The sequence below is a fragment of the Rhea pennata genome, chromosome 7 (assembly GCF_028389875.1).
Source record: "Rhea pennata isolate bPtePen1 chromosome 7, bPtePen1.pri, whole genome shotgun sequence".
NCBI classification, from domain to species: Eukaryota; Metazoa; Chordata; class Aves; order Rheiformes; family Rheidae; genus Rhea; species Rhea pennata.
The window spans coordinates 19202128-19316299 of NC_084669.1; the positions used below are offsets into that span (position 1 = coordinate 19202128).

The 114172-nt window shown below is 38.4% G+C and overlaps 2 protein-coding genes across 10 annotated transcripts; one reads left to right on the forward strand and one right to left on the reverse strand.

The window, feature by feature from the left end:
- Positions 1-17509: 17509 nt before the first annotated feature.
- Positions 17510-61694, reverse strand: KIF20B (kinesin family member 20B). The gene is made up of 34 exons (XM_062580029.1): positions 61651-61694; positions 59249-59405; positions 58699-58785; positions 58484-58600; positions 58165-58303; positions 55852-56036; positions 52344-52392; positions 51493-51687; positions 50966-51077; positions 50402-50473; positions 49807-49953; positions 47862-48024; positions 46588-46839; positions 45666-45805; positions 44931-45078; positions 43667-43934; positions 42014-42075; positions 41656-41775; positions 40562-40727; positions 35723-36935; positions 34336-34474; positions 33963-34085; positions 33426-33486; positions 32679-32804; positions 32271-32407; positions 30809-30964; positions 29476-29652; positions 28377-28544; positions 24470-24598; positions 22741-22944; positions 21663-21743; positions 20782-20929; positions 19119-19261; positions 17510-17768 (listed from the first exon to the last, which is right to left on the reverse strand). The coding sequence occupies exons 2-34, from the start codon at positions 59402-59404 to the stop codon at positions 17691-17693; spliced, it is 5661 nt and encodes a 1886-aa protein (XP_062436013.1). The 5' UTR covers position 59405; positions 61651-61694; the 3' UTR covers positions 17510-17690.
- Positions 61695-61988: 294 nt separating this feature from the next.
- PANK1 (pantothenate kinase 1) lies at positions 61989-110095 on the forward strand. Of its 9 annotated transcripts, none has more exons than XM_062579916.1 (13): positions 61989-62082; positions 62773-62890; positions 64542-64662; positions 68086-68191; positions 69216-69354; positions 70224-70601; positions 70911-71029; positions 90154-90506; positions 100893-101146; positions 102175-102351; positions 102760-102883; positions 107785-107910; positions 108548-110095. In XM_062579916.1, exons 8-13 carry the CDS (start codon positions 90171-90173, stop codon positions 108605-108607), a joined length of 1077 nt encoding a protein of 358 aa, XP_062435900.1. In that variant the 5' UTR covers positions 61989-62082; positions 62773-62890; positions 64542-64662; positions 68086-68191; positions 69216-69354; positions 70224-70601; positions 70911-71029; positions 90154-90170; the 3' UTR covers positions 108608-110095. The 9 variants fall into 9 exon arrangements, with proteins under 9 accessions (XP_062435900.1, XP_062435899.1, XP_062435901.1 ...); XM_062579915.1 differs by lacking the exon at positions 68086-68191 and adding an exon at positions 69992-70128; XM_062579917.1 differs by lacking the exon at positions 68086-68191 and having other exon boundaries at positions 70224-70355; positions 70476-70601.
- Positions 110096-114172: the final 4077 nt, after the last annotated feature.

Here is a 114172-nt window from a genome sequence, read left to right on the forward strand (position 1 = left end):
CTGTGCTCCATGACCCTGTGTTGCCTACAAGATTTGTGGGTAATTGGCTTAACTTAGAGCATCTGTCAAACTATGCTGACAAATCAGACAGAGCAAGGATTTGGCTATCATAACAGAGTTTGGACTTTAAAAATCCCACTCACCCAAACTGCATGTACCTACATGTAAATTTGGTAAATTTGTTTACCATTTTTTTAATACTGAAATGACCTGAAATAAAAAAAAAAAATCTATAAAATCTGAATTAAAAGAAAATTTTGAGAAATCTTACCCATGACCTGACTCACACTATCTCCTTTGAACACTTCTACATTTTCCATGGATCCTTTCTTCCACTAATGGAAATCAGGACTGAACTGTATGAAGGAGAGAATTTAGTTGAGAGTTGGAACTCAACTAAATTTTTCAAAGATGGCCTCCTGGTATTCTTTTTTTTTTTTTTTTTTTTTTTAAACTAATTAATAAAGTTAAAATAAATCCAAACACTGCCAAAGACAACAAATGAAGATGACCCTTGGCACTACAATACACAACACTTATCTATATTTCATTCGGAGGTTTTCTCCTATGTTATTTATACGTTTTCTGACAGAAAGACGTTCGCCAGGATGTGCACATGTCAGCGCACACGATGTTGTGAGGGAAGTCAAGCCAAAAAAGCTTTGTACTTAGATTTGTGTAGAGAGAGAGATAAAGCAAGCTGCAAATGCCTTACTGTTGAAGAGCTTTACATCATAATTTTATCTGTATATCAAATAATGCAAAATTCTAGAAGGGAGACCAAAGTGGTCGAGATGAAGGCAGATCTGTTCTGGAGTATTTTTGCTTGCAGATTTAAGATCAAGCTCCTCATTAGGCACAGTTACTAGAGCCATGTCAGATTCACGTGAGCCCTTAATTTAGCACTGCTCCATGGGCACTAACACATCTACCCTTTAAGTCAGGTAACCAAGCTCAAGTAAACAGGTAACTGTTTATATCTGAGTTAAACAGACAAAATCTTTAGCTTAACCTCAGAGTAAAGCCATGGAGAAGCACTTTGACCATCCTTCTCCGTGCTCCTGCTGGCTGTTGGTACAACCGAGGTGAATCGAAGCATGTTCTCCAGTACGAAGTGACACATCGGTCTCATCCCCAAGCACAGTTGTAAAACAGCCGCTCAGCCAAGTGTTATCAAGCAGAGCATCAGCAGGAGCTTCCTTGCTCTCTTTGTGCTTTCAGCTTACTTTAACTGAAGTAAAAACTGTACTTGAAGAAAATGATTTCTCTGCTGAATTTGAGGCAATCTCTACCTCTATCTTCATGCTTGCATAGAAGGTAGCTCAAGAGACATCTCTTGGTTTATGGCCAGTATAAATCAGACAAAAGCGCCTCGATGGGCTGCACACAATCTAATTTGCCCAGGATCCCGAAAGCAGTTTGCCAAACACTAGAAGATTCGCAGTTCCCACTTACCTTATTGATAAGAACCTGCCTTTGGGCACTCATAAATATTCAGACTATCAGCTCCTGACTGCTTGCTGTGTTTCCACAGCACTGTGGAGATGAACTGCATCAGCGATCTGAGAGATATGCAATTTCAGCTATACAAATTCTGAGATTTCCACATGCCACGGGGACCAAGTAACCAACGTTAAGAGTTTGTAGAGATGTTTCCCCAAAACAGTGTTCGAAAGAGCAGTACAAATTCTGTACTCTCAAAATAAACTCTGGTTGAATAAGATTCAAATGCATCCCTTACCACTATTTGAAATCAAAGTTTTAATTTGTTCGCAGGAACACAAACACTTCTGTGTATATATTTCTATATATAAACATACCTGCATATCTAAGCTTATTCAAAGAATGCAAGAACAGATGCTGTGTTGTCTACCTCAGGCTCAGAAACAGGTTTACAACAGGTATCATCATCAGCTCCATGTAAGCCATTAAGTTATTCGCCCATCAGAAATATTAACTTTACTAACCGCTCTAGCATTGAGCACTTTTTAGCATCCATTTAGAGTTCTTGTCCATAATTCCAGCTCTCTTCCCATAACTCCTGGGACACCAAAGGCACAACTGGTTATCAACCAGTTCCTTGGCAGGAAGACTGGCAAGAAATTAGCAGGAGAAAAATTTGTTGCTTTTTTTACATTAAACTGTTATTGAAATTCTAGTGTGAGTCAATTCAAATATCTAGATGGAGACACGCAGACAAAGAAATAAACCCAGAGATGGAATTTAAGTTTTGCCTGTCAGAAAGGGGAAGGGCACAGCAGATCATATAATAACTGGCATAGGCAGATCATATAATAACTATCCCTGCCAAAGTTCTTTGCACCATCTTTCAATATCTTTGGGAGCCATTCAACACCTAGAAATTCTTGATTAAATTGAAAATGATAATTCCAATTATCTCCATGTCTCCCACATATACACACAAAAAACGTACAGCACAATGAAGTACAACAATTCCTGACTCACACAAGTCCCCTCTGTTCTCTTTTGTCACCTTTTAGGCCCTTGCACAAGTTAATCCTGCTTACTGAGCCAGCGGAAAACCACATCTCATGCAGCAACATCCATAGCCAGCAGACTGTAAGCCAAGACATCTTGAACCTCAGGTGTGACAAATCCAGATTCACTTTGGAGGAGGACGCTACAGGTACTTATAAATGTCCTCAGTGAGTTTGCTACATTCTTCTCTGTTCAAGTACTGAGGCATGCAAGCTGTTCTCTGAGATGCAATTTTGTGCACTAAGTCTTTAACACTAGTAACCAGAACTTTAATTAATAGAAGAACCACCTTGCTGTATCCTATGAAGAGTCTGGGGACAGCATTTGCTGAGAATTGATTTTTGTTTCTAAGGAAAAATTTTACCCTAAATTTTACCTGCTAATATTGGAAAACTATGGCTGAAGCGCAGTTTGCAACAACTCTTTTTTATCCTCAGTACAGAGGAAAACTATGCTCAGACTACACAGAGGAAAAAGAAAAAATCACCTTCTAATCAAGAGAATTTTTATGTTCAGTTATGGATTGTATTTAGCATCATGTTTCCCTAGAGAGCTTAGGATCTCATAGTTAAAAGCAGATGCAAATTACTTTTTTAGTTTTTTCCTTACAAGTACGTAAGTCTCATTCCATGTAGCAAATATTCTTTCTAGAGAAAATATACTTAAGCTTCCACTGAGACTACAAAAACTCCACTAAAGAAAAAAGTTGCTTCATTCCATCCAAACTGACATCTAAGTCTATCTCAGTCCCCTTTCAAGTGGGCAATATTTCTTATGCCCTCTGAGTTTTGCAAGTGCCCCAGTCGTGCTGTGGGGCAAGGTGCCGCCTCAGAGTTGAGCTCCCTGCCCCAACACAGCCTCAGCTAGCCTGCAGCATCAGGTGGGATTATAATATTGGGAGAAGACAGACATGGGCAAGCTCCAAGCCCGTTACCAATGTGCCTGGTCTCCATCAAGAGCCAGTAATAAACTACTGACAGCTGCCTCCAGTACCTATCTCCATCAAACACACCAGCTGCAGGTCAGACTGAAGGAGAGCATGAGCATTCATCAATGCTGATCAACAAGCTGAAGGCCATCAGGACCACTCTCCCAGCCCACATGGCCCCTGCACACCCCAAAACACTCTTCTGCGCTCCTCTGCTTTCTCTGCCGCAGCCGTGAAAGCTGTCAGCCCCTTCACTGAGCTGATCCTGCTTGCTTAACCAACAGTCAGACCTATCTGCTTTTCTCCTGGAGCAGTTTCCTGCAGCTTCTCACATGGTCTGTTGGGTGCTGGTAATAGTACAAGAAACGGGAGCAAGAAGAGGAACAGCAGAGGAACAGGACTCACATGTCTGATCGCAAAGAGCCACCAGACCATCCTGTGTCATGGTTGAGCAGAGGCTGAAACACGTGTTGAATCAGCAGAGAAGCCGGATCCCTTGCTTAGACAGGGAGTTGATGTTCAGCCGTTAAAGAGCTAGATGTGACATCTGGCTAAGAAAGAGATATCTGCACCTGTCTCTTGACCTGAAATGAAGCAATATTTATTCTAAGAACAGCCAAAACACCTGCAATAAGAAAAAAAAAAAAAAAAAAAAGTCACCAGTAGGTTGAGGTCCCCCACAATACTTCAAAAGGGAAAGGGTTTCCCCCACAATACTTCAAAAGGGGAAGGGTTAACGTATTCTGCCAGGAGGAAGTTACTTCCACGGTGCTAAAAAGGGCAAAAACCTTTCAGAATCAGCACATCAGGAAGAACCTACTGCCGGTTCCTGAGTGACAAAGAGAGCATAATTTTTGATTGAACCATAAAGGCAGTAGGTTAGATCGGGTCTGCCTTTTCTATTTTGGATGTTTTATTTACATTTTACCTTAATCTGGGCTTGAGTTAAGAGCACTTTCACCATAACTGAACGATGAGAAGACATTCCCCACCCATGGGTCTGGTAAGTTTGTAAAATGGTCACAAAAAAGCTCTTAATTTCTCAGGTCAAGGTTTATAAACAGAGGAAATACCACTTATTAGACAAAACTGTATGGAAGAAAAAATTATATAAGCCTTTAGATTTGTTGGCCCTCCTTGATCTTCTAAGGACATTTACATCCTTAGATCATCACAGCTGCTGCAAATCCACCAGAGCACGCAAGATAACAAAATGACACCTGAAAAAGAGCCTGTGTGGTCCACAAGCTTGTCTGATTTTTCCAAATATACCTATCAATCTAAAAAATACCTAAATACCTGTATTTACGTAACTCATTTTGTCTATATCTTTGGTCCGTCATAGCTACTGCAAAATACCACAAGTCTCAGAGCAGTTTCCGGATCCCCCAGAACACAACCCCACGCAGAAACCTGAGGCAGGAGGAGCTGGGGCATCCTGGTGGCCGGGAGAGACTTAGGCATCTTCCCCCAAACGGGAGTAACCAAAGCAGAGCACACGGAATGAGCACAGATCTAGAGAGCGGGACCATTCAGGAAAGGCTGGAAATCAGAGGATATGATAGGCCATCATTAAATATGTAAAAGTAACTGTAACGAGGGTATATCTGATGAGGATAGCACAAGGAATAACGAACAGATATTGCAGGAAGGAGATTTAGAGAGTGGGGAAATCTAAGCGTAAAGAGGGTTAGCTGTTAGAGATGATTTCCAGGCAGGTCTGGACTCCCACTTTAGTGAACTTAAATATTGGCCTGAGCTACCATCTGTAACAGATGAAGCAGAGTGTGAATTTTTGGAAAGCTCTTCCACTCTCTTATTTTTATACCTCTTTTTCTCTTATTCCTGCAGTGTTACGTGCTACTGCTGTTCAGACCATTTTGACTCCACTCAGGTAATCCCTCCTCTAATTTTTGGTGGAGTTGTTCCACCTTTTTCACCTCTTAATTTTATGCCACTGAATCTACTGAAGCACTCAAAATGCAAAACAACACGAAAGGCATTTCAAGTGAGTAAGATCAAAACAAATATGAAGTGGTTCTGCCTAGGTATTTTCTAAAGTTTTAAAGGAAAAAATATATTACACAGAACAACAACATAGGACATTTTCTGAAGATTGTTTCCTGCAAAGGTTGACTACAACTAGTGTGGAAATTAAAAATTAGCTTTGCCCATTCCAAAGGTATGCTGCTCTTTTGTGCTTCTGTTGTAGTTCTCTTGCTGAGATCATAACTGAAGCATCTGTAAAAGCTGCTGATCTCCATTTCAGGAAAATTTTCACCCTTGAGTTCAGATCTTTCCTGGGCAGTTTCATGGTGGTTTCCTTCACCCAGTTGCAGGGGCAAATTCACAACTTTCAGACAACAGCTTTGACCAAAGGAGAAGTAGGAATTCAGATTCCTTCCATGCTGATTTTTGCTCTCACTGGCCACCCAAGGAGCTACAAGAAATTTCTTTGGTCCCCAAAATGCTGCCTTAACTGTGAACAAGAGCAGGTTGGCACTGGCTTGTGGAGACAGACTTGTAGGACTGCTTTTTGTCAAAAAGTTTATGGTGTTCACTAAAGGCAGGAGGCTAGAAACGGAGTTCTGTTTAATTCATTTGTTTTTAATCCCTTCATCTGGAGTGCTACGAAGAAGCATTGCAGAGACTAAGCAGCCACTGATGAAAAGGTATTTAAAACAGCTGAAGTAGTTTAACCTTTATGCTTCTGCTGATTTGGAAGCTACACTGTTAGTAGCAGCAGCTAAAAGCCTGTGCAGGTCTTCACTTAAACAAAATCACCTTGTTGGTGACTACCTGCCATTTGGATAACGTCAACAAGTAATTTGGTGCTTTAAGAGCTTTTGTTTCATCAGTGTCCATAAGACAGTAATTTCTTGTTGTTTTTGCAGACTCTAAGCCACAGGTTTCTTGCTTTTAATTCAGAATGCGTACATCCTACCTCCTAAAGTGCTGGCTTCTAAATACAGTCGCTCACGCAGCCGCAGAGCTACACTCTGCTTTGCAGCACATTTCCGCAGAAGCCAACACAGCACATACAGCCCCATTTAAGCACTGGCTTGGGCCCACTGTAGTTAGCGCAGCAATCAGTCACTGCAACTTGAATAACATGGCAGCTAATACAAGTGTTTATTTATCACACAGGCAGTTTATTCAAGTGCAGTTTACAAATTAGATCATCTTTCGAGCTGGGATAAAACACCATCAGTAAGGCACGTTCCCTACGCAGTGACATGGTCTCTTCTTTCCACTTTGAAGCCCTTAATGTATGCAACTTTGAATCATAGGGTTGAAAAGCAAATCTGTGAGGTGTGAAAAAATATCTCCATTATCTGAAATTCTCCACAATCCTGATGTGCCAGTCTAATAATCTGAGTACATGATGTTCTACAGTGCCTTAGTTCTGAACATGTTTGTGGTTTCCTCTCCATCACTGAATATATCATGAGCTGTTCCAAATCTTTTGTAATTAGTCTTACTATTACATAAACTCATGTTTCAAGTCTTTGGTTGATACAAGGAATAATGACCAAGAGAAAATTATGTTAAAAGAAGGAGAATGTAAAAGGTGATTTTGAAATTCTCTGCCCACAATTTAAATTTAATTCACTGTTTTCCATAAGGTAATAAGTTAATTCATTCTCAGTCATTTGAATGTTGATGTTAAAAAATACTATTTAGTGACTCATTGCATCTGGAAACTAGATTTTTTTTTTTTTTTTTTGATTTTGCTTTAAATGTTAAGATTTTGTTAACTAATGGAATTTACAAAATCTGAAAAATTGTACATTGAAAAGAAGTGCGAAGTGTCACTGTGCTTTTTTCTAGCAAAGAGATCTTCATCAGTAAAGTCAGAAACAAAAAGAAAATTGATACTTTTGATACCCCACGTAGGTTGGAAGAAAAGGAACGAAGTGACTTAGTGTTATACAAAACAGGAACTAGCAGGCATCAGCCCATCCCAAGTGTAGCAAGCAGGATCTTGAATTGCCGTTTTACTTCAGATGCTACTTCACTGAACTTCAAAACCAAAATACTGATGAAGAGCATAAGTCTTTAAAGGAGAACAGAACTGGCTAAGGAACAACACTGCCGCTTTTCCAAAAGCTGGGAGGGAATAGAAAAAAAGATGTCATGCAGAGTCGCAGATTTTGTTTGTCCTTCTGACTTAACATGCGTGTAAAACTCTTGAGATATTCTCTCAGCTCTGCTACAACAGCAGCTTCCCAGGAAAAGGGCAGGTGCTTGGCGGCCAGCGAATCTCCCCTTTTGCCGTTGCTCCGGTTCAAATCCCTGCCCTTCTCGATGGCAAGGGCGACGCACGGCGGACGGCTCTGCTCCCGAGGCCACGATTCTGCCGCTCTGGGCCGTTCTGGGTTACTGACCGCGGCCACGTCGGCTGCTGCTGGAAACTGGTTTCCTTCTTCGCTCACTCTTCATTGCTAATTAGCCAAACCGTAAAATTCAGTATCCGGCTTTTTGGCAGCTTTTCTTGGTTGGGGGGAAGAAAGGTGGAGAAGGTGATGAGTAAGATGCTCATTCCCACCTCTAGACAACCCAGGCAGGGTGAGTCGACATGGCTCTCCGAGGCAATTTCAGACGCTACTTAGGAAACAAGGTGCTCTGACCTGGAGCTGGTGACGCTGAGCCCTTGCGGCACAGGCCAGCTCAAAGGAGGGGTGGTGCAGTGACCAGGGTTACTGCAATCAGGCAGGCCCACAGCTTCTGGGGGAGCTCCCGCAGCTCGGTGCCTCTAGGAGACACCTGCTGAGCTCATCAGTACAACACACAGCCTGGTTAAACGCAGGCGGGCTGGCTCCTTTGGTGGTCCCAAAGTACTCCTGATATCTCACAGACCAACTGCTCAGTTAGTGAAAATTCAGGCATGGACCAGGCTGTAGCTACTTTGATTTACATAGGTTGAAGTCCCACGCCCAGGAAAGGGCATAAGTAACAAGCTGAGATTCCAGACTAATTCTGGGCATTCTTTCCAAAGGCTTAAAAGGGAAATGTCTGTGCCTTTCACTGGGATTTGCATCTCTAAAATAATTTTCTCCAAAACAATATCACCGCCAAGTAGCAAACACAGTTAGTGTTTGTAGTATATTTAATTTACCAGCTCATGGGCCCTCTCTCCCTAAAGCTGTAGCCTTCCACACTTGCAAGACATTTGGACTCCATCTCTTTTTCATTACCTCCTCCCTGGTCCTCTCTTATGAGTTCCTGCACATTTGATTGATTTCTGCTGCAATGCTGCTTTGCACTCTTCACTGTGGAGAGACAGTCCTATTGCTTCCCTTGCTTTTGCTATGCCATTTACAGAGGATGGCAGAAAAGTAGGTCAGCACATCAGCAGCATTGGATACTTGGGATCAAGTTTCCCGAATTCGCAAGGGAGCACTTGTCTGCTCCTCCCGAGGCACACTTCCTCCTCCATCGGTGACCTGCAAAATACTCCAGTGGAGTGGGAAGCAGCACGGATGATTTCTTGAATCCCAAGATCCAACTAAACAAGGGAGGGAAAGTCTTTCTGAGGTGATATTCCCACTTTCGATCAGAGACTGGAGGAAAGCAAGTGCTGCAGCACAGAGAGGAAGCCGAAGCAGCTGTTCTGCGAGGCAAACGTTCGCATTTAGCTCACTGAGTAGAAAGTCACAGAGCAGGCATTTATAGGACTTTTGCCGAAACTGCAGTCACTTCATTGAAGTTTTGGGCCCTGCTTCTCAGGCATCAAAAGCTACGGCTGGTCACAGAGTCCCACAGCATCCCTTCCACCAGTACGGTGCTGGTGCCCTGGGCTCGGTGCAGTCTGAGGACCCAGAAGCAGCAGCAGATTTGGAGGGGAAAGCTGAGACCCATCTTTCCCCCAGCCTGGGAATCTCAGCTCCTGGAAACTCCTGCTGTGGAAAGGATGGCTGAACTGGTTGCACATCCCAGACTACTGCAGCTCTCAAGTGTTAGTAAAAACCTAGCATCAGAGGGCTGCTATGTAAAGCATGTCAGGCTGTAAACTCTTACAGCTTAGGAGCCTTTACCCGATCATCCTGCTGCACTACTGCGGGGGCAGGGACTTGGGAAGAGGGAGGGAGGGGTGCAAACTGGGACTGGTTTCTGTGTTATCTGCCCCAGTTTAACCTGCCATGGACTAAGTTTTCAGCATTTGAACACATGGAGTCCCCCATGGGAAAACCTTAATGAGAGAGGAAGCATTACAGGTCTCTTCCTCTAGCAACACATAAAAGCTTGGTGATACTTTTGTTCGAAATATGTCAGTCAAAGGTGAATGCAGTACAACTCAGGCACCGGTTCTAAACCCAAGACTAGTCCAAATTGGCAATCTGCAGCCAGCTCAGCACTGAACGTTATTCAGCAATGCTGTCAGGCAAATCAATCCAGAACCGAAATGGGCGCCTTAATACTCTTCCATCAGCTCTCTGGAAATCTTCATCTTACTCATTTTCCCCAATAACACCACCATTGCTGGTTTCTTTTTTTCCTAAATCTTAATGCAAGAAATGGGCCCTTTTTGACAACACTACAGTGAAGTAATATGCAATAAATCATCTAAAGACTCAGCTTCTGCTCTCAATTTCAAATTGACAGATAGGCTTCAATCTTCCCTCGAGGTGCCTGCTGTTTGAAGCAGTTGCTGACGCAAACTAAGAGCTAATAAAATAGCCAAAATCAGAAGCAGTTGCACCCCCCTGTCAAGCTATAAAATAGCACACAGTATCAGATTTCAAATGGAATGATTAAGCTTGTATATGAATACTAACTGGGAAATAAAACTGTGCAAGAACAATATACAGTTCAGCACTTTGTAAATTCTAAGAAAGAGAAAACAAGTGGAAAGATAGACACTTAAAAATACACATAACAGCAGGGCTTAAAAGGTAACAGTAAAAATTATATCTAAGAGAGATTACAGGAATCAAAAGAATGAAAGGTAAGTGAGACGGAGGTAGGTATCAACAGCTTTGAAAAGAAATTCTAAAAGGATATATGGGGATAGTGTTTAATAAATATATAATCTTTAATGTAACATTCTTGGCTTGTTTGTTCTTTTTTCCCTGACTTCATCTCATTTTCCAGAGAGGTTTAGGAATCTATGGCATGTGCCTGTTAGTTTCCCATTGTTATCTGTAAAGCACTATACAAAAAATATTCCCTAGTGGTATAACATTAAAGCAACACAAAGATTAGAAAGGTTATTCTGCACAGAATTTTAAATTCTTTTCTTTCCCCGGGCAAAAGTGAAATTTCAAAATTCTTTGGAAATGAATTATTATAAATTTGTTGAATCAAGCAGAACATTTCATTTTAAATAAATTATACATGATAAACAAGTATAGCTTGCACATAGATATACATATCTTCTCCTGAAATACAGATTTCTACCTCCCACAACAATGAAATGTTCAAGTTATGAAGTACTTAATATTTGGCAATATCTGCATAATAGATAAATTTTTTCTTTTATCAGTTATGCCTATTGCATTAACAAACAGAAGTCATCCCATAAATGAAATTCAACCTCAAGAGTTCCTTTGAAAGGCTGCCATGAGAGTCTAGGAGACTGACTGTACTTGCGATTTCATATTTTATTACTCATTTGCCTCCCTAGAGCCTGAGTATGTTTATGAAGTTTAATTTACCAGGAAGAGAAACTTGTTTTCTTCATATAGGATTTATTGTCCAAGAGATTTCCTACTCTGAACTGTGCTCCAACTGCGGCATTCCGGGAGATGCATGCAGGCTCCAGCCTTTGGCCTTTACTTAGTACAAAATTATTAGATGTCACAAGGAAGTTTTGCTTAATCACTGTGTGCGGGTATAAGCACTTTTCTTCCCCCCCCCCCCCCCCCATAAGCCAGAAGTTTAACAGTCAATCTTACTGAGTCTTTCCAGTCATCTGAACATCACTAATAGAAGCTAAGCTATCATTATGGGCATGTGGCATTTTGCGCATTAACATTATATCCTTAAAAAGACAACACGAATAGAACTCAAAATACTTTCTCCAGAATTTGTTTTAAAATGGCTTTGAAAAACAGATTATTCAAACATATATATAAAAGGATAGTACATTTTAGCTGGCTAAATGTCCCTGAAAGCAAGGCGTATTCAGAGCATCTTGCACATTGACTATCCACAAAGCAATCATTTTCCCAATTTTGGAATTATTCTTTGAACCACTGAAAGCAAACAAGTTAAGACTGTTTAATTCTTAGCCCTTGTAAAGGGCTTAGCACTCAGAAAACTGAATAGCTGATAATTTACACTTCATAAAGAGAGCAAAAACTTAAACAGATCGCTGGAAACTCTTCTTTCTCCTGTCCTCCTACCACAGTTGGGGAGAGACAAATTCTTTAGAGAGAGAGAGAAACTGGAATACGTCAGAGTAAAGTGTTTCCTAGGATATTTGTGTTTTCCTTCCTAAAAGGAAGGCAGCTACCTGCATGAACCTCATGTTAACAACATCAGGTCAGGGCTAATGACATTCATCCCTGCCACGAGGAGAGATAAGTGACATTTTCAAATACCTGTGAGTGTGCAGGTGTCTCCGCAAAGCAAGTTTCCTCAGGAATTCAGTCACTGCCTTTACTTCAGCAGCTAGCCGCATTCAGAGCATAAGCTTGCTTCAAAGGCACTTCTCAACAAAGACTTTCCTCTTACAGAAGCAGTGTCCTCCTGCGAGGAGCAAAGGCACGGGCTTTTTCATCCTTTCTCCAAAGGTTTTTCCCTAATCAACATCTTAAGACTGAAATATGAAGCTACAGATAAAACATATCCAGTTCGGTGTGGATCATAAAGCCAGAGTTTTTGTAGGAGAAGGGAAAGGTATCAGCCCATGCAACAGAGTCTCTGCTTTCACTTAAAACTCTCTGTTGCCACAGATAGTCACAAAACTTTCTCCCAGGAGGGAAATTTATGGGTCCATGATTGTAAGGTCTATTTTAGAAGAGGATGTTGTGACCTCAGGTGTGGAGAGAAAGTCTGAGACCTCCCAACTCCCCTCTCACTCAGAAGACAAATCTCAGGTCCACTGAAGTCAGTGACAAGGTCTAAATAATATAACAAAAATACGTAAGATAACGTCACATTAAGAGAGATGAGGTATCGGTGTGGCTGAGAATAAATGCAGGTAAATTATTTCCACTTCTCACTGGCAGTAGAGAGCTTGGCCTGGCTTCGGATCTGCCGTATCCCAGATGGTTACATGTGGAGAGACGCCAAAACCATCCAGTTTTCTAGGAACATCTAAGAGCAAAGGAACAGTCCTGAAAAACAGTTACAAAATAATGTCTCTTGCCCTCATCCCCTCACAAAGCCCAAGCCAAGATCGATCCCATTAACAACACTTGATCTTAAAAAAATTCCCAGTGGCTCTGAGAGATACCCTAATAAGTCACAACAGTTAAAATCTTGGAGGCTGTAAAACTGAAAAGAACAGCTGTATTTAGTGTTTTGATTACTTACTTTCTTTTTTAAATGAAATGGTTTATTTCCTCTTGTATTCTGCATTATGAAAATGCACACGAATAAATCAAGACTGAGACTCAAACACTGCATGTGACACTTTATAAAAGGTCAGTTTTGTAACAGAGAACTCCATAAGATTATAGACAATATACTACTCTATTTTCTGTACAATTGAAGCTATCAATTAGGTTATTTTTATGATAAAAAAATCAGCTGCTTCAGGGGAATCACAGCTCCGCACCAAGGGAGCAGGCCACCTCAAAGGTTACTGGGCACTTCAGCTTCTCAAACTTCAGTGGTTTGAAATGAAACAGAGCCTGAGAAAGAGTACTCTGTATGACGGAGCTGTATACTGAGTGTTTGCATGCAGAAGTACCGTTACTGTAGCATGACAGAAAACACGAAGGACTACACCTTTGCAAGAGAATGTACCTCAGCAAGGCCTCTCTCTGAACTTTTTCTGAAGCTTGGATAAATATGATGGCAGGTGGATTTATTTAAAGCAAAGCAAAATGCTTCTGCCTTCTGCACTTTCCAGTCGAAATTCTGTTTCCAAAGTCTCAAGCTGAGACAAGAAGAGCCTCAGCGCCATCTTCTGGGCATTCTGCTGTCACTGGCAAGATACGTTTGTTAACTAGGTCTTAGAGGCAGGTACTCATCCGAACAAGAGTTTTGTGGAAATCATTTGGTAGTTCTTCTTCCACAGCCTTATCAGGTTTCAAGAACATTGAACTACTTGCATTATCTATAGAAAGTGATTTTTGTTACTGAAAATCACTCCCAAATATTCTGCTCCTTTTTCTCACCTTCTCCTCAGACTACAGAAACATCATCACCATCATATTGTAGAGATCTATCTGGTCAAATAGTGCCACTTTTACTCCTCGTTTTCTTTTGGCAAAAACAGGAGCTTGAACTATTTGAAGTATTTTCAACATATTTGCATTCCAGAAGCCTTTACTGTGGCCACAACCTGGGATGCCATGAGGATGTGAAGAAAAAAAAAATTCACCACAGATGAGCTGAAGCTGAACAAGTAGTTGTCTTTCCAAGATATGATTTATCTATTGAAAAAGTTTGGGCAGTTTGACAGAAGTATAACATAAACCATTTAAGAATTATCCCTTAGAGCATGACAAGGTCAAAAAAAACTATTTTAAAACAGATGCGTGCAAGAACATCTAACAAAAAACTTATGTCATGTCAGTAATAATTTTCATTGTGGACAATCATTTTGTAACATGCATTAAAGACTGAATATATTAACATCTCATCTCCAACCCTAAGGGGGGAAAGAAAAAAAAAAGAAAGAAAACAGAAAACCTCCCCAAACAAGTCTTTGAAGAGACATGTGTGTGCTATCAGCTCATTAAAAATATCTCCCCAGCTTGCTACTGCTCAAATTAGAATGGCAAACAGTATTTTGCTAGGTCCAACTGGTAAAGAAATGAGACACAAACAAACCAAGAGTCAATGGTGCTACTTAGTAAGATTCAGGTGTCACACAAGTTATACAACTGATTCATTCTTCCTTCCTTAGGCAGGATAACAAAACACCAGAAAATAAGGCTAGGTCTTAAGTCCATTAAGAAAGTAAGTTAGAAGGATCTAAGCTTATTCTCCTTTGGAAAAGGAAGCCTTCTTCTCAGTATCAGAAGTTATCAACATACGGAAGAGAAACCAAACCAAATTGTCCTATTCCAAATAGTTCCAGAAGCTAGACTTACTCAAGTTTAGGAAAAGCCTGTGGAAATTGCTGCTGCTACCATGATAGGAGGGCTTCTTTCACAGGATTTGAGCTCTCCAGGGATATCAACTTTGCATGACCCAGGTCCACATACAGAAACTCTTATTCCCCTCCCACTCGGCTAGTGTTGCATGGTTGTACACCTGCTTATAACCAAGGAAGGTCTGAAAACAACAGGAGAGGACTGAAGTTTACACCACACCACGTTCATGGACTAAGATGATGCACAAAGCATGACTCATTCCTAGGCTAGTGAAGTATAGAGTCAACCTCCAAAAACTGCAGGAAGTACAAAAATCACAATCCCTTGACTGATGCAAAGGGAGCATGGTTTACTTCTGTATGTATTAAAATCTATAATCATGGAGTTTGGTAATCAAACCCACACTTAGGAAGCAAGTTAGCTCAGTGCAGTTTGCTACCCTAGTGCCTCAAAAAATTAAAATACAGTAAAAAAGACAAAAAATTGTGTCTACAGCTATTCTAATGTTCAGTCCTATCTGTGGTTGTACCGAATGCAACAGCATGCATTGAAATGACTTCCAGAAAGAATAGCTTCTCATACAGCCTACAAATAACTGCAAAACAAATGAACTTTTAGTAATAAGTATAGGAATTTACAAATATCAGCACTATAGACAGTGACATAAAGCAGTGTTTTTTAAATAGTGTGGAAGCTTGACTAACTTGATAGATTCTAATCAGATGCAGAGATGACTCAAACAAATTGCAAATAACCAGAGCAATTAAAATAAACTCTTTAAAAGGTTTGTCACTTGCCATTTATCTACCCATAAAATTTCACAGAAGTATCAATTGTTTCGAACTACAAAATTTTATATTTGGTAGGGAGAGGAACAAACACTATCAATCAGCAGTTTAACTGAGACATCAAATGGCTGAGGATATTTCTATCACTTTCCATATATTTGAATCAATAAAGAAATCATACATGGAGAAATCAAGTAATTCAGCATCCTTTCTATCCTGCATTTACCTTGCAAATGGCTTTCCACTATAAAAGAGCCGTAAGCCCATTTGATGATTTAATTATACGCAAGCAATCTGTCATTCAAGGCAACATGACAGCATATGGATTTCACTGCAGGCACATGCAACGGTTATTCACAATGGAAGGAACAATCCTGCTAAACATGCACACACTGATGGGTGCTAAAATTAACTGAAATTATTCAGAAAAACAAGTTAGGGGTTGAGATGAACAGCTGATAGAGAACATCCAAATGTAGCAAAAAAGCAGATAAAAGTGTTTGGAGAAAAAAACAAATATGGAAAGTATTATTGTATAAGTCACTGTGCAAGGCTGTTACATGGCTTCACCTAGCAGATTGACTATATATATATATATCAAGTGTGACACTTGAGTAAAATGAGTAACTTTCACCTGCATCAGTTAAGAATCCTTACTGCTGTACTTTCTGTAGTCTTGGAAGAGATTGGTCCAAATATCTGGACTACAGATAGCGAAAAACAGAGGTGGTCTATAGAGAGACACAGGTTTCCAAGTATAAAATCCTCCCTCGAGAGAAAGCAGTGACAATACATTAATTTTATTTAGAAAGCAGAATGATCTGACCATTTCCCAGGCTCCGCTTTTTCATATTAGAACAAAAAGGGAGAAAAGAAGGTGGCAAGACAAAGCATGAGATTTGAAGCCAATGAAAAAGAAACAAATCCTCATTCACACATACAGAATGAAGTGCAAGAAGAAAACAAAACTGAAGTTTTGGAAAAGCTGAACGTAATTTGTGAATCAGGCTCACTTTGCCACCTTCAAATTAGGGAGAGCAAAGCACCAATCTTTCTTCAGTCTGCAACAGTAATATGAAGATAAGAGAAAGTATTGCTTAGAGGTACAACTCTTTTACAGCCTAGAAGCTACAAAAGCAGCTTAGTATTGGAACTTGATCTTATCTAGCCAGAATCTAAAGAACTGAACTAAGCATCGTCCTTTAGCAGAGACATCTCATGCTCAGTCAGTCTACAGCAGGAAAAAACAGAGTTTGCTGCCACTGAACTGACAGAATCTTTGTCCACACTTCAACTATAATCACAAGAATTAAAGTAAAACTGTTTCTACCAAAGTGACAGATGATCCTTTTTCTTATTGATATACTCCTCAAAAGGTACCTTATCTGTTAAAGCTAAGCTACTAGTCATTTAAAAGGTCACATCTTATTTCCATGAGAACCAATTTTTAATATTGCTAATGTTCATGGCAGATGTAACGAGTCAAGGTGAATTTCTTTTTCTAATCACGCAAGACAATACAGAACAACAGTCAAAGAGAAAAACTTATGGCCAAGTGGGTGAAAATCATGTAATTGGTTCTCAAAGTAAGAATCTACACCTTACTATAAAAGTAGCTGTTCTATTTCAGTGGAATTAGGTGGCTAGAACAAACTGCCAAGTGGCTACCCCAGAATATGTCACTTAAGATAGCAAATTATAATTCAGAGTCACTATAATCCCTAAAGTTTTAAACTTATAAATTATTCATTTTTAGAAGAATAAACACAAGACAGTTAAAACCACACAAATGATGATGTAAAACATGTCATATTTCTTCCTTTAGTGCCAGTTTCTTAAGTTTTTCCTTGCACAGCATTTGTAAGTCTAAGATTTTAAGTCTTCTTCTAAGATTTCAGGATAAACAAGTGTTTTAATGTCTGCTCATTTTCCCCACTCTTACAGTTATGGTAAGTATACTGAGTATTTAAAAAGCAACTTAAATCATTTTCATAGGTATAATTCTTACTGCACAACAGGAAAATAATGAACATTTCAAAAGATACCAGTCCAAAAAAGAAAAGAAAGATTCAGACAGGTTTTCTTGAACTGTATTTCAGCTTTAATAGAGTCAGAATTTGAAACCATCAGAAATAATCTATACATCTATACACAGGCTTAAGAGCATGACGAAGTAGCTATGGTTTCCTATGTACAATCAGCTGAAATAACACAATAGATATATGTCTGACTAGGAACAATAAACATTTTTTTACATGATTATTTAGCTGTTTTTGATCGTAGACGTCGCTTCATGATCAGGTGATCGCTTTCCTTTTCTTTCTGTTCTATAAAAATCTGAAAGAGGTATTTCAAAAGTTATTCAGCTTTTCCTCAGAAACTTCTGGCACACAACATTGCATATTAAACAGTGACCCTGTTAGACTCTTCTAGATTCATGTAACTAACTACATGATTTTTCCCACAAGCTGTTTACAGAATGAAAGATGCCTATTATCTTTTAAATGAAGGCCCGTAGGACACAGAACATTTTCAGTACACAGTACGAAATTAGTTCATGGATTAAGTGGCCAACTACTGAGAATATATCAAATTTAGCTTATGTAGTGTCCAAAACTGCTAGGAAAAAGCTGATCTGAAAGCTACTTTCTCTTCTAAACTCTGATACTAATTTCATGAAACAGGAAGTGTTTAAAAAGTCTATTTTTAGCTTAAATTCCTTCTATTCCTTTCTATGACTTTGCCAGGATACAAGTCTCTCTCACTTTTCCTTTCACATCTGTGCTTCTCAGCCTTTTTTGTCTGCATTTGTGTCTTGTTTTCTGCTCATGGACACTCCAGCATTCTGCTTTATCTCTTTCACTCATACAACTTACAGAAAAAAGTCAAAGGGGTATCTTAGATTAGGCCACAGCTTGCCATAGTGAAGCAAAGAAAGGCTTGAACAGAATAAAGTGATGTAATTATAATAGTGCAAGAGTCCTCTCAGCATCAGACCTACTGACACAGCCATAAAATTGCACTTCAGTAACTCCACTTCAAGTCCTGGTATTTAAAACTCAGACTGGCTTAGGCAGGACAACCTAGTTTTAAGCATATCCAAAAGCCTTTCTGAACAGTGCTCTGGAGAAACACAGATGTATCCACATTCTGAAGTAATCCAAAGATCATCCAGGTATAAACAGGGTTTGGGACTACCTTAGGTACTCACTTCCCTTGCAAAGTTAATTGTGGGGCAGAATAGCATTTTTAGTGTTGCAAATATGCAGCCCCTAGTTAATGCTTCACTTGCAGTCTCTATTTCTATTTTTCCTTTATGCTACACGTAAATGAATACTATTTGCTGGAACAACAAATTATGATTCAACCACTGCAGTAGAGGAAAAAAAAATCCCCACATACCATAGCTAAAATATCTATGCACTCAAATTCAGACAGATATCTCCAGGATTGCTATGTCATATATACAGTAAGCTAGCAGTCAAATAGCTACAGCAAAAAAAGCTGAAAAATGGAGAAAAGTAAAACAGCAAGGTTAAGACCAAAAAGAATGACTAGGCAGAATCAAGAAAAAAGTATTTTCAAACTCTTTCTCAAACCAATTAGACCTTCAGACCCTAACAGTTTATTTTAAGCCAAGACTGCAGAAATACTTACTTTACCAAACAGTAACCTGGAATCACTTACCGAAGAAGCAGGGATATCTAGAGGACTGGAAATGTCAGTTGAATACAGTTTTCTCCTGGCTCGTTTTGGCTTGACCTCATTTTCTTTGAGACTTTCTGGTTCTGCAGACTTAGGGGAGCTTATCGTTGCAATTAGTTTCTTTGCTAGAAGAAAAAATTTATTATAAACCAATATCCTACTGGTCTTGTGAGCCCCAAAACTAATGATTAATTTAGTTTAAGGAAACCTGTTTCAACAGATGTTGAATGTTCTTATAAATTCAGAAGTAGTATCTGGCTACTGCTGAGACCATACTGCTATGGAATCTGAGGGCTGCTCTGAAGAAGTATTCTCTTTTAGGCACATTCTCTTAAAGGGCACATTCAAATAGCACATCAAACCAATAAGGGTACTGATTTCATTTGAAGTTAGATGCCTCAGCAGGAGCTGAAAAATGGGCTTAACATCTTTGTGCTGACAGAGTGAAGGGTAGAGTCAATTTTCTCTATATATTTGTATAGCTGCAGACTAGATTTCTAATGAGAAGCGTGTATTATGAACTAGAGGGAAAATAAAGCCTCAACAACACTAAGCTCTGAGAACACGCAAAGAAATTAGGGATGTGGAAATAACGGCTGCAAGAAAAACTACTTCTACTTTCATTTCTTTGCTGTGACTCGTTTGCTGGAATTCAGTATTTCCAGGGTGAAATTTTGAGTTGTCTGAGAATGAATTGAGAACAATGCACAGTCCTCATTGCTATTCCACTACTGTTGTCTAAGCTATTCGGCAGTAAAGCATGCACTCTATTAGCATGTTTTGAAGTTGGTACAAAGATCCTAATTTTAAGTACCTACGTAAAATGACAGCTGACCTGGTTTTAACAAACCAAATAACAATGTCTTTTAGAATTTAACTCTAACAACCCTTTGTGCCCACTGTCCCACTTGACCCCATTCCCTTTATTTATTTAAACCCCAGTAACTTAGAATTCACACGCTACTATGGGGAAGAACAAAAAAATATTGCTCAGTGGAAAGTCTTGGCAATTACACTTCCCAAGGCTACACTTAAACATAATAAATTCATCAATTGCCTTACAGTCAGTTGATTAAAGTTTTCAAAATATTTTAGTCAGATACCAGTTTCAGATGCTGTAGAACTAATCCTCCTCTCCCTTCCCCTATATATATAAAAAAATGATTAACATAGTTTCCACAGAAACAAAGTTGGGGAGGAGATTGCTTAAAGAAAAAGATAGGATACATGGCTTGGATTCAGCTCTTGACTTTTATACTACTAGCAAAAGTTTCCTCAAAAATTTCTTTAACTGTTTTAATGTAAGAAAAAACAAAATAACTCAGATGTTTTGAAATTAAAATCAGTTACCATTGCTGTTATGTTGAATTTATACACATACATCCTCCACCGCATCCTCTCATCCCACCTAATCTACCTTCTTCATTTAACCTAAACCTTAGAATTACGAGCTCCATGCAGTCAAGATAGTCTTTTCTACTCTGCAAGATCTGATGCAACAGGCCTCATTTCAGACATCATTTCATGAACAACTTTATACAACTGCCTTTAGTTACATATGAATTGTTACAGTAGCTACAAGTCTTTCTGCAAAGCCTAGTAGAACACATGGGCGGGGCAGGAGGGGATTTTTCTCTTTACAAACCTTTAGAATGAATAATAGTAGGAGAACTTTGGAAAAAGTCTCCAATTTTTTGTAGGGTTCCATCCTTCTTCCTAGCTGACTTTGTACTTGAAGTAGATTCTTGTTTTCTTAATGGATATTCTTTTCTAAATGACTGTGTGGTAGGCATCTAAACAGAAACACGAGATCATTATTTAAGTGGAAATTTGGCTTCAAGTTTAACTCAGTTTTGACTTTAATTTAAATATTATTTTTAGGTTGGCACTTTGAATTTTGCTGCTGACACCTCTGTTCATTACACTAATGATATAAAAACAACAATTTAGAGAATCTCATTTTACACTCAGAAAAAAAAATCCCTCAAAATTTGACAGATGACATTTAAGGGCATGAGTAATATATGAAACTACAAGCAAAGTTACTTAAGAAAGGATTCCATGATGTAGAGTATTTCATTACACAAACTATTCTATTTACAAATAGAACAGAAGGATTACTGACAAGAAGATCTACTACCTACTCTGAATTTGCCCAGGACTCTGGGCTTAAGAACATCCCCATTTTGTGCATATGGATGATATGAGCCTTAGTTTTACTTCAAAAGCATCACCTACAACAGCACGTACCCTAATAAGGTCAAACTTGTCTTCATAGCTATCTAGCATGCAACTTCCACTTAAATCATTATACACAACTACTAGTGTATATTCTTGCCAAATACATACTTAATATCTTCAGTTAGCTTAAGAGAGTTTAACAGGAAGATAATATAAGTGTTTAAGAACTCCATCTAAGTACGTGGATAAAGATAAGATACTACTGAGTACAAATGTTTGCTACTTTCACATATCCATCTTTAGAGAAAAAGCCAAACTAGCTACAAAAATAGCGCAAGATCAAACCATTTTCTTGTTGCTTGTAGAAGGCGAATTAATAGCAACAGCAGATTTTGCATTTTTCTTGTTTTCATTTTTCACAAAATCCTAAGAAAATAAATATATAACAAACATTAGCACTGCTGTTATCGCTCTGGAAAGAATAATGATTATTTATATCACAGAAGCAGCTACTGTTTAAATGCTATGTCTAACAGTAGAGAAGTATTCATTGAAACTGGATAGAGAAAACTATCCAAATCCGAATCAAATGCTGAACAACCTTCTGAAAGACAGAAAACTAGAAATAACCATAGGTAAACCATTCTGACATTTGCTATTTTCTTTCCTCTCCGTCACTTGCTATGCTTTCAGCTTAGATACATTTGACAAGCAAACATACAAGTTGAAAGTCACTCAAATCTAAATACAACTTCAGATTCATGGTGACAATTATAAGAACAGGTTAGTAGCATAGGATCATTGTTAAGCTGTCAGAATAAGACATTTCTATCTTGGGATGTGATGTTATTTTTGTATACAACAAACTTTTCTTTCAAGATCCACATGAAGCAAGAGTGCACAATGATTATTCCATCAAAAGAAAAAAAATCAAACATATCAGATAAACATAGAAAGCCAGTGTTCAGGAGGTCAATAAATATGATTTGTGCACATAGCTTTTCAGAGAAGAAAACTGAGAGGCTTCAAGTAATAGTAGACAGCAATAAGTATCGATAGCGGTATAAGTTTGTAAATAATACCAGTAATTGCCTAAGGCAAAATGAACAATCTTGTAGAACTGGTCCATAATCCCACAGATCAGAGCTGCAGCCCAGGGATAGAATAGTGTAGAAAGCAGGAAAAAAAGAGAAAGTGCAAGTCAAGGACAGGACGCCAAAGTCTGGATAAATTCCAGTCCCTGGCCATATTCAACACAGACCAGAGATTCACCACTTCTGGGGAAAAGTGGCTTTAAATATATCCTAGACAGTTCCTTAGTGATCCTAATGAGGACTATAAAATAAAAATGATTCTAATGAAAACTATCACAGTAATGCATTGAAAAACTGCACAAAAGACTGTCAGGTGGCTTGGGCCATACCTCATCCATCTCTTCACTCTTCCTTTTTCTTCTCGGTTTGAGCATTTTAACTGTTACAGGCAAGGTGCTGCCCTGATGCTTCACCTCTATCTTATTGGGTTGCAAAGGTGTGAACTGGATTTCCATCTCTGGCTTTGGGAACCGACTGGTTCTTCCGTTTTCTGTGGACACTTCTGAAGAATCAAGGACAATGTCTGAATGGCCCTGCAAGCACACAGAAACATTAAGGAAACAACCACCTTTAAAATAAGTTTGAGGAAAAAACAAACAAAAAAAAAAAAGTGGGGAAAATATGAGTAAAGCAAGCATTCTGTTTTCCAGCTAAGAGCTTATGGAAAACCTGTAATAGAAGTGCAAAAATTTACTTCAATTACAGAAGAGTTTAAACCTTATTTTGTAAAGGTTATATTTTAGTAAAACTAATGTTTGAGTATGACTGCAGAATTTAATTTTCCAAGCTGAACTCAACCTGGTGCCTTTTTTCCCAGCCATTTTTCAAGGACACAGCTAGTCATGCTTTATACAGGTAAAATTGACATGATTGTCAATTGATAAAACTTAAATGACTTTCTGCTCAGCACTGCTGCTCCTCAGGATCTGGGCAGGAGCTATTTTGACTAGAAGTTTAACTTTTCTTCAGTCTATTTTTAGAGAGCTTGCCTTTCCCTTTCTAAGCCAAATTCAACCTGTGAGAGACTTCTACATCACTTCCTTTTCTTTGGAGATAGAAGGAAGGCTTTCAGGCAGCAACATAGCCTCAAAAAGCTGAAGATCTCCTCTAACTCCTGCTGACAACCAGAAGAACTGCATGGTGGGAGTGGGATGGAAAGGTCAGTTTGCAGAACTCTTTCCCAGCAGCACTCGCTGTCCACCATCCACATAAATGTTTCTCTTAGCAGAAAGAATTGGAGCAGCAGCCTCCCTGGCTCCTGCTTCTCCATGGCAGCAGCACAGCTGCTGGCAAGCAAGCAAAGTGAATTCAGCGGCTGTTTGGATGCAATGCTGAAGGTAGGATTCTGCTCTGGGAGGGGCTGGCAGGTGACTGCTACTACTGCTCATAGGGTCCCAAACACAGATGAGCTGTTGTTGCTTCTTATGCTGGTTCACCCTGAAGGGTGCTGAGACCTTTCTCCTCTCAAAACAAGAGCACTCAATGAAAGTTAAAGGCTGTCACACTCTTAAACAGGTTCTGCTGTGATTTTGAGTTGGGGTACCACCACCAACACTGCATCCCCATGGACCAGAGGGTTGGTTAATAGAAATATTTTTCTTTATAAATGTTATTGCATGAAAAAGTCTGCAATTCAAAAGTTATAAGAATGGCTAGAGTCAGCCAACAACACTGTACATAGGAATCTTGTAACAAAAGAAAAACTGAATTTGTCCTGCTGTTGCTTGCCCATTTAAATTGCTTCAGAAGTATTTTTTTCAGGTGATTCTCATCTAACAATTAGCCACTTCTGAAGCATCACTGAAAGGTAGGTTTTCAACAGCACATAGGAAAAATAATCATATGATTACCTTTATCTGACTTTAACTACAGATTCTGTTTCCACCAAAAGCCACTAAATCAAGTGATTCAATTGTTCTCCCCAGCACTCAGAAAGGGGTAAGCAGAATAAAGCTTTAGAATTGTTCAGGTCATATGACACAGACATCCTTACCCATCATGATCTATCAACATCCTCACAACTACAGGAAACTGCCAGATTTAAAGTTCTATACCAACCTCAGTTTCACTTAATGAAGAAGCACTGCTAGGACATCGAAATAGCGAATAATTCTCTTTAACTCCATCATGTCTTACTGGAATACTTTGTTCAGCTATAGGTTTACTCTTGCTCTCTTTTTTCATAAACTGTAAATATTTAGAATGAATAATGGTTACGCTAGATTGTAAACCTCAAAATATTCTGAGTGTTCTAGAAGTTTTAATATAAAAGCTCCAGCACATAGAGCTAATGAACATTTGGGCTGAAGGACAACAAATTTCAGACTGTAGTTGGAAATATTGAGGATATGACCACTGGTGAGGTGAAGCCCTACTAGGTCTCCCCAATAGTCCATCTAGTTCAGTATACTGCTTGCAAGAGTGGCAAAGTGATGTTTAACAAGAACATGGCTACTTTCTATAGTCTGTTCTCTCCATACTCTCCCAGTACCCAGAAGCAGCACCACATTAGAAATGTCAGAAGGTACACCTGCACCTAATCCTCATAGTATCCATTTATGAACATTTATGGACATCTCTACTGTTAATTTAACTAATATCTGCTGACATTACCTGCTTCCATCACTTCCAGAAGATCACTAGCTGCTGCATAACAAGCGTTTTATTTCACTGCGTACTCGCTACTTCTTGTGGGATTTAGTAAAGAACAGTTCTGCTTTCATCTTACCACAGCCTCCATGATTTTGATAGCCTCAGGCATACCTCTCCAGTAGCCTTAACCTTCCCAAACTGAGGAGTGTCAGCCTTTTAGTCTCCCCTTTTAAGCAAGGGTGACACATCCCCTTGATCACTTTAGCTGTTCTTATCTAACACCACTACATCCTTCCTAACGATTCCACTTCCCCAAAACTTTGTCATTCATTTCAAGAACATCATAACAATGGTTTCCTCATATAATAATCCAAGCCTATTTCCTAATTTTAGCATACAAGTAATGCTCCTCACCAGTAGAATTCAAGTATTACTGCTACAGGCTTGAGACAAGTACTTTAGTGCTAGACCTTCACAAGAATTCTTCTCAGTAACTAACTTTATAGTAACGATTCTTGAATTATTTTCAACAAAAATCAGGGCAAATCATTTCTTTTACAGAAAAAAAGATTAAGTCAAAATAGCTCTATCCTGTTTTTTCAATGTCTACACTGATCTTAGATTCCATGAGACCAAAAAAAATGAGAAAAAAAATTAACAAGAAATAAAGTTGTAATGCTCCTGGTTTACTTTCATGTATAACAAATGAGCAACCACAAATATCCATTCACAGAAGAAGGAAGAGTAAAGCCAATTAGATCAGTTCAAACAAACGCAATAAAACTGATCTGTAGATGTTTACAAGTTTCATGAGAAAGTTAACAGAACAAAACTTCAGACAAACTACTTTGGTAGCTATATGACTAGCATAAAGATCTTCTGGCAGCAAGAGCAAAAGAAAACATTGGCCACAAAGCTGTTTAACCATGCTGATTTATGGGTTTGGACAACTGAGATTAATCAAAGGGGAAGTCCAACAGCCATTAGCTTTTCTTCACAAGCCAGAGGGATGTAGTAATGAAATTTGTAAGCTCAATCTGGATACTGGAAGTATCATCAACAGGACCAGTGGAGAATGCCTGATAAGCTACAGTTTTTTGCAGGTCCAGTATATTATACAGTTTATTGGAAGAGGTCTTTCTTGTTTCAAAGCTTTTTGGTAAATGTAATGACTCTTTGCAGTGGTTGTTAAGACCATATCCCCTGATACACTGAAGGTTTAGAAAGTAAACTTTTTCCATTGACCAAAATCATCGCATCTTACAGAAGAGACTTTTCCTAGAGATTGCTTCTTCCATTTTCCCCCAAATCCTTTAAATTCTGATTGAATAGGATATTAGTCATTCAAACTGTGGATCATAATCTAGTTTCTAACAGTTAGGAAGACGTTTTTCCAAGGTTTCTCTGAATACCTCAAAGTTCTTTATGTAATTTATTGACCTTCCCTTGATATATATGGTACTTGCCATTGTCAGAGATGACATCTATGGAGGCATTTTACTTTGGGGTGTGTGGGAGGAGGGGATGGACCCCTGTGTTACCAAATCAAATCTAAGCTCTGGCACTGAAAGGATTTATTAGATGACACAATGAAAGGAGAAAAGCCTGAAATGCTAGTGAAAAGTTATTGCACTTGCTCATAATCTTCACAAATTATCTTCTGCCTTTCTGTGACTAGTGTCCCTGGAATTTATGAAACCTGTCTCAAAGGCAAGCAGATTTTCTGAAGGCTAAATCACAGAAAAGGCCTAGAGACTAGCAAGACTAGCACTGAAACCTATAGGGAAAAGATATATATATATATATATATATATATATATATATATATATGTAAAATGTGTATATATATATATATAAAAAAATATAAATTGGAAAAAAAACGTTTCCCTACACGCTAACGTTTAATTAAGTTTAACTTGATTAAAAACAAGAAACCTATTTTACCATATGGCAGTGTTTAGCTCAGTTGGTTAGAGCGTGGTGCTGCTAATGCCAAGGTCGTGGGTTCAATCGCCGTATGGGCTATACTGAGGTTTGGACTAGATCTCCAGAGGTCCCTTCCAACCTTACCATTCTACGATTCTATAACACGTCCAGTTTACCAAATACTCTTCTGATGTCCTCGGTGCTTTGCTCTCTTATCATAAATACCATCTATTAAGAACAGAAGGTAGAAGAACTGAGAAAAAACAGTCTGAGCACATTCCAACATTCTGAAACATTTCAGGTTCTCAGTCTCTTAAAATTGAGAAGTGCAAACTCCAATGTGTATGCTTGTCAGTAAACTGGACATATGGTAAAATAGGTTTCTTGTTTTTTCTGGGTCTTTCCAGAAAGAGGACCAGGAAAAGAGATCATGGTCACAAGCAAGCAGTACAGATGCCCTGTTCTGTCCAACCCCTCAATCCATTTTTCGCAGATTAAGATGACAACTACTTTATTTCTCCAGAAGAACCTGGGATATTTCCCATTATCATTTTCCAGTTCTTCCTTGATATACAAAGTATGTGTATAGATCTTCCTCCTTGCAGTACAGAGAGCTGTCATTACTGGATCTCACAACTAGCCTCCATACTATGCATACGTATAGGCTGCTCGTGCTCTCTTAGCAGCTATTATAAAGCTGTACAGAACAGCTTTCCAAAAGCTGTTCTGTCCTGTTTCCTATATCACAAGCTTTACCTACACAACACTGGTAGAACTAAGGAAAAAGCAAGAAACTAGTCAAAGTTTTTAGTATCAGACAGCAGCTATACAGATGACTGCATTTTAGCACTCAATCCAGTTCTGGAGTACAAGATGAATTACATCTCCCAGAAGCTAAAGAAGGGATTGTTAAGCCATTTATGTTTAGCTCTGTTCATTATTAATTAGCAACAGAGCCACATAGTATTAACTCAATTTAGCAGGAAAACTACTTCATTAAATATTGAAATACAAGCAGCACACAAAGGCCCAGTCAGCATCATGAGTCTCAGTACAATTGCAAGCCTTTTAATTTTTGTTCAGGAAAACTGCAGAGCTGATCTTATCTTTGCACAACCTTCAGATGCTTTTTACAGGTGGAATGCAAGATTTCTTTTTCTTCTTAATCCCAATATGGTCTAGCATCTCTAATTACAAAACTGTTCCTTTTACCACACTAGAGGAAATACAAAAGATGTTTAAGCTGAAGTCCCTTAATATTTGCATAACTAAACTATGCAACAAAAATGAGAAAATTTAAAATAGAAGATAAAATATTGGATTAGAAAAATATTTTTGTTTTTAATTTTTGAAAGTGTCTCTGAAATAGATGCCAAGGAGACAGCAGAACAAAAAAAGTTAAGAACACGTTACAGTTATAGAAGATATTTACTAGTCATAAGTATACCTCTTTGTTGCATATAGACTGATCCATTGCATTTTGTCCTTTTTTAGGCAATGGTACTTCTGCTAAAGATTGAAGATTTTCTTGGTGAATACCTTGTTTCAGCTCTTTTATAATGTCATCTTTGCCTGCCAGCTCTCTTCTTAGTTCCTCTATCACAGTTTCATTATCCTAAAACACATTAAAATTTGCACAGATTGAAGAATTATTAAAAAAAGAAATTAAAACATATATAAACATCACTACAACTATTCAGTAGCATAGGTTTTAGAATCACATACTAAACAAGTAAAAGATTCAACAAAAAGTCAGCTAATCCCTTGTGTTTATGGGGTCCTTGTGGAAAACAAAGGAAAATTACAGAAAAGCATGGGAAGATGCAATGTAATACTCTTATTTCACTCTGCTTATGTATGTCTATCATCTTCTTCCTCAAGCAATAACAAGTTCTCCTCCAATTTGTTCATACTTAGTGTAGTGAAAAAGGCAGCAAACTCTGCTGGTTATTTATATTATGATATCTGTCCCCAAAGAAGCTGAATCCAAAACAACAGTAACTAACTTCAGTCTTCTGTTCAGCTTTTGAAGCCTTAACTCTAGTACTTATATTACCAATCCTGGCAAAAATCATGACATTAAAACAAACACATAACTCCTGAAATTCCCCTCCCCCATCTTAATTTCTTTCCTCTCTTCCCCATCTGTCTTCTCATATCACTGACTGCTAGCCCTGAAACACTCAAAGAAATCTCAGAGAAAATTTTTTACTGAGGATTTGATCTAGCTTAGGGGCAAAGTAGCTCTGGGAACTACAAAATAAAGTCAGTTTAGGACTCCACATCAAACTTTGCAATCAAAGAACCAAATAGATGTCAAGTGTTATTTGAACAACGAAATATTTTGGAACATCAGTCACTACTACAAATTCAAGTTCAAAAGAACATAAATAAGGTTTTTCTTTTTTAAAATAAGCTGCAAGTATTTTCAGCGTGACAGTGTTTAAGAACAAAACAAATGCAGCCAAAATAAGAATAGTGTTTTGCAGCATTAATAGATAACAAAAAAACAACAACAAAACAGCAACAACAAAATCAAAGCTGACCTTTCCCAAATCCTTTAATGCAGCCTGTTTCAGTTCTGCTATTTCTTTATCCTTTTGGGTGGTGCTAGAAGCAAGAGTCCTGAGCTGTATTTCCAAAGCTTCTACTAATTTATCTCTTTCTTCACGCCACTTTTGAAGGTTGCTGTCCTTTTCTACCAGCTGTGCAGTAAGTCTTTCCTAAATGAGGAAAACATAGGTTAGAACTGAACACCCCTTCCCTACATACTTATCTGAACTGTCCTTACTGTTTGGTTTTATATGGTTAGTATTATATTATAGCTTTATAAAAGGCACTAGTAAGCTTGAAAAATTAAAGCCCATGTAGACTCTATGTCATTTCAGAGGGGAAAATTAGAAACCTAATTTCACCAAGAACATGCGAGAGTATATCAAGCCTCATGTAACAAATCTGCATCTATATTAAATGCTTTGAAAAGCGCAGAATTTTTGGCAAGAGCTTCCACATCCATGTGCTTGCTTTACAATTCTGTGGCTAACAAAATGTCTGGCAAAGTCAGAGACGAAGCAATAATAGTACTCACATTCCCCTGTACTGAAGATCCAGAAGTTCATTGCCAACTATTTCTAGATGCACATATTGTTTTGGAGATTGTATAGATTCATAAAACAATTTCACGTGTTTAAGATGTTAAACTATGACACAAAAGTCCTGTGAAGGCAAGCTATCCACCTTGCTATTAGATTTGTTTACACTACTTTGTAAGTGATGCGAGACCAAAAATCAGTGGCATTTTGACCAAGTATTCTTACTAAATATATGGAGAAAAGCTGAGTCTTTTTGCCAACTTCTGTTTGCTTTTTCTCTTCTCTTAGAAGAAGAAAAGGCTTTTATATTTTTATAATATAAGGTTTTTATTTTTAGAAGTTTTCTAGTTATAGTCTTTTTTATTTCTAGAAAAGCCAAAAGAAGTTTTGTTTCTTAAAAGAATATTTTCTTAGCTTCATTAAATAGTGTATGTTCCTTACTGGTATTTTACACACACGATGAGGTTTCAGAAATTCCTAGTGAGGTGACGGGATAGAAAGGAAAGATGCCTACAGAAAAAGAGACATGTTACTTTCTATTATGAACTACGCTTTTGCATTTTGTGACCCTTATTGTTTTATTTTCCATACTGAGCAGATCATATGGGCTTTCTCATGAGAGAAAATGAGGGGAATTTTGGCTTTGACAAATGCCAGTTAGTCTCAAGTACCCATACTATTAGTTAGCACTTGACATGAGACTTGCTCTACACTAGACTCGGACAACAGGATTTCCCTGAGACCTCCCTTAAGAGTACCGCAGAAGCCACCATCAACTACTGCTCACAATTTCTGCTTGTTGCTTTACATGACGTTCTCTGTCTTCAGCAAATTTTCTCATTTCTCTGTTGCGATGACTCTCAGCTTCTTTTACTTGACTTATGAGTCCCATTTTTTCCTCAAGCCACTTCTTCCTATCAGTTTGATACTTTTCCTCATACTCCTATTTTAAAGAAACCAGAAATAAAACCAGAGGTAGATATTAAGCAAGAGAAGTCTTAAAAGCTGGATTACCATTAAATTAACTTGTTTCAAAAAGATAGAGGAAATACTAGCCCAGTTTTATCCAGCATATTCATAAGTGCAAATATTAAGATTTCATTTATTCTTCTCTGTCTATTAAAAAAGCTAACGGTTTTAAGCACTTTTTATTCAGACTGAAGTGACTTAATGGAATAGATTTTTTTCTAAAAAATTGCTTTGGATATATTATAAACACTATGAAAGTTACACCAAAAGTAATGATAAAAAGAACGTCCTAACTTGCAAATTCATAATCTTTTATGCTGCATTATAGGATATGTTAGAAAACTTATTTCTACCTCAGTACTGAAAGGCAAAACATGCAGTACAATTTGAATGACAGGCAGAGACAGCGTATACCTCACAGAATGTCACTTCAAGCCACAGCAGCTTTGCCTCCTTTTATCCCTTGCCACTTTCACCAGGCAAACCTTTTGTTAGATTTGCTCCCACGTAAGACAGATGAAACCTCAGAGGCTGCTTGGAAAAAGCTACCTTTACCTAAGGAGAATTAGAGGTAGCACCTCAACCCAAGAGGGAGGACTTCCAGGTCAAAAAGTAAGCCCATGATGTTGAGAGAATTTAATTTATTTGCTCAGGCATCTGACTGAAAACAGATTTGTCAGAGACATCTTCTGAAGTTACAATTGTTTTGTGTAAGTGTTCCTTTCTTGCATATATTGCACAAACAAATTGCGCAAGTATATCATACATTTATTACATAGGTATACTGTGAAACAATGAATATTATGCAGTTTGCCCCTCTATTTGAAGGATTGCATTAGCTTAAGTCATTAGAAACATTATGAAGTTATAAAGGAAGACAGAAGCACAAAAAAAATATTCCACTAACAGAATGTATGTGGCCTGTGTATAATCACACAGGAAACCTCAATAACAGATTTGTACTTTAATGAAAAAAGAATAGAATTGGTTAAGACAACTGTACAGGGGAGCCCAGCCATGGCAGCACTGTCCACGTTTACATAAAGGAGGATGCTTTCTACATTATATAAGGAGATATCAGTGATGTAACTCCTCATATATTACCAGTGATGCTGCATTCAGATCTTGCTGCACAGCAGCTTTTAAGCTGCACAACGTGAGTGTTTCATATCATGCCCTAGCTCTTGGATATAACGGCTGAAACGAAGTATTTGGATTTAGTCTCCTCTTAAATGAGTTATAGCTTTAAACTAAGCAAGAATTAAGTCACCATGTTTTACCTTCAGTTTTTCTTGTAGCTTTATTGATTCCTCAGCACTTGCATTTATATTTTTCTCCTCTTTATGTACCTTTTGCTGCCAGGCACTACCGCTCTGGTTCTTCAGCTCTCCATATTTTTGCTTCCACTCTTCCAATTCTAGACAATTTACAAGATGAGATAGTGTATAGTTTCAAATACACACATACACACTCATATTCTTCTACTAAGATCACTTGGATTTATCACTACAACCACAAAGGGACAGCAGAAATAAAACTATTAGAAATTAATTGATGTACGACAAAAATTAATGCTGAAATAGCAGTCAATAATTAAAAATGGAATTTTCAAGTATAGTTTGCAGCAAAATACAATATATTAAAATCACGATTTTGCCTCCCTGTTCCCTTGACATAGAATAGTTTACCTGAAACTAATCTGTTGGTCTCTTCTAATTTGGCTTCAAGCACTTGATCTTGTTCAATCTGAGTCTGTTCTTGTTCTTCTAATGTCATCCGCATATCTTCAATTATTTTTTCTTTTGCACAAAGATCTGAATATTTGGAAATGATTTACAATTAAGCCTTCTTCTCTTAGTTCCCACCATTCTCTCCCGAAGTGCCCTCATTACAGAAATTCTGCCCCGCTGCCTTGATCAAAAGCACTATTAGAAAGAAATAGAGCATCTCTATTTAAATACCTTTATCCAAAATTCTTTAGTGGTTCTTATCAACATGACTTAGTTGAGAGTTTCGGTGTCACTACAGGTCACACCATTGCTTGCGTTACCTGAAAAAATCACCGTTGCTCAACTACTATATTTATCTCTCTCAAGTTTGGAGAGGTACCATCACTGTACTGATTCATGTTTCAATATTTGAAAATGGTATCTCCTGCCTAAATAATATCTTAAAAAGATTTAAGATATTGATAAAGAAAATTCACACTCCCATTGGTACTTTTATTTCTTAATCTGAGTCTGTTCCTTTGCCTTCAAGCACATCTGACAACTGTTAATAAACATCTGGTTCCTGACTAACATTTTGATGTCCAAATGGGAGTTTTCCTGACTAACATTTAAAAACAAATACTACAGGATTCATCAGCTTGGTTAATAACATGATAACTTATTATATTGCCCAATAAGAATAGAATAATAATGGCTCTTGCTGACCTTTACATAATTTCTCATACTGTATGGAGAGTTCTTCCAGCTTCTTATTACTCAGCTGCTCCTAAACATCACATTGAAAACAAATTTAGAGAAAATATATGGAAAAAAACAAGTACACGTGCTGGAAATCAGTAGCAGTCTGGAAAGCTTTTCATTCTGAGTTTTAGTAAATAATAAGCAAAACACTTGAGTCAAAATCTGGAATAAATACATTTTCTATATTCACTATAAAGGAGCACTTAAAATCTCACCAGCTAAGAAAAAGGTGCAGAGTGAGATTTTTCAACATATTCAGATACTTCAAATCAGAATCAGAACATATAAAGTCTGTATTTAGTAGACTAATTGTTCTAAGTAATTTGACAAATTTCTGCAATGAGAAGTTCTTTCAACATCTTTACCTATGACAATTCATTTCTATCTGCTAGTCTTAATTTATTCCAATCTTTGTAGGCTTCCTCTAGATCCTTGGAAAATTTCTTACCTCACTAATAGATTAGATATAAAAAAAGAAAAGCAAATAATTTTTTTTAATACCTTTTTAAGCTGCTGGATTGTGCGCTGTTTGATATCTAACTCTTCACCAAGCTGGTTTTTAACTTTCTCAAGCTCATTAACTTTGTTCCGCAGGGATTTCTCCTCTGAACGCATTGTGCACACCTGCAACAGAGCCCATAAACATAACAAAGGCAGCTTATAGCTAACCATAAAGCATTTAGAGTCTCTTTAAGCTATCTAAATAACCTAAACATTTGAATTCAAATGTTTAAATTGTCGTAAGTGTATAAAAATTTTAGCCAATTTAAGAGGCTGTAAGTTCTCTATTGCACATCCTTTTTAAGGGAAAGGACTTCATCATCAAATAAAGTAGTATACTTGGCAGAAAAACACATAATTTATAGTTACAAACCTCTTTTTGTACTTGCTGAATTTGTTTCTTGGCATCAGAAAACTTCTCTTTCAAGTCTGTATATTCTTCATCTTTCCTCTGGAGATCTTTTTTCAGACTCTGTATGAGGGTAGAACTCTCAGAGAGCTCTTTATTTAGTCTTGTATTAGAAAATAAGGAGATATAAAATAAATAATATAAATAATGTAACAATGGTATGCATCTCAGAAACAAACAGTATATACAGATTAACACAAACTTAGACTACTGATTTTTATTTGTAAATAAGTCAGTCTCTCAGATCTATGACCAAGTTTCTATTATTTTTCAGATTTGAACTTCTCATAATAAGATCTTGAAATAACAAACCACTCTGTTTCACTTCCAACCACTACAATCAAAACACAAAACCAAAACAAAGAAAAAAACAGAATACAAAAGCCATCCAAGATAAACAGGGTAACAAAGCTAGTATCAAGTAGATTTAAATTGGATACCTACATCCTATCAGACTCTGTACAAGTCAAAAAAGACAGAAAAATAAGAGAATCACAACACTGCAACTAATACTGCTCTCAGTTGCAAGCACCAAAAAGTAATCAAGTTCGATAGGTTTACTTTTAAATAAAAGCCATATTACATATGTACATACCTATATGCACTCACACACATATATGTATATATATGTATATATATTTAAAGGAAGCAAGATATCTTAGATTTTTACTTTAAAACTATGTAAGTGTGTTTTGTAGCTTTTATAACTGACATGATACAAAACAGAATCAGATTTTGCCCTAGGTCTCATAAGAGGAAAATCTTCCAAAGCTATAGAAGCCCAGGGTGTTGAATTCCCAGACCTTCATGTTAAACTGTACTTCGGAGGGTATGTAGATCCCTGGATGGATAGGGTATTAAAGAAACCCTAAAGAGGAGAAGGGCTACATAACATCTTAAGATTACTTCTGTGTGACTGCAATTTCTCTATAATATAATCTCTGATATATCTAATCTCTTCTTTTTTTTTTTTTTTTTTTTTAGACTTCAGAAAAAGGGGCTGGTGATAATTCTACCTTCCTACTCCTATCATCTTTTCAAATCCTTATAACAGACTGTTTACATGAATAGCGACTACCAAACAATCATTTACTTACTAGCACTAATCCCTAAAATGGTTGCACATAATTTAAACCTATATTTCTGAAGGCCAATACAAATAGATGGGAGGGGGAAAGAAAAAAGCAAGTAGAATATATAAATTTCAAGGAATGTATCAGAACTTCTTTAAGAAATAGTTTAGATAACATTGATAAACATGCAAGTGTTATATGAAAGCCATGCTCACAGAAAGTAGTTTTATCTTGGGTCCATTCTCAAAGGATTATGAGTTATCTCAGTATTTACTTACAGTTCTATAGATTGTACTTTCTCCTTATAATTTTTCTCTTTTTCCTGAAGAGAATGTTTCATCTTCTCCAAGTTGTTCTTCAACTGCAAAACTTGCTCCTTCAGATTTGCTTCTTGATCATTTAGTTCTTTCAATTTTCTTTCTGAATTATCACATTCCTTTTGCAGGACTACTGTAGTACTTTCTAGATGTAAAATAATAGATTCTTTTTCCTTAAGTACTTCTTCTAACTTTGCTCTGCTGTCATCTTTAGTTCTAAATACCTCCAGGAGACATTCAAGTTCTTTTATTTTTTCTTTGTAGCGGGTAACTTCCTCTTCAAACCGTGCAACTGCTCTATGACCTTCAGCAGCCCATTTTTCAGAATCCTGAGTTTTCTTTTGGATTTTCTCTTGTAATTGATTCATAAGTTCTTCTTCCTTTATGGACAGACTACTTTGATTTGTAAGCTCACTTAATTTTAGTTTTAGTTGATTATTATCATTTTCACTGTCAATAAGTCTCTTGTTTAAGTTTTCAACTTGTTGAAGTAGTTCTTGAATCTGTTGACTTTTTTGTGAGGAAGCCTTAATAATTTTTTTGCATTCTTCCCAAATGCTTTCAACACTGCAACGAAAGGAGCTGTCCCGTCTCAAATTTTCTGTAGAAGCAGCTTGGGATTGCACACATAAAGGGCCAACCTGAGATCGCTCTGGTTCATCTTTTTGAGAATCTAAGAGATCCGTTAGGTTAACCAAATCAACATCCATAGCATGAGACTCTAAGTGACACTTACATAAATCATCTATTTTGGACTGCATTGTTTTTATTTGTGACACTTTATCCATTATATTTTGGTTAGCATATTCTACTTCCTTATTCAATAGAATAATCTTTTCTTCTTGTTCCTTATTTATCGTTTTCTGTTTCTTCAATTCAGAAACAATTTCCTGATAGTTAACTTGACACTGCCGAAGTTCTTCACTCAGGCCAGATGCTTTTTCTTCAGAGGTGGAGTGCTCAAAGCGCAAGTTTGTTATCTGTCTGATAAATTCTTCTTTCTCAATCTGTTCTCTTCCAAGTTGTTCTTTAAGTGCAGCTAACTGAGATTCTAAGGTTTCAGTTCTTCCCTTCAATGCTAGTATTTCTGCATTGTTCTTAGAAGTATTTTGTTTTATGTATTCAGTTCTTTCTTGCTCTAGCAAATCATCTTCCCAACATTCCTTGATAGCTCCTAAAAAAGATACAACTCAGGTTGGTTAAGTCAATACCATAGATTCTATTAATAATTACTATTTGGTGTTATGCAGAATATGGTCACACTTTAGAAGCTAAACCCTCACATCATATAGTATCATAAAGGCATTAAAGCTCTCTGAACAGAGTAGCAAGTGCCTCTGAGATTTCAGACGTAGTTTGTAGCAAACGGCTTTCAGTAACCTCAAAGAATATTTTGCTATGGCTCCGTTCAAGCTTTTCACATTGGATTGCTGGTGGAAAACACAGCTTTTTTTTTTTTTTTTTTTTTTCTTAAACCATTATGTAGTAACACTCATGTGCTAGATTTTGTCTACAGTTCCATCAATTTTCTGCCCTCACTGGTTTAATCTTATTCCTTTTTATCTGCTGTTATCATTCATTCTGCATTTAATGGGTGAGGAAAGCGAAATTTTTTTGAAAAGTTTTCATATGCAAGATCATCTTTCATTAGTTTTTGTTTTCCTTTTCTTTAATACAGCAAAACTTCACTTTATGCTTGGCTCCTTCCCTTTTTAATTGGGTTTTGGTTATTTCCGTCTCCTCTTAATATTGGATATAAAATGCTCCTAGAAATAACTAGAAAATTGCAATACAAGCTCAAATTCCTATAAATACTTTTTTAGTTTCAGACTGATTTTCCCAGATAGTGAGCAACTCTTTACTACAATGACAAAGCTTCAGAACCTAAGAGTGTTCCCTCAGTAACATGCATGCTATGTCTTAGGATTAAAGAGAAATCTAATGGTAAGGCTATTACAGCTATGTATTTTGGGGAGATAGAGTAATATAATTACAGTAAGGCAGAACTTAGAAATCCCCTCCTGTAACCAGCACTGAGCACACAGAAGTGTGCTGCGTGGCAACAGCCTCTGAACAGAGCCAACATTTCACAAATAGTCAATGATTACTGAGTACAAAAAAAAAAAAAAAAAAAAAAAAAAAAAAAAAAAAAAAAAGCAAGCAATAGTGTTTTTGCTCTTAATTCAAGTTTTTTTGTTGTTTTTAAAGTGCTCAGGTTCCATAGGATTCTCTGTTTCTCCCCCACCATGTTTTCTGTTGTTCTAATTGAACCTATTAAATGGTTCTTTTGAGTCAGACAGTGACAGCTTTATAAATGAAGGCAATATTTACAGAATAAAACCAAGTTTCCAAATCACAAACTAAGAACTTCAGATTAGGAGACAGTTTTCTGTGAAAATCTAGTCCCATAACCCCAAGAAAACAAACACTATATATTCCTTGTATTAGACTTTTAAAATAGAATGTAAAGAGAAAAGATAAGGTCTCTTAGGATTTTTTTTTCCTTTTCCCACCTTAGATCACTTAAAAAAAAAAAAAAAAAAGTATCAGAACCTCGCTAGAACATCCATAGCTGGAAAAATTATTTGTAAGAATATTTAGAAGACATTTAGATACTTTGTACTGACAATCATGCAGTAAAGCAGGGTAAGCATACTGCAAGACACAGGACATTTAGTCCTGAAACTTTTTATGCAGAAAGTCTTAAGGAACAAACAGAAGGAACCCGACCCAGAACACGGCAGGCCAGACCTAACTTCAAGAGTATAAAAACATTAGCCTCAGGCCCAGATGAGTTATTTTCCTCTCTAAACAGTCTTTGCCTATGGGCCACTGGTATATCTAAATTCTAAGAAGGAGCCATTGAGATGTAGCTATGTTTGTTATTCTGCTGTGTCACGTACATTTAAAACAAGAACAGTTAAGTGTAAGTAAACATTTGTTACAGAATAAGTTTCACCATTATGGAACATCTAACAATTAGGTTTCAAAGTCTGACACCTCATGCTTTCAAAACCCACGGATAAGAGAAACAGATGTCTAACTTCACTAGATAGCCTGTCCTTCCCAATAGAAGAACCTCAATGCTGACATCTAGTGGTAGTGTTAGCTTTTTAATCAAGCAAGGAATTAAAAAAGGGTAGCTATCACTTCTGACTTTTTCTTTAAATTGGCTTCAGGCACAAGATCATAGCAAATTCACTACTATCTAATATATCCAAGAGTCTACCATCAGCTTCATTTTTTTGTTCCTTAATCATTTGATGCTCCCACCTGTATAAGTGTTAATGCTAGGATCCCATATTCATTCCAATCAAAAATGTTAAGAGGCAAATCAAAGCCATGCCCGAGATGGACACAGAAGTTTCTCCCAAGTAGGTCTACATCAGATGCTTGTTGAAATACATCAGATGTGCCTCTTTGGTCACACTACTTGTTAGCCCTACCCCAGTATTTTACCTTCCTTAGCTACTGTTGGACAAGACACAAGCCCACTCACTTCCTACAGACATTTCATCACAAAAAATGGGAATGTTGGAGGAATATTAGATACTGGAAGGACCAGGATAAAGCCTCTATGAACCTGCTGGCTGTTCATCTGTCTTATTCTTCAGATCTGCTGAGAACTGTCTACTTTCCCTGCCTCCTAGGGCAGCAAATATCGGAAGTTCACTGCGAAGTGCTCTTTTACACATTTTAAACCAATGTTAGAGTGCCCTCTAGCTTTTGCATGGCAGGATTTCGTGAACAACAGTTCTGCATTCAGCTTATTCATCATCTACAGCCTCAGTTCTCTGTGATCATGTGAAAGTAATACAACATCTTGCTTTATAAAGGGGCTGTCTGCTTCTTATTTCTAAGCAGATCTCCTTTCCTATTCCCATCCTCATCCAAGTAAGGCCTAGGAGATTTTCCTATTTCCTTTTATTTTGCAGTAATAAAAAAGTGAGGGAGGGAAAGATGTCCAGCTCTCCTTTCACTCATCCTCTCCTTAGTTCTATGAGGAACTGAAGTCCATCTACATTCACAGGTCAAGTTAGAGGCTGGCAGACATTGCAAATACTATTTTGCACAAGTCTCACTAAAGACTGCTATTTTTTTTTTTTTAAAGTCATTAAAGTTTTGTCCCTTATCCTCAAGGATCCATAACTCCAGATTCTATATTTATTCCCTTCTGACAAGACAGGTAAGCTCACAGATAAAGCAAGAAAAGCATGAGGACAGGAAGTGCAGACGTGACAGAGCTGTGAAAGAACATGCTATATATGAACTTAAGTTTTACTTTCACTCAGGTGCAAAAAGTCTTTTTTCTTTGCCAGCACCATCACCTTGGCCAGAGTTGATGTGTCACTGTTGTTAGAGAATGAAATATGAAGTTCTATAGCACATACTGTATGACTGAACAATTCAGACACCTTTGATACTTCCTTCAACATTTTTAAAGCACTGAGCAGGCAATGTTACCTCCCAGAAGACTAACAGCAGCAAGTGTAGTACAAAAACTACTGTTACACAAAACCTTGAGAACTACAGCTAAGTTTGCAAGTACATCAGCAGATAAGGAAAAGCAGCAGAAAGGAAGCAGTATCTAAAAATTGATTTTATTTTAAGTGCTTAGAAGTAAACAGGAATGGACCTTCTGCAAAACAGATATTTACATAAGTTACTTCCATTTACAGTTTAACATAGTAGATTTTCTCCTCATACGGTAAAGTTTACGCTTCACAGCTTTTTGCTTCTGTTCTGGAACAGGAATCAAGTTTTGGAAGATTCCCTGTTCAGTGACTGTAGAAATTGTACCTTTCTTTGTAGGTGGCTCTTCTTCCACAGTAGGCTTATTTTCAAAGCAACGTTTTCTTCCTATTTCCAACACAGTTTCCTCACATTCCTGGAGCTGGGAGCATTCAGTTACTTTCTTAGAGTTCTCCTCTGCCAGTTTTCTTTTAATGGCAGTTACAGTGTTGTCCTGTGTTAAAGATAGATCAGTTTTTACACAGTGAGTGTTGGAATCTTGCTCTTGGAAGGAACAGTATAAGAGGTGTGATGATTGCCACCTATTATCACCCTTAAAGCACTCATACTACAAGCATGCTAAATTGCTGTGGAGCAACAAGAGGGAGTGGGACATTATAAAAGAGGATCAAGGCCTTAGCTTTACATAGGAAAAATAAATGGATTAGATTATAAAATGAAATTCACCCTAAGTGTTCTCTGAACACTTAGTAGTTTCAGGCTACTTGACATCAGGCCTCAGGAGTCAACACCTCATTTCTTTCTCTCTCTTTTTTTTTAATCTACATACATTAGGCCAAGTTAGCTTTTAGATGTTCAGTAGCTACCCATATAGTAGCCAGTTAAAGTTTTAGTCATATCAAAAGCAGAGATACACCAGTCATCCACTTTTACTTCAGAACCTACCCAGCACATTTTGTACTACTGCTCTTCCTCTGGTTGGGGGCAGGGGAAACCACATAGAAAATCCAACACCCCATGCAACTCTTGTTGCCACTTCACACAGTCTTTCCTACATCATTCACCTTTCTAACTTTATTCAGACTTAACCTCTTGCTGCAGCAATGCCAGTGATACTTTCTCTTGCCCAGTTACTTAAATCCCCCTACTCTGAGCTTTTCTTTAGAGTGGCTCTTCAGAATATCTGCAGATCCCTGCTTCTAGAAGGCTCATCTTTTCCCCTTCCCCTCTTCTCACCATAACTTTGGTTTCAATGCCAACTTACCTGTTATCATTTAATGGAAATATCCATTACTTACAGAAAGTGTCAACTTTCCAAAGCAGTTAATTCCACTGCAAGCACAGACTGTGAGAGGTGGTGGTGGTGGTGGGGAGTGTTGTATAAAGAAAATTGAGATATTTAAGACTTATTTAAGACTTACATAGTCTTTCACAGTTGCTTCTAAATGTGATATCAGATCTTGTAGTCTTGTAATAACATCATCTTTTTGCTCCACAATGTCCATTAGCTCTTTAATCCTTTTATTCTGTGTATTCATTTTCTTGGAGATAAAGAATAGAAAAACACTACTTCAGAAGCTGACTGAATTAAGTTGAACTATGTCACGTGGTTAGAAGCAAGGTCAGTTAAACTAAGCTGATATGAACAAGCTAAAAGCATATCATCATTTAAGGTACTGGAACTGTGTATGAATTAAAACGAGAGGATTTTGCAGAGTTTTTCTGAGGGGAAGGAAAACAAGCAAAGAAACCCCACACATGCACCCCACAACAACTTACCTCAGTTGCTTCTTTAAGTTGCTCAGCAGACTCACTCAATTTAGTCATCTGCATTTCAAACTCTGTAATAGGAACAGAGATCTTCATCAAATATAAAGCCAGCACATAGTTTTCCTAATAACTAATTTCTCTGAATCTTCTGGCATTTGATGATCATTTGTTTTTGTGTTGGCTTCTACTTGTAGGACACTTCAAAAGTCGTTTAGGAAACACTAAAACAGATTACGTTATATGCAGACTTGCTGCCAACAGCTCAGTGCTCTAGATTTTACACTAAAAATGCTAACAAGACATTCAGAATTGGAATTCTTTTCTGCCATCTTTCAGTAGACCAAGACTATTTCTGTTTATTTAAAATGCAACTAAGTAACAAGTCTTACATATGCACTACTTTTTTGTTGAGTGAATCCAACCATTGTTTCCCCCATCTCTAAAGACTTTGCAAGCCTGCACTAGAACACAACTGAAGTACACACTTGCAAAGCCAATTCTTGCTCATGTTTTCTTGAAAACAGCAATTTCTTTACCTGTTTTTCTCAAACACTTGCAAGACAAGCCAAGAATCTTCAATAAACCGGAAATTGGTCACTTTTGAGCAGAGCACACATCTGAGCATATCAAATGTTGAGTTACATTCCATGTTTTGATCTAAGCCACAGCAAAACCTTCTGTGTTTACTATTCCCAGGATGATACAGACACACCACTTTTGAAAGCCAAACTCTGCAGGTGAACGTTGGTTTTTTGCTTTTTGTTTTTAGTAACTCAAGGCTCCCTTTCTGAGAAACACAGAAGGGTTGAGGTTGGAATAGACCTCTGGAGATCATCTAAGTCCAACCTCCCTGCTCAGGTGGCGTCACCTCGAGCATGGTAGACAGGGTTGCATCCAGGCGGGCCTTGAAGATCTCCTGAGAAGGAGACTCCACAACCTCTCTGGGCAACCTGTGCCAGTGCTCCATCACTCTCACAGGGAAGAAATTCCCCCTCACGGTCAGGAGGAACTGCCTGTGGTTCATTTTTAACATTCTTTGCATATGTTTCAAAAGTTTCTGGAATGCACCAGACCAGCAACTCTATTTTGAGTGATCAGTGAAAGTCAATTCTACACTACAGCCATACCATGATCCACTAACCTCTGCCTATTCACTTAATCTGAAACAGAAATGTTTAAGGAGTAGCCATAAAAGAGTGACTACGAAAGAAGTAATAAGCAGCTACACAAGCACAATATGATGTGAAAGTGGTAAGTGTTCCTAAAAACCTTAATAGATTTTTTTGTAATAAGGGGATAGAGCAGAAAGGAAAAAAAAATGCAGAGATTAATATAATCATTAGATCAGGAATTAATCTTGACATTTCACCCCATACCACAAGCTGAGCTTCCTGACAGGAAGTCTAAAAGACAGCTTTAAGCTTGGTCTTAAAGACAGAATAACTAAAACTGGTGAAAGTCCATCAGATACAGCACAGAACTGATTAACTGGTTACCATCACTGTAAATGTAAATTTGATCGAAGGTGGGGGTGGGGCCTTTTTTTTTTTTTTTTAATGTTCCCAGTTAATTGAATTGTATTAAATACTAGTATTTTCTATTCTACAGAAGTTCAGTCATTTTTCCCCCCCGTCCTGCTGAGCACTTTTATGCTCAACTCACCTCTGTTTTTCTTTGTCAGCTCTTCTTCAGTTTTCATGAGTTCAGTGGTTTTTTTTGTCAGCTCCTCTTTAGTCTTAGTTAGTTCAGTGGTAGTTTTTCCTAGTTGTTTCTCAAGCCAACCTATAGCTTCCTGGGGGTCCTCTAGGGACATGATATATCTGTGTGCTGCTTCTGCTTGTTTTTTAATATCAATGACATCATTCTGCAGGGAATCAATAATGCCCTCAAGATCAGTGCAGCTGTCTGGAACTACGCTATATCCTCCATTCTGAAAGACAATACATATCATGTCTTTTTAGAAATAGCAAATGATAGAACAGCCATTATTTCCACAGCAAATTTGAAAGACCCTTATGAGTTTAACCATATAAGACAGTTTTAACATCAGTCTCTTAATTGTTATTTCATATGCTAATTGATTGCCAACTTTTCTACACCCAAATTTCCATTATCAGTTAATAGCTACCTTATTTTCACAGCATTTAGTGATCCACTATCACATTTCCTGCTATATCACCACAAAGACATTCCACTTAATTATGGAAGCTAGTATTTTTTCCTGATGCAAACAGACTGGACATAGTAGGTGAATAGTTTTGGAAAGATGAATATGCCTGGAATTTCCATACATCAATAAAAGTTTGAAATATGAAATAAGTTCTGTGCTAACCTCATAGGAAGCAGAACAAAGATGCATGCAATATATTGAGTTTTAAATGTTTTCCTGTCATTTTTAAAATCAATTTTTTTCCAAATTAATAAGAGCCTGCCTCAAACTAAGAGTCTAGTTATGCTTTAAGTGTACATATAATTCTCATTGCTTAAGTTGTAGCTAAAACAGCCTTAAGAGGGGCAGGGATAGGGAAAACCACCTAGGAATCCTTTAGTACAATCCACACACTGAGAGAAAAGAAAAATCCAGATTTCAAACACTTTAAATAGTGTTTGATAGCACTTAACTCAATTTATACCATAACAGCAGTTATTTTCAATTTATTTGTATATAGTAATTGTCACTGTTTCACTCCAAAAATTTGGAGGACAGGAGGAGGTAATGGGAGGGTGCAGCAGATTTAGAACGTGTGTATAAGGCCTAATACTTCCACCTATTAAGTGAGATATTGGTGTATCTATCTAGGGATAGAATTACACAACATGTTATTCCTTGAAATAATCCTTCAAAAACCAGAAGATGCATTTTGGCTAATTTAACAGAAGGTTAGTAAAAGCTCAGATGTTTGGGAACAAAATAGAAATAAAATACCAGAGGCCGAGCTTGCTCACTGCAAGGCAGATCCTTTGATTTTTCTTCATCAAGACTTTTGGTATAACCATTTACAAGTTCCTTAAAGATTTCCAAACGTCTTTCAGAATTTTCTTCAAGTCGCTCCCGTTCATGAGAAAGACACTCTCTGCAGTAGGAAAGAAAGACATCTGCTAAAAGCCAACTAGTTTGAAATGTTAAGAAGTCACTAGCACAACAGGCCTCCTATAGGTAAAGATGTTCTGCCTATACTTTTAGCATGGTAGCATAACACTTCTGTTCTGGTGTAGCAGCCCTTCTTTATTATGTCTTGCTCAAGAACAGGGGCAGACAAGTGTGTGCACACCAACTACACAGACCACTGAAAAAGTTTGTAGATAAACTTCTTGAGCCAAAACACTAATCTAGAGTATCACTATGACTACAGCAACCAAGGAATTTGTAAGTGTTATCCCTTCTGTGGGCAGGTTAACAAAGCTCTTACTCTGAAAAAGAGTTCAAGAATACATATTGCTTATAGATTCCACCTACTGAGGATTATTCCTGAACTCATAGCCCAGATAGAAACTGACATATTAACAGAAATGTCAACTCTACCAGAAAAAAAAAAGGTGTGGTCTATTCTGACCACAAGACAGATTTAAATTGTTTATATTATATATGTGTATGTGTGTATACACACACACACACCCCACTCACTCCTTATAGGTTTAGAAATCCTTGAAGTTAACTTACTTGAAATCTATTTCCCGCCTTGTGAAATACTGGGTAAATTCTTGTGTCACTTCTTCCCGGATTTTCAGTTCCAGCAGTAATTTATCCCTCCTCTCAGCAATAAGTTTGTTCTTCAAGTCTTCTATAAGACTCAGCAGTGTCTAGAATTATCATTAGTATTTTTTTTCCATAAAGCAGTAGTTTCCCAGAAGTAATTTTTTCCCCATTCCTGAAAAGACTAACACTACAATTGATTCTTCTAATCTGAAGGGTGTTTTTTCTTTTATTAGCTGATGAACAGCATTCGTGACTAGATTGAAGCATCTGTTGTTTAGTACTGGTACAGTACCATTGGTACATTTACAATTCTGCACAGAATAGGCATTCACAGAAAAGTTTATTACAGGATTTCTTGAAATATTCTTTTAAGTTTCAGTTCTAAAGGATTTAACTCTTTTAAATGCTTATTTCTTGAATGACATGAAGGAAATTTCCAAAGAGCCTCCAGCCCTCTAGTCTCTCCCTTATACCTTTCCTAGAAAGGCTTTTTAAGCAAGTACTGTTCCAAAATAGACCAGAATTTTTACTTGAAAAGTATTTTCGGTACTTTCTTGTATACAGAAAACCGACGAAAGATACCTGTACCGCTGAAAAACAGATATTCCTTGCTCTGAGCTGACCACAGGTTACTAATATCAGAGAAAAAAAATCAAGTCTGCAACCCTCATTCCTCAGTCTGGATTTACATGTATTTGATACATGTTTCCCGCAACAGACAGTAAGACAGCAATTACACAAGTAATCCCACTTCCAGCTCACAACACTGGCTTTGGGGAAAAGTGAGGGCAATTGGAAGGAGCAGGGAAAAGACAGGGGAAGAAGGAGAATACATTGTTTAAAAGTTCAGTGCTACACTGATTTTTAAAGTAATCCTGCTACATACCATATATTCTTCCTTTCCAAGAACAACTTTATTTTCATCGTATTTCTGCACTGCTTCCTCTCCTGACATATTATGCTGTTCTTCCATCTCATCATCACCTTCAATCACATCTTCCAAGCTCCTGTCCCAAAGTATTGTGGCTCTTTTCCTCGTTATTGGCATTTTAGCATCACCAAGTAGTGATGATTCTCTTACTGATTTCTGGCTAAACGACTGGTCTTGAGGAAGAACAGAAGCATCCAGAACTAAAACCTACTCAAAAAAAATAAAGAACAGCCATCAGTATTTCTTAAACCTTTCCTGACACTTCCAAGAAACACCTGCTCTTACCTATAACTCTCCTGGGTATGCTACTTCCCCAGTGTATGCTCTGTTTAGTCACTATTATACCAGTTTCCAGCTAGAACAGAGGAGTCATTTCAGCATCCAGCCTTTCTTTTGATTCCTGAAGCACCAATTTTCATTAGCTGGACAACTCCACGGGAAGGCTGGCACTTCTTCTACAAGCAGATTTTTGTATTTGTTTGTTTTGTTTTTCCTAGATGTATTACATGCAACTGTCACCCTACAAATCCCATTTTTTTACATAATTGTGTCACCCTCACACTCTTCTCCCTCTAATCTCAGGCTTAACCTATTTAGATGTGTCCAGCTCCCAAAGGTCTACCTGTTGTCCTTTAACATGGTAGATTAAAAAAGTCATTTTTCCGTGATTTTCATTTAAGGCTGCAGCAAATTTCATCAGGGTTATATCAGCACTGTATTAACTCTTACACATTCTGCATAATCTCTAGTTTCCCACAAAAGCCTCTAAGGACACACACACAAAAAATAAAAAGACCTTCTATGCCCTTTTTGCTGCTCAATCTATTTTTCCAATATCTGACATGAGCAGGACAGCAGTAGCATACAGAGGCAAGTAGCAGTGCTCTCCCTAGTTGGAGCACGTTATGAGTAGAGAAGGAATGTTTACTTAAATCACAAGGAACTTCTTCCAAATACAAAGAGTCCTTGGAAGCTTGCCAGAATTATGGATTACAGATTTTTAGCTGGAGATGCTCCCCTGCCACTCAAAGAGGGTATTACCCAGCATAGCCTTTTAAATAGCTTTACAAGGAAGCAGAGCCCGACAAAAAAGTAACTAGAAAATTTAATGGCAGCATAAGAGATTCTAAAGAAAATTAGTAACACAATTCATATTCTTAAAAACAAGGGAGCTTTCCCTTTAAAGGCAAATCAGAAGAGCATGATCAATACAACAATAGCACACTTACTTTTTGTGCAATGGCAGAGAACTTCAGCACATTGAGTGTTTCATCATATGCTGAAGCACATTGGCTTATATTTACTATCATGTAAACCTTCCCTCTTCCACTGAAGAAACCTTGAAGGAAATGAGTTAATTTACTTTCCCGAAATGGTATGTGCTGCTGCAACCTTTAAGACAGAAATAGATAATCAGAAATTAGACAGCTTCCAGTCAGTACAAGACCTATCTAGCTTGAAGACTTGAAAAATATTTATACCATACAGTGGCAGTAGGACTTTAAATGATTTAGAATTGTTTTCTGTTGTTTGTAGAGAGGTTGCATAGCAGTTTGTATAGCAGTTTAGATTGTATTACTGTAGCCTATCAGAAGCGATAATGAATGACTAAATAACAATCAATGCAAGCACTTAGATCAAAAAGTGCACTCAACATTTAACCTAGGGTAGGCCATATTGCATCCTTTTCCTTATCACATTAAGGAGATGGATATATTTAGTTCTAGGCAAGCAGCATTCAATATATCACAGAGCCCTATCAGCTCAGTATCTGGTCTCTGAGAATAGAGAACAGCAAGTGCCCAGGCAAGAAAATAAACACCAGACACATGGAAGTTCTTCCCATAAAATTTTATTCATCTAATACACAGCAGTTTGGCATTTCCTAAAGAAGCTGTGCCATAGAATTAAACAGCTGGTGGTGGATGTTTGGATGTCTATAGGAAGTTAAATGGAAATTCCCAAAACACGACTAAACACACTTGCTGCTGTGTAGGTCACCTGTATTTTGGACATAACAGCCATTCAGTTTCACTAATAGCACTAAAGGGCTCCAGAGTGCAACACCCTTGTTAGAGCACCTTTCACGTTTCATAAGTAGCTTTGCTGCTAGAGTGACAAACAGACATTTTAACAAAATTACTGCTTCCTACTCAGCCCATAAGATGCATCCATTAATACCTTGAGATTTTACAACAACACAGAAGTGTTCTTTAGTTATTAGGATCCGAAAAAAATACTCTGAATGTTAGCAATTTTTTAAACAAGTAGCTAGTTTTAATGCGTCTGTCCCATCTAGCAACAACAGGAAGGGAAGAAAGATTAATTCACAAAAGTTAGGGTTATCAGGAACATGAACAATAGACAAGTCTTTGTCTAATTTTTAAAGTGTGACTGACTTTGAATAAGCTGTCAAGAAACATGTTACAGTGCAAATGAATTTGGCAAAGCACAACAGGGAAAAAAAACCCAGCAGTTTGACTGGGAGTTGATTTAACTTCTGGGACATAAACAGATCTTCAAACTAGAACCTGTGGAGAAATCGGTTCTTAGACAGCTATGCCCATGTGTGACTATATATTGTACTGTTTGGACAGCTAGCAGAAATTTATGCATTACTTCAGTCTCATTTAGGTCACTACAGTTGAGGCTTAAGTAGTGTGGAGGCTTTTTTCTATCTGTCTGCATATGGTTAGTTACACCATGAGGGGTTGGGGGAGGGAAGGGAGGAAGCAGGGAATCAACTCGCAGTGAACATATTTTGTAGAAGAGTACACCGTTATGACAGCATACAACAATATCCTGCTGATGGAAAAGGCTACATTAGAAGTACATAGAAAATAGTTAGCTAACAAGCGAGGAATAAAAAACTGAAATTTTGACTCTTCACAATATTAACTATGACACTAGCAAAAGAAAGGTTTAAGTAAAACTCAAGAAAACTTGAATAAATCTTATCAAAAAGTCACTGAGGTCCATGACATGTTTAAAGAATATTTGAATTTGAGTAATCTACCAAAATCAAGGATAACAAGTTTAAAAATGACTTCAGTAGGTCAACAAGACTTTCCAGACCTGGAAAGTCTATACATCTTTTCCATCAAAACTTATTGTATATTTTAAACAGTAGCTTTCAACTGCTATATTAAGTAAGCAATTGTTAAAGGGACTTACTTAGACTGTTGACAGTTCTTGAGTGCATTTATACACTTGCCCAGAATAAGAAGGGAGGTGTTTATATTTCCACTCTCTTTCAATCTATCACCTTCATTGCGCGTCTTAGTACATCTTTCTGAACCAGCAAGATCACAAAGTGACAACCTGAAAGCATATAAGGAAAATTCACATCTCTTATTTCAAAACACCTACAAATTATTCACTGTTCTCAACTTTTTTTTTTTTTTTTCCAGAGAAAAAAGTTTCTTGGTCTTCAACCACTGAAACCCTCCCATCCCTTTCAACACTACTTTCCCATCCTCTTCCTTCTAAGGAATTGCACAAGGACTTGCACAAGATTAGAAGTTGGGTATTGTTGATTAGAAGAATCTCATGCTGAGTAAAGGGGGTAAAATATAGAATAGCATTGTTGGCTTAAGATAGAGCACCAAGTACCACATGAATGCATGAACCAGAGAACCACCATTTGTGCATTAAGTGCTATGGGCGGAGCACTGGGTATATAGCACAGTATGACTGAACCAATAAAGAATAGTAGTAAAGTTGGCAATATCACTCCTGGAAAAAGAGGGAGACTCAGCTCTGAACTTACTCATTGACTCGTGTCACTCGTGGTACTTCTGAATCTTCAATTTTTAGTACCTTAACTGTGAATATGCTATGACTAAAAGAAAAAATTTAAGACAGCTGAGAAGTGATGAAATAAGACCAACAATTTCGAAGTATTTTTAGTCCCTAAAGCATTGTTTAAAAACTTCAGAATCTGCCAGCATAGCTAAGTATTTACTCATTCAATTACAATACAAGCTTTTTAAAAAGATTTTTGCCTTTTTTTTAAAAAAAAGAAAAAAACACTTATTAGAGTATACCTCCAAGCTTTTACATTGTAATAGGTGACTTTTGGGTAGAAGGAAGCTAAATGTTTTTGCTTGAAGGAGAATATTTTTTAAAAAATGCTGTTAGCTTTTATGCATGTTCATCCTGCAGCAAGATGGAATCCTTTTGGCTCAAAACATTGGGTCATACACTGTTATAGGTTGTTAGAACCGAATCCTAGATATTTAGGATTTGGCAAAGCCTCTCCCCCTCCCAAAAGCCAGATTCTATTTTAATTTCTCCTCCTCCCCAAACATCCTATACTCAATGTTTTTCTCACCTTCTGCTAGAAGAAGTATTTAGCTTTGTGCTTGCAATACTCTGGTGTTTCAACCCCAGTTTTAGAAGTCTAAAAGCTTCTTTAGAATCAGAAATCTGAACCCACTGCAGATCTTTAGGAAGAAAAAAGATGATCATCTTGTAAATATAATTAGCAAAAATAAATAGAGCAGGAGACTGTGCACACCAAATACATCTACTGAAGACATACAAACATTTTAGTAGGTCTGTTTCAGATAGAAACTATTAAATGATGATAAAGAGGATCAATATCCACCTCCCACAGGAAAGGAAGGCTAAGTATATCATGGACTATATAATGACAAATATGTGCACATATATATCACACATATACATATACACCCATTATTTATATGTATGCATAGGGAGTCTGTCACCTTTTACATATAAAGCAGAAGTTTACAGTGCTACAGTTAGAGTTTGATCTAGAAAGAAACACACCTCTTAATACAGAAAAACTGAAGTTTCCACAGCCAAGTTTGGGTATTTGCAATGTATGCTAATCACCTTTTACATACGAACATCCCTTAATGTCTTGTGCAAGACGTAGTGTTCTTCTCTTCTTCTCATTTGATACTGGAATCAGTAAGTCATAAAAGCATTCATTGTAAATCTCGAAAAACGAAACCCAGACAGAAAATTTCATGCAATTCTCCACACTTGGACCAGATTGCTCCGATTCTTTTAAGTGTTCTTTCAAATCTGCCAAAAAGTATGAAGTATCGTAAGTCTATATGGATCTAGTGGATTGAAATTCATTTCCAAAAATTAAATATAAGTGAAAATTCATACAACAGCAACCTCTAAAAAAGATTCTCTAGACAAGAATCCATTGGAATTTTCTTTCTTCCTCAAGTAGCTGGAAGCCATATGCTTATCCTACACTGGTGCAAGAAACCCCACTACTCTGTCACTTCTTTTTCAGTTGCAAAGACTATCAAACCGACCTTGATTTATCAAGAGATTAAAGAAAACAGAATTAATTCTATTTATTTTACCACTATCCTTTTAAGAAAAACTTAGTATTTAGGGGGTTTATGCCACAATTAGGTTTCTATGGAGTGCTCAAAAAGCCTATCAGGATAGTATTAAGGCCCACAGGCCAAGCAGTACTACCCTTCCCGATCAGAGTCTCACCTCATTTAGTATCACTTTTGGGCTGGATGCACAGACAGTCTTCTATTTTTATCCTTGGCTTTTCTACCTAGATATTCACTCACTACCCAAATCACAAGTATGTAAACAAGTGCCAAATAGTTCTTTTGTTATTAACCCAGGTTAGAAATCACTTTGTTGACATGAAAGCAAACTTCTTTGCCAGTATGTTTTTAACTGTAATTCTTTAACATGAAACATACCCTTAGAATCAACTGGTGCTTTGCTGTGAGTGCTATATTGATGGTCTACCTACAAAAGAAAACAAAGACTTTAAGATGTATTGTTCACAGTAAAACCAATTACAATCTGCCACTTTTCTAACAGCTCTATTGTCCTACTACATGGTCATACAGCATAGCTGCAATATTCTGCCAATGGAAAGATGCTGGCTACACATTGCGTCTAGTTCAATGCACCCGTACACTCCCACTGAAAGGATTGTTCTTACCTTCATGGTCACTCCAGCATTTCCCTTGCATCACATCCTATCACGATAGGTATTTCAGTCTGGTGATCCAGATGAAAACAGTTTATAGCAAACGGAGGGGCAGTAGCCCACTCAGGAACAAGGTGATTTAACAGTATGATTTGTAACAGGCCAGTTGCATTTTCCACATTACATTTCACCTCGTGAATCTACAGTCTCCTGAAATTGTTATTATTTTGCTATTTCAAGACTTCTAGATCTCATGGCTTACAAGTTCAACTCTCAGAAATAGCAGTAAAGCTAGAACACTTTCTCATTTATATTTTAGATGAGCAACCAGTTACCTCATAACAAAGGCCATAGAAACATTTCCAGTTGAAAATCATGAAGATTGAAGTTTAAAAAGGGAAGGACAAAACAAACAAAAAACCCCCACTCTTTTGCCAAGCTTTCAAAAAAATTAAGATAAAACAAATTTCTATTGCTAGAGCTTGAGGTTCATACACATGCATTCAGTTGCTAGCTTTAACCTTTACAATATAGCTGCAAAGAAATGTGACTAATCTATAGAGAGCATTATGCTTAAGGAATGAAAACATTAAAAAACAGATTTCATGTATTGCCATGAGTATATTTCATAGGAAGCTAGATTCTGTCGGAAGCTAGATTCCATCAAATGATTCAAGGGATGAACAAGTGTCTACATTAAAGCTTCTAGGAAGCTTTTTAGCTTTACATACCCAGAACACACCTAGAACTGGCTCTACTGAAGTTTATGAATTTTGTTACATCTACTTAAGTATTGTTTGTACAAAGAAAAATTCAGAAACCAGAGGAGCGCCACACTATGCATACAAATTTCCTCAGTCTGCTGTTACAGGCTGAATCTGGAAGTAGCTCTCCATCTCATGTATTTTATTCCTATATCCTCTGTTAGCCCAGATGTTTTACACAGCTTGCATTCCAGCATGTATACAATAGATTTCCCTGAAATCCTTAAAAATTATTAGGGAAAGACTTTAAGGCAGACTTTTTTTCCCCTTCCTTTCCTAAAAAGGAGGAGATTCTAGAAGTCTGCAAGGCTTTACAGTTTCTCTCAACTTATCTACAGATTGGGAGATTTTAATATTAAAGTAACTCTCAGTTATATCAACTTAATGTATTATAGAAGTTGTCCTATGTTCAGAATTTCTAAAACTTAATACAAAATAAGACTGTAGATTCAGGATGATGCTGTTAAAATATTTCCAGTAAAGTGCTTTTGCTTCTATAGTAAAGTGTATGACCTCAAGTTTTTGTCAAATACCATACTACTATATAGCAAATTTAATAAATCTCCATAAAGGTCCCCATTGCCTCCAACCACAGCAGTTTCACAAATACTAACTTTCTCCATTGAGTTCTATTCCTCAAAGAAACCATCTCTGCTCTCACTAACAATGATATTAGATCCTTTTTAAAACTCTTGAAGCCAGGAATGTGGTAGGACAAAAGAATCCAGGTGAAAAATTTGATTTTACGAAAAAAAGAGAGTATTGTTAAGCATGCTACAGTGAGAACTTCACAGGTTGAAATTCTTTCCCTAAAATTTATCCTTCTGGTGTTGCTACATGCTAAGGACTGCAAAAAGAGCGCCACCATTAAACACACAGAAGAAAGCAGTGCTTTCTACAGAATCTTTCTAAAGAGGGAGGAGAGGGGAAAAGAGTGTGATATGATAGTCTCAGACAGTACCAATGTTGAAGTTGACAAAGTCAGTTCATGGTTATGAGATGTGAGGCTTTACTAAAAGTAACTGAGAAACAGGGGAGAAAGAAAATTAAGAAAACCCAACACTGAGTCTTGCTTACGCCTGGAAAGACACAGGACAGAGCTTGCCCTCTCAAGTTCTACTCTCCTTGAGCAAGTTTTCTTAGCTGTCTAAGTAGAACCACATTTTGGCTTCACAAACTAGGATCACCATTGGAAGTAAATCAAAGCATCTTCTGACTAAACCAGACGTTTTACTGCAGAAAGTGAGTTTACACATTCTGGAAGAAGCCAGAACATTTCGTCTATACCAAGGTAAAGTCTGCATGACAGTCTCCTCCTTCCACTGGTTTAGCAATGATGTTTTTATAAATCAAGGAAAGCAACAAATCCATGTTAATATTTGTCAAATACTGCAGTGAATGGGCTGTTATGCTAACTGGAGTTTCATCACCATAAAAGAAGTGAAAAGTGCATCTTCAGAGTTAAAACACAGCCTTGTACTTATGGAATAAGATAATAAAAAGTTCTGTTGAGTGACACTTCAGGTAATATCCTTACCTGCAATTAATAGGTTGCAAATTAAAGAGTGGAGGGGAAATTCTGTTCACCTTTCTTCTTTCCCAAGAGTTTGCATATACTGGTTAAAGAATTACTGCCACCTGCCTTCCACACTGAAGAAGTCCACATTCAAATCGTGGATAAAATCAAGATAGCAGATACATTCCATCCTAGTGGAATACCCCAGTAAAACCTAACAGGCATTTGGGAGATATTTCAGCCTTTTCATGGAGGAGAGGAGAAAGAAAAGGACAATTCCTTTCTCATTTCAGTTTGACATCTGCTTGACTTTGGTTTTAGTGTTCCATTCACTTCTACGATCTTTTTTTCTCCACTATTTTAATTCAGAAGTCTCCCATAATTGTAATTAGGCTAAACAGCTTGAGAATTCCAGACAACTCACAGAACTGAAGTTTGTTTTAAGACTGCTCAGCAATGAACAATAGAGTGATCAGTATAAGAATAAAATCCATCAGAAGCCCACTTTGATTCAACTCCCTAGAAATTCACTGGCTTATTTCTCTTTTCAGTAAGATTTCTATTTTTAGCTTCCCTTAATAGTACTACACCAAACAGAGAGGAGAGCCTCAAAAGCACAAACATCTTTTTGGAATCCTAGAAGGCAGTCAATTGACTAAGAGCAGAGCTAGTAGTATCCCATGGCTACCTGCATTCAGTTCTTAAGCATCAGTGATCCAGAGAACAAGTTAAGATGCCCAAACTACAGAGAACACTTTGGAGTTTACATCCGATTAAGCATTCAGCCATAGATTAGAAATCCCTAGGAGATCACTGTTCACTAGTTCCACTGCTCACTTAACTACAGCTAGTTAATTTGAGTGTCTAACAACAAATAGAAGCATCCATGCTCAAATGCAGATAGCCTCTTCATGATGTAGAATGAAGAGGATATCACTGAGCTATCCACAGATGACAATACTCATCAAAATAAGAGGAAGCACTCCTCTTACCTCTTTGGTTAGGCGAAGGATTGAATTTTTAATAGCAGTTTCTTCTCTCACTTGGTCTTTAGTCAGCTTTATATAATCTCTACACCGATGGGGTTTGAGATCCATTGCTGTGTATAGTTTTCCTTGAATACTTTTAAACAGCATATCCATAGTCCTTGGCAGAATACCAACATCATCTTCTGTTCCTGTAAGCAATGTACAAAGGACCTGATTCTCTCATGAACAAAGTGTTCACAAAGATGAAGACTGAAAGATGAGATTCTAATCTTAAGGCATAGCTGAGAACTTGTAGGCCAGTTACCACCTGAAGCAATACTTTTTGTATTTGTAGATGGTAGAAATTAATAGTACATTTTAGAAGGTATTTGGCTTTCAACAACAGTTGATGCGCCGCTCCTTAAATAATAAAAGGTGTAAAGTAAAAAGCAGTTGGATATTCTGCACAAACGCAGCTGCAAGGAAAAACATTTTATACGTATTTGTATGTAAATTATATTTCATAGGCTGCTTTTTCCTCCCTCAAGGAAATAATCTCGAAAGACTATCAGCAACAATATCTCAGTTGCAGCCATGCATTAATCCCAGAGTCCACAAAACCTATAGAAGCCTGTGACCAGTAGTAGATAAAAGTAACTCCCTCCTTTCCTCATGTCTCTCCTTTTCTCTGAGGATATTGCTTACATATCAGAAAGGCAAAAAAGGTCAAAAAGTGAAAAATCCATGTGCGCTTGATCGCAAAACCACAAAGAATAGTCATCTGACAGCAGCTTTTACTCACCTGCCTATTGCAACACTAAGAATATTCCAAGTTAGCAGGAGCGTTTACTTGAAACTATTTACTCAACAGTAAGTACACTCTCCTACATTATGCTTTCACAGTCCCCTTCTTACAGGCAATGAAGATGTAAATAAATTGATTAACAAGATGTGTCAATACTCAGACTTAAATCTGTTTCTTTAAAAGTACAGTTTTACAATTCTTACCATTAGTCTTTCGTTTGACTGTAACAGCCAGTGTAAAGAAGCAAGGACACAAAGGCTGTCCTGGAGTTGCTGCTTGATAGGACTTGTCTAAAAGTTTCAGGTGTTATAGCTGTGTCTCCATTTTCTACTTACCCAAAAGTTAATTTTAGATTCTCTGAATAAAAGACCTATAGCAAATGCTTAGCACATCCCTCAAGCACAAATGCTGATTTTCTACTGAAAAAGTTCAAGATATTTGTATTAAATCCTTTTTTACAAAAGGATAATTCTGCCATTCTACCCTGTCAATTTTTATTACTAGTGGATAGTTACTTGCCAAAAATGTAATACCATAATCAAGTCTGCAGAATCTGAAATGCTGCAAATCATTTATATATATATATATATATATATATATAAAAAAAGTCCAGTATAGGGGACTACATATTTTAGAAATTTTATATACCTATTATTTAATACAACAGGGAATTATTGTCCCAGACTAATGATAAGCTTAAAGTACTGGCAGTAGTCTTCAGTCGTAACCCATCTAATAGAAGATTACCTAGAAGAGAAGATTACTCAGAAGACAATGGATCAGTCAGATAAAGATTAACTTCATATAGCACAACAAATATTTAGCATCCTTTTACAGTTTCTACATAACAATTAACTACTATAGCATCTAAAATTACCATTTTATTATAGAAGAATTTGCTGATATCTGAATCCAATCCTCTCATTTGTTAAAAAGTTTTGAAAGATAACTAGAGAAAGGATGACATCTTCTGCCCAGAGAGGATATTGAGCTTTAATAGTACAGAAATAGTGCCTCAGGAAACAACATCACTAACGATATTGTTATTGCTAAACTCATCAATTAGAGACAACTTGAAGATAAACACTTTGAAGCATGCTGAACTGCTTTCAAGTATGTGTCTATTCTTTATGATAAATTATTCCTTATTTGAAGGCATAACATCCAGGTTTGTTTCATTTTTGAAGATGCATATATAAGAAAGTCAAAGGTTAGTTTGATATAAAGTTATTTACAACCTTTTCACATCCTGATATACAGAGTATTCATTTCCCTAGATGCCCCCACCTCCACCACATTCAAAATACTTGTGAGTGAGGGGCAGAACAAGGCACAACTGTGTTAGGGTCTTCCAAAGAAATCACTATACATGTCAAATCTGACTGTTGTCAGTTTAGTGATATTTATTAGGGGAGGAAACTTTGACATATTTCTGAATAGTAGTAAGTGATCTTTAAATGCGTACAGACTAGAGTATAAACCAAAGTAAGAAGTTAGAGTATTCCAGTCAGAAACACCATTGCTACTCATACCTTGGAATGTGTAGGTTTTCCCAGCATTTGTAACACCGTATGTGAAAACAAGACGATTATATCCTTCTAAGAAATCTTGCACTGGTTGCTTCATAGTACCTTCAAAGAACTCTTCTTGAGTTGTTTCAGGTCCAAACACCTGAGCATTACCAGAAAATTGATAACATCATTTTGTTTAAGCAGTCATTAGATGCTGTTAAGACAGTAAACAAACTGTTGATATACTTTAAGAAGTCAGAAAAATCTAATTTGCTTGGTATTAATTAATAAAAATTAAACAACTTGTTTAGCAGTTAAAAGCTTAGGACAATTCATTTACTCGTGAAAAAGTGAACTTCTGTATCAGCTGTCCAGCAGTTTTTTCACTCAGGCGACTCAAAGAGTTTTTGGGGGGCTTCAGTATGATGCTTGTTGAGTCTTCAAGTGAAACACAATCCTATTAAGTGATAGCACAAACAATACATGCATGAAAAAACATGTTCAGCTTATAGAAAAAAAATTGAAGTATTTTTAGATTTAAAAGAATTGTCACACCTGAGATTCATTTTCTTTTTCCAGGGAGGTGAATGGCCTGATACGAAGGCAAACTTGTATGTGTCCCTTAGACTCCAAACTGCTCCTCTAAAAATAAATAAATAGACAGAGGCTGGAAACGTGACTAGATTCTGTACTTGATGAAAAGCAAGTTAAGATTGTGTTATTTTCATCAGATCTAAGTATTCTGGAGCACAGGAAGGGTTTACAACTACTTTTACTTCCCATATCAAGTAGATCTAAAGAATTCACGACATCAGTTGAAGTGTTCAGGTCCCTGCAGAAATTCACTGTAATAACTTACAGTTTCAAAACAATCTTGCAGCGCACACATTACATTCAGGTCAGTTAGAACCCAAGAACAAAACACATAACATCTTATGATTAAGCTGCTCTGAACTGGTATTGAGCACATGAACAAGAAATTGACGTACCTAACAAAGTATCAACACAATAACAACTTAGCCCATCCTTCAGACAAAAACATATTAAAGATAACTTAGTGATTTCATTTGGGTACCAGACAATGCAAGCACTAAAGCGTTCTTACCAGGCTTATGTCTGAGCTTGAAGAAACTAAAGAAAATTCATCAGACAGATCTGCTTTAATATCTTCCACATTTACTGGTCCTGTTCTTTGAGGCAGCTCAACACTAGCAATATAAGACGGTCTGAAGATTTTCTCTTTATCCAAAGCTTGTTCCATCCTGCAAGACAATAAAACAATTTTTTTTGCTCTTTGTCCACACAACGAATAGCTTTTAGAAGTTAAGTCAGCCTGAAGCTATGCGATAGCTAGAAATTTCTTTGAGAGAGCTTTTTTAAAAATCCTGCTCATAACTTGTACAAGTTATGTCACATGTTTCTGATAGTGGGGGATTAGGAGCTGGCTGAAATGGGAACAGAAACTCTACTTTCAATGAAAAGCAACAGTTTACTAGGGGGAAAAAAAAAAGTCTTGGCCATATAATACTGCCTTACTAAAACCATGATGTCAGAGACAGAAATGTTTAGAGATATCTTTAGTTAAAAAAAAAAAAAAAATATATATTGCTCCTTAGCCTCTTCATCAGCCCACTATGTTTATATTGTCCTTTTAGAATCGAGGCTCATTGCAGGAGCAACCCAAGCTTCATGGCTTTCTACACAAGACTCAATCTATGTTTGGTATTACAGAAATAACTCAATATAGCTTAAAGCAAGACAGAATTCAGACACACTCCAAGAAAATCTAATATATTTTGCACTACTAAGGCTCCATTGGTAAACTCCATTTGAGCAATAATTCATTTTTACTCCATAAGCTATTGACTTTTGCACCTCTTGCACAAGAATTTCGGCAACGAACATTTGCTATAGCAAAGGAAAGTTAACTTGATTCAGTGTTAATAGACAGTAAACTGGTGAAATTAACATAAAACCTTTAAAAAGTTAATTTAACTCTAGAAATAATTCTCTCCCCCGCCTCCTTTTTCCAAGGCAGATTAACTGCAGCCATAGATATACTAGACAGGGTGAACTAGAGTGTCCAGCAGCATCAAAGTCTTTCCAGATGTTGGTAAATCTGGTGACTGGTTTAGTTTTCTGTCTGAGGTCATACCATCAGGAAGGCAGTTCTTCCCCTTAGGCAGATCTGGTTAGAACCATTGGAATTTTCCACCCTTTTGAGGCATGGTCATCCTCCTACAGTCATTAGTGAATTTTATTCAAAAATATTAGTATATTATGTCTACTCTTTATGCTTCTATTGCTTCCTGCAAAATACAGTTGTGACCTTGGGGCTTTTATTACAGATTAAGTTCAGAATAACTTACTAGAAGCTGCTTATGGCCCATAGCAGCAAGTATTCTAGGGATTAGATATCTACCACACGGTTTCCCACAGTTGTGGGGCCTGAACACAAAGAGCAGCTGCGGACTGGAAGAAAAAGTAAACATTGCTTTGCTTCTTCTAATCCATAGCTCTTCAGTCAGCTGCATGACAAAAATAAAACTAGGGAGAAGCTTGGCCTGAAATATTACTGTAGCTTGATTAAATATTAACATGAGAATAAGTTACAAGCAGAAAGAAACACATCTGTGCTGTCACAGTCTAGAGGCCTTCATCAGCTATGAGAAAAAAAAAATCACATTGCTAAACTTTTATCGGACCTTGTCAGGAATTAGGTTTGTTAGATAACTGTCATTTTATTTGCTTTAAATATAGACTTCTTTTAAACTGGATTTTGTCAAGATTATGCTCTCATTCCATGCCTAGTTGCTTAAGAGGCAATAGGTAAACATAAATTTTATTCAAAGCTTGAATTGAAAGTCAATGTAGAAGTACAGCACTCAGAATGGTAACATTTGACCATTGAAAAATCTAAGATACTGACTGTTCATCTCTCTTTACATTATAGGTTTCAAACAGCACTGAGGCTACCTTAAATATTTCACTTACTATTTGACAAAGTACTATCAGCTTGATTAAAATAAAAGTAGCCAGAGAGGAGAGGAGGGGAAAAAAGAAAGAAAGAAAAAAAAAATAAAAACCTCCAGCCTCTCAGTTAGTCAGGGCTGGCAGCTTAACTGCTGTAATAGCAGCCTGGTTGCAGCCACTGAAATGGTTTTGTATGCGAAGATGCTTTATTTTACCTCTGCTCACCCCACTAACCGACATTAAAGCTGCAGATACCTTAAGAGAAGAGGATGCAGCAGCACACAAGGGCACGGCCGCCCCGGCACGCAGCCTGCAACGCCGCCAGGCCGCGCCGCAGCGGGCACAGGCGGCCTGAGGCAGGCGAGCAGCGCGGCCGCTCGCGAGGAGCGCCAAGAGCACCGCCCCGACGCCTAACCGCACAAACCGAGCTTCGCCGCCGCCAGCTGTCTCCACCCTCGCGGCTTTGCCCCCTGCTCCCGCTGGAGCCGCGGCGGCTCCCGCGCTGCCCGCCCCGGGGCCCCGCGGCCCCCTCACCTGCCCGAGCCGCCGCCGCCGCACAACCGCCGCACAACCGCCGCCGCCGCCGCGGGCTCCTTTCAAATCCGGCCAATGGCAGCGCGCTGCGCCGCGCGGCACCCTGGGAGGGGGGCGGGGCGGCCCGGCGGCCCCGGCGCGGCGCAAGGCGCGACGGGAAGTGTAGTCCGGAGGGGCGCGGCGCGGGGCGGCGCGGCCGGGCCGCGTTTGCCCGCGGGCGGCGGCGCGGCTCGGCCGTGAGGGCGGACCCAGGGCGGCCGCGCGCGGTCCCTTCGCCGTGACATGCAGCACCTCCGCCACCGCGGCTCGGCCGCCGCCTCGGGCGGGCGCTGCCCGGGCCGGGCGCAGCTCCGCGGGCGGCGACGCCCCGGGCGGTGACGGCGGTACTCCTCCCACGGCCCGGGTGCGAGCGCCTCGCAGGGTGTCGGACAGGTAAACAGCCGCGGTAATGCGCGGGTGCGGCGCCGGGGCGAGGGCGGGCGGCCTGCCTGAGCCGCAGGCCGTGCCCTGCGCCCGCGCGGCGCTGGGAAATCCCGGTGCGGTGCTCGGGCCGGGCCAGGTCCTCGCCCCGGGTTACGATAGTGACCCAGTGACAGCTGTGGGAAATGCGGGGGAAAAATCACCACGAGTTTCCCCTTAGATTCACACAGGATTTTTCTGAACCTTAATGAGGAATATATGCCTGTTTTAGACTTAAGAGGTGACTTGGAAGGAGTCAGTAACGACCAGAAACCAAAGGTTTCTTTTTCATTTGAAGAAAAGAACGCCACTTACTGCAAGCAGTGCTGTAAAAACAGTAATTCTACACAGATCCTGTATCAGCTGCTTCGATGAGGTTATCTTTAAGATTAAATCCCTTCTTTCTTCTAAACAGAGGCAGTGTCCTATCAGTAAAAGATGCATATTTCAGTTTGGATGCAGGCCGTATTGCAAGAGCTGGTCTGTTTACCACCACAAAATGATGCAACTCTGAATTTGAAATTGTGAAATAAAACTGAAATACCCTTATAAACATTCTTCAAGATTTGAGATTTAGGCTAAATTTTTAAAACTAGCTTAGTTTGTATCCTAAAAAATCCAGCAAACTACAGAACTAACCTCATTCCACCTCTTTCATGCCAGGAGAGGGAATAATGGCTCACAGGAAAGGAAGAATTGGCTCCTATTAGCAAACTTGAAAGTTGTTGTCTTCCACTTGCAGGGAAAGAAAAATGAAGATCTTCTCAGAATATTTTGCAAGGTATGTTGCCAAGGAGGTTGGGAGTTATTTCATGCAGAAAATTAATCCTTGCTAAGCCCAAACATAAAGCTTATGCTACAAGCAACACTTTGATTTTATTTGAATATTAAGTTTCTGAAACTGGTTTTACAATACTGCACACCGTACGTATTTAATTTAGTATCTCCAACAGGTATCATCAACATACAAAAGCAGCAAACTAAAATGCGGTATAACATATGCTTCTAGCCTCACGCAAGCCATGATAAAGAAGACATTAAATCAGCACATCCAACCTAGCTTGTTTTGGAGTGGGAGATTATGAAATTCCATCTATGCAAATAATCTTTACGGCTTTCCACAAGTACACTCTCCTTAAGTGGTCTGCCTATGACAACAAATTTCAACAGAATTATCTGCTGCCAAAACTTTTAAAGAACCTCCTTACTCACTGAAATTTAATTATCTTTCTTTTTAAAACTCTCTGTAACCCGTAGAGCAATATTGCCATTCCCCAAGGGGAAAAAGAAAAGAACTTTCTTGACTTGTTAGAACTCTCCCCATTATCCTCAGAAATGTCTTTCTTTTATCTGGGACAAGATTCAAAAGTTACAGATACTCTACTCATCTGAGTTGTGAGAGGATGCCCTGTGAGACAGCCTATCTCAGCCAGCTTATATATTGCTGTCAGAAGTAATTAGAGAAACAGTTGACACTGTTGGGACTTGGCCCAGCATCCTTCAGCACATCTGAGCAGCATCCAAATTGGGACTGGCTTCAGCTTCTGCTTCTTTGTACTCAACTCACCTTCTCCAGAGAATTAGCAAACCACTCAAATTTGCCATCACCATTACTGGTTCTGTGCTGCTTTCCCCAAGCTCCATCAGGCACAGACAGAACTGCTTTTCTGTCTTTGTTGGAGCTGAAGTCTCTGCTGCAGGTTTACTCTGGAACTGATCAGCACAGACTCTGCAGTTCCCAGTCACAGAAGAGGCTTGGAGAAAGATTGTCGTGGTGGAGAACAGCGCTTTGTCCACGTGATCTTGGCAGGCTGCACCATTAGCTCAGTTATGCCTGCAGCAGAAGCACCCATTTTCACCCCTATCTTTGAGGGTAATGCTTTTCACTTCTGTCATTTGTACGGTGAGGTAGATGCATTTCACAATTCCTTTAATAGGAGCCTATAGAGTGGTACCCTCACTGCCCCACTCCAATCAGTTGCCTTCATATGCATTTCTAATGCATATAGAGATATTTTTAGGAACACATGATTTTGAAAACTGCTCATTTACTTCATATTTTTCTTTAGTAGTAGAGGTCATCATCACAGTATTAATGATAATAAAAGTGTTTTTCTTAAGTGTTTCTGCAATCTGCTTACTTGAACTGCCGCTCTGAGTAAATTGTAATGAGCTAAGTCTAAGATGAATAATAATTGAGAAATATTTGAAAAAGATAATTACAATATTCCAGTACATAAATGTATGCATGTATATGATAATATCCCAATACATATATATATTTTGTATATGTGTATGTATATATGCATATGGGTATATAAAAATACCAAAAGGAACTGAAGCTTTACTAACTGGAAGACAAAGAAAATCTACTTCTTTTTTTTAATTCCTTTTCTATGGCCTTTCCATAACTCTGGCAACAAACGCTGTAGGATCACTACTGGTAGCTAAGTATTTTGGAAGCATTTGGACATCAGTCTGCAGATCAGACCAAACAACAAAAGACCGAATTAATCAACATTACAACAAAAGTGAGCTCCACTGGAGAAAATGGTAAGAACTACTTTAACATTAAATAAGCCAAGTATTGTCCTAGAAGTTTATCAGCTGTTTCATCTGATCAATTTATTGTCATGTAGTGAATGGTGTAAGTAATTATCAGGTATTTATGACAGTATGTGTGCTGTGAACAGTAAAACAATCATTTTAAAAACATGTAGTCCAAAGTATTTTCTAAAACCATGTTTATAGAAGAAAAATTAGTGCTGTTATCACAGAATCACAGAATGGTTGAGGTTGGAATGGACCTCTGGAGATCATCTAGTCCAACTCTCTGCTCAAGCAGGGTCACCTAGAGCATGTTAGACAGAATTGCATCCAGGTGGGTTTTGAGTATCTTCAGAGAAGGAGACTCCACAACTTTTCTGGACAACCTGTTCCAGTGCTCTGTCACTCTCACAGTGAAGAAGTTTTTCCTTATATTCAGATGGAACTTCCTGTGTTTCACTTTGTGCCTGTTGCCTCTTGTCCTGTTGCATGGCACCACTGAAAAGAGTCTGGCTCCACGCCCTTGACACTCCCTGTTAACGTATTTGTAGATATTTTAAGATCCCCTCTCAGTCTTCTCTTCTCCAGGCTAAGGAGGCCCATTTTTTGCAGCCTTTCGTCATGAGAGAGATGCTCCAGTCCTCTGATCATCTTCGTAGCCCTACACTGGACTCTCTCCAGTAGCTCCATGTCTCTCTTGTACTGGGGAGCCCAGAATTGGACATAGTACTTGGACATAGTAATTGGACATAGGATGTGGCCTCCCCAGGGCTGAGGAGAGCGGCAGGATCACCTCCCTCGACCTGCTGACAACGCTCTTCCTAATGCACCTCAGGAGACCATTGGCCTTTTTGGCCACAAGAGCACATTGCTGGCTCACAGTCAACTTGTCCAGTATGTTATACATTATATTATGTGCTGTCTGACTGTTTTTAAGAACAGGTCTGCATAGGTGGCTCTTTTGTACAAGTATTGGATAAATATAACTTGAGGGTGTTTGTGATGTAACTGTCTCACTTTGGATTACAATTGTGTTGAAACATGTAAGCTTTGCATTTTTGAGCCAATGGTAGTCACATCACTGGAGACCTAGATACCAAAATCCACGAGTAGCAAGTACTGATGGCTGGTATTGAATAGGGATGTTATATTCTTGCCTCCTAATCAGCATTAAGCTGATGACTGAAGACATACCATTAAACACTGCTCTGCAGCTGGAATAATAGATAGAATCCTGTACTTAGAGGTGTCAGTTTAAGCTTTGCTACAGATTTCATATAGCCAGGATCTTGGACCTTATTCTTAGAAGGACTTCAAATCTTCATGTCCTTTGGTCATAACAAATGGAGCAGGTATACAATACATTAGTTTTGGTGTTTTAGAAAATCCAATATATGTAATCATATTGACATTTTACAGTTAACATTGTCCACTGCCAGTTAAAGGATTATTGCCTCCTTTTCTGTTTAAAAATTGTTATGAAGTATTGTTGATGTGGAACGACAGACATAGTCCCGGAACACTGGCTGCTTCAGAATATCAAGTGTTTTTATATACACTTGTTTATATTTCATGAAGGATATTTGAATAGTGTATCCAACCTTTGTTTGGTTCCCTGAAATGCCTTCTCTTTTTCTTTGTCATTTTGAAATCTGGGCCTAAGTTCTACTTAATATTTGCATATCATTTTAACTCAAGATTGCGGGAGTAGGCCTGTTGCCATTTTTTGCCAAACACAATGTTTATTATTTCCCTGTGTCTTAGCTTGTAACCTCCAGGTTAAGGACTTGGAGGTGAATTCCAAATCTTATTAGTAAAACTTTGTTTCTCTCCATGTGTTACTGATTCTTTGTAAATCATCCATAGAGCTGTATGAAGACCAACAAGAATAACCATAATGAGTAAAACCTCAGGACTGACTTCTAAAATGAAACATATTTATCTCAATTGAGGTTTCAGAAGTTTTATTTCAGTTCTAGGCTTCTTATGGAAATTTTTCTTTGTCTTAGAAATTCAGGCTTTAATCTTTGGGATTACTTTTTTGAGAACACTTTTTTTTTTCTTTTATAGTGTTACATAAAATACCAGCTATATATAACTGTCTTAACGATCTCAGTTGCCCTATGTTGGAGCTCCAGAAAATTATTTTACCGAAGGAAGACATTCTGTTGATCATTACATCTTCAGCTGTTGCTCTGCCATGTTACTAGAAGCAGGTTTAGCTCAGCTGGTTAGAGCGTGGTGCTGCTAATGCCAAACTTAAGATAAACTGGAACACAAAATCAGTGTATGTTGAATACTGTAATTCTGAGGCAGTAGAACTGCTAGAGCTAAAGCTTCTCTCACTCTCCTTTTTTTAAAAAGTTCTGTATAGAAGCTACAAGACTCGACACTTCTGTATCTCAAAAATGAAAGATTCAGGAGCATGAAGCTTACTGCTCATGTAATATGGGTGAAAAGAGGGCTAAATCCAAGCAGCAGAATATGTCACACAGGTTACAAGCCAGTTGACTTCACTGTGGTGTAATTACTAATGAATTATGAATGGATCCAATTGCATTTAAAGCTAAATGGGGAGGAGGGGAGCTGGGTAGTATTTCAGTGTAGTCTAGTTTATACTTCTGGCTCTGAGACCCAAGGCATAACTTCTTTTATTCTTGGCAGTGTCATTTGTCTGTCTTGGCCTCAGAAATTACTGCTGTTCTCTGACATTACACACTGTTCCTCAGAATGTCATTATGGCTTTGGGCATGCTGGGCTTCTCTTTGAAATCAAGTGAAGATGCAGGTGTAGTGGGACAGTTGCACCACTGACCTTTGGTGTTTAAATTCAGCTTGCTGTAGAGCCTGTGGAGAGAAGTGCTCAGAATTATTTCAGATTCAAATTCTTATTCTGGAAGTGCAGTTACACAGCATGATGTGAGTTGTCCTCTGGAGGAATCTTGCTTTATTCACTAGCCTCTTAGTTTAAGTATAAAGTTAGGTGTCCAGTGTTGGTGACATGATTATCTTGCAGCATGATAAAAGAGCAAGGAATGCATATTTAGAAAACTTTTTTTTTAACCAGTGACTTACGTTTAGAGCACTTGAAAACAATGGCTCTTTGAAAGTAGCAAATTGTCCAAGGCATTTCCTGTTTTGGTTTGAGCTCATCCTTTTTTTTAAGCCTATATTTTATTAATATTTCAGGCTGAACAGTGCCCATTCTGTAGGAAAAACAGAAGGTAGGGTTTCTTAATATGTAGCAAGCACCTGCCCTACAAAGAACAGAGTCATATTCTTGAAAGAGCCTGTCATTGCTCTTTGCAGGCATTGAAGAGAAACACCATCTTCTTTCCTGAAAGTGGACAAGCAGGTTTAAGAGATGATGAAAACTGATGATAGTCTGGGTTGCTTCTCAGAGTTTAAACTTCAATACAATTATTTTCAGCCAGATCAGCAAGTAGATCTACGTGGCCAAACAGGTGCTCAAGTCAGCAGAACGGCAGGTGGAAATGCTCAGACAGTGGTGGAAGGGTAGGGCTGCTTCTCTTCTGGTAGGTGCTCCTGTATTGGCTAAATTGCTTGTGAAATTGCATCTTTGGCAGTTCTTCAGCAAGGAGTCAAATACACAGATAGTTGGCTGGAATGCAGCCTAATAGATTTGCCCTTGGGCCTATTCAGACTTATGAGCAGTTAAAGAGTATTTCTAAATGTGGTTTAACATACAGTTCTTACTTTGATACTGTCCTGCCCTGTGTTGTCACAAGATGCCAAAGGTAACCAGAGTTTTGAAACATGTCAGGTTTCCTTGCTGAGAGTTCACTCACAACTGATTATCTGAAGAAACTGAAAGGTTTCCCCTGCAAATGACAAGTATTACCAAGCACTGGCTGACCTGATCCTCTGTAGTCAGAATATAAACTCAATTTTGCGAAAACAGAGCTATAAATGGTTAAATTCCGTTGTCAGTAATTCTGTTTTTGTGCATCTAACTTCCATTTGCTATTTCAGCTGGTTATAGGATACTCCAATTCCAGTGAGATGCCCTTGAATAACGTTGACATGTACTCCAATGCTACCATCTTTCATATGGGTGCACTGAAGGAAAGACTCTCATTCTTGTATATATACTTAATGTATGCAGATTTATAAAGCACTGTGAGATCATTCTGAGTGCATGCCATTGTGTAAAATGAAGATAACTATTCCAACAGTAAACATAAATGTTCTATATAAAGCAGCATTTTTGGCATTGTGAAAAGAACCAAAAACATGCAAAAAATAATGGGTAAAGGAGGAAGCTTATTTTAAGGATAATATTAGTAGAAAGTTAGAGAATGACTCACTTCTGACTGGGTGACTCATAGTCTCAAGGAATTACTTATTCAAGACAAGTAAGTCAGAAATAGATGCTATGGTATTATTATTGTTTTAGTCAGATGGCTGTTGCTGATGCAAATAAACATAAGACTTGATTTCAAGTTTAACAATTAAAGCTATACCCTGCAGACTATGCCACAGTGCTGTTTGAGGGTTACTACACATGCCAAATTTGTTTATCTCATGTTTTGTTTTCAGTTTTAGGTGGATGATATAGCTAGCTACAAGCAGCTATATCTAAGCTAAAGCAGCCTGGAACATGGGCACAAGGAATCTCAGCAGTGAACTTGGGAAAATGATGTCTAACGTGGTGTCTGTTTCTTTGCTTCTAGGAACTGTAAGCACTGATTTATCAAAATCTTACCACAAGAACATTCTTAGTCATAAACTGTCCACCCCAGAATTCTCAATAAATCATCTGTTGGATATTATTGAGAACATTGACATGGGGAAGACAGGAAGATCCATGCCATCTTTGCTTGGGATGGATTTGTAGTGCCCTGGTAAAATTCCCCTTATGGAGGCAGCCAGTATTATATCAATAAGAATATAAATGCCTTGAGAGATTTGTGCTTTATATAGTTATTTTGAGTGTAGCTTCTTCTGGAGGAGCTGAGAGATAATAGCATGGAGTCCTACCTTTACTAATGGTAAGCTGTATGTCTGAGCAAATAACTTCAAATTTTTCTGAAAAAATTTTGATTTTATAAAATTTTATTTTATTTTTTATCAAACTTTTTATCACTGTTTGATAATTTGCAATAATAGTACTTCCTACAGCGTGGACTTCTTTTGAAACTAAACATATTGGATAATACTGGCTGCATACATTCTTGGTAGGCTGTAATGATTTGGAACATTAGCTAGGTTCTGCTCATAGAGCTTTCAGATCATTCCTGAACTTCAATGAGGTTGCTTATTACCAGTTAACTTTTTTTAAAAAAAGAAAAAAGACACTAATTTCTTTAATTTAGCCTCTAAATAGTGCGGAAATTTGGAGTGGTATTCTAGTAATACCAGAACTCTGAACTGCCCAGTGATACCAAAATGAGGGGGTGACTACTAGCCTCGTGCCACTTCTGTCATGGCTTGCATGAGGATGACAGCGCAGGTCAGCACTGCTATGCACTGTTACCTTTTTTACTCCCTGAAAAGTATGTCTGGTTATTGAGTCCAGATCTCCTTTGCTCCCTCTCTCTCCTGTAGCTATTTTCAGAGCATTTCCAGAGAGTCCTACTTACATAGCTTCTCCACTTCATTGGAGCAGGGGAGACGAGTTGAGAAGGAATCGACTTTATTCTTTCCGCTCAGCAAAATATTGGACCAGAGCTGCAACAGGTATGGAAACAGTTGGAGGGATGTGGCTGCACAGAATGGATTGTGTTGGGTCAAGGCATCCTGTGTTCTGGGAAGAATGGTGGAAGAGGAGGAAGACTTAAGTGCTATCTTGCATTACAGTATCCATTTCAGATCACAGTCTTCTAGGGAGACATCCCACCTCCTAAGAGCATGCAGGCTAGGGTGGGGCACAGAGATTCCTGTCTCCAACAACAGTTCTCCAAAACTCCACTGACCCTTTGTCTGGTAAGACTGCAGTATACATAGGTACGGTAATATTTATTGCTATTGTGAAAGATTCAAATGCTGTCATAATCCTACTATGTCCAAGTGCTGTGCAAAGAGGAGGGCCTGTAAGAGCCTGTACATTATAATTGGCCTCATTCCTCATGATCCGGGATAAAAATGGGAGGTAACATAAAAGAAATTACCAAAGCACAAAGAAAAGAGAAGGAGTACACAACTTTGCTGTAGTTCCTCATAAAATATTTTTTAAAATAATTAAAAAAGTTGCAAAAATGTGTTGACTGCATTTTTTTTTTTTTAATGCTGCAGTTTGCAAGGTGATATCACAGTGTATGTCTGATCTGATGAAACCGAAGCTAATGCTGGTGCCTGCATATGATGGAAACAGAACTCAGACCACAAACCTGGGAACATTGGCCTCATATTAGGCAAGTCTGTTGCTCACCCTCCCCTTTTCCCCCGGATCCCTTTGTCCCTTTCCTTCCTCTGTATAATTAACTCAAATCAGAGTTCAGTGTCACTGGTTTCAGGGAACTCAATCTTATTTGGCTATACACACACCATTCCCTAAAGAAGTCAGATGTTACCTGCGTGTTAGACATTCATCACGCAATGAAAACATGGAATAGTTTTATCATAGTACTATTATTTTCAGTTGAGGCAATGAAGAGGAAAGTTTGGTGAGTTTTAGAGAAGTGTTCAAGTTTCTCTAATATAATTCTTAAACTGGTAGTGGGTAATAACATCAGAAGTTATTCAGATTAATTGCTCATAGCCATACATCCTTGTTCTAAAAAGTAGGCTGTTTGCTGGTTTAGCTGAAAGTATTCCTGTATTCAGACAAGAAATTGTCTAAGGAAACTGCATTGAGTTTCTATTCTCTTGATTTTGTTCATCTCTAAATGTACTAGAGAACAGATCAAACAACTATTGACATAGACCATAACAGATATTATGTTGAACAAGGACTTCAGACGGTGTGTTTTGAGGTCAGTAACCTAAGCACCTAGAACTTTGATCACGCTAGTAACAATCAAATGACATATGTACGATGACCAATGACATGTACAAACCTTTGTGGATGCGCATGTAAAGATAAATAGGTAACTCTTTGCTGAACTTTACAAACAGAACAGCAAAACATCGGTGAAGTGAAAATATATGTTTCTAATAGGCTCAGAGAGCTTCAACAAAGGAAACTAATACTGATGAATTAGCTTGCTGAAAGTGCAAGCACGATTTTCTTTTAAACATAAAATGGGTTTTGTTTTCAATATACAGCATGAAAGAGGAGTCTTTCCTGCCATATCCCGTGGAAGACAGCATGTTCTGTCTGATGAAATGCAGGTTTGCTAATGGGACAGTCCAAAGCATTACTAGATTAATAGTCAATTTGCTGAGAATACAGTTCTAGGAGAACTGAAGCTATTGTTTGATTCTGTGATTGGCTGAGAAAAAAAAATGGGGATTTATTTTCTTTTTTTCTTTTGATTTTTTTTAATTGTCAAATAGAAGTCTTCTAGATTATCATTTCAGTACTGATCCTGCCTAGGTAAACAGCTTAAAAATCAGAGTGATGCTGGAATAAGATAACTACATTTTCCTGTTTGGGATGGGGGTTTTATTTCCTTTTTGAGTCAAACTGATCTAATACTGTTTTTAGCTTGGAGGCGAGAGCTGTCTGTAGATCCATTCTCAGCTCTCTCATTAGTTGGTTTTGTTTATATCATTGTTGCTTCTGTTTCTTTAAATGGGAGGTGAGAAGAGCAATTATTTACAATTTGTGAAGTGTCTGAAGATCTGTAGGTATAGAGCACTACATAAATGCAAAATATTTAAATTTAGAACTATGTTATGTCTTCCTCCTTTTTCTTTATGACAGTCTGTGCTGTGACTGGAATCAATCTGCTTATAATCAAATGTATACTTAGTTGGTAAATATGAGGGGTTTGTTTTGTTTATTTTTTACTACAGACTCAAATTCACTGAAAGTAGGATTCCAGCCTGATTTCTCTCCGCAGGGAAGAGATCTCAAAGTTATATTAAGTATTTTCATTGATGAAGTAGTCCTTGCTGATCCTATAAAAGCAGTCGTGATACTTCAGTCAAGTGCTGATTGCATTTGCCTCAAAATGTGGGAATTAATGTCCTCTAAAAATGCATTGGATTGTGTATACATTGTTAGTTATTAGCTGGGAGAATTTAAAAACTCAAAAGTAGCAAAATAAGAAAGTCATAAAATGGACAATTTCTTTTGGTTTAGGATTTTAGGTCAGCTTTTTAGACTTCTCTTATACCTGTGAATATAGACTAGATCATATAATTAGGATGGTTTTATGTTTAAAGAGGTAAGAAAGATTTTCGTCAACTCAGGCATTGTTCCGATTGTGATCAAATCTCACTACTGACTCCCTCAGGGAAGAGGCTATCCACAAAGAATTACAGACTCAGTCTTTGGAATTGTCTAAAGAATAACTTGGGAAGTGTTGCACTTGCAGTGTTTGTTGGGATGTTCTTATCATTCACAATCCTTGACCTCTGATGGCTCATAACAATTGCAGCAGTATTTCCTCATACCTTCACCTGCACTTCCCTTTCTGACTTGTGTGCGTTGCTCCTTTTTCTTTTCTTCTAAGGGGAAGTGGAATGGAGATAATAGATACGTGTCCTTTGAATTTTTGGTATTTGAAAACAATTTCTAAGTGAAAGAAAAACAATCAGTGCTTGCTTTTGTTAGACAAAAAGTATCTGAGACAGATGTGTTAATCCCATCCATTTTGTTTTCAATAGCTATACAGAGTTTTTTTAAACAAAAAAAAATCCCTTTTTCCTGTTGTACAGAAGATACATAATGCTTTTGTTTTATTTTCCCTTCTATAAAATGGTTGACAGTAAAACTAATTTTGCAAATTCGTTATCTGATGCCTGTGTCAAAATTGAGAATAAATAAAATTTTGATTGGTAGTGCCCAATGAAGAAGTCTGATTTACCATTCTTAGGTTAGAAAGAATTAATGTGTATAATAAGGATCTTACATATGAATGTCAGAAGAATGCTTTGGTGGTCCCAAGATGCTCAATCATGTTTTACAGGATATTTGAAAATCTTTAATGGCCCATTGTCCTGGAATAGAGGTTCTTTAGACCTTTTCAAATTGGATATTGATTACAAAGAACTTGTTTTGATGACCCTGAGGGTTGCTTTGAGTCTTAAATGCCTATTAGACCAAGAATGTGTGTGTGTGTGTGTGTGAGAGAGAGAGAGAGAGAGATTGACAAATTATATTTTATTATAAGAAAATAAACAAATTTTGTGATGTAAGGTTCCTGCAATGAAATGCAATTTGTTTCCTATGTAAGAGAGGCCCTGAAAGTTTATTTTTAGTGTTTTTTCGCAGTGTATCCAATGAGGAGACAGAAGTCTATAATTATAATTCTGTTTTTCATTTTTCTTGTATACATAGTTCATATTGACCTTGTGAAAACCTGAAACCTCTAAATTGGCCTCTTGAACAAAACAAAATTTGTTGCACAGAACAGACTATTCACTGTAATATTTACTCTGAAAGGTCAGCAATCCCAGAAATACCAGAGAACGTAACTGTATCAAACCAACCTGATATTAGCATAATGTTTGGGGTTTTTTTCCCCTTTTTTGGCTGCTAGGTAGGTGGAACCTTCAGGAACAAATTTGTAGTTTACAACACAGCCCCTTCCTACATAGGACTCTCTAAATCTTTGCAAACATGGACTTTAAAATGATATTTTTAAAAGACTGGGATTTATTGAGTTTTACTGTCTGTGGTTTTAGCACAAGGACAGATAAAATGGGTTTTTTTTTCAGCATAAAAAACCTAAACAAACCTTTGGTTTATTTATCTGAAAGCAAACTCCCATGGTTCAAGTATTAAGTTTTACTTCCAGACTCAGTTGTGCTGTTTGAACTGTGCTGAAATGCTGATTCAGAGGTATGCCTCTCTGCCTAATACTGAAGGTGTTTGAGAAGTGCCAAAGGTGTGGTTTGTTTCTCTGTTGCACTGATCCCTATCTGTGGACTAATTTGGAAAAGGAAAAATAAGGCTCTGCATCCTTTCTGCTCACTGAGAGGTATCGGCTGTTCCTTGCTGGGTTAGGGGAGTAATCCATTGCTGTCCAAATTGGAAGTGTGTCAGATTCCTAGGCAGACTACAAAATTTTGGTGAGATGCCTTTTATTCCTGTTCCAGCTGCTCCAGGCATAGCAAGATTTGGTCCTCTGTTTTTACTAGATCCTGAATCATTAATATCTATGGGAATTTCATGCCAGTGTTTAAGCTCTGGGAATACAGAACAATGCAATTGAAAATCTGAGTGCAGTTGAATGTTGATAGGGGACCAGTTTCTCCTCTTCTTCCAGAGATCTGACAGTGCTGAATGCAGATGAGAGTGTTGTTTGTAACTGTCAATACTCTGTTGTTGTCTTTCAAACTGCTTGTTTTGAAACTGTCACTTCCCTATTGATGAATTTTTGAAGGATTGTATAAAATAATAATAAATAATAAAAAATGCTGAGTTGAAGAAGAGGTAGATGTTCAGCCAAGCAAAACTAATGTGTCCATACATAGATAAGCGTAATTGTCTATGAGGGAACAGTCATAGAGCAAAGGCCATTGTTTTCTCTACCAAATGCTCTACCACTTGTTGCAATCACTTTTTATGATGATGGACAGTGTTTCTCAATCAGTAGGTTGTGAGTTTGCATGTTTGCCAAATAGTTTTATGTATTTAAGTTTGGTAGTTAAAAGATAAGCAGCAGTACATCAAGCCAAGTAATAAAATACCAGAGGTGAAGTGGATTAGCGGATGAGGGCAAAGGAGAGTATGTATGTAACAAGATTTTTAGCATTTACACACTTCAGAGTTTAGATCCATTACCTGGGTTTTGCTTGTTACAAACTCTCTGCAGAATAGGAACTGTGGCATGGAGAAAGGTGATTCATCTCCAACACCTGCTTTATCTTCACTGGCTTATACTCCTCAGCAGTAATCAAGGACTATTTTTTTTCAAATGTTCACTGATTTGGGGAGTTATATTAGAAATATCTGTACTAAGGCAATGAAGATTTGTTTTTTGTAAGAGATAAGCACCGACAGCTCTGCCAGGGATCAGTTAAAGCTGAGGAGAATCAACATGCGCTCAAACTCGGTTGTGATTTTCTAGTTAGGCACGCATAAACTGTTGTATTGGAAGAGAAGGCTTAGAAGACAAAGGTTCTTGTTGCTTTGAGACTGTTACATGCCCTTTTTTCAGTTGGGAGGAAAGAGGGCAATCACAAACACAAGCATCATCTCAGATCTTCCTGTGGTTTGGAAACCACTTGGGCCAGTGCAGAGTCTGCCTGATGGTAAGATTAGGCTGCACCTATGTACGCTCTTGACTGTTACTCCCTACTGTTGGCTGGTATTATTCAATACACAGGTTATGCTCTGGTCCAGGTAGCTTTTTTTCAGGTAGCATTCACATTGCTTTGCCTGGACACTCATCTTAGGCAGTTGGGCTGGGAGGTGCTCTATTTATGCCCCATTTGTAGTCAGGGAATTGAAAGAATGTCCCTTCTGAGAGCTGTTCATGACTATCAAAGCTAGATTCCTGCATGGCAAGAGTACCTCTCCCCATCTTCTTCTCCCTCCATGCAAGTGAAAGGGAGGTGAGCTTATCCTCTCTGCAGAGGAAACAGGGCTCCTCTTCATTAAATCAACACTTTTTGTTTTGGTGACACAGAAAGCGTAACTTGAAGGAGCCCATACCAAGAGGCAAGTGGGGAGGGCAAGAACTGATGGTATCAATATAATCCTTCACAGCCTCAATCTGGCAAAGATTGAGGCACACAACTAAATTTATGCCCTTCACTTCCTCAGTCACCTGCAATCAAATTTCTCCTCTGGTATCCATTAGTCTTTGGGAAGAGCAGAACTGTTGGACTAGGCAGCTCTCGTCACAGTTAGGCTTAGCTTTCCTGTGATCACATCTGATAATACTAGAGTCACTTGGGTCCCTTTGTAAAAGCTGACATTGCATTTTCCAGATAAGAATTCTACTGTTTCTGAGCTGGTTTTCCCCACTTGATTTACACATCTATTGCTTGTCATTATATAGTTATGCTTGACTTTTGGTTTTCTGGCTCTGCAATTTATAATGGGGGAAAAAGATCATTAAAACCTATTTTGAACATGTATGTCTACAATAGGCCCTGCATGCACACACACACACACAAAAGATTATTTTTCTAAAAGGAAATTAGGGAGAAATACTGGATTCTTAGACTTGACACTTTCCTTTTGATGTGTGTGACACATGAATATAGCTAAAACAAATCTACAGTATATGTATTTTCTAGTGAATATTCTTAGTATTTTTATGTTTATTAAGCTGTACTGTACTGTACTTGGCTTTATTTTCTAAGGGGGGAAAAAACAAATGAGAGCTAGTATGACTTTCCTGTAATATAGAAACAGGATAAAAATGGAAGTCATCTGAATGGAAATATAAACAGGAATGGTAGGGAGCCAGAAATCCCCAGAACATAAATCTGCAGGCATCTAGCATGGAAGTCTGTTTCATTATGCTCTTTACACTGCATAATGCAGTTTATGTAATTTCAGAGGATGTATGCATGCTCATTACCATTTTTCTCCAAAATACAGCCAAAGCTTTGTAGCTATCTGGCTTTGAGTTAGAATCACAACACAGATGCTCTGAGGCATGTTTTCGGTTCTTAGGTAACGGGTTTGCAGGTGGACTGCACCTGTTTGGTGCTTATTTTAGCTTTGCCTTAGACTAGGAATGAATAAACCCCACAGAATCACAGAGCGGGGACGGGGACAGTTCTTAAGCATTTTAGGCCAGGTTGCCTGATGATACTGCACCTGGGCTTTTTTTCCACTTCTAGTGAAGGAACTTTTGTATAAGGACTGGTGTGCAGTGCTTTTGATCCTACAAGAGAGTATCGTAACCACAACCTAGTCATTAGTTTGATTAAACTGACTCATGGAGTGAGAATATTACAGCCTGGCACTCTATACTTATAAATAATAATAATAAGAAGAAGAAAAGTGATACAAAACCAGGCATCTAAACTGTAGAGAGGTGTAGAATAATGCATGAAATGTCTGCCATGCAAATGTGTAGTGCACAGTGACCCAGTACTAGCGGGTTTCTGAATCCATTTGTATCCTGGACACTTCAGTATAGTATGTGATGTTTTGTTCTCACCAGACTGCTGGCTTACAGTGAAAGGAAGCATGTAAGAAATGTTTTGAAAAGTTTCCATCTGCACTTGCTCAGAAAAAGATGATAAAAATACTGAGTCAGTATTTAAAGACCTAGTATCCTAGATGTTTGTAAGTGTTGCACCAGCACTTGCGTTCTTGTTTTGCGAGTTAGATTGAACTGGCTTACAGGATCTGTTTAGAAAGCTAGGGTAAAAGGAAGAGGAAAACTTTGGCATGGCTAGACGAAGTTTTAGAAACTGTAATGCATGCCATTATTTCATTGACAAATGTTCGATCTAGTTCTTGATTTCGAACAACTCAAATATATATAAAATATACAGAAATTAATATTAAGAAAGGTGCAGTAGGCAGTAACATACTGCCTACTGTGTATTTGTGGTGTGAAGACAACAGAGGGCAAAGCCTCTTTGAAACAATATCTGCCTGTTGTGCTCTGATGTATTGTCTTGTAAATAGTATGGATGGGAAAAAAGAAAAACAGCAACACAGAAGAGCAGACAGCAGGTCTTGAGCCAGCTGCTCAACTGAGAGAATAGCAGGACAGTGTATTTCTTCAAATTTTTTCTCCTGTTCTGAGGTGATGATGTACCACTTCTGTTATATTTCTTTTTCTGGATTGTCTTCTCACAATTTCCATATTTTCGAAACATTTAAATTACTGTTTACAGTTAACATTAACTATACTTACGTGAGAGGCCAAATAGGTGCCATGAAGTGCTGTGCAGACTATTAGGAGAGCACAGACTGTCTGCATCACCACATCAGGCGATGACTTCATGAAATGTGGTGGTCTGGTTCTTCCTGTGGGTCAGAGCTGATGCAGAAGAGCATGAGCAGTTAATCTGCTCCCAATTTAAATTCTATTAATGAAAAAGTCTTGGGTCTTTTTCCACTGAATAGAAAGTGAATCTTAATGTAGTTTACTTGTGCCCACCTTGGGATTCCTTCATTTCAGACCCTTGTGGATGATTACATAATACATTAAACATGGTTTAATTTTACTCTCATTGTCTTAGTCTACATTGTAGAAGAGCAGAAAAATTCTGAAATCAAAACTGAAAAAAGGCATATAAAACCTTTTCAAAAGTTAATTACAAAATTAAACAAGTGTGAACTAAAAGGACACGAAGAGGAGGCATTTTCAAGTGCATAAATGTATTCATGTGGTATATATCAGTACAAGAGTCTGAAATTGCTTTGATAAAGGAGCACCACAGCAATACAAAAAGCTTGGAAGATGGTTTTTGTCAATAGCTGCCGGAGAGCTTAGATGAGGGAAACTTGCACGTTCAGAAGTGAATCTGTCCCTGTGCATAAAACTTGTCTTCTGGGAAAACATAGTATCAAAGGTTGATTTGGACCATCTCTAACATTTCTCAGTTTTCCTATTTTCTCTAACATTATTTGCAGGTAACTTTTTTGTTATTCTGTCCCACTGATCTAGACTTTCCTGAACTTGTCTGCAATTTGGAGCATATCTTAACAGAATATTTTCCTGACCTACTTCTGTTCAACACAGCTTAGTTCCTTTCTATCCTGGGCATCATTGTCCAATAACCTACAGCAAAACATTAGGGAAATCTTTAATTAGAAAAAATAAGATTGGTGAGAACTTCAGAAGGGTGTCAAGGCTGTGCTCTAAGGCAGGATCAGCTCTACCTGGATTGCTCCGCACAGGTATTTGTTTAAGCTTTTTCTAAAAGTTGCAACAATTGGACAATCTTTCTGTGCAGTCTAATGCTTCTCTACCTTTATTCTAGGAAATATCTGCTGTATGTCTAAATTATATTTCCCTTCCTCCAGCTTATGCTTATGAATTCTTACTCGTTTCTCAGTAACCATGATGTGTTATCTGCTTCCTTGCTGTTATCTGTTCCAGATTTGAATAGGCCTTCAAACTTTTCCATTCTTAGAAAGCTTGCTGTTTTCAGTTTATCCTTCATGTTTTGTAACTCTGATTTTTCTGTTGCTCTTCTCTGTACTTTTTCAATTACACTGTATTATCCTAGAAGTTTAGTGCCCAAAACTGGACACAATACTTTAAACAGATACTCTTTCCATTCTAGAGCAATACACAGAGCGCTAGAGCTCTGTATAGCAGTAAATATTTATGGTCTATGCCCCCCCAACCACACCCTCTTCAGGGGAATAGCATTTGGGCTGGCAAGTATAGCAGTTGCTTAGGCGTTAGGGTGTGAGCAAAATTAGGAGCGTTTTAATAGTCTTTAGAATATTGGTTACTGATTTTAGGAAGAAAATTGTACTTGCTTTTTGTTGTCAAGCATTTGTTCAGATTACCCCAATATCATGCATGTTTTTTTCTGTGACCCGTCAGTTTTCCAGTTTTCTAAACATAATATTCTGATGTTGGCCCAGAAGCGCAGAGAACTTCACAACTTACCTCGTGTGAAGTAACTTATACCCCTTTTTGGAGGCAATTAGGATTTTCTCTGTAGGTGTTTGTGGAGGAGCCCGTATTAAATGTAGGTGTAAAGAGGAGCCATTATGTGACTGGTTTGTACTTTAAGGAAAACCATCCCTGTAGTGGCTAGCTGTTAGTATGAAGAAACGACCTTCAGGTGCAGAGCAGGCTTTAGTTACAGTGTTTTTCCAAGTACACGTGCGCGTGGCGCTGCGGCGCGGTGCAGCCGGTTGTGTTTCATGTCCGTTTGGTGTTAATACACTTGCACTTCGTTCAGAAAAATACGCTCTTAAGCTCGGGACGGCCCAGTGGTGGGAGAGCGAGCGACGGGCGCGTCAGAGCCGCGCAGGGAGGCACTGAGCAGGCGGTCACAGGCGCTCAAGGTCACCGCCGCGCTCCGAGCCGTGGAGGGGCGCGGGCGGCCGCGGGCGCGGGCCGCAGCCGGCCGGCGCGAGCCCGCCTGCGCGTGCGCGGGGCTGGCGGCGCCGCCGCTGCGGCGGCACCTGCGCGCGCCCGCGGCAGGTGCGCGGCGGCGGCGGGAGCGCGCACGTGAGCGGGGGGCGCCGCGTGCCGCGGGAGGGCGGCGGCGGCGGCCGCCCCTCTGCAGCGCGCCGCGGGCAGCGCGCGTGCGCCGTGCGCCGCCGCCGGGCGGGGGCGGGGGCGGGGCGGGGCGGGGCGGGGCGGGCGCCGCATCCCGGCGCACGGAGCTGCGGGCGCGGGAGCCGGCGGGAGCGGCGCTCCGCTCCGCTCGGCTCCGCCCGGCTCCGCCGCGCCGAGAGACAAAGGGCCGAGGCGGCCGCCGCCGCCGCCATGGGGGAGCAGCTCCGCGCGCAGCCCGCCGCCGGGCCGCCGCCGGCCGCCGCCGCCTGCCCGCTGCGGGGCGGGCTGCTGCACAACGGCTTCCACCCCGCGCCCCAGCCGCGGGGCGGCGGCGGCGGGGAGGCGCCGCACCCGCTGCTGCTCCGCCAGGAGCTGCCGCCGCTCGGCCACGGCTCCCCGGCCAAGAAGTGCAGGCTGCGCCGCAGGGTGGACTCGGGCCGCCGGCACCGACCGCGTAAGTGCTGAGCGCGGCGGCGCGGCGCGGCTCGCCCTGCCCTCCGGGCCGCCCTGCCCTGTCGCCGCGGGCCCCGCGGCGGCGGCCAATGCGGCGGCGGCGCCCGGGCACGGCCCCGCTGCGGCGGGGGCCGCGCCCGCCCTGCGCCAATGGGCGGCGGCGGGCGGGGAGCGCGGGGCGGCGGCGGCCGCGCACAAACGCGGCGGCGGCGGCGGCGGCCGCCAGCTCTGCCCGCGCCGCGCTCCGCTCCGCCGCGCCCCGCTCCGCCGCGCCGCCCCCATGAAGCTCGTAGAGCCTAAGCAGCGCTGTGAGTAACGCGCGGGCGGCGCCGCCCGCGCCCCGCGCCGCGCTCCGCGTGCTTGGGCGGGGGAGGCGCGGCGCGGTGCTCCGGCCTTCGTGCTCGCCTGCCCCCGAACCGGCCGGCGCCGGGGGGAAGCGGGCGTGGGCGCTGAGGGCAAACCCCTCTGACTAGGGGGGAAAACCGTGTGTGCGTGCAGGAAGCGCAGTGAGTTATGCGTAGCGCTTGAAATACGCTGCTTACGACCGTTGCTGCAGCTTTTGGTTAGCTGGTGTGGGAAGTATTAGTACATTGGCTGTGAGTCTCCCGCTTCTGTATTTGCAACGTAGTTCGTTGTATTAATTTGTTGGCAATAATATACTTAATTTGCTTGGTTATAGCTCACTTGTTATACGCAGGCTTGGAGCGATCGAGTAATCCCAGAGTGAACTCCACGAGTAGAACAGCGCAGTGGAACAAGCAGCCTGGTTCTTCGTGCTTGCGCTTCTGTAGCCTTTCAAATAAAGCCAACAAATGCTTGCTTCCTTGTTCCAGCATGTTCCAAAAAAGTATTCGGGGATAGCCAGGAGCACAGCTACCCACTGCCAGCATCTGAGGATGTTTCTGTTCTGCAGGAAATAGTGTGCATACAGCTACTCTGGATCTTTCTTTCTCAAAATGAATATCAAGATTTTGAAAACTTACTGTACGAGCATAGCAAACTAATCAGAAACAGTTTCCTATAGCTTTGGGAGCTACTTCTTAGCCGGTGCTTCTGCTGGCTTTTTAAAAGTTTTTATGACCTATGCCTGCTTCTTTCCCTTGGAAAGGTATCTGTACTGAATAATCACTTAGTGCTTATAGTACCTGTGGATAGTAAACGTTATCTTCTACCAAATTCAGCCTACTGGTAACCAACCTATTCTCTGTTACAGGCTGGTTTTGTCCAGTCTTTTTCCTGCTTCAGGCTTTCACTTAAGAAGAAAAACTGCAGTGTAGTTTTCATTCCACAGGAAAACAAGGTTCCGGGCTAGCATACTTTTTGACTTGGTGTAACGAAGAGGTCAGCACTTGCATATCGAACTTTTCATAATATGTTTTTTTTTTTTTTTTAAGAAAAAAGAGTTATAGGGATTCACTTGCATAAGAGAATGATGGTTTTGTTTTCCTTCCTGTCTTGGGGGGGGGGGGGAAAGCCTGCAAAAGTAAAGAACAGAGACAGCAGTGCCTCTCTGTTGCCCAAACATGTGACAGCAGTGTGTTCAGATGTGGAGGGCTTTTTTTTGATAAGGCTGTAATGAAAACAGCAGTTGAGGGTATAAGTGCTCAATAGAATTGTTTTGGGGACTTTTTTGCTGAATAGAAGACATCAGTTCTTGGTGATTTTACACTTTAACTTGTATGTCTTATCTTGTACAAGAGTAAATTTGTATTTTAATGAATCTTGCAAAAAAGTATGGCAGTATGCTGTCACTGGCTTAACTTTAGTTATTTTGCTCACTTTCCTGGTATAATATAGCTTTCTACTGCATCCATCTCTGGTGAATACTATACAGTCTTGTTTTTCTGGTTTTTATATTCAATCCTAGCCTTTGCAGATGTTTGTTCTGTGCTTGAGGATAACATTGCAAAATGAAGTGCAGTTGCCACATGGCATTTAAGACTTCAATATTGATTGTGGGGTTTGCTTTGTGTGGTGAAAAAGATAATGAGATAAATGGCATTTCCCAATATTCCAACTAATAAAAACCTGTCTGCAGCAATTATTCCTTTAAATTGTCATGAGTGACATTTTTTTTGGCTATTTTTACTGTCTTGAGATATGAGTGAGACAGACTCTCTGTTCTGCCAAGAAAGGAAGTTTCCTTCTGAAACCAATGTACTTTGCTGGTGATCTTGTAGTGTTTGGGGACTAAGTTGTCTTCCCTTTGACTTACTCTCTCTTCCTCCTTCCATTGAGAAACTTGTCTTTGCTTTGTTTTTTCTTTCCTCGTTTGTGGTAGATGATTTGTCAGGGACATTAGGCTTCTGTTTTCTGGTTCAAATTGTTAATGCAGACCCATAATGAGATTAAGATTTACATTAGCTTTCTGTACTGCAGCATAGTCCAACGAATGGAGAAAAGGTATCTGTTATGATGTCTTGTGCTGTAAGGCACTCCAGAAGAGAACAAAATACTCAAATGCTGTCAACGCTGTAAAAAAATAGCGTGATAAAGTATAGTGTTGTTCAATTTAAATGTAATCTTTGAAGGCACTTTAACTGTTCTTTCTGTGTCAATCCTTGTGAAACCTGTTGTAGCTACAAATCCTGTTGTAGCCAAGCAGGAACAGCATAACAGTTAACTACACTGATGCATCGTGGCGTTATTCTACTTCAGCCATAGGGAAGAAGCCAGCTGGACATCTTAATTGTATTGCCCTTTTTGAAAAAAAATTAAGATAAAGCTTTTGGGTCTCAGGTTGAGTCAGCACCTTATATGTCACTCCAAGTTAACTGGTAATTATTAGAGGTCAAAGAATGTGTATTTTGAGGCAGCATGACTGTTTACAACTAGGATGGGTTACAACTACCCTGATTAATTTCTAAATACTTCCAGGTAAGGCTACACAGTAAGGAATGTTTTTTTTTCCTATATTTAGGTTGTTACATCTGATGTTTTGAATGCACATGATTAGGTAGTACTACTTAGCCTGGCTACTTAACTGTGGAAAACCAAGGATTTTTCACTTGCAGTGATGTTGGATATGGAATGCCATGATTTTATAATACTGTTGATGAAGAGAACAGGAGTAAAAATGGTTTTGGTCTTCATACTGTATGACACAGTGAATAAATGTAACATTTCTGATTACTGAAGTTTTGTCCAAGGCATTAGAATAGCCCACATTTTTTAATCTTAGGAATTACTTGTGGTGACATGCTGCTTAAAGCAAGTCTCTAGCTGATTTTTAATAGAGGTATGAATAAGGATTGCGTAGGGACTAGGACTGATCTTGAGCACAACTGAACCAATTTGTGAGTTGTAGCCCAGCATCTTGGGTGAATGTTTCAGTCACTACCAAAATAGCATTGTGTTGCCCACATGAATGGGAAACTTGAGCACATCTCGCTTCCATTAGGTTCAGTGCTGTCAGATCCAAGAATATGATTCTCATTTGCTCATCACTGTTGGAGGTAGCTTGGTAAGTCTGGAGTGTGGGGAGGTTTGTGGTGTGCTTTTTTTTTTTTTTTTTTTTTTTTTTTTTTTTTTTTTTGAAATGACGGTTTATTGTTCAGGTAACATCTTAGTATCACACTGCTGCCTTCAGAAATCAGTTTCTGGTAATACGACTGCAGTATTTGTGGATGGTCATGCTTGTTTAATGAACATCTGTACTTTTGATTTTGGATTTTTTTTTCAAGTAAGGAGGTAGATATTCAGTAAGCCCTTGCTACCTTAGTATCTTTATATTATCTGGAAAGCTTGATCTAATATGGACGTGTGATTTGTCTCTAGCCTTGTAAGGCTTGAAGAAACTTCCTAGGCAGAAGTGGGTTTCTTTTTAGTTATACATTCTGTTTTTGCTCAAAGGAAAACAAATGTTTCCATTTTAAAACATATGTTTGGATTACTTAAAATAAATATGTAAAACAGAAATAATTGGGTTATGTATGTAAGCTGTTATCAGCTGTTTTAATAGAAAGTGGCTTTCAGAAGCTGTGAGAGTGCTATCCCATCTTGTGTGACTTTTTTTTTCTTCAGTTCTTATTTTTGACTATCCTTCCTCTCTTCTAGTCCTGGTTGAAGCAGGAAATTCTTAGCTGATCAAAAGATCAAGCATAAGTATCTGCAACTTAAAAAGGTGGTTATGCCACAAACTGATGGGGAGCCAGATTGTTCTGTAATTGGATAACTGCTTTTCTAAAAGGCACAGTTGCTTTTGAATTATGTCTCTGTGAAACCTTGCGCAGCTTGTTGCTAATGCTACTTAAAAGCATGGAGGAAAGCTCCCAAAATGCAGTATGCAAATAAGTACTGAAGTCCAAGAGTCTTAGAGCTTTACATTATAAGTTGCTAAATATTGTGAGTAAGAGAAATTAATATTAGTCATCATCACATGACCTTGGATATATAGAGAGATAGATGCACGCACACAGAGCGTTCTTACTGATCAGAAACCGGTATCTCATTGTTCCACTTGTGTAGTGTTTTAAGTAAGAAAGAAGTTTTAGATCTCTGAAGAATGCCTAGATAATTCTGTTAAATATTGATAGGAGTAATCAAGGGCTCATAACTGTTAAGAATGACAGCTTGAAAAATGGCTCGTTTGGGAACAGAAAAGCTTTGGGAAAAGTGTAAATAAAATCATAGGATTTCATCGTGAGAGCATCTAGGGAAAAAAAACAGTTGAACCTAAGATATGTTATATGAGGTATCTATGATGAAGATACTGAAGAGTATTGATACCATCATTCAAATTATTTATAAAATATTGGGATAGTGTACTTTGCCATGGTGATCTGTGTTCGAGGAAAAAGAAGTTCAGACAAATGTAGGAGAGGGAAACAGAGCTCCTTATTAACAAGAGAAGATTGGCTGGGTTTGGCTAATGAAATAAGGTTGCAAGGACATTACTGCGCTTCTCACTGGTGATCTGCAGCAATGAGTAGGGAGAGATCTGTAAGCTGAGACAAGTTGGACAAAAGAAGAACCTACTGTCGTCTGGTCGCAAGTAAGTACGGGATCCTAGTAGAGACTAGCAGGATTCGGGCACAATCTCTCTGTAAGAGTACAGGAGTAAAATGATTCAACTAACCTTATGTGAAGGTTGCTTAAATATACAAAAGAGATTATTGTTTGTTATCTCTCTTAATAGGGGAAAATGTCACTTAATTACTCAGGTATTCCCTTCCATTCTTACATCCCCGGAGTTCTTGTCCGGGAAGAACAGGTAATGCTTTGATAATTTTTCTCCTCTGCTTAAATTTTGTGTGAAGCACAGAATTTCTAAAAATCAAATGCGTTCAATTCTGAATGTAACATGTCTTGTAGGAATGGCTTTATGGATTCATGCTGTTCGAAGCTTGTGGAGGAACTAGGTAAAGTGCTCGGTGGAATTTCTCGTGAGTGAACCTTTCCCCAGATAGCACAGCTGTTTGTGTGCATCAGATTACCTAATTATGCAATGCTGTAGATACCTTCTGTTTGTGTAGTCACATACTGCTAAGTTTTGGAGTAAGAGATCTTTTATCTCTAGATAATAAGCTGGTAAGTTGTTGCTGCAGTCTATTAACATAAAGAGAATTAATTTCCCTAAGATGACAAGTGCAGTCTTTGCTGTTGATTTATGCCTGGCTCTTAAAAGTAGATGATTCATCTAGAGGCTTTCTGTATCTGTTCTGTGAGGCCTAGAACTACAGTTACAGTATTATCAAGATTTTTTTTAAATGATTTAGTGTAGTGCAGCCATATAGTAGGGTAATATTATTTTCCCCACAGTAATAGATTTGATTGAGCCAATAGGTACTTTGCTAACTCTGCAGAAAGAGAAATCAGTTTAACAGTCTTATTAGACAATTTTAACTAAGGAGAATTGCACTTTTTACACTGTGAAGACATTTCTGCAACACATCCAGTGTCTTTATTTTTTCATAATAGATCACACTTTTCTGAATACTATTGGAATAACTTAGCAAAGATGTAGATCTGTTGGCTTTTCCTTCCCTCTCTTTTCTAATTTTTAATAAGACAGGAAACAAGTCTAATTCCTGTTATCAATGAAATGCTGGGTTCCTAGTTTGAAGAAACCATTTATTTCTCCTTTTTCTCTCAGATCTGTAGAGGCGGTTTGTATGCAAATACCTTTGTTCATACTCACCTGTCAGCAGTGATGGCCCTAAAATCTCAGTGGTGCCTGAAAGGTCTTACTTTCTGTAGTCTGGAAGACAGGAGGAACACATTCTTGTTAGCACTATGTTCAGTAGACTCTGGAAAGTTGAAGTGTATAGGGGCTGGAGTATCAAAAATGCTGTAAAGAATTGGTAAGAATTAGTGGTGCTTCAGTTTTGCATTTTGTTTCAGAAGATACTGAGAGTAACAGAAGTTACAATAAACTGTTAAAGTAATTATTGTAGTACATTTTTTTTTTTTTAACTGTGATGTCAGTTACACCGAGTTTTTATGGAGCTAAGACTTGGTTTCTTTGTCTTAGCCAACTAGTTGAAGTATGTCTCCTTTACTGCAAGTGAATCCCAACAGATAACTAGTATTAGCAGCTGTGAAGAAAACAAAGCTGTTCTGTTACTGGAGTATTAGTGGTTGTGGAGTGATCTTGTGCTCTTTGTGCTGCAAGAAAACTGCTTCTGGTCTAGGACCAAAGTTCTTTTCCTTCTGCAGCTGGCAGTTTGGACCACAAAAGGAAAAGCGCTTAGACTCAGAGGGAGAATAAACTGAAAAAAAAAAAAAAAGTCTTGTTATTTCCACTTGCTTTTTAAATCTGAAAGTAAATACATCTATTCTGAGAGCTATATAGTCTTGAAATAAGTTGATAGTAATTTTCTACAGTACTTTTTCTATATTAATGATTTAATTAATACTCTTCAAAAATCTTAAGTTATAAAAATGAATGTTCTGGCAGCTGTTGTTACTTGTAATTCGACTGTTGGGTTTATGCTTGATAAGAGAGTGGAATGCTTCTGTCTTGAAGAATAAATCTACATTATAGCTTTGAAGCAGTTGTCCATGCAGTTAGAACATAGCAGAATTTGTGCCCTTGATGAGCAAGACTGGCAGCTGGCTAATACTTAGCTATAGGCTGTTTCTGTGTGGTACAGTTTAATCATGCTGCTTTTAATGTTGAGCTTCCTGCTTGCATAGTTAGGATACATCTTGAAGAGGAGACTTACTATCCTATTGTGACAAATAATTCCAGTTTCTTGTTCCTTAGGCAAATATTTGTATAAGTCACAAATGGGATTGACATCCTGAGCTCTGCTGCATTGTAACATTGTACAGCATAGACTACTTTTGTTTAAATATTCATCTTGTACCTCCTAAAGTGACTAAATTACAGGTTAATGTATGGTAAAATAGTTTGCCTCTTTAAAATACAGCCTGTTTTTAAAAACCATTGTTGTTTCTAATTCTTCTTGTTCTAGCATTTGTAGAGGCTTATCTTCCCAGACTTCCAATTAGACTTCATTGAAGCCTGTTGTTTTGATATGTTTGTGTCTTAAAGTTTTTAAGAGATGGAAAATGAAGTTAGACTGATCATACAGGAGATAACAGTAGCAGCTCTTTGTTGCCCCAGTTCGTAGACTCATGTTTCTAGTAGGCCTACCTGATTCTTCCTGAAAGTAGGGAGGTCATTTTGACTTGCAAACAGAGTTGTGGTTGTATTATTTGTCCATCTGCTTTTCACAAAAGATTGCACGATTGTACTTAAGGAACTGATCTTGTGTAAACCAAATGGTTAAGAAATTATAATTAAAATTTCTCTAAGAAATAATATTGGCTGCTTCTTTCTATAATACCTGTGTATAAACTTTGTGTTCTCACTTTTCCTATTCTGTGAAGATGTTACCTGGCCTAGTATTTGAAATGTTCATGTGCGTGTATTTTAGCACAGCGCTTAGAGCAGGCAAGCTAACCTGGTTCAGTTAGTATCCTCTGTTTCAGTGGTCTGTTTTCAGGAGTAAACTTACCTTGCTGTTAACAGAACGAAGGCTTCGGTGCGCCAGGGCCCGCTATGGCAGATAGTGACATTTCTAGTGTAATTGTATGATAGCTTGCTGCATGCCCTGGCACGGGGGAATCTGTGCTCAGAAAAAAAGACTGTAAGCAAGTTTAAACATTGATCCCATGCAGGCCATTCTGTTTCTGCGAACATTTGCAAGTATCACAGTTCTAACAGATCCTAGCACTGATGGGCTGAGGAGACTCCCGTTGTAACAGGAGTGTTGCTTAATGCTGCAGTTCAGAAGGAGCATAGTAATACTAGAAATTCTGATTGGTGTTAAAAGATGTGAGTGTACTATTTTTGGAGAGACCTTTTAATCAAGAGCAGAACTGATCAAGGATAGAGGGAGTGCAAAGGGAATTATAGATGTTAGGCAGTAGAAATGTGACTTGAGAAATATTGTTGGTTTGTTTCCTTCCCCTCACCCCTTAATCTGTTTTAAGAAGTGGTGACAGGAGTCAGACTGAGTGAAATGCAGTCAGTCTGCTCTCTCAAGAGGTGCTGACTTAAGTTTTTCCAAGAAAACATTTTCTTCTTATTTTCATTTTGTTAGAATATGCTTCTCCAGAGAAGAAAGGTATTCTGAGATTCGTTGCTGTTTTGGATAACTGAGGCTTGTTTATAAAGTCTAATCTAGAGAGGTGCCTAATATATGTGACTTGAATATGTAAGTGACCAACAGCTTTCAGAAACAGATTCTGATACTGTAACTTGCACCAACTGAATTGTCATTCAGCAAATGTTTTGTGATATGGCTATCCTGTATATTAATAGTGGCTTCCTCTCTTTGTTTCCTCTTTCCCTTTAGCGTTCCCATGGTTTGGAATGGATATCGGAGGAACATTGGTTAAACTGGTCTACTTTGAACCTAAAGACATTACTGCAGAAGAGGAACAGGAGGAGGTGGAAAACCTGAAAAGCATTAGGAAATACTTGACCTCCAATACAGCTTATGGTAAAACTGGCATTCGTGATGTCCATCTTGAACTGAAAAATTTGACTATGTGCGGACGCAAAGGAAATCTGCATTTCATCCGCTTCCCCAGCTGTGCCATGCACAGATTCATACAGATGGGTAGTGAAAAGAACTTCTCCAGTTTGCATACTACACTGTGTGCCACGGGAGGTGGAGCTTACAAATTTGAGGAGGACTTTAGAACGGTATGTGAACAGTTCACATGGCCTCAGTGGGAAGTATATTGGGAGGGAAGAAATTATGGGTATCCTTCTATTCATTAAAACTTAGAGAAAATAACATTTTTGTCAGTTCTAACTGGCTAAGACTCACAGAATTGACTCCAGTTTGTTAATTGATGGAATTGCTGAGAACATGAAGAGGGCAGGGTAGAGGATGGAGACTTGTTGAGTATTCTAGTGCAGTAGTTCTGTGAAGTATGTCTTCTGTGAGTGGTTTCTTTGGGTGCACCTGTGATCACGTATGGCTCATAATCAATTGAGAGTATGTTATGGAAGCTTGAGGCCTGAGACTGCAGGTACTCATCTTGTATACTGGATAGGTATTGCAAATCCAGAAGTGAAACCATGTGGGCTAGCAACTAGACTCTTCTTCCCTTCCCTGTGTTAGTCTGCTTGAAAGCTGAAGTCTGGATTCTGGAAAGCCAGGCTTGGAGTGGAAGGAGAAAGCCTTACAGAAACATGGTAATATTGCCAGACTTGAAATCAAAAGCTGACTGTGTGCCACGTGAAGAAAGGGTTCCCTGCATGGAGGTCAAAAAAATAATGTATATCTGAAGTATTGAGATGCTACTTGTTGTACTAACTTCTGTGATAGTTGTAGATTCTGTATGAAGCTAGAGTGCACTGCAGAAACCAGTTGTAACAAGAGGCACAGACGGCTGTCGTGCAGACAGCCTTGCAGAGAGAGGCAGTTGCCTGTTGTTTATGAATGTCTGCTGGAGCGTATATCCATTTATTTTCTGTAGAAGAATAACTAGCCTGTTTGTACCAGAGCATTCTCTCCATGATTAATGTGATCAGTGTCCTTAGGAGGCAGATCTGATGCTTCTGACCTGATTGTGAGGAGTGTTTACTGAGGGTGGTAGGTTACAGTTGCTTGTCTGTAATTACTTCATGCTAGAGAGGTACAACCTTGATGTACTAACTGTTGTTGACCATAGTCCTTGATGGTGCCTGCATTCCCTGTCCATTCCAGTGCCACTTTGGATCCTCTCAGCTGCTCACTGACACCCAGTATGATATTTACAGACAAGCTTGATTGTGTAATCTCTTTTCTTGCTTCCTGCCCTGCTTTTAACCTGTAATTTCTTTTAATCATTGCAATCTGAGATTTTAATCTGTCTTTGGTTTATTTTCTTCCATCTGACATGTTGCATGTTTGCCAGCCTTATCTCAGTTGTGAGAATTGTAGTCCATGTGTAGGTCCTCATGTTAGTAGTTGTGCTGTCTAGGTGAGGGGCCTTTGGTGCAGAAATACCTGTAAATTGCAGATCCTGCAAAGACTGGAAGTATTTTGAAAGACTGAAATTCTACAAATAAATTCTCATGATCTTGGCAAAAAAACAGCTTCATTCTGCCTGGCATAAGTGTCTTTCCTCTGTACTGACGAAGGCTCTGGTGATGAAGGCACCAGAGCAGTGTGCTTTCAGTAGTGATGCTGGGGAAAAATACAAGGCTAGGCCTTTCCAATTCTGTTCATTTTTCAGCTGTGACATGCTGCATTGGAGCGTCTTTGGCCTGTGTATCTACTGCAGGAGTAGAGAAGGCTGGCAGGCTGGGGTCTTTGGAGCTGACTCTGCAGACAGTGACTTTACTGTGATCTGAGAAGGCAAAGGAAAAAGGTTGGGACAGACCCCGATTCTTTTCTTTCATGCTTAGTATTGAGATGTATGAACTTATCCCATACAGCTTGCCAAGTATCAACTAAATAGAATCTGTCTTTGGTAATTAGTGTCACCTGCATAGGCAATACACGAGGGTCTTGAAGTTGCACAGGAAAGAAACTGCCCGTCTGCTCTTGACAGCTTCCTTCTAGATTCTTAGCGACAGTTAATTTTGTCTGGAAGTGTTCATTTTCAGCTCCTAGCATCCATTCCTGCATTACAAGAAGTTTTTCTCTGTTGATATTCTCTGTCTACCAGAGGATCGATATCCTCCGATTCCTTGGGGGGATGAGTGCTGTGGAGGTGGGCACAAATTCTAGCTGTTACACTGCAGCACTATTTTCAGTAAGTGTTGGACATAAAGGCAGCTAACCTAATGAAGGACTATCAAGTTCCTAAATTACTGTAAACCACCATAGCACTAGACTAGATTTGCTTTTCTGGCTCCAGCCTGAAGGACAAGCCCCTAAAGTTAGGCTCTGATGATTGTGCCCACAAAAGGGACAGTTTTCTTTTGTTTTAAAAGAGGTATCAAGAGTCCACAGTCCAAGATGAGTTCTGTCACAGCTTAGTGGGGCCTTTAGTTTTGGAGCATCCTTGAACGTGTCCAGGTGTGATTCTGGCGTCTCACTTGTGACAGTGAGAGGTTTAAGACTTTGTGAAGATGTTACCTATCCCTCTGGTACGGTCAGTCTTCTAAATTCATCTGTGTTACGCATCAGATAATGGCAGATAGAGTAACTTAATGAAGAAGTTCAGAGTGAAATGTCCCTTGCTCGTGCAGTTGCAGAAAATAACTGTAAGTTACCTGGTGATTATCACGTCTAGGCATCTTTCCTCCTACTTTTGGTTTTACTTGGGGAAAACATGCGGTTTACAATGAAGGTCCGGTCTTTCTCGTTTCAAGTGTTGGCTTGACAATTTTAGCTGGCAGTTTTAGCTTTTGATTTTCTGTTCTTCAGTTGTTCTTGCAGGGGTTTCTCAAGATTAATTTCAGCTTGCCCATGTCAGTCTGAGCCAGGTTCTGCAATCTCGCATTAACTTAAGTGGTGAATCTAAAAAGTCATATGAGGTGTATCTCTGTTTTTTTTTTCCCCCTCGGTGATTTGCATTGACGTCAGGTTGTAGCAAATGTGAGAAATGTTTTAGGTTTTTATTAAGACTTTCTTACTGGGGGGCAAAACTGAACAAAGAAGTTAGAAAGCTACTCATAGTTTGTGGTTGCCAATGTCTGTTTTTTCATTTTAATGATAGATGTGATCCAGCTTGCCTGCTTTAAATGCTTTAATGGGGGGGTTGGAGGGAGTGTGTGGGTTGGGAACTGTCAAGCAACTATTTGCTGCAGGTGTCTATCCCCAGTACGGATTCCAGAACATCTCGAGCTAGCAAGTTATGTGTGCAAGTAAACCTGTCACTGTATGACTTTTGTTACTAGCCTTGGTAATTCCAGTCAACTTAGTAATCTATCTGTCAATTGTAGGTCAGTTAGTACATAAATACTATATATTGTTCTGCTAGTTATTGTATGAAAATAAGACACATATAGTAAATTACTAGTGGGACCTGGGCATGAAATCCTGAGGCTCTGCAATATAAGTTTACATCTGGTGTGTTGCAACACTTAAAATTAAAAAAATATATGTATATAGGAGATTGGCTGGGGTATTTTGCAATGTAGTGCAATCAGTGGAGTGCAGTCATGCCTAGGAGTTCTTTGGACACCTCTTCTTACAGCTATCCAATTCCACACTTTCTTTTAAAGCAAACATTTCTTGGCTTAAACTGTAATATCCATACAGTATTATAGAAACAAAAGAAATACTGTTCATTATATGAAGGCTTGCTTATTTAATATCTCTAGGAGGGCTAAGTGTCCTGGGTGCTGGCAAGTAAATTGGCACGCTTCATTAGTCATTGTAATAGCAGCTGGCTGTCTTGATGTGCTCTCCTGACTGTGAATTGGCATTGGACAACGGTGGCAGAATTGCTCTTTCAGAGCATTAAAATGTCTGTTTCACATGATACTCTAATGTACCTGGAGGAACAGAGAACTAGTGCCAAGTATAATATCCTACTGTTAGACTATTTCATATTACATAATGCCTTATACTAGGGAGTCTTAAATGTTACGGTTTCTGTTACTTGGAACCAATATGAGAAAACTAAAGTATGTTTGAGTGTTAATTACAACAAAATCTGGTTAAATGCTAGCAAGCTTAGGGAACTATGATATATGTAACCTGCTTTTGTTACAAACCTTTAGTTCCTCACGCACATTATTTTAACAGTCATTTCTGTATTTCTAAGTATTTCTAAATGCTTGTGAGTCTCAGGATTGCGTAGATTTAAGACAGAAGGTTCACCATATTGCAAAGTTAACATTCAAATTCCAAAATAACTTTTCTTTGGTGGCAACTGTTCTTGTTAAAATAAACAAGCAAATACCCTGTTGCTGCCCGTCTATTACGTTATCTGATTCTGAATCTCCAAATAAACCAAATAGGTTTGATAAAGACATCTCCATTGCATTTGTAAAAGAAAATTAAATAAATAAAATAGTGGAAGTATCTTCTGTTTACCTGAAGTCCTTGCTCTGTGCCTTAGAAAAGCAAGTAAATCTGTAAAACCGGTGAGGTTTGACTACCTGGCCTGCCTCTTTTGTGAATCGTGATGATGGATAGGAGGAGACAGGGAAAAGTCTCTAGGGACTGTTTGGTGGCTGCAGTCAGTCAGTAGTCTGGCAGATTTTGATTCACTCTTATGATCTGAATGTTTTCCTTAGAAGTAGGAAAACTCATTGTATTCATTAAGCTAGACCACAAAAATAATTTTACTAGCCATATGGTTATACTTAATTATCAGTAAATAGCATCAGTGAGTGATCTGCTAAAAGGCCTCTTCCCAGCTCAGGGTTTTTTGTTTGTTTCTGTTTTTTGTTTGTTTTGTTTCTTTTCCTTCCCTTTCTGAATGACTGGTCTTTTTGGCTGACTTTCTTTGTTTTCAGGTAGCAGTGTTGGTGAGGCATGGATGAATCTGTCACCTAATGCTGATCATCCTCCCTCTTTGCTCCAACTGCTGTTGCTTTGCATCTTCTGTAAATGTATAAGTAATATCACTTTTGTAAGAACTGAAGAGTACATGGGCCTATTTGCTTGCTTACTTGTGATACAGATCTCTTACACGCTTTGCCTCTTCCATGGTAGCATGCATATTACTTTCACAAAAGTATGCAGTTAATATGAGAAACAAGTTCTTAGGCTGTCACTTAATTTTGCAAGTCGATGTAAAAGGTACATGGGGAAAGAAGGAAGAAAGTATGTCCAGTTCTCTAGATGTTTATTGAAAACCTATTATATTGCAAAATTTCAATCCATTGCAGTGAGTTGAAATTGGCGTCTTTGTACTGCTGTCCTGAATAGGTTACTGCAGATCCTGACTTGTCTTGATAGGAATGTTGCTGCTGGCTTCAGTGGAAGCAGGGCCTGAGCCAAAAATCACTTAATAAAGAACGTTCATGGGAGTGTGTGTGAGTATGCATATGTAAATCAAAAAAAAAAAAAAATCTGTTGCCAACAAACTTAACAAACTCAGGTCTTGCTCTTCCTCATAACCTATAGAAAAATGCTTTAAGAATAACCTTGACTGCTGGAGAATGTTTTTCTTGTATCAGTTATTAGCTGATTCTAAAGCCAGCTGTTGTGAACTGATATGAACTGAATGGCTGTCAATGACTTGTAGACTGTATTTACCTTCAGGCAAACTGTGTTGTTGGATAAGTGAGCTGTATCTACCTCTAAGGAGGTGTAAAACTTGTTGACTCTCACTTGCTTGAGGAGGCTGGAAAGCTGCTGTGCTGTACTGTCCTGTGGAGACTGGGTTGGAGTTGAAGTGGAATCCAGGGAATGGGTGAAGTAGCCAAGACACCTGCTGCAGCTGCCAGCAGCTAGGAGAGCTGTCGGGGGGAATGGAGGCGAAGAGCACGTGCTGCTTTCCCCTGTTAGGAAAGGGAAGAGATCCTTTCAGCTAAGTGGCCAAGAGGAGCTTCTGTACAGGGTCCTAAACAAGTGTTTTTTCCCCAGAACTGGAGCAGAGTCTACCTTCTTTTCTGCCTCAGTGAGTATATTAGGTTAACCCCTTAGTTGTATTAGGCTTTGTCTTACTTGAATGTGAGTGGAAATTTCCCAGTCTCAGTGTGGGGGATGACCTGGGCAGAATAGCTCATCTAAACTAGAAAAGAAGTATATGTAAAGAGATGTTGATTTTTTTTGTTTGTTTGGATTTTTTTGTGAGGTGGAGACAATTGAAATATAAAGAAAGCAAAGCACATATTTATGAAAGTGGAGGAGAGGTAATGGGAGAGAGATGGGAGGAAAAGATAGACCCTGAGCTATTATAAGAAGGAAAAACTGGAGCAAAGCCCAGAAGGACTATAAAAGCTGGAGTGATATAATAAGCAAGACTGTTCTAACTGGTAGTTTAAAAACTTGTAAAATGTTACATCCATAACAGTTTTTTACAGAAATATTTTCATATTTTTTATTGAAAGTTCAAGAGACAGGTGAACAACTGAACCTTTTAACTGCGTCTAGGTTCTAAAATTTCTGTTTTCTCCGTAACTCAGTAACAGTTTAGAAATTCAAACTTAGTGAAATCTCTTATGAGCTGAAGCTTCACTGAAGAGATGCATGCCTACCCATACTGATCCATTAAACTTTTTTTTCCCCCACCTATCCACCCCTGCACAATATACCATGGCTGCTCCCATGGATCACCTAAGAGGACTGGTCTGTCATTTTTGTTGCTGGAGCAGAAATATTTACCTACCCATTAAAAAAAGCTTGACCCAGATCTGACTTCTTCTCTAACGTTTGAAAGAAGCAGCAAGTTGGTGCCAGGCTGCTTCCTGGCATCAAGGGTCTGTCAGCTTCCCTGCTGTGGTCACAGCAGTCGTGGTCTTGCTAGGTATGAGTTAATTTTATACTCTGATATTTGAATACAGTTAAAACTTAGTTTGGCATTATGCATATACAAAAATTTTGAACAGACGATGTAATTTTCCAGCACTCTTTGCAAGTTTACAGCAAGAGGCAGGCTTTCATTCCCCTTAAAACAACATATTTACACTGTAGCAGTGGGCCCTTTTCCATACCCTTTGAACTGATTCAGTTTCAGAAGGTAGTTGCTAAGGCATGAGCTGTCATGTAGCGGCATTCACTACCTCTCTGCTGTGTTTAACCAATTGTACATCTGCTTAAAGTCCTGAGTTTCTGCTTTTGATGGTCCTGAAGAATTCCTTGAGGTCTTGTGTGTTCTGTTCCTTCCCCTCCTCTAGTATTTGAACATGGTCTAAAATAAAGAGGAATTTTTGTGCTCTGACTGTATCACAGAAAAATCATTCCTTTAAAAAAGGCATATATTTTCCCTGTAACTATCACAGGTTTTCCCTCTAGAGACCTACATACTACTCTGTTCTACTGTTCTTTCTCTCACAGTACAGCTTCCTGACATAATTTATTTCTAGAGAGGCAACATAGTGAATATAGTTGCAGGAGCACAGAGCAGGAGAAGCTCAGTGCTGTGCTGTCTGTACTCCTAGTAAGGCTTGTTAATGTTTGGAAAACATCATTAAATGTATTTTGTAACACCACTTGCAGGAAATATGTCATGTTAAAAGGTATTTCTACATAAAGGTTCTTTGTTTTGTGTTTGGGCACATAAACTTCAGTTTTTGCAGGCAGAACTGGTTTGAGTGGCTGAAAGATGAGGAGGAGCAGAATGTGGTGAGGTCAGGTGATGGCACCAGAAATGAAATAACCCTGCTCATACATTAGTTATGAAGTTTACAGGCACGTCTATTTTGTGATGCAGTTGAGCTGCTTGAGTCACTGTGAGCAGAGAATGAATAGAGAAAAGACAGTTTCATAGGCAATGAAAGGGACTGGTGATTCTGATCCCGACTCTATAATGGCCTCTCCTACGAGGCCGGGTAGCGACACTCCTTGCAACAGTGCCCTAGTTTCTGTTTAGAAACAAGAACGGTGGTAGCTCACTGGGCTATTTTGAGCCTCAGAGATCTAATGGCTAAAGAACTGAGGGTTCTCTGAATAAAAGGTGGATCAGTGTGGAATACTGATGCTGATTTTATTGCCTCCAATAATGAAAACAAGAATGCTGTAAAACAGTTTCGGTCTGCTATGAATATTGTGTATGGAAGAGAGCAGTAACAGTGCTTTTCTGCCTACTGCAAATGAAATTTTGTTAAAGTAAATTCTAGTATGAGTAAATTCTGCTATGTCTTCTATACATGAGAAGTCAGACCTGATAAAGCTGCTCTTGTGGGTGCTTGAAAGAAACTTCTGTTTAGTTTCTTCTGTTCTTCCCATGTGAAATAGCCAGACTGACCTGTGAGTTTGTAGAAAGAAGGGTTTTGTCCGTGTTTCTGTATTGAGACCATGTTTTTTTCTTAGATTTGGAGGACTGATTGCTCTTTCTTTTCAAGCTTTGTCACTCATGCTTACCTGTTTTTTTTTTTTTTTTTTTTTTTTTTTTTTAAGTGCAGCACTGAAGAGATGAAAGCAGCTTGTTTCTCTCTATTTGGCTTATGTTAGGAATAGAGGTTTTGATAGTAAAGGCCACATATCTACTAATGACTCTTCTTTCCCTAATAGCAGATTTCTGTTTCACAGCGTGCTTGTGCAGCAGTGAGTGAACAATGAGCAGTAAGATTTGAAAATCATGTGTTGGAAGAAAAGGATTTAGTATCTTTCATTCAATAATGATATGCATAAAAATAAATGTGACACTGCTGTGTGTGCATCGTGTATCTGTTAAATAACGTTTTGTCATGGTGCATCTAGTTCATGCAGTAAAATAATGAAAATGAGACTTTACGGTGCATAACCTAGAAAAGATCTTGGTTAGTGTGGACTCTTGTGTTTTGGCAAGCTATGTGCAACACGGAGTTTTATTTCTATTTTTTAATATACGTTTGTTTATCTATATAGACATCCCCTCTGAGTAGGGACATCTTAGTAGACTCTGTATCTCTCTCTGAGGAAAAAAATGCACAAAGTGTTTATTATGTTAATCCCTTGTATTGTATGCCTTTTTTTTCTGCCTAATAGCAGGAAGCTGCTGAAATCCACGGTATTTGCAAATCAGCCTTAAGATTTTTGTAATGTTTCTTTAAACACTTATTCCTATTTGCTTTCATTCTGTTTATTTGTTGGGTAAATAGCTCAAGTCTTTTTAAGCTGTATTTCTGCAACTGTAATTTGTGTAACAATTTGGTAACCAAGGAAAAATACCTAGGGATTGCAGCAGTTACAGTAGTAAAATACTGAAACAAGGTAATCATCTTCACTTTTTTCTGTTGACAAGCAGAAGTCATATGAATTACTGGGTCTATTTTGCTGGTTTGAGTCTGCTTGATAGGGAAGAGAAGGGAAAAGATTTAAATAGCTCAGAAGAATGTAACCTATTGCCCATGCCTGTTCTGCTGAAATACCTTTCCTCTTTATAGTAACTTAATATAGCTTCCAGAATTAAAAATAGGAGGTAGCTACAAAAATATCTTACAACATGAAAATATTTGAGAACCATCTCTATGCTTTACAGTTCCTCTTCCTAGCATCCTGTTGCTTTTTTGGGATAGAAAGTGGAGTAGGTAACACGTACTGCCCAGGTGTGAGGATGCATATGACCTCAGGATTTGAATGGTCTCTGCTCCCATCTCCCTAACCCAGGTCTAAATCCAATGTCATCTGGAAAGGAGACTTCCTACAGACTGCCATCACACCGTATTTCTAGAAAGGAATGCAATTTCTAATTCTTATAAATAGAATGCTATGACAAAGAGACATGCCTGCTTACGTACAGTCTTGGGCGATTTGTGGGATCTCAAGGAAAAGGTCCTTTTGAAGTTCTTACAGTTGTTTTTTTGACCTCTGTTACAATGATGTTTTTGAAAACAATTTACCAGGGAATAGATGTCAGGATATTTTTGCTTGGGGATTTTTGTTGTTTTTCACCAAATTGGGAATACTGGATTTTTTTCATGAGGCATTTTAAAGTATTCGTTATAATTTTAAGAAATAGCTGTCTGCTTGTGAAATTTTCTAGAAACATCTGGTCTTTCAGGAATGTTCCACTGCAAATTTAATGCCTCTTAACATAAGAGTGTACATTTTTGTAAAGCTTGAACTGTCATCCTGTTTAGCTGAAGTTTCTTGATCTTGCTGCTTGTATTAAATGTTTCATTAAATTGCTGGGGAAAGTAGTTGGATTAGGAGTTAAGGCCCATTGCATCCTAAGAAATGCTAAAAGCTGCAGAGCACAGCTCCTCTTGGGATGAGGATGAAGGGAAGGATATTTATTGCTTCAGACTGTTGGAGGATAGGGGAGGGTTTCCCGCACTGCTTGCAGAACATGGAGTATCTCAAAGGCAAGGGAACCAACCAAAGGCCTGTACCGTATAGCATGTCATTGCTCTGGGAGTTACCTGTTGTCAGGCAGATGGCAGACTCCTTTTATTTGAGACTTTATGGTTAGATGGAGCTTTGTACTTTTTAAATTGCATAATGTGTTACTATTAAAGTAATCACAGTACTTCAGAGGGAGCCTTTGGCTTTCTCGGTGTTGTTGTACTGAGATGCTCCGTTATTAACTTCTTGTTGTTTTCTTCCAGATTGCTGACCTGCAGCTCCATAAACTGGATGAATTGGACTGTTTGATCCAGGGCCTGCTTTATGTTGATTCTGTTGGTTTCAATGGACAACCAGAGTGTTATTATTTTGAAAATCCTACGGATCCTGAACAATGCCAGAAAAAGCCTTACTGCCTTGATAATCCATATCCTATGTTGCTGGTTAACATAGGCTCAGGGGTCAGCATTCTAGCTGTGTATTCTAAGGATAACTATAAGAGAGTCACAGGGTCCAGGTAAACTTAATCCTATGTATTTTTTTCCTTAATATTTTAATAGACTGCAGTCAGTGTGACTAATAGGTGCAGCCCCAAATTGTACTCGTCTTTGTTTTCAATGAAAGTCCACTAGTAGCACGGCTAGAAATAGTCCACGATTCCTTCTGAGCAGAGGGATGTGTCAGTAAAATTATTGATCCGTTCTAGTTAGAGCTGCTTTTGTCTCCTGTTGGTGTTCTTGCCTGCTTCCTAACTTGCTGTGAATTACAGAATAGAGCTGTTCAAATAAATGAATCCACCCCTACCTTTGATCCCCCAGAACAGCCAGAGCAGTAAAAATAAAAATGTCTGAGCTAAACAGAAGCTTTTTGCTTCATGGTTAGGGCCTATATCCAGAATACAGGAGATGTTTGTTAGAAATACCTGTTACTACTGGATTTTGGCAAAAGAATCTTACTAGGTCTCTCTCTCCCTTTACTGATAGCCCTAGACTTTTGACCATGCTGGTAGATGAAGTAGTTGCCAGGGTGTAAAGACCAGAATGTGGTTGTGTGTATCCTTACTTTATCCTCAGCATAATTTTGGCCCGGGTCAGCTAGCAGTCTCTGAAACAATTTGTGAGGTACAGCTGAGTTGGAATGGTCTCTGGCCTATACTCAGTAAGAGATTCAGATGTGACTACTCTGTTTTGGAAGCCGGAAATTCATCAGTGTAGATGCAGAGTACCCCATGTTATTTGTCTTTGAGGTCTGAAAGCAGTCTGAGGCTTGTTTAAATTTACTGGTACAGATGTGGTCCCAGGGAGCTATTGTAGTTGGAGATGGTCTGTCCAGACTAGCAATAAAAATGCTGATAAATCTCTCCCATTTGCCACTCATAAATGCAGACTGAATTGAAATGGTTCATTTTAGAAACCTTGGGGAAAACTCCAAGGTAGGAGTTGCAAGATCATAATTGGTAGCTGTAATGTATTGAAAACAAGAATTTGAACAACTGTGGAAAAAGCTACTTAAAGCTACTGGTCTCAAACAATTGTGCTTTTTTAGTCTTGGAGGTGGAACATTCCTGGGCCTGTGCTGTTTGCTAACTGGCTGTGAGACATTTGAAGAAGCTTTAGAAATGGCTGCAAAAGGAGACAGCACCAATGTGGATAAGCTGGTGAAAGATATTTATGGAGGAGATTATGAGAGATTTGGCCTTCAAGGATCTGCTGTAGCCTCAAGGTACTTGTTAATTCAGTTGTTTTTAAGGAGTTCCAGGGAAACTGACTGTGCACACTGAACCAAGTGCGTAGTCCTTGGACTATGTACTATATCTGTATGAAAATATCACCTGGGGTATATCAAGTGGCTTGTGCTTAGGATCTCTCGCCTACTTCTTTCCTTTTTTTTTTTAAACAGGTACAAGCAGTGCTTAGTACAGTTTGCTTCCATTTAAGTTACATTTACTTTAGAATAGGTCTCTTTGCCCATTGTTTTGTCCTTACAGTGAGATCCCTTCTCACATGTTCCTCTTTTTGCCTCAAGTCAATGAATATCAAATCCAAGAAAAACTTCTGGCTGAGATAATAAAATTAAGGACATTTAACACTTAAATATTTCATATTAAAAGGAATGATCTTCCTCACACAGCTTTGGCCATATGATGAGTAAAGAAAAGAGAGATTCCATCAGTAAAGAGGACTTGGCCAGAGCTACTTTGGTCACCATCACCAACAACATAGGTTCTATTGCTCGCATGTGTGCATTGAATGAGGTAAGATGGCATATTTACTATGAGCTTAAAACCTTTAGAAACAACACAGTACGGATTATCAGAATTAGAGAATGCTAATTGCTGATATGGTAGTTAATGGCTGGCCTTCATAAAGATGCATATATTTAATGCTGGATCCTAACTCTAGTGATTTTTTTTTTGTATATATATGCCTTACTACAAGGGTAAAATGCACACTTCAAAGGTAGGAAAGAAAGGAGAGAGCTTCACTTAAAGCTCTTCTTGAGCAGTTGATGCCTCTGGGCATCCAGTTGCTCTCAAGCTCTAAGACATGGATATTAATGCCTTTGTAATCCAAATCACCGCTTAGCTATTAACAGATCTTTTTGTTCCATGAGAGATTAAAAAAAAAAAAAAAAAGGCATTTTCTTGGGCTTTTGCTCTATTCTTTTCATAGCCTGATGAAGTAGAATTTTCTAGGTTTTGATACAGTTATATTGGGTCAGAGAGAATATATAGTTTGGTGTCCTGTCTCAAACTCTCCTATTGGATCCTTGTTAAATTCTTTTCCTTATGCATGAGAATTGTGGATGGTATATTCCACTACTACACCTTTTTGGCTTCCAGCAGTAAAATATCAAGGGACTTCTTTTGAGCTGGAAGTTGCATCATTTGATATGTGTGGTAATGAATCACTTTTATCTCCAAACTTATATAATCTTTTTAAATACATGAATGTCTTTAGCACCGCAACATCCTGTTGAGGGGAGAGTGGGGGGAAGCTCTCATACCTAATGACTCTAGTGGATGCCATCTAGTGTTTTCCTTTAGGAGAAATCATAGAATCATAGAATCAGTAAGGCTGGAAGGGACCTCTGGAGATCATCTAGTCCAATCTAGTCCAACCTCCCTGCTCAGCAGGATCACCTAGGGCATGTTAGACAGGGTTGCGTCCAGGCAGGCCTTGAGTATCTCCAGAGAAGGAGACTCCACCACCTCTCTGGGCAACCTGGTCCAGGGCTCCATCACTGTCACAGGAAAGAAATTCCCCCTCACGGTCAGGCAGAACTTCCTGTGGTTCAATTTCTGCCCATAGTAAATCATTAATAGTAAATCATTTATCACTGGTCCTCTTCTGTGGGCTTTTTATATATGTACACCCACATCCCTCTTTTGCAACATCTGTCTGTATTTTTTCAAGACAAAATGACCTGATACTTGTAGTCTCCCCCTTCTATGGAAAACATTGTGTCTCCTTTTCATTTTAATTTTGTTCCTTTTAATCTTTTTATAGTTCTGATTTTAAGATAGAATGATCAGATCTTCATGCTGTATTCAGAATGTGCTGGTTTCCTTGAATTTATGCAACGACATATTGATGAATTCTGTTTTACCAGTTCTCTTACTAACAGTTTTTAACGTTTGGTGTGGGGTTTTTTGTCTTTGCCATTAAGAATGGAGCTCATTTTTGAAAAACCATCTACAGTCCCTCCACAGTCCTTCCTGAGTGGTAATAGCTAATTTTGAGTCCATCACTGTGTCTGAATACTGATAGAATGTGTCTCTCTGCCTTCTTTTCATTGTTTTTTTTTTTAACCTAGATTTCATCTGCCATTTTACTACCTAGTCTCAGTCAGTATTATAGGACTCTTCAGCATTGCTTTGCTACTCATTTTTAATTTTGACTCTCCTGAATAACTTTGGATGTCAATAAATGTTATCACTGTGTTGCTAATTCCCCTTTCTAGAGCACTTTTTAAATATGTCGAACAGCACAAGTCTCAGCATGTGCCTCTGTCAGTTGCCACTGATAACTTCCATGCATTCTGAAAAGTGTCTACATACACTTTTTTTGGCAGTTTAACATTTTCAGTCCTGATGATTCTCTTTCAATGTTCTCTTTGCTTTCAGCTTCTTTACAGTGTTGCCTTGTGGCATGGAGTTCAAGCAGCATTGTACAGGGCTATCAAAGCATGGAGAGTTTCAGCAGGGAACCACATGTGATGCATTCAGAGGAAGAAATGGGCCACTAATGTAACTCTAATGCTTTTGAGTCATTATGAAAAAAACTATCATTTTTGTTTTGTGGATAAGCTTACTTAAATGGATAGGATCCATAGAATTTATGGAGGAATGTTGTTTGATATGCTAAGTATCCTTCATTTCCCACTCAATGTCAAAATAGATTTTCTCCAACCCTTTAGCAGTAAATTCTTCTGTAGCTTGAGAGGAGAAAAAAAATTCGTTTTATAGCTTTATGTTATTGGGGGAAAAATTACAAACATGATATTTCATTGTAAGTCATCAATGAGGCAAAGCTACTCACTTCTAGTGATTTGACTGATCTCCATATATCTTACGCTCAGAAAAAAGTAGTGCTATTGTTCTACTTAAATAATTGAGACAACTAAATTGTATTTGGGAGATTTAGCTCTGATTCTCACCAAGCTTGATGACTGAAATGCCTAAAAAGGATTTAGATATTTAAACACCAGTTGAATGTGATATAGTCTCTTATGGAGTATTTGTGTGTGTTACGTTAGGATTATGGTGAAGCTCACTTTAGGTTCTTTGACAAAATCAGTTTATGCCCTGAAGTATGAGTTTTGATTTTTTTTTTTTCTTTCAATGAATGCAGCTTTAACGTTGTTATAAAAATTACTTGCATATGTTCAGGAAAAGAATGAGGCTGGGGAATAAATTAAATATTTTGTCTACAGAACTTCAAAGCTAAATTTGCTGTGCAAAGTTGGCAGCAGAGCAGAACAAAATTCCATACTCTGGAACCATTTGGCTACACATCATTTGAAACGGTCTGTCCTAAGCACAATAGACTACAGAAAGGAAACCAGTATTCCTGACTTACATTTTTCATTCTGGCAGAGCATGCAAGCTCCATCTGAGCAAGGCTTCTTGCAAAAGTAGTGTGTATAGGATTTTTTTTATTGCGTCACTGATACAGATTTCACTCTCAGATTTGCACAAATGCATGTATATTGTATCTTTCTGCTGCAGGGTAGTTGAACAGTTCAACAAAACCTGACAAAGTGGAGGAGGGCATGTTTTCTCTAGGATGTTGTAATTTGATTAGCTTAAATATGCCTTTCACTACCAGCCTTTCATCAGTTTAAGACTTCTACCTTTCAACTTTGAATATTTCAGCTGTGAACAATTAAAAAAAATTGGCAAGACCATTCTTAAAAGAGAAAATGAAGGAATACTACTTCTATATCTAGTAAAAATGCTAAAGCTTTTTTCTGTTCTATTTCAAAATGTAGGTAATCTTACATCTTTAACAGAATTCTTAATCTAACCAAGGAATGCTGGAAAACAAAACTGCTATGGAATTTGCATGTTGATACACATTCTGCTATCCTAGTAGATATGCCTTGTATTTTTAGATTTAACATTCTTTATTATTATGCTCAATAATAGGTATAGTTTGCTTTAATTTCTGATAAAAGTAGCTTTGCATGTATATTGAGCAAAAAAATTTTGCTGAAAATGAAGTTTAAATGCACATTCAACTCAATTCACTGGTATTGCATTAAAGAAAATTAACTAGTTATATGTTTGTGTCTCTTTTGTCAGAAATGACTTGCAGAGACAAAAGGCAAAGGGGAAGTGCTCTTACCTGTGTTTAATAGCAGCTTTTTGATATTTGATAAATCCTTATTTCCAGTCATATAAGTTCCAATATATCCACATTCTTGTAATGTGAATGCATGCTGATGTGACTGCAGTCTAAGTGGACAGAAGTCTGTAATCTGAATTGCTTAAAGGTTTTTTTTTTCTGTGTTTAGTCTGAGAAGGACTATCAGATATGTTAAATTAAAGTTGTTAGATACTAAATGAATTATTGCATCGGAATCAGCACTCTTGAATTCTGAGTATTCAGGCGAGGATATTCTGAGTAGTATGTGAAGTACGCAGTAGCGGACATTACAAAACTGCAGTCTGTGCTAAAGTAGTTGCTACAGAATCAAGTGTTAGACTTTATAGAGCTGTATGATTCAAATGAGGTAACACTAAGTAATTGTGTCTAGGCAGGTTTTTTGCTGATACTTTTCAACGGGGGCTGCTTGAAAATGTTTCTATGGTTCCCCCAAGACTTCCATAAAAGCTTATGCCTCCTCTGTAGGAGGTTTGGCCTCCTACTGAATTTTCTGTGCGAGTCCTAGTGTGTGTACCTCATATGGTGCACTGATTCTGAATGTGTGCATCTGTTTTTTGTACATCATAGACAAAATTGGGTTTGTTAAAACAGTTATTGGCATAAGTGGCAAAATTCTTGGTAACAGGCAGTGATGTGCATGAAGGAAAGGGTTGCTCTCTGATGGTGTACCACTGATTGTTCAAAAAAACCTTAAGCTTGTTGAGTTCAAGTTAACTTTGAAAAAAGAGAATGTGATGCATGTAAAGTACCATGTTGGCCATATTTCTTTTTTTATTTTTTTTTAAATGGGACCAATATTCAGATAATAGTGAAAGATCTCATCTCCAAGATAATTCTTCTCAAATAGCTTTCAGAGATTCTCCACATGGATTTAATGATCATGTTGAGGAAAGTTGCTTCATTAAACAAGCAGGATTAATAGATGCTTTCAATGCAACCACATCATGCACAGACAAATTAAAAGAAAAAAAAATGTCACTTGATGGGAAGATCATGGGCTTTTTAAGTAAATAGTTGCTGTCTGTGATACCAGCCTCTCACCCTGTCCTTGGAGTAAAACCTCTTTTCTGTTGCCAGATCTCTTCTTGGCAGTCAGTAGCTACAATTCTTGAGCTTTTTAGTTTGAACAGCTGAAACCCAAATTTGGACAATTGTAATCCAGAATTCCCGGTTTAACTTTTTAATGGAGCCTGAAGTACATGTTGAATGAGAATAATAGCGTAGATGAATCTAATCCATGCTGGTCTGCTTTTCAATTTTACAGAACATCGATAAGGTGGTATTTGTTGGAAACTTTCTTAGAATTAATATGGTTTCTATGAAGGTGCTAGCATATGCTATGGATTATTGGTCCAAAGGACAGCTGAAAGCTCTGTTTTTGGAACATGAGGTAAGGAAATATGTTAAACTTTTTTTCTGTAAGGGGGGGAAAAAAATCTTGTTCTTGACTGAGTGAAATTAGAAGGGGTAATTTCAGTGGCATCTCCTTGAAGGGAAAGCACAAACTAAATCCTACATAAATATCACCTAATTACAAGTTCATTTGAAAATACCCTGTGTTAACTCCCTGAGTTGATTACTAATCTTGCAGTATTTATTGCTAAACATTGTATATCTGTTACCTCTGCTTTCTCACCTTACTATCCAGTCCTGTTCTTCTGCGGATATATAACGGCCTCAACTAGAGTAATCTTTGTCTAAGCATAGTCTTGAGGTGACGATTAGACGGATATGTTCATAATGCAAGCTGCCCTGTCTCCATACAGTGTCACTGTAGTGGTTCTGTAATGTCATTTTTTGACAGATTTTGAGAACTGGAAGACTCATTTTGGTATGATGTTCATGCATGTACATAAGCAAAATCAAATTACATCGTAATTCGGATACAGAAATTACTTGGCATAGGATGGCATATCTTGCAGGAAATGTTTTTAGTTGCTTTACCAGAACTGAAGGCCTTACATTGGCATGTTTGTGTTTTGGTTTGGAATTTAATTGGGTTTGTTTTGTCTTTACCTTGTTTATAGGGTTATTTTGGAGCTGTTGGGGCTCTTCTAGAATTGCTTAAAATGACAGATGATCAGTGAGAAAGCTGATCAGAGATCACTACTGCAGATGCTGCTGGATGAGAGTGAAAACCACTACAAGGATGGAAATGAAGCCATTATGGTAGTTCTACCTGCTGGATTTGTAAATAATTTAAAATTCTTTTAGCTGATCTTTAACTTCTGGGTTTTGAGCTTATATTTCAGAATTCATACTGGGAATAACAACTTTTTTCTGTATACTGTCTTTTTTTAAGGGAAAATATGTGCAACGTGGCCAAACATACAGATTTTATGGATTTATTTTAAAAGGTGGAAACTGTTTAATGTAGAACCTGTACTATGAGGCATCTGCTTTTCTTCTGGGGTTTACTGATTAGTGTGGTAATTTTAACTTCATTTAGTAATCACTCTAGGAGATTTTTTTTATCTTATATTTTCATGACGTTTCATGATTTGTTCTTGGTTTCAAATGAAACTGCAAAGCTGATGCATTTTACTGTGAAAACTGGTTATTGATTTGTTGCCTCTCCTTTCTTCATTAGATGAGACACTACTTTCCCCCCCACCCTCCCTCTTCAAAAAAAAAAAAAAAAAAAAAAAAAAAAAAAAAAAAGAGATGACAAGCTTTCTGTGACTGTGGGTTTCTTCTGGCTTGCAAGGCTGCAAGAAAACCTGAGTGGGGGGGCATTTAAAATCTTAATTTTTCAGTAGTCCTGTGACTTAACAGAAACAGGCTGCTAATTGCTTTTGCAGAATTAATTCTCCTTTATATTATTGAAAACTTTAAACAAGATGGAAACTAAAACTTTAATTATTGGGTCAACGCTAAAATGAAATCCTGTGTCTGTTGAAAATCTCTGATCTATGTAAAGAGTTCTGTAGTACAGATGTTATTTATATGGTACATGCTTGGTGTTAGATGACAAAGGGGGATTGCTTCCACTTATTTGAAGATTTCTCTGTAGTCTGCAACTTTAAAGTTCATCTTAATCAAAAACAACTGATAGCTGCATTATTTAAATCCTGATTTTTAAAATTAGAAAAATACACAGTAATGTATTTTCTGTTTTTAAGCTAATGTTAATTTTCCCTTCAGGGCACTAAGGTTTGAGTATTTATTCCAGTAGAGTATTTTCACCTTTTTTTTTATTTGTGGACCTCCAGATTTTTCCAGTTGAATTGAGACCCATTGGAAATCTGTGCACTTAGGTTGCTTCTTCATAGCATGTATGAACTTGCTGCTCTTAGACACATCAAAGGCTCACAAAACAAAGGCTGCAAACCAGTCTGTAAATGATTCTGTCTTGCAAACCTGTATGTGATGTCACATAATGTTAAGGGCTCATCAGAGAAACAGTATAAAATGCATTCACATGTATCATCCAATATATTTTTTGAAGGGTGGTGATTTCATTTTTGGATTAGTCATTAATTTCCATATCTCCCAAATGTTGAAGTAAATACATATTAACCAAAGTGTTAACTTGTCTGACAGAAATAAAAACCACTACCATTTGAAGATTTTAATGCATCTGTGGAATTCATTTCTTGAAATTAATTATGTGGAATATGTAACAGTATTTTGGTGACATTTCTGCTGTGTGACATGTTATTTCCATGATCATTCATTGGTACTTGACTTTTTTTTTTACTCTTTGTTATATTGCTTTGATCTCTGAGGCTTTTTGCCTATTAAAAGTTGACTTGTTGATAGATGATAAACTACTACAACATGAGAATATTAACAGACTGTAGTTAATCTTTCATGAAGTCTTAAGCTTGAGATAAGAGGGGATAATTCTGCTCAGTACCTCTAATTTTTCATTAACAAGATGAAACTTTTATTAAGCTTATTTGTTAAGCTTTGCCTGCAAGTAATGGATGGGTAGGTTTCTTTGAATATTCAGAGGAAACAAAACTGTATATACAATGCCATATGTATAGCTATTTCAGTTTCCAGAAATGTTGGAGAGAGTGATCTGTGACCTTTGAAGTGGGACCTTTGATCAAAGAATCTTTCACTGATTCAGGACAAGGTAATTCTGGACTTCTAGCAGTAGGTGATAAAATACCGGTAAGCTTTCTTTTCTAAATGAAAAGAAATAGTATTTTATTTCCATTTTTAAAGTCAAGTACATAAGCTATAATATCCTACAGCACATGAAGCATTATACTGTAACTTAGTTTTGTGTGGCAATGCCAAACATAAACATTACCAACATGCTTATAGAGGGACATATTTGAAAGCTGGACACATTTCAACAGTTGGTAAAGAAAAATGTTTTAGCTGGGCATATGAAAAATTGCTTGGTATTGCTCCCCCCCTTCTCCCCCCCCCCCCCCCCTTTGAATGACACTACCAAGAAACTAAGGCAGATTGCAACTCTTGTGCAATGAATTGTGATCTTCCCCTACACATGGAAGCAAGGGAGAATATGCAGGCACTGGAGCAGACAAAAGGATGGTATGTGGAAGTCTTCCCTGCCACTTCCTGCTGATGCTGTTTTCTGTCTTGTTTAATCTGTTGGTTGTCTGCAGTCTTTGGCAGGAATACCCCTCTTCTGGGGAAGAGAGACTGTCTTTCTGAAACAGTTACTACAACTTTGCTGAAATATTAGGTTGCTGTCAGGATGTGGGGGCTACTTACCAGCTCCCTTTCTTCTCTCCACCAATTTAATCTGGCCGTGCAGCTGTGTGCTCTGATCTTGCCTAGAAAAAGTCAGAGAACATTACCACTTTCTCATGTACTTTCAGTCAAAATAGTGTAAGGAGTAGTTTTCTTCAGATACTGTTGTGCTAAGTATCCTATATGGCCATGTGCAGACATATCAAAGTGATAAAGGTACAGTGCTGATTGTGCTTAAGAAAACATTTTCAGAGCCGCCATCTTTATGAATGATTTCTATTTTGTCAAAACAACTATTCTTTCTTTGTTAAGAGCATTTTTAAAATGCATATGTAATTCATGTATATCAAAGGAGGAAATGAACGTGCAGAATTTTTGCAAACTATCTTTGTTAATGTTTTAACCAGATTTTAGAATCTTAGAAGAAATTGCACTTCTGATGATAAGCAGTAGAGGGAAGCATGACATCGATGGTACAGATGTGCTTTACTAAAGTGGTGATACTCATAGCTATTTGCAATTCAGAGAAAAATTGCAGGTTTTTCTACCTGGTCTCTTCATGAAGGGAATTTGATATAAAATTTCTGTCATTTGGATATTCTTGTCCTCTTAACATTTAAACTTATGGGGAGGAAGACTAAAATATAAAGTAAAGAAATATGAAATAACATTTCTTTTAAGATAAAAAAACGTTCTGGTCCAAAAAGAAACAAATCTGAAATCCTGACAGGTCATTCAGGAAAATACATAAATAGACTATGCAAGATGCGTAAATTTAGGCTGTGTGGTTAAAGAAGGGATTGCAAGTTAAGTTAAAACAGCTGTGATTAGGAAAACACAAAATTAGACTTTAGAAATCTGTTTTGAAATTTTAAATGGCTAATAGGTCAGTTGCCATAGTTAAAAGAATGGAAAAAATGCTTTAGAATATGTACCATAAATGCAAGCTTTTGGAAAAAATATTAGTAAGCTGAAGGAATAGACAGAGAAATGACTAAGTAGGAGAAATTAAAGAGTCTGGTGTAAGAGGAAAATTGTTGTAAGTAAAATTCTTTCTTGAAGGAGGAAAGTTTACTGCAACATTAGTTGTTTGTTACCTGGAAAACTAGTCTACTTCCCCACAAGCACAATCTCATGAGTCTGTTAGTACTGTAATTTTGTTGTTTTCCTTTAAGCTTTGCCTTCATCAATCCCAGCTTTTGTTTTGCTCCCATGCATCTCCTCCACAGACGAGTGTGTGATTGACTTCTAGCACTATTCCAATATTTTTCCATATAAGAACGCTTCATTGCTGTTGTCTTGAATTTTTCAGATGTGTTTTGTATCTAGTTGTATCTCTGCAGACTGTATCTCTGTAGTCTTTTGGTTGGGAGGATTGCCTCGTTTCCTCCTACAGAGGTATCTGACGGGCCTAGAAACAGTTCAAGAGTTTTATTCTGTTACATAGATGAACCAAAGTAATTTAGGCTTTTCTATAATTGGTACAGACAGGAATTTTGCGTGACCTAAGCTCTGTGGCACTACTGTGGAAAAGCTATACCTAGAACCTAGAGATAGCCAGGTCCGCGAAACTTTATTTTGAAAGTGGGGAAGGGGAAGGAGCAGACTTACCTGAGGAAGATCAGGGAGTTTGAGATTGTTTAATATGCATTCAAAGGACTTGTTTCAACGTAAATTCATGAGACCTCTTAACAAGCTAGGCTGTTTCAATTATCTAGCTTTTGTAAATGTGCTAAATAACTTTTAATGCAAGTTGAAGCAAAAGAGTGGGATTCCTTGCTTTCAATTTTGATAGCTTGTACCAAATTCCACTTCTTTTGGACTGGAACATTTATTCTTTCCTATTTCCCTTACCACCTAACCCCCCCCCCATTTTTAACAACTTTGTCAAAGCCAAATTTGTGTGTGTGTGTGTATATGTATGGTAAAAGTTGTTAAAGCTGACTGAAGAGGGAGAGGAAACTAAGATACAGTACTTCAATATATTGGATTTGGTGGAGAACAACGGTATGGAATAGTTGGGGGGGGATGTACAAGAATCTTTTTGTAGGGCAAGTGGTATGTTTGTAGAGCGCTCGAACCTCAGCAAAGCTGTCCTAGTGTTTCAGTGTTATCAGCAGTTATGTTCCCATGAGACTGTCACAAGATACTTGCAAGTGATCTTTGGCAGGACATTGCTGAATTTTAGAGATGGGAAAACCATATGGGGTTGAACTAGAGACAAAATAAACATACATGATTGTTTCCAGTTGGATCATCTATTGGGGTCTGCTTTTCAAAGTACAAGATGTCTTTGAATCTGGATGAAAATGAAATACAGGCTATGAAGATGACTGCGTTCTGCTTTGCATCTTGTGACTTCTTGATACCTGGGAGGTGGAGGACATCTAAACTGTAGAACGTACGAAAAAATAAACACTTGTTTAAGCCTAAAAACTGAATCCAATTTCTGATTTTTTTTTTTCTTGTATATTACTGGAGCTGATTGCAAGCTAATAGTAGCAGGAATATGAGGATGTTTTGAGGAAAAAAAAAGATACATAGGACTGACTGGCTGGGAGTCTGAGCTGCAAACAGCCTTCCCTCACTGCCCACCTCCAAAATTCCAACCAAAAAAAGAGCAAAGTGATTCCAACTGTGAAAGGTAGGAAAAGCTGAATGCATAAACCTAACTGTCTTGGAGGTGAAATTCACTGCCCCTGGAGCAGGAGGAGGTACTGGCATGTGGAAAGATGGAAAAATAAAGAAAAGCTCTGAGGTTCAGAAGAAGAGAAGCTAGTGAGCTTTGGAGAGGGATGTGGCAGGACCTCCTTCAGGGGTTTTAGCAGGGAAGAGGGTGACAAGGGTGACAAAGTGGAAAGGATACTACAGAGTCAACAGTAAACTAGTTCTCTGCCAGAGCACCCAGCAGCCCGCCCTTTTTTGGCAGAGCCCTGTAGCAGCCGAGGCCAGCGCTGTGGCGTGCGTATTGGCTACAC

Coding starts and splice junctions, on each gene's coding strand:
- PANK1 (XM_062579923.1), top strand. CDS start 81,104: ATGGGGGAGCAGCTCCGCGCGCAGCCCGCCGCCGGGCCGCCGCCGGCC. Junction 101,147..102,174: donor AAGAGAGTCACAGGGTCCAG/GTAAACTTAATC, acceptor GTGCTTTTTTAG/TCTTGGAGGTGGAACATTCC. Junction 102,884..107,784: donor GCATGTGTGCATTGAATGAG/GTAAGATGGCAT, acceptor TCAATTTTACAG/AACATCGATAAGGTGGTATT.
- KIF20B (XM_062580029.1), bottom strand. CDS start 59,404: ATGGAACAAGCTTTGGATAAAGAGAAAATCTTCAGACCGTCTTATATT. Junction 41,776..42,013: donor AACTTAAAGAAGCAACTGAG/GTAAGTTGTTGT, acceptor TTTATCTCCAAG/AAAATGAATACACAGAATAA. Junction 28,545..29,475: donor CATTAAAGGATTTGGGAAAG/GTCAGCTTTGAT, acceptor AATGTGTTTTAG/GATAATGAAACTGTGATAGA.